General features: G+C 34.5%; 6 protein-coding genes and 1 pseudogene across 8 annotated transcripts in view; all 7 read right to left on the bottom strand.

Annotated features, from left to right (window-relative positions):
- Positions 1 to 4063, bottom strand: part of LOC120185300 (aquaporin SIP1-1-like) — a 4245-nt gene extending 182 nt beyond the window's left edge. Inside the window, exons 1-3 of the mRNA XM_039189556.1 lie at positions 3687 to 4063; positions 2485 to 2757; positions 1 to 179 (exon numbers count right to left, since the gene is read on the bottom strand). The exon at positions 1 to 179 is cut by the window's left edge and continues 182 nt beyond it. Coding sequence (XP_039045487.1) covers positions 6 to 179; positions 2485 to 2757; positions 3687 to 3983 — 744 coding nt within the window. The 5' untranslated portion in view covers positions 3984 to 4063 and the 3' untranslated portion in view covers positions 1 to 5. The remainder of the gene's footprint in view (positions 180 to 2484; positions 2758 to 3686) is intronic.
- Positions 4064 to 5573: 1510 nt separating this feature from the next.
- LOC120185347 (violaxanthin de-epoxidase, chloroplastic-like) lies at positions 5574 to 8500 on the bottom strand. The gene is given in 7 exon segments (XM_039189594.1): positions 5574 to 6215; positions 6425 to 6472; positions 6474 to 6814; positions 6927 to 7023; positions 7150 to 7322; positions 7416 to 7724; positions 8321 to 8500. Coding segments are annotated over 6 exon segments (1455 nt in total). The 5' UTR covers positions 7698 to 7724; positions 8321 to 8500; the 3' UTR covers positions 5574 to 5701.
- Positions 8501 to 23446: 14946 nt separating this feature from the next.
- Positions 23447 to 24610, bottom strand: LOC120185263 (annotated as a pseudogene).
- An 18681-nt stretch (positions 24611 to 43291) lies between these two features.
- On the bottom strand, positions 43292 to 63950 carry LOC120185264. Of its 2 annotated transcripts, none has more exons than XM_039189531.1 (5): positions 63936 to 63950; positions 44437 to 44487; positions 44018 to 44151; positions 43739 to 43839; positions 43292 to 43609 (listed from the first exon to the last, which is right to left on the bottom strand). In XM_039189531.1, the coding sequence occupies exons 2-5, from the start codon at positions 44464 to 44466 to the stop codon at positions 43437 to 43439; spliced, it is 438 nt and encodes a 145-aa protein (XP_039045462.1). In that variant the 5' UTR covers positions 44467 to 44487; positions 63936 to 63950; the 3' UTR covers positions 43292 to 43436. The 2 variants fall into 2 exon arrangements, with proteins under 2 accessions (XP_039045462.1, XP_039045461.1); XM_039189530.1 differs by lacking the exon at positions 63936 to 63950 and adding an exon at positions 44964 to 45472 and having other exon boundaries at positions 43294 to 43609.
- On the bottom strand, positions 45990 to 64989 carry LOC120185265. 2 transcript variants are annotated; one of them, XM_039189533.1, is made up of 4 exons: positions 64934 to 64989; positions 64591 to 64860; positions 64361 to 64460; positions 45990 to 46038 (listed from the first exon to the last, which is right to left on the bottom strand). In XM_039189533.1, the coding sequence occupies exons 1-3, from the start codon at positions 64967 to 64969 to the stop codon at positions 64368 to 64370; spliced, it is 399 nt and encodes a 132-aa protein (XP_039045464.1). In that variant the 5' UTR covers positions 64970 to 64989; the 3' UTR covers positions 45990 to 46038; positions 64361 to 64367. The 2 variants fall into 2 exon arrangements, with proteins under 2 accessions (XP_039045464.1, XP_039045463.1); XM_039189532.1 differs by having other exon boundaries at positions 64361 to 64463.
- LOC120185288 lies at positions 46059 to 66472 on the bottom strand. Its single transcript, XM_039189551.1, has 6 exons — positions 66357 to 66472; positions 47543 to 47860; positions 47469 to 47481; positions 47263 to 47342; positions 46241 to 46510; positions 46059 to 46151 (listed from the first exon to the last, which is right to left on the bottom strand). The coding sequence occupies exons 2-6, from the start codon at positions 47774 to 47776 to the stop codon at positions 46059 to 46061; spliced, it is 690 nt and encodes a 229-aa protein (XP_039045482.1). The 5' UTR covers positions 47777 to 47860; positions 66357 to 66472.
- Positions 66473 to 106377: 39905 nt separating this feature from the next.
- On the bottom strand, positions 106378 to 107820 carry LOC120185308 (transcription factor MYB1-like). Its single transcript, XM_039189561.1, has 3 exons — positions 107678 to 107820; positions 107152 to 107281; positions 106378 to 106894 (listed from the first exon to the last, which is right to left on the bottom strand). The coding sequence occupies exons 1-3, from the start codon at positions 107817 to 107819 to the stop codon at positions 106441 to 106443; spliced, it is 726 nt and encodes a 241-aa protein (XP_039045492.1). The 5' UTR covers position 107820; the 3' UTR covers positions 106378 to 106440.
- Positions 107821 to 138509: the final 30689 nt, after the last annotated feature.

Consider the following 138509-nt stretch of genomic DNA (forward strand, 5'->3'; position numbering starts at 1 on the left):
TCACCTTATGCTTTCTTTGGTTTCTTTGCTCTTTGTGCTTTCTTCACCGGTGGTCGTGGGGGGAAGACAAGTCGGAACGCCCATGCTGCCAGTATAGCTCCGATGAATGGACAGATCCAAAAAACGTAAAGTTGATCCCATGTGTTGTGCCAGTTGTTTACATATGCCCAACCAAAGGCCTGCAACATGATTCACCAGTACTCAGCTTTAAACAGTGTCCTCGCCGGCAAAAAAAAAAGTTATTTCTCAATGAGAAGCAGGAAATGACCGGATATTCGGACACAACTCGAAGAACTGTCCAAATACATGAGAACTATTTGCTTATACATAACTTTACAGGCACATGCAATTGTATAGAAGATATCGGCATGCATTAATTGTTATGCTTGAAAAGGCATATTGACAATCGCATTTGCTTATAATATTACGAGGACTTCAAATCACTATACTTGAGAAAATAGCAGAAACTTTAGTCTAAATACGAAACACGGCCAGAAATCATCTCTGATCGATCATTAATTACGAAGGAAATTGCATATGGGGCATGAAAAACTAACCGAGACTAGCTTTCCATAGGCCTGTAAATGAACTGAACGTTTAGTGAAACGTGCGGCGGGAAGTTCGTTTATGTGCGTTTATTTATTAAATGAACGAACATGAACAAGATTTTGTGTTCGTTTAATTAAATGAACGAACATGAACATAGGTCTCGTTCGTTCATTTACGTTCGTGAACGTTCAGTTATGTTCGTTTATGTTTGTTCGGTTATATTCGTTTATGTTCATTCATTTATGTTTAAGCCAATCTTCTTAAATCAATTTTGGTGACTAATTTGTAAGTATCTTAAAAATATTAATTAATCTGATATTCTGATGACCAACTCCATAATTAACCCAATTTTATTTGGAAAATCCAACAATATTAACATGGTTTAGTTCTTTTTGAACGATCCATAAACTGCATAACCAGCACCGTCAACATCCATTGCATCGGAACCCTATTTGACTGCGCCACCAGCTGGTTATCCGATGAGCAAAGAAGAGTCCCAGAAACCGGTTGCTTTCGAAACCAAGTCCAAAGGTGATGGATTCCGGAAGAGATGTTAAGTATTAAGCACCGTTTCTTCTACTCAAATAATCTTCTTTTCTTTCATATATAATGGAGTATTCGAATTTACAAGTAAATAGTGATCATCCAACAACTCAAGTCAGCTTACTTTGAACTCAAGAATCCAATAATCGAGTTCAATCCTTTTCGAGTTCAATCCTTTTCGAGTTCGAGTCGAGCTTGATAATTTTAAGCTCGCGAGTTTTCGAGTCGAGTCAAGCTGACTTTGAAAGTTTTCGAGTTCGAGTCGAGCTCAGCAATACTCGAGCTCGACTCGGCTCGTTTACACCCCTAGGTAGGGTCTCCAATGTTTATGTTCGTTTATGTTCGTGTTCATTTATGTTCGTGTTCGTTTATGTTTGTGTTCGTTTATGTTCGTTTATTTATTAAATGAACGAACATGAACAAGTTATATTCCTTAATAAACGAACATGAACAAAAAACATTTTGTTCGTTTATGTTCGTATTCCTTTATGTTCGTTTATTTATTAAATGAACGAACATGAACATACCTCCGTTCGTGTGCGTTCGGTTCGTTTACAGGCCTAGGCCTTTCCAAGAATAAATCACGCAAACCAAGTTCAGAAGAGGAAACCTCATAAGTAGATCTATGAAAAGAAAGACAATAACAACATAAGACATGGCTACTGCCATGACTACCCGAATATATGCAAAGAATCACTAATTCATCTAGGGCGAGCCTAAGTACATGGAAACAGAGTGAATTGATCACGGTTTTCTATCATAAGGCCAAGTTTTATAGACGATCATCCTCGACTAACCAGTCAAACAAGCACTGTGCAAGAGCACCCTAAACCCGATTGCTATCCTAATATCGGAAGTGCATTATAAAAAATTCAGTGCAGCACTATCAGCACACCAGATAAATAGTAGTCTTCACCACACTCGCCAAGAAGAAAGCTACAGCAATGATTGTGATTTGGAGACGGTTCTGTTTCGGGGCAACTGTTAAATGGGGAAGCTAAGATAGGTATGATGAACTGCATGCAACTGTTGACTAAAGAGCAGACTTTTTCTGAATACCGACGATACTTAATTCGAGCATCACACATGACAATCCAAGTCAAACAAATATTACAAAGCATCACAAGAGAGACACAGGGCAGACTACAATCATATTCCAAGGAATCCAAACCAGTGAAGTAGTAACAAGAAAGCCAGACATATCCATAGCGGGAAGTCAAAAAGACTGCATATACTTAAGGTGCTTCGAAAAGGAATAAGCCAGATTGGCAATTTTCTAGTAATAGAGGAAACAAGGACTCAAAAGTATCAAAAACTCGTATTACAACCACCCTGTATCGGTTAGAAACAATAAAAGGCAGGACATCTTATGGAGAAGGAATAGCAACTTACATTTGCAGGATTCATGGAAGGTCCGGTGTAATCAGTACCGGGCATGATTATCGCTACGGTTGAAATGGCGAGCAACCATGTCTTGAATATTGCACTCTGTGGACCTTTAAGAATGATAAAAAGAACAGCAAAGGTAATTACAAAAGTCAAAACACCCTCGGCAATGGCTCCGGTGTGTGTATCAACTTTCAGAGATGGTCCCGCTATCATGTGCTTGTACTGTTCCGGAATCACCTCCATGATCGCCACGGCACCGCCCACGGCACCAACAGCCTGCCAATGAGAGGTTCCATTTTCAATAATGCATCTTGAAATATCAACTAATCATTTAATATTATAATTCGAGGGTGCAAGATTAAGTGTTACAGATGGAAAACTTTAAGAAAGGAAAAAAAGCATGGGAACATCTCAGATTTACAGCTTAGAAGAGCAATAAGTTCAAATTCAAACGGAAAATGAAAAAAGAAAACCATGTGATAAAAAAGCACACATATCAAAAAGGACTGACAACAAAGTAAACATTGAAGAATATTTAAAGAAAAGAAGTAACTAAAGCTTAAAAAAGTAGAAGTCTGAAAATTTCTAAAATACAACTTATTAATATAAGATTAAAAATGATAAAAATTGATTGCAACTAAAAATGTTATAAATTTATATAAATTTTCTGTTATAACCCCTAAGTCTCTTGCGATATAACTTTTCGATTGTAACTAAAAATGTCCTTAAATTAGACCGTCGAAGAGTAGAACTACCCATAAAAGTAAGCTACTTTAATTCCTTGAACTAGCAATGCACATTGTTAATCTGTTGTAGCATTTAAGGAAAATTTTACAGACTTTTACAATTAAGATTCCATCACTTGAACAAGTAAAGTACAGTTGTGTCAGGCAAGGCAAACTTTTTTCTTTTCTTTTCAAAAGCAGATGCAGAATAATTGAATAAAGCATTTCAGGGGAATTTAATTTGATAGAATTAAAATACTATCAGTGAAACCACAAAAAATGATGTGATTTGATCTAATTGATAATTGAAAAGAAGAATCTAGATCAAATCAATTAGAGTTCCATAAAAACAAAACCAAAAACCCACACGGAAAAACACGAAAAGATGACATTTTTAGTTACCTCTAATCAAATCTAATAGAATTCCATAAAAAATCCCGCACAGAAAACCCAGAAAAAGATAACAAGTTTATAGTTTACCTGAGCTGGGAACCGAAGGGCCATGGAGATGAGGCTATCATCACCGACTCCGGCAGCATAGAATGCGGCATTTCCAGTGGGATTAAAGCTAGCTCCGCCAAGAAATTCACCAATAATAGTGAAGATGAAAACAAAAACGAAAATAATGACAGTGATGATAACAATAGGAGCCCAAGAAACGGTTTCGACGCCGAGGGCGGTGGCAATCCAAGAAGTAAGCAAACCAAACATCGATGAACAGAAAATCCACATGAAAGTAATCAACATGTCTGCAATTGCAAGCTTTATTGGACCCATTGTTTAAAATTGGGTTTGTTTTTGTACTAACAAAGCAAATTGAAGAACGGATTTCAGGAAAAAAAATGGAATTTGCTTTGATGAAAAGTGTGGAAGAAGAAGTAGAGCTGAGATGGGTATTGGTATTAGTATTGTATTTTATTTATTTATTCTTTGCCAAATCACATGTACATGAGATGTTTCCAAATCATACGTAGTCTTTAATTAATTGTGTATATATATATTAATTATTTTCTTTAAATAAAGGATAAATTATTCGAATAGTCATACCAATTTAAACATTAATGAGAAATGATTTATAACGTTATCAATCTATTCGATTTTATTTTCTAATATTATCAATTCGTTCGATTTAGTCTTTCATCCGTTAACTCTCATTCAATTTTTGTCTCTCAACCATGTTAGAGACTTAAACAAAAGAGGATTAACCGAAATTAATAGCAGATGGAATTAAACCGAACGGACCGATAATGTGAGGATCATTTATCCTTAATTTTTAAATTAGTGACCAAATTCAGTCAGACCCTAAACAAATAGAACTATCCGCATAGTTTACCCATAAAGAAAAGGGATCAGTTTTAGGATTTGTCTTTTTCCTAATTAAATAATCTTTTTGCTAGATCCCTGCAATCGCTTTATTGGAAAGCTTAAAAAAGCCAGCTTATTCCCGTACCAAAAATAAAACGCTTACCAATTAATATAACTCTGATTAAGGGTGTTTAATGAAGGATGAGTAGTTCCTGAATATCTCGAAGTTAATTTGATCAAAATTTAATTAAAATTTGATTTGGGTTGATATGATTCGAATTCGAGCTCAATTAGGGATTTTAATGAATTAAATCGAGCAAAGTCTAACTCGACTTGATAATTTTTTAATAAATTTTTAGTAATTATTTTAAAAAATTATTTCAATTAAAAAATAAATAATTTACTAACAAATAATAATAAAATTAATAATCTATTAATTTCTAATAAACTATAAAATATTAAATTATTAATTAATAATTATTATTTTATTACACCCAAAATCAAACCATAATTATTATTTTAATGTATTTGTGGATAGTTATTTTAAGTTTAGATTTTAAAATTGCTTCATACATTAATAATTTTTGATTAAATTTATTAATTTATGTTTATATTAAGTTCTATATAGTATTAGTGACTTTTACCTATTGTTTAAAAAATAAGGTAAAAATTTCAGTGAGTGTAACGAGCAACGAGGCATATAATGATCTTAACGACCAAGAAGTTTAGTTGAACAACACATTTTTTTAACGAGTACGAGTTGAACACTGCCCAACTCACGATCGACTCTCTAGATAAACACTCTTAACTCTGATAGATCATATGAGTACGCTAAACATCATGAAAAGTAAATATATTTAATAAATGAATGAACTTATGGTCTTTGTCCCAACTCTAAGATGAATCTTACTAACAAACATAGTGAATACTATTTTACTATTTTCATTTAGGCGTTAGGTATGTCGCACATTATTACTCTTTGCTTTATATCTTTGTTGCGGATTAAGTTTCAAAAACAAATCATTGATGAAACAGAAAGCTGATTCAATGTTTTGGCAAACCGATCTCATCCTATTTTGTGGAACTGATTGAGCATCCATGTGAATTTATAGAGATATACGCTGTACAGTTCAGTTTCTAACAAAAAAAATGTTTGCAACTGAACTGTGTTGAATTACTTGCGAAACAATCTATCGTAGCTTCCGAATCGGCAGTGCATTTCCGAAGAGTTTCTCGACTTCACTCGCTTCCATTTTCAGCTCGTTCAACAGCTCCATCTCTTCTTTACTTAGCCCTTTCAAGAAGTTTTCTTCATCTTGTTGCAGCTGTTTAAAACCTTCAAACAACCTCTGAAACAATGTCTGTTCGGTCTTCCCTACCTTCTCAACCTCCTTCTCCACCTCCCCTTCTATCTCTTCGACTTCTCTAATCAGTGTCCGCTCTCCTTCCTCTACTTTCTTTTCGAGTCTTTCTACCAGGGGAGGCTCCGGACCACAAGTATTATCGGTTTTGATAAAGTTGTTGAAGTTTCTGCCAACTTTTTGAGCTGCCCTTTCGAGTTCAGGTACAATGGTTTCTGGCAATACGGCACTTCTTGTGTAGACAACAGCACCGCCATATCCATCCCATGCATCGTTTCTACCCCGGTAATATACGAATACATAATCATCCGGTTTGTTTTCTATTTTGGACGATAGAATATACCTGCATAACATATTAACCAATGAGTGAAGGCACAACCATCGTCAGCGGTTTTGAAACTCAAACACTTTGTCTTCTGATAGCACCAGATTATAAATTTTAAGCACATACATGTGAATTGCTACCCTCAAGCACGATAGGATAATTAAGATTCAGGATATACTTAACCGGTGGATGCTAACGTAAAAGATATATACGGGAACGGATGTTACCAGTCATCTTGATAGTGAAGGTACTCATTGTCATGATTGTAAAGAATCCGGATAGTTCGGATCTTGCACGAATCTTTGTGTAGCTGATCGAGTGAAAAAACCACCATCTGGTGTCCGTATTCTCCAAGACAAATTCCCTACAAGTTTTCCACCTTCTGTATGGAATTCATGTAGTTGGCAGTCAAAAGTGTCAAAAGTAGGATTTAAACCACTACTGATGAACCATTTCCCAGTAAAATCTGCAATGTTGAAGTTTTCAACTAGAACAACAGGATCGGGGGCAGGGAATTCGCCTAGATCGGATTTCTGAGGAACGCACTTCTTGCGTGAGACAGCACACTCATTAAATTCGTCTACAACGCTGTTCGCAAAGAGGTCTCCACATTTAATCTGCAGAAGTGCTGATATAAACAAGTCTATAAAAAGCATAATACGCATCCCTTAGCCATAAACTGCCCCATCATTAGACGTAAATCATTTGCAAGAAGCATACAAAACTAACCTGGCACTCGGTTTCATCCGGCCTATTGTTGCAGGTCTGGAGGCAAGCAACATTTGCAGCACATGACGGGTTGGCAATGCACTTTGCAAGTTCTACCCTGACAAGAATAATATTGTGCATCGAGTTAGATGACCGTCAAACCTTTATAACCTTTATATTTATAGAGTATAGACTTAGAATGCATCGAGTTAGATGACGGTTTTCACTTAATTTGATTGAATACCTGCACTCCTTCAACAAGCAAGTGCATGTTTTTAGAGAATCGACAGCAGCAGCTGATGGAATCACCAAATACGCGCATGCAAGCAATCCAACCATTTTCACAATCTGTGTCTGGCTCCATTGTACTAAGAAATTCGATATGGTAGGCATTGAAAATGAAAATACCTCTTCTGCCTTAAAGAAGAAGATATTTAATACAAAAATATGAACATTAACATACAAAATTGTCAATTAGTAAGAAATTCAGCATCTAGAGGCCAATACTACCTTAGGTGTTCTTCCATTGCTGCTACTTGATGATAAGTTCATCTCTTTTCTTCTTGAAAGCTGATTCGAACATCTTGATTTTGATGCAGAATAGTTCATATTCGGCTTAATTAACTGAGAGTACCTTGAGTTTCTGCGACTAGATTGAATTTTCAGTAGCGCTACGCCATGAACTATTAGCCTCCGGCAAAACCTTTCATTACGAGTAAATCCCGATGTTCTACATGGAAATTTAACACTTTTACCGTGGAAAACGCATACGAGGCGAGTAGCTTCTGCCATATTCAGGACCTCAATTTAACATACAATCTGATCACACAAAACAAATCAATAAGCTACATTTCTGATAAAAAAAAAATTCAATTATTACAGGAGAAATTCAAAGGAATAGACTCAGATTCTTTGAGTACAAATGTTAGAATCCAACAAAAACCTGAGGATTGAACTTCAAATTCCAGCAACACGTTGTTTTGAGCAAGTATAAAAAGCAATCATCTAAAAGCATTTGTTCACAACAATGAACAAGCACATTAAACTATCTCATTTACCTCCACTACTGAAAAGGAATGAACAAAAGAAGCAAAACATTAAAAAGAAAAGCATCCAATTACTTGGTTTACCATTCTTGAAACAAAATATCAACCAAGAAATAAAACCCATTTTCCTACCAAACATGTAACGAATCATATCCTTTTCCACCAAGAGAGACAGAATGAAACTAAGCAAGAAATATCCAAGTTTCCGAGTTCAGAGAACATAATATATTGCATCTTTCAATCCAAAAAACTACATCATTCACTTAGAAGGATTCTTTTACTGTTGATTAGAAGCTAAAGACAACAGAAGGAGAAACAAATCAAAGAAAAGTTCATTTCTTTTACATAGAAAGGGAGAAAAGAACTGACCTGAACTAAATGGAGAGAAGGTTAAAAATGGTGGGTTCTTCTGCTTGTTTAAATGTTAGGCATGGTTTATGAAGTAGAGGGTTGCAGGCAGGCAGACAAAGGCAATGGATGCGAAGAGTGGGGAGAAGGGCAGCAAGAAGGCAACACAACGATCGACAATTAGCAAGTTCGTGGACAAGTGAAATTAAAAAGTTTTTAATTTCCTCTCTAAACTTAATACATTGGGTTTTGGTCACTGAACTTTACTCTCTCCTATTTTGGTCATTTCGTCATTAAATAGTTAACGGCGTTAAAAATAATGTCATTTAAAAAAACAAAATTTTCACCAAGATGACGTCGTTTTGCATCCTTATTGCAACCCATTTTAACATCGCTAACTATTTAACGATCGAGTAACAAAAAAAAAATCCAATGCATTAAGCTTGGTGGGGAAATTGAAAAGATTTAAAGTGCAATGAGTGAAATAGGAGAGAGTAAATTTTAGCTACCAAATTTGTAATTTAACCTAATTAAAAAAAATAAGGGAACAAATTATGCATTTTTATTAAGGGCAAAGTACACAAACGATCCTCTAACTATAGGATATTACTTTGTTGAGTCTATTAACTATTAAAAATTATAAAGTAGTTCATCGATTATAGGAGTTATTTTGTTAAGTGCATTGACTATTAAAAGTTACAAAATGATCACCTAACTATTCATTATGTTCCAAACTCGTCTTTTTTCGTTAAAAATTTAACGACAGTATGAGTTGGATGTTAACATGTTGACTGAGATATGATTGATATCATAATCTCAAACGACTATCATATCTCAGTCAACATATTAACAACCAACTCAGACGACCGTTAATTTCTTAACAGAAAACAACGAGTTTGGAACATAATGAATAGTCGAGTGACCATTTTATAACTTTTAATAGTCGATGGGCTCAACAAAGTAACCCCCATAATTAGGGGATCATTTTATAACTTCTAATAGTCGGGGACTCAACAAAGCGATATTCTATAATCGGGGGACCACCCGTCAACGTACGTGACAAACCAAAGACTTCAAATGATAATGGAGAAAACATTAGACATCTACTTTAATAAAAAAAATTAAATACTTAAAATTAACAAAAGGTACAATTTAGACATTTATTTTAATTAAACCTTTATTTAATACCAAACTCTTTCTTTATAGGTCTCTTGAACGCCCTATTTGATACATACACCACAAGGCTCACATCAAAGGAAGATTGACTAACGCTTTCAATTGATCCACATGAACAAGCTTTGGAAAAGAATAATAGCATAGAAGTAGACTTGCGATTGCTTTTTGAATGGGATCCTGATCTTATTCAGTTGACATGTATTCTGTAGATATGACTGTTCTATCTCTTATCTTTCCAACGGTTCTTGAATTTTATCAATATGATATCGAGAGCACAATATATGCCTATTTTAGTGAAGACAACGCATGTAGAAATCCCTATACGAAATTAATACGTAATTTTGTAATTAATTACGAATTTTCAATATGTTCATATTAGGGATAGTTTAAGTAAAGGTAATTTTCTGTAATGACAAAACCCTAGCAGTCGCATCTTATTCACCAAGCTGCCACCTTCTAGAAGATCAATTTGGACCATTCATCACATTCAACGGTTGAGGAAAAAGTCATGCATTCAAACTCCTAGTTTTTGTAATACTCCAAATTTTGATCAGTGACTAAAATATAAGTTTTAAAAGTTTAGTGGCTAAAATATAAACTTTGAAAAGTGTAGGGACCGAAATTCTAACTTTTAAAAGTTATATTATTTTAGCCTCTAAATGAATAGTTTGAACTAAAATAAAGAGTTTAGTGGGAATCAGATTTTTTGTACGGGATTTGTGTTAAAAGCTATAAAGCGGTAAAGTTCGGTATTGAAATCAGATAATCGGATTACACCGAAATTTTACGAAAATTTGAAGGATGTTAGAAAATGGTTGAAATATTATTTTCATATTTCATATCAGAGAAAATTGGCTTAGAACAATGCAATTTTTCAGATTTGACCGAACAGTGGAATTTTAGTGACTAAAATGTAATTTTTGAAAATTGCATGACCAAATACGAAAGTCAAAGACAAGTTGATTCATCTTTGACCAAGAAATATTTTAATGGAAGATAATACAATAGAATTTGATAAGTTTCAAGATTTATTAAGGGTATTTTTGAGATTTTTATTAATTGAATATTAAATTCAATTAATTAGAAATTACCAAGTGTCTTATCTAATCAGCACATTGTCAGCTTGTTCCTTCATTTGGCTTAAAGTTCAAGTCCTAACAAGGTAAGATTTTTATTTTTTATTTTTGAAGCAATATACTTGATTTTTGGATTTAGCTATTAGATAGAAAAATTAATCTACTTGAAATTCTCTATCATTTGGTACCAATATTTCATGGTGAAGAGGATTATGTTATGAGATTTTATGATTTGGGGTTATGAAAAGTTAATTGATTTTAAAGAATTGGTTGTAAGAATTGATGAAGAACTGAAGGATGCAAATTAATGAAAACAATTTAGATTTTAAATCTGGCAGTGAGTTTGAAAATTCACCATAATTTATATAACATTATTTGGAGGTGATTTTTATATATTTGTGTTCGTATATCAATCTAGTTTTGTTTAAAACAAACGGAGATCAATTTCAATGTATATACAAAAAGATATGAATTTTTAACCGATGAAATGTCAGAAAAACGGGGCAGCAGATTCTACACAAAACAAATTATGTCGGCCAACTTTGAAAATTCACCATAAATTGTATGGAATGGACTAGAAAGATTTATTTATATGGATATATTTTTATTCGAGTCTAGTTTTCAACAGAAGAAACAAAATTAAATTCCAGCGTGTATATCAATACAGAATACTGATTCTTTAAAGGTAGTGCGAGTTGTCTGAATATGAAAATTTTAGAATTTAAGTGGAAATAGATTAGAAGCTTAAGATCAATGTTTAAATGTTTGAGTATATTTTTGGATGCTTGAATTTAATTTAAATGGAAAGAGACCATTTTTAATAAATTGGAAATGTTGAGAAGAATTATAAAAGAATTCATTTTAATGGTTAGATGGTGGAATTCGAAAGGTTCCAAAACTTTGGGGACTTGTTTGCAAGTTCTTAAATGAAGAAGTATTATTTGAGTAAATTATTGAATGCTCGAAAATTTATTAGTATTATGAAATTTGAATTAAATATTGAGTTGAGGTTGAATTACAAATATATTGAGTTTGGTGGTTGAAAATCGAAAGTTAGGAAAGTTTGAGTTGAAATTATAAATGTTTGAAATGTTAAGGTATTGATTTGAACATTTTATTAAAGTGCTGGAATTTTTATATTTAATGTGCTATGATTTTAATGGTGAATGCCCATTATGAATTAAATGGAAAGGTTGAGGTGAATTCTAAAAAGAATTCACAACTTATAGTTTATATTAGTACGATTCTAATATGTAGTTCGAACACTTTGTGTTATTATTTGGTATTTCCAGGCCACGACAAATCTAGCAATCGGGGTGATTCGAAAGGAAAAGAAAAAGCACGTGATTAGAAATATCACTTAAAGGAATCTATAGTGAGGCAAATGTGAGTGTAGTTATTTATTTAATTATTTTGATTGAGGACGACTTGCGATAAGTCAACCTCGTTCCAATTTACAGTATGATTTTAAAGTTTATAAAGAATATTTTTATAATATTCTATATCAGTTTTATGAATGATTTAGGGTATGAACTACCCAAACATGATATTTTTATGATGGATTTATTATGATACATCAGCCCATTGTGTGTTATAGTGAGAACTATTGGTACACTTGACATGCCATTAGTTGAGTATTTATCCATTATCAGCTTTGATACATTCGTGTATCAATGTTATCATATCAGCTTTGGTACATTCGTGTATCAATGTTATCATATCAGCTTTGGTATATTCGTGTACCAATGTCCAGTACCGTTGGTGCATTCAGGTTTATGATGGCACTGAAGTGCATCATATCTCAGTATCAGTTACGATTTGCACAGTGTTGTGCATAGTGCACACCTTACTCACGTATCTTATGTTTCATAATGCATTGGGATATGAAAATGAATATGCAAGTTGTGAATGATTTTCAGTTGACAAAAAGCATGATGCTTATTTTATCAGATATGATTTATCAGAATTTCATAGTTCATGATTTAAAAAGAAATTTCAGGTCTCAGTGAAGAAATCAACTTGGATAAGTTGGTTTGTTAGTTTAATATTTTGATTCGAATTATTTTATTTATGTCTATTATATTTCAGATTTTTCTCACCTTAGATTATACTGCCCTCACTAAGTTATACTTAGCGCGTGATGATTTTCATGCATAGGGTCTGATTGAGATACAAACGTTTTATGAGGAGACTATCAAGCATCATGTGTAGATCATCTATAATACGAGTATCAGTAAGACATCATTGAAGTTTCTTTTGACTAGTAGTGGCATATATAATTATGTCAATAATTTCTATTTATCGTATTTATTTTAAATAGTCTGTATTAGTAAATTAGGACTATTTTAGTTTATTTTACTTAGTTTAGTTTTATCAGTATTTATGCATGAAAATATATATTGCGTTATTATGTTTTTAAAAGATTTAACGAAAAGACATGGTTTAGTAATATTACTGATTAATAAATGAATTTATTTTCATGTGACAAAGGAATAAATTATAGTTGAGATATATTTTAAAATAAATTTTTAAAGTTAGAATAAGAGTGTTTTTAAAGAAACAATTTTTTTAGTGAATTTTCAGTTCAGTAAATGTTTTTAAGTTGATGTGACATCTTTGAATCGTATATCGAGACATATACGGTTAAGGGTGTTACATTATTGGTATCAAGCTATAGGTTTAGCCGATTCTCGGCCTAATTGAGCTATAATATGTCAGAATATGTACATGCCACTACGATGTCGAAATTACTGATTTTGTATGGTCTGATGATTTTATTTATGATATTCTTTACTAACTTAAATTTGTGATTGTATTTATATGTCGGGTTCGGAAGGCATAAGACAATCCACTGAACAGAGGGAATAGTAACGAGGTAGAGTATGTACCTCAATGATAGGGAACACGATATATCAGGGAGTATTGGCTCCAGATCAGGGAACATTTTTACAAGCTAGGGGCTATCATGGCTCGATACCAGCTAGCTGCAACACCTTGATTCCTCTGCATCTATCCTCCTTCAATTCCAAGAATATCGATTCTTAAAGAATTAAAATTTTAGGAGCTGCAGAATTTAAAGTCGAAGCAACCGAAGGCCCAGTAGTGGCAGATATGTGGTTGATCATGTGGAAATAATGTTGGACAATCTTACTATTCCGATGATGAAATATTAGATGGAATAATTTCATTTTTACAAGGCCAGACTTGTATATGGTGGACGAACATGATGACACATGTTCCTCCATATCAGATCATTTGGTGGTTTTTCCTAGAGTATTTAGAAAAAATATATCAGTGAGTTATTTATTATCCATGAAGGAGGATTTCTTTAATTTGATTCAGGGTGCTAAATTTATATACGAGTATAAATGTGAGTTTAATAAACTTGCTCGATATGCCTCGGAGATGGTTTTCACTGAAAGAGACATGTTAGAAATTTATCTGAGGCTTCCACCATAGACTCAGGGAACTAGTGTTGACTACAAATTTGACCACTTTTTAGGAAGTGGTGAATAAAGCAAAAGATTTGAAAATGGTGCAAAATGATAGTTATATTATAGAACGGAGATGACAGATAAAGATCAGAAGTGTCATCCTCATTTCAGTCTAAAGAGGGAGATTTCAGTTATAGGTACCAAAATAAATATGAAAGGGGTATTTTCTATCTTTATGATGAGCCTACATTTGTTTTGATTGATCTGGTTCTACATATTCTTATTTTAATTCGAATTAGTTAAAATAAGATATTCCATTAGAACCCATCAATAGTGATATGACTATATAAAATCAACAGGGTCACAGTTCTATAGTTACAGATTAGTAGAAATTGTCAGGGAAAATTCAAGGGGTTGTATTCCCGGTGAATCTTTTGGAGTTACCGTTTGACGAGTTTGAGATTATATTAGACATGTATTGGTTATCTCGGCATTATGGTTGGGATTGATTGTCGCATGAAGCGATTATTTATAAAGGATGTAAAGGGTACCGCGATAATAGTAATTGGAGAAAAAGCGAAATTTGCCTAATGTGATATTAGTAGTGACAACAACGAAAATGATGGAAAAAAGTTGTATAGTTTCTTAGCAAATATGATTGTACCCGAACATCTGAAATTCAATTGGAGGATATTTCGATAGTTCGAGAATTTATAGATGTATTTCTTGATGAACCCAGATTCTCTTGATCGATAAGTAGTGTTTAAAATTGATATCATTATGAGTTTGTTGTGATACCATTTGGACTGACCAATGCTCTAGTAGCATTTATGGATTTGATGAATCGGTTATTTTAACTGTATTTACATCAATTTGTGGTTGTATTCATTGATGATATTTTGGTGTATTCTAAGACTAAGGAGGAGTATGACGCACACTCCGTATCGTACTACAAATATTGCGAGATAAAAAGTTATATGTTAAATTGTCAAAATTTGAATTTTGGCTATCAAAGGTCGATTTTCTGAGCCACATGATTTGAACATAAATTAGAGTGGATCCCAAGAAGGTGTAAGCGATAGTGGAGTGGAAACCTCCGTAAAATGTTTCAGAAATTAGAAGTTTCTTAGGATTAGCTGGATATTATCATAGATTTGTAAAGAATTTTTCAATAATTGCATCTCCACTTACCAACTTACTTCGAAAGGATGTATCATTCGTCTGGATTGAAAAGTGTCAAAAAAGTTTTGACACGCTTAAAAAGATTCTGACAGAGGCACGGGTATTACTACAACCACAATCATGAAAGGATATGTAATCTACAATGATGTGTCCCATATAATAATTTGGGTTGTGTTTTAATGTAAGAAGGTAAAGTGGTAGCCTATGCTTCAAGGCATAAAGGAACACAAACGGAATTTTCCGACACATGATTTGGAGCTAGCATTTGTAGTTTGCTATGAAGATATGAGTCATTACTTGTATGGTGAACGTGGTACATTTATATAGATCATAAGAGTTTAAAATATTGCTCACTCAGAAAGAGTTAAATCTAAGGTAAAAGAGATGGATTGAGCTTCTCAAAGACTATGATGTGATTATTGATTATCATCCTGGGAAGGCTAATGTGGTAGCTGACGCACTTACCCGAAAAACCTTTGCTGCTATGAGAGTGTTAGATGCACAACTATCAATGGAAGAAGATTGTGAATTAATTGCATAATTAAGATTGAGACCTTTCCTATTATATTTTAATCAAGGATCTTCAGAATAAAGATAAGAAGTGTCTAGATATAATAGAGCAAGAAAAAAAGGGAAAAATGATAGATTTTGAAATTAACTCTAATGGATGTTTGTATTATCGGAATTGGATTTTGCATACCAGACGACGAAGAACTAAAGAAAGATCTTCTTTATGAAGTTCATTATAGTCTTTTGACTATGCATACATGAGGAATAAAATGCATCAAGATTTGAAAAGTTGATATTGGTGGGTAGGAAAAAGAGCTATCACTGAATTTGTTTCTAAATATCTAACATGTCAACAGGTAAAAGCAACACATCAAGTACCTTCGGGGTTATTGTAACTTATCTCCATTCCTTAGTGGAAATGGGAACGAGTTACCATGGATTTCGTAGTAGGTTTATCTTTGACATTTAGTAATAAAGATTCAATCTGGGTGATTGTGGATAGATTGAGGAAAATAACATACTTTATTCCAGTTAGAGAAGATTATTCTATGAACAAATATGTTGAATTATATGTTAGAGAAATTATATGACTTCATGGAGTACCTATTTCGATAGTTTCAGATAGAGACCCGAGATTTACTTCGAGAATTTGGTAGTCTTTGCATAAAGTATTGGGAACAAGACTAAATATCAGCACAGCTTATCATCCTTAGACAGATGGTCAATTTGAACAAACTATTCATATACTTGAAAACATGCTAAGGGCGTGTGTAATTGATTTCAAAAGATCATGGAAAAATATTTGCCTTCATCAGAGTCTGATTATAACAACAACTATCAATCAAATATTAAAATGACTCCTTTTGAAGCCTTGTATGGAAGAAAATGTTGAACGCCACTAAATTGATATGAACTAAAAGATTGAGAGTGATTGGTCCATATCTGATTAAAGAGGTGGAAGACAAAGTAAAGGTGGTCCAAGATAATCTCAAGATAGTTGCTTATATACATAAATCTTATGTTGATTTAAAAAGAAAGGAGATTGATTATCAAGTAGGTGATAAGGTATTTCTTAAAGTGTCACCTTGAAAAAAGATTCTGAGATTTAGACGGAAAGGGAAATTTAGTTCAAGATTTATCGGGCCATACGAGATTATAAAGAGAGTTGGACTAGTAGCTTATCAACTGATGTTACCTCCAAATGGACAAGATTCATAATGTATTTCATGTATTGATGCTTCAACGATATCGATTAGATCCTTCACATGTGATTACACCAGAGGAAATTGAGATTCAACCGGATTTATCATATAAAGAGGAGCCATAAATATTTTAGCACATGGAGTCAAAAAACTAAGAAATAAGACGATTCCATTGGTAAAAGTTCTTTGGCGGAATCATAAAGTTGAAGAAGCAACTTGGCAACGAGAAAAGATATGAAAAAAAATCCTCATTTGTTTAATGCAGATATGTAAATACACATGGAAATTTGAGGACGAATTTTATTTAAGGGAGGAATTTTAATACTCCAAATTTTGACAAGTGACTAAAATATAAGTTTTTAAAGTTTAATGGCTAAAATATAAACTTTGAAAAGTGTATGGACCAAAATTGTAACTTTAAAAGTTATATATATTTTTGCCTCTAAATGAATAGTTTGAATTAAAACAGAGATTTTTGTGGGAATCAGTTTTTTTGTACGGGATTTGTGTTAAAAGCTATAAAGCGGTAAAGTTCGGTATTGAAATTAGATAATCGAATCGAACCGAAATTTTACGAAAATTTGAAGGATGTTAGAAATGGTTGAAATATTATTTTCTTATTTAATATCAGAGAAAATTGGCTCAGAACAGTGCAATTTTTCAGATTTGACCGAACAATGGAATTTTAGTGACTAAAATGCAATTTTTGAAAATTGCATGGCCAAATTCGAAAGTCAAAGACAAGTTGATTTATCTTTGACCAAGGAATATTTTAATGGAAGATAATACAATTAAATTTGGTAATTTTCAAGATTTATTCAGAGTATTTTTTAGATTTTTCATTAATTGAATATTAAATTCAATTAATTAGAAATTACCAAGTGTCTTATCTATTAGAAAACTCAAGAGAATCAGCACATTTTCAGCTTCTTCCTTCATTTGGCCGAAAGTTAAGTCCTAACAAGTAAGATTTTTATTTTTTATTTTGAAGCAATATACTAATTTTTGGATTTAGTTATTAGATAGAATTAATCTACATGAAATTCTCTATCATTTGGTACCAATATTTCATAGTGAAGAGGATTATGTGATGAAATTTTATGATTTGGGGTTATGAAGAATTAAGTAATTTAAAGAATTGGTTGTAATAATGAGAAGAAACCTAAGGATACAAATTAATGAAAACAATTTAGATTTTGAATATGGCAGTGATTTTGAAAATTCACCAGAAATTATAAAAATATTTGGAGGTAATTTTTTATATTTGTGTTCGTATATCAATCTAGTTTTTTTTAAAAAATAACGGGGATCAATTCAAGGTATACAAAAGAGAAATAACCTCAGTGACCAAAAATCTCAGATAATATACGATTTTGACCAACTTTCTTTGGATTTGCGAAAATGACCAACAAAATCGCAATGCGATCTCTAATTCGCATTGTGATCTCTAATTCGCATTGCGATCTCCATTATCGCAAATTCACGTTGCATTTCGCGTTGCGATTTTCCAGTTCGCGTTGCGATAGTTGAAAATCGCGTTGCGATAGTTGAAAATAGCGTTGCGATTTTCATTTCGCGTTGCGATAGTCTACAGTTGTCGTTGCGATTTTCCAATTCGTTGCGTTGCGATTTTCCAAATTCGTTGTGATAGTCTACAGTTGTTGTTGCGATAGTCTACAGTTGTCGTTGCGAAAATCCGTTGTGATAGTTAAAAAAAATATTTGTTTCTCTAAAAAGAGTATCCGCGCGGATGTGTCGAAGACAAGTATTACCACGACCACGACCACGACCACGACCACGACCCGAGACGAGCGGACGGCGGCGACAGCGCGCGCGAGAGTCACCCTTGTTCTCTATCACTCAACAAGGAAGTGAGAAGCCAAGCCTTAAATACTATTCCAAAAGTGTTTCCAATACTATTGGGATTTGAGCATTACCAACACTTGTTCCCAATACTATGTGGGATTGAGCCTTAAATAGTGATATTATTTTGAATGTTTTGCTTAAAATTGCAATAATCGCGATTGATTGTAGATTGACTTTTAATTATGACATATTTAATCGTATAATACTAAGCAATTCGTGCTAATTCAGTTGTTTTAAGGTGCAGATTGTTAATTGTTTCCTGAATAACTCACATTGTATTGGAAACAAGTGTGGTAATGCTCATCCCACATAGTATTGGAAACACTATTGAGAATGGTATTAAGGCTTGGCTTTCCCACTTCCTTGTGAGTGATAGAGAACAAGGGGGACTCTCGCGCGCCGCTGCCGCCGTCTGTCTCGGGTCGGGGTCGGGTCGTGGTCGTGGTCGTGGTCGTGGTAATACGTGTCTTCGACACGTCCGCGCGGATACTATCTTTTTAGAGAAAATTCTAAGAAACAAATTTTTTTTTTAACTATCACAACGATTTGGAAAATCGCAACGACAACTGTAGACTATCGCAACAACTGTAGACTATTGCAACGCGAAATGGAAAATCGCGTTGCGATTTTTAACTATCGCAACTCGAAATGGAAAATCGCGTTGCGATTTTCAACTATCGCAACGCGAATGGAAAATCGCATTGCGATTTTCAACTATCGCAACGCGAAATGCAACGCGAATTTGCGATAGTGGAGATCGCAACGCGAATTTGCGATAGTGGAGATCGCAATGCGAATTAGAGATCGCAATGCGAATTAGAGATCGCATTGCGATTTTGTTGTCATTTTCACAAATCCAAAAAAGTTGGTCAAAATCGTATATTAGGATTTTGGTCACTGAGGTTATTTTCTCTATACAAAAGGTATGAATTTCTAACCGATGAAAGGTCAAAAACGGGCAGCAGATTCTGCACAAAACAGATTATGTCGGTCAATTTTGAAAATTCACCATAAATTGTATGGAATGGACTAGAAGTAGAGATCGCATTGCGATTTTGTTGGTCATTTTCACAAATCCAAAAAAAGTTGGTCAAAATCGTATATTATCTAGGATTTTGGTCACTGAGGTTATTTTCTCTATACAAAAGGTATGAATTTCTAACCGATGAAAGGTCAGAAAAACGGCAGCAGATTCTGCACAAAACAGATTATGTCGGTCAATTTTGAAAATTCACCATAAATTGTATGGAATGGACTAGAAGTATTTATTTATATGGAAAGATTCATATTCGAGTCTAGTTTTCAACATAAAAACGAAATTAAATACAGTGTGTATATCAATACAGAATACTGATTCTTTAAAGGTAGTACGAGTTGTCTGAATATGGAAATTTTAGAATTTAAGTAGAAATGGATTAGAAGTTGAAGAACAATGTTTAAATGTTTGAGTATATTTTTGGATGCTTGGAATTTAATTTAAACGGAAAGAGATCATTTTTAATAAATTAGAAATGTTGAGAAGAATTCTAAAAGAATTCATTTAATGGTTAGATGGTGGAATTCGAAAGGTTCCAAAACTTGGGTACTTGTTTGCAAGTTCTTAAATGAAGAAGTATTATTTGAGTAAATTATTGAATGCTGGAAAATTTATTAGTATTCTGAAATTTGACTTAAATATTGAGTTGAGGTTGAATTACAAATGTATTGAGTTTGGTCGTTGAAAATCAAAAGTTAGGAAGTTTGAGTTGAAATTACAAATGTTTGAAATGTTGAGATATTGATTTGAACATTTTATTAAAGTGCTGGAATTTTTATATTTAATGTCCTATGATTTTAATGGTGAATGACCATTATGAATTAAATGGAAAGGTTGAGGTGAATTCTATAAAGAATTCACAACTTATAGTTTATATTAGTACGATTCTAATATGTAGTTTGAACACTTTGTGTTATTATTTGGTATGCCAGACCACTACAAATCTAGCAATCAGGACGATTCGAAAGGAAAAGAAAAAGAACGTGATTAGAAATATCGCTTAAAGGAATCTATAGTGAAGCAAGGTGAGTGCAATTATTTTTTAATTATTTTGATCAGGACGACTTGCGATAATCAACCTCATTCCAATTTACAGTAATTTATAAAGTTTATAAAGAATATTTTATAATATTCTATATCAGTTTTATGAATGATTTAGGGTATGAACTACGCAAGCTTGATATTTTTATGATGGATTTATTATGATACATCAGCCCATTGTGTGTTATAGTGAGAACTGTTGGTACACTTGACATGCCATTAGTTGATATTTATCCATTATCAGCTTTGATACATTCGTGTATCATGTTATCATATCAGCTTTGGTACATTCGTGTATCAATATATCATATCAGCTTTGGTACATTCGTGTACCAATGTCCAGCACCGTTGGTGCTCATTCAGGTTAGATGACACTGAAGTGGATCATATCTCAGTATCAGTTACGATTTGTACAGTGTTGTGCATAGTGCGCACCTTACGTATTTTTTGTTCTCATAAATATGCATGGGCTATGAAAATGAATATACAAGTTGTGAATGATAGTTGACAAAAAGCAGATATGCTTAATTTATCATATGATTTATCATAATTTTCATGAGTTCATGATTTAAAAAAAATTTCAGGTCTCAGTGAAGAAATCGACTTGGATAAGTTGTTTGTCAGTTTAATATTTTGATTCGAATTATTTTATTTATGTTTATGATATTTTCAGATTTTTCTAAAGATTATTACTAGCCTCGTTATATTAGTTAATGATTTCATACGTAGGGTCTGATTGAGATACATACGTTTTATGAGAAGCCTACCAAGCATCATGTGCAGATCATCTATAATACCAGTATCAGTAAGACATCATTAAAGTGTCTTTTGACTAGTTGTGGTTGTGGCATATATAATATGTCAGTAATTCTATTTATCGTATTTACTTTAAATAATAGTAATAGTAAATTAGAACTATTTAGTTTATTTTACTTAGTTTAGTTTTATCAGTATCTATGCATGAAAAGAATATATTACGTTATTATGTTTTTAAAAGATTTCACGAAAAGACATGGTTTAGTAAAATTATTGATTAACAAATGATTTATTTTCTCTGACAAAGGAAAAATTATAGTTGAGATACACTTTGTAATGATTTTCATACGTAGGGTCTGATTGAGATACATACGTTTTATGAGAAGCCTACCAAGCATCATGTGCAGATCATCTATAATACCAGTATCATAAGACATCATTAAAGTGTCTTTTGACTAGTTGTGGTTGTGGCATATATAATTATGTCAGTAATTTCTATTTATCGTATTTACTTTAAATAATATGTAATAGTAAATTAGAACTATTTAGTTTATTTTACTTAGTTTAGTTTTATCAGTATCTATGCATGAAGAATATATTACGTTATTATGTTTTTAAAAGATTTCACGAAAAGACATGGTTTAGTAAAATTATTGATTAACAAATGAATTTATTTTTCTCTGACAAAGGAATAAATTATAGTTGAGATACACTTTAAAATAGATTTTTAAAGTTAGAATATGAGTGTTTTCAAAGGATACAATTTTTAGGGAAATTTCAGTTCAGTAAATGTTTTTAAGTTGATGTGACATCTTTAACTCGTATATTGAGACGTGTACGGGTTAAAGGTGTTACAGTTTCCATCGCAACTATGAATCTAACACTACATCAAGGGTCCATATTGATTCAGCCCACTTCACAAGGACTATGTTAGTTTTTAATTATTATTTTATTGTTATTTTATTCCTTAGTCATGTTAGGACCATAACTTTTTTTCTTATATAAAGGATGCTTTTCCCACTATTGTAATCATCAAGTGTTATTCTTTTCAATACAACGTGATAATGTTTTTGCAAGAGTTGATTGTCTATACCTTTTAAGCTTATTTTCTTTTAAGTTCTTGAGAGTTTTTGAGAGGGAGATATTCACACTCTAGTTTTCCTATTCATCACGATTATGAAGGGCTGGTTAGTATATATCTAGTTCGTCTTTTCATTGAGATTAGGAGGGTTAGATAGAACACTTATCTATTTATCTTTCCACAAATTCATCTTCATCATCCCTTTACCTCCCACCTTCAAAAGGAGATCATCTTGTTTCTTTAATTATATAGTTTATGTTTGTTTTCTTTATCCTTTATTATCCTTGTTTTTTGTTCTAATCTTCTTGCCTTGATTACAGCTTCTATAAACCCTAAAAGAAACCCTAGTTTACAGTCAACCTTATTCCATCATCTATTTCGTTTCTACATCGAATCTAGAGTTTTCTAAGTTTGATTCTTCAACAATAGTAACGTTCTTTGTCAATTCACTGCCGTTTTCCTATCACTATTTTGATATTTTTTTTCCTTCAGGAATGTTAATTTCCAATACTTCACGTTTACTGTCAAAATGATAAAAATACAAACTGCAATATCCTGGTTGACAGGCCCCTAATCAAGATATATTATTTATCAGATAAAAATCTATACCGTGACTTGAAAAAGTTGCATGATTTTACATACACATATAGAATATATCATTTATAATAGACGAAAAGAACTGATAGATATAAAAAGAGCTGAGATTCTCGATCAATATAAATAGTGAACCGAGTGTTATTGACTGAGAATTGACTACTTTATTCATAATCTTTGTCTTTATTATTTAACATGGACAAAGAGGTGATAAACTTAACTAACATTACGAAATAGAGCTTCATTTTATTTATCATAAATTTCCCCATCAAGTTTGCTGGTCAACTTCAATCTCCTGAACTCCTCAATTGGCACAGTCCTATACAGTGCTTTGTTCGTCTGAACAAGATCTTGCAAAGGACCAATTTGTGTTCCCATTTTTTGATTGTGAAATGCTGCAATCGACAGCCTCTCTTTCTCATGATTAACCACAGCTCTATGCACTACGCTTTGTATCCTCCATTGCTCATAATCTGCATTTATATAACATCTTGGCTTAGAGGCATCAAGTCCAAGTCTATGTGTCTTGAAATATTTGTTAATTGTTATACCTCAAGCATGTCTCCGATATTGATGATGAATGCACCTGGAATGGGTTTAACAGGTACCCATTTCTCGTTCTCTTGAATTGTAATCCTTAAACTTCATTCACTTGAAGCAAGAGTGTTAAGGTTGATGCATCAGAGTGTGGAGATGCACCAAGAACCTTGCTTGCCTCTGCACATGGTGGATAATAGTTCATTTTTATCCCTTGTACTTCCTCCTCAAATAGCTTAAAACCATCTCAGGACCTGTCCCCAGGTTCTTAGAAATAAGATTCATGAGTTGAATCATAACCTTATGCAATTCCATTGAGTACTTCTCCAAGGTTGCCCTGTAAACACCTCAAGTTACGGGTACCCTATTACGGATATGAAGTTGAAGGATTCGTTTTACCTGAATGAAGGGGGATTGGTCGGCCAGAATCTCGTATTTCTTAAGGGCACAGGCAGGCCAATAAGGAAGAGCATGTCGCTCCAGTCAATCTTCTGTTCTTCTGATAAAACAAACACTTGGCCATAGCCTTCAATGTGATTCGGTATCTGCACAAGCCATCTTCTCCAAAGGCAAGTTGAAGAACTCTTGTGCGTCGGTCTTCATTTTCTCAACCACTTCATCTGCTAACCCATGATTGATTAACTGTTTCAACCATCAAATAAGTCCATTTAGGTAGTGGAAAAAGTTACTGTGCATTGAGAGTTTGATTAGATTAGTTACCTGGAAGAAAACCCCAGTGTTTGCAAGCGAAATGGAGTTTCTTCTGTTCATCTTCATCATGTAGCTTGCTCATGTCGATTACAGGAATCAGCAGGGATTCATCTGTGGAAAACCACCTCGGATTCAAGCTCTGGTCTAATGTATCTCGATGGGATGCTCTTGAGGTTCTTGGATGCAAGAGATTGGACTTCTCAACTGGTAAATAACCAAATTGCTCAAGCTGAACTGTGCTCTGCACCTTTACATCCATCGCTGTAAAGCTATCTCAAGTTCTCATATGAGAGAATTTGATTTCTCTTTATAATGGATTTTTTACTTAAATATCTCTTAAAAAAATTAATGAAATAAACAACACTCATTTGAGATTATTTTTTAGATAGATATGCTTTTATGACATGTAAGATAAAGGACACAGTCACGTGAAAAACATTATTAAAAGAATATATCTAAATATTAAAAAAATTATATCCAACTAATATGAGATTTAAAATTTCAGGAATCAAATATATTAATTAAAACTGTTTAAAAGTCAAATGTTAAATTTAAATAAATCAATCCTAAATTTATTTACTATTATCTTTTAAAATACCGATATCTAAATATCAAAAATTGCTTTCGACTCGAAAATCATTATTATTAAGAGACAAAACACTACTAACTGCTTTTGCCCTTTATATGAATTATTGAAACTATACAGTTATTATTATTATTTTCAAATCTTTGGAATTCTGTAATAGACACTGCAATTATTTGTACATCAAACAATTTCTATGGTACGGTGTTTTGTTTGTCATAAACAATATGGACTGATCTGAGTACCCTTTTCTGGATTGTGAAATCTTGTATTAACGAACTTTTTTATTCCCGTTAATTGAATTGATTTTTTTAAAATATTTTAATTGAATTGAACTAATTTTGATTATTTTCTCCGGTAAATCAAATTAACAAATTTTAAATAATATATTATATATTTAATATTTTGGTTAATTGGTCAGTTAATTTGGTTAAAATTGAAATTTAAACACCCTAAAACTAAATAATATATAAAATATTTAATAATTTCAGTTAGTTTAGTTAGTTTAAACTTAATTAACCGATAATCGAAATTTGAAAAATAGTAGTGTATACAAATCAAAACAACACATTTGCTCATCATTATTTATAATTTTGATAGATTCATATGATAATATGATAATACACGTTTAATTGCTATTTGTTTAATTATCACGTCAATAATTATGTTAATAGTTAACATGGTGGCTTGAATGAAATTTTTTAAACAATTTAGTGACCTAACTGATAAAATTCATAATTCAATGGTCAAAATAAAATTGAGCTAATAGTTAGTGACATTCAAAGGGTAGTTACCTTTAATTGATCAAATCCCAAATACACTAGATTTTTTATCTCAAAGCCCATTCTGCCTCCAATCACCGTCAATATCGGCAATTACCCCACACATCCGTCGGTAGACTCCATTATCGATCAATCCCTTGTCAACGTCAGTTCTGTTCCGGTCATTCTGATACTTTAGTCACACTCTCTGCTTCCAAAAGCGCACACCGAGGTCAAAGAAAAATCTTATTCGCCGAACGGAGTTAAGGAGTGGTCAAAGCAAGGGATCACAACGTTTCACTACCCAGATCTAAAAGAGTTTGATAATGCCCGATGAACGCTTTCCTTTCCTCGTAGCCAGAAGGTCTGCTAGGAGTTTTCCAAAAGCCAAGAAATGTAAGCCGGGTTTGTTCACTACCATGCAATATAATAGTTCAAAATTCAATGCATGAACGACGACACAGGCATGATTGGATAAGAGACGGCCAATGGTAAGTGGTCGACGATCGGTGGGTAAGCGACTAACAGGGATTTAGTGGTAGGGTCGGCGGACAATGGAGTCGTTGATGTTTTGTGATTAGGTATTTTATGGTTTTTTTTGTTTTTTTTAGATTTTAGTGAAAATTTATGTTTTTTAATAATAATTAATTATAATTTTTTTAAAGTAAAAGTTTTTAAAAATTTAAAAAAACGCTACACGTACTATTTATGAATAGTTGACAGATCCTTTAATAGTTATGACGGATCAGAAATAGTAATATAAAAAATGTTACACTTAAAAGGATGACAACAAGTCTTGTCGGGTTGAACTTTTGGTCCATCCGAACCCAACTCAAAAACTAAAGTTCTTCACCCACACTCGATCAGACCCGAGTTTTGGAGGACCCTCATCCGACTCAATATTTTAGGCTAAAACCCGATCTGACTTAAATTTATATATAATAGATAAAATAATAATTTAATTAAAAAATATAAAATATATTATTGTAATTATCTTTAAATATACAAAGGATAATTATAATATTATATTAGATTTAGTTGAATTTTTTCACCTTAAATCTGAATCCGACCCGAATACACCTAAAAAAAATTAAGTCGACCCAAATTTTCAAAACAAAAAACTGACTGGATCAGGTTGAGTTAGAACCCGACGAATTCGGATAAAAAAAATCCTTTAGTCACATAAAGTGAATAAAAAATATAATTTGTACACTTATTTTCTAACAATTCTATCTTTAAACAAGAATACTTTAATATTGCTTTAATTTATCACGTTTATTCTGATTTCACTCCATATACTTGTATTTTATTTGTGACTATTTAATTACATTTGATGAAATTGATTGTAATTTATTAATAATATTTTTTTAGAAAAAAAATGAAAATGTAACTTTAAATTGTTATAAATTATAAATGTTATTCTGATTTCACTCCATATACTTGTATTTTATTTGTGACTATTTAATTACATTGATGAAATTGATTGTAATTTAATAATATTTTTTAGAAAAAAAATGAAAATGAACTTTAAATTGTTATAAATTATAAATGACATATAGAGTAGCCCATAGTTATATAGGTAGAAAAATACTATTACTAGATTTTGACATTACAGATGAGATGATAAGAAAATTATATATAAATTCATCAGTTATTGTAGACACACTTTTCTTGACCGAAAGAACATATATATATTTATATATTATATATTACATATATATATTATATCAGTATTATTATTTTAAACTAATACATTTACATTTTTTTTGTGTAACAGGCCTTTACAACACAATAGGCCTTACAAATGGCCCGTCTTCAGCAGCCCAGAAGGCCCAGTACAGGTGGCCCAAGCCCCAAATCGGGTAGGGTTTCCAGAAACTCAAACATCTGCTGCCCCAGCTGCCAAGCGCCTTGACCGTTGAATCTAGATGTGATCCAACGATCCACAATAGGAGTCAGCTAGGGTTTCGTTTTTTTTTCATGAAGAGCGTCGTATCCCTTTCCTCACGAGTCCACACCGATTCTCACGCAGCAACCCCGACGAACATGGAGCCTCTCCAACAAACGTGCAAACAACAAACACAATATTAGTGTTCTACGCGAGATTAAACTCTAAAAAGAGCCAATAGTTTTGGCTATAAAATCATGTAATCAGAACATAGTAGAGGGATTATTTTTTTTTACACACTGTTTTACACAGAATTTTCACACAATTTCACACACACGAGATACACAAATATTACGAGAGGGTACACAAGAAAACACAGGAAAACTAGCAAATCTCTTAAATTTGAAAGAGAAATAAATAAAAGGTACGCTTTTACCTTTGTTTTTCGATTCGGTTCCCTTGCACTGCTTGCATGCCGTTATTGTTGAGTTTTTGAACCACCAAGAAAACCATTCGGCCGAGGAACGAAAGGGAGGCCCTTCGCTTTTTTTCAAAAAAAAATTTTAGATCTACGCTTTTTCTAATCGATTTTTGAAAAACAATCTTTGTTTTTAGAAAGGAATTTCAAAAAGCTTTTGAGATTTCAAAAAAAAATATATAAAAACACGAGTTTTGCCACCGATGAACGACGGCCGGCGCCGTTCAACGGCGACGGCGAGGCGGCGTAGGGTGGCGTTTTCTGGGTTCATGAAGAATCATGGCCCTGTTCTTCATTTCTAAAGAACAGGCGAGAGCGTTTAAGGATAAAGGGGAGGAGGCTTTTGTTTAAGAATGATGGTTTAGCAAATTTTTGCTTAATCCTTAAGACATATAGCTGACCCGTTTTAGACAGTGGCCCAACCCGCTCATCCTTCGGATCCACGTGTTTCCATCCAAGAGAGGGTAAATCACCCTTTCAGTCCCCCGGAGATACAATTTACTTGTTTTAGGCCCCAAATCGATATCAAGCCTGAATTATTCGCAAATTGACCTTTAAATTTTGCTTTCTTTTCAATTTGGTCCTTTTGTTTTTACCTTTTTCTAGTTTAATTTTGTTTGTTTATTTATTTATTTTAAATGCTTAGTTATTGTTATTATATATATTTTTTATTTAATTTTCTATTATTACTGTTCTCACTATTATTTTTTTATATATGCTTTTACTTTTTTTTGCATATTTATTATTAATTATCTATTTTCTTTTTATTTTTATTCTCTATTTTTTATCTTCCTTTTATTTGTTTTACTTATTTATTTGCATTATCATCTTATTTTTATTTAGTTGTTTGCTAGGTATATGTTAGTGCTATTATTTTTTTTCATTTTATTTATTTTATGTGTTCTATTCATTTTTATATTCACTTTATTTTTTATTACTTTCCTTATTTCATTTATATTACTTCCTTTATTATTTATTTATTTAATCTCTTCTAATACATTTCTCAATTTTTTTTAAAGGATATTTTCAAATCAATCAAGGGTAAGTAATTAGGATTGAAATTTACCTTTTAATTTAAATTTACAACTTTCTTAATTAAAGACAACTGGAAATTACGTAGTACCGAAAGGGCAGTTCAAGGGTGCTAACCCTTCCTTGACTGTAACCGACTCCCGAATCCGACACATCTCTGGCACGATGCAGATCATGTAAGAAATTAGGTATCCGATCAACCCATTTATTTTTAAATAAATGATCGGTGGCGACTCCAATCCACATTTATCACGTCGAAGCCCAATCCCGGGGCCCAACCGAAAGACGGTTGCGACAGCTTGGCGACTCCGCTGGGGACACAGGTAAGTGAGTCAGGCTAAGGTAATTTCCAGTTGTCTTTTTAATGAAAAGGGTAAGTTTGAACTTTAAGGTAACATTTCGATCCTTGTTACTTACTTTTGGTTATTTTTTCGAGTAAATAGTTGGACTGACCGTTTTCTAATGATTTCAGCTTTCCAAACTTTTTCATCCAAAGGCTCTATACCCGAGCTCCGAACCCTTTAAGTGGGGGTGAAAGCGACGCATTCGTGTGAATTTATTCACCGCATATGCCTAGCAAGTAGCCTTCGGGATTCATATACCTTATGTCTTCGTGTGAATTTATTCTCCGCATAGACATAAGGGAATGTGTCCCCTCGAGTTTAACTTAGTCCACACAAGCCTGTGATGGGTTTAGGACTAAGGGTCTGGTAAGCCAAAGGGGGCACCGGCAAAGAGGACTCGAGTACCGTTTGAGAACCTAAACCGGGAGACTTTTGAAGAAATAGAGCCTACCCCAAAACCACATTCCAAAACCTAGGACATTGTTTACCTAACCATGTTTTTGCCCCTATGTTTTTTTCCTTGCCATTTTTTTTTCTTCTTTTTTTTTCATTTATTTATTTATTTCTACTTTTACTAACTTTTTTCCTTTGTGTTTGTTATTTAGCATTTGCACCATAACAAGAGGCTATTGATCCCTAAAAAGACGTTCATTACGCACAAAATAATCTGAATTAATGGATAAAGGTGTTGTAATACAAGAGATTAAAAACCCCGAGGTACGACTATGGTCCGAGAAGACTCAGAAGGAAAAGGGAGACAGTCTTCAAAGCAGCTATGTGTCAGAGCTGGTTAGCTACGCCTCGATCAGCCTAAAGCAGAATGACGTGCAAGAGCTTCGGGATATCTGGGACGGTTGGAAGAATGAGGTGAAACAGAAGTTCAGCCAACGGTACGGTGATGTTGCACTTTTGCTTTATGTTAAGACTGATGAGCCCCTAATCAGAGCCTTGGTTCAATTCTGGAACCCGGAATACAATTGCTTCACCTTTAACCGGGAAGAGTTGGTTTCCACCATAGAAGAGTACACTACACTGCTGCATTGTGAAAATATCAAACTCGAGCGGGCCTACCTTAAGCACATTAAAAGTCAACCTTTCAAAAATGCACTAGCTAAGGTTGCGGAGTTGATAAAAATTGGGAAACTGACCGAGTTCGATGTAAGGGTAATGGAGAAGGAATCGCTTGGCTTCATATCAAGCAACTAATGAAGCATCATCCCGATGAGTGGAAGACAATAGACCTGTTTGCATTAGGTCTGTATGGTCTAATTATATTCCCAAAGACCTTGGGATACATCGATGCCACCGTAGTGGAGCTATTCGAACAACTCTCGAGAAGAGTCAATCCAGCACCGACCATCTTAGCCGAGACCTTCCGATCTCTCAATCATTGTAGAAGAACTGGCAGAGGAAGGTCCACTGGGTGTGTTCAGCTCCTTCAAGTCTGGATTCACAGCCACTTCTGGAAGACTAACGGGGTTGCCTACCGCCGTTTCAGCACCACATATTCACCTCTAGGTGAATTTATCACCAGGAAATGGCATGAAGGCGCCTCAAAGGAAAAATGGATGAAGGTTTTTACACATCTTCAGGACCGGGATATTGTCTGGAGAGCCCCCTGGTTATTCCTCAGTGACGTTCTTTTCCGATGTGGGGACTCCGACACTATGACCTTACTGGACTTTGGGGTACAGTTGGGTATGCTCCATTGTCACTTAGACAGTATGTGGCACGTCAGTTTGTCCCAACACATACGGACTAGCTAGGTCAGAGTTTGAGTATCACGGTGACAGCTATAAGAATGATCAAAGAAGTAGCTGATTCATGGAGGAAATTATTCCGGATGGATGTTGTAGCTGCCAGAAGCATGCTTACTCCTGATTATGTGGAGTGGCGAAGGTTAAGGAAAAATGACAATATTCCGATGCCAGACTATGAAGACACTCGTACCATAGAGGAACATCTCAAGCATGTCCCTTCTGAACTCGAGATAGCCAAGACCGAGTTTGAAGCTATGAATAATGAGCTAAAGCAGGATAAGGGAACTTGAAGCTGAACGTTATCAGTGAATCTGATGCTGACTCTCAGAAAGATCGGGCAGATAAACTGGAAAGAGAACAAAAAAGAGTCTGTTTTGAGTTCGAAGACTTGAGAAAGAGGTATCAAGATAAGGTCAAGGATAACGCCAAATTGAAGGTAACCTCTGAATACTGGAAAGACGAAGCTCATAGCCTGAAAAGGAAGTTTGAGGGGCCTGATGAGAAAGCTTGGAAGGAACAGATGAAGACTGCCCAAAGACGCTTGGCAGATAGTCAATATCAGAACCAGCGCTTGAGAGTTCGGGTAGTTGACTTAGAAAAACAACATGAGAAAGATGGCAAGACAATAGCTGAGTTAGAAGCTATTGTAGATGGGTTCAAGAGGCAAGAAAACGAGCTTCAGATGGTGCCCTTCGACGGAGGATTACAATGGCGTTTCCGTTGGGAACAAGCACAGCGAAGGGTGAGGGCCCGAGATGCAACCATCCGAGATTTCCTGGATCAAGTGCAAAAAGCAGCTTGTCATCTTCACGGCCTAGCAAGGGAAGCTGGTGTGGTTCGACAAGGCATTCAACCAGTGACAGATGAAGGCAGAAGACTTGTTAACCTACTGGAAGTTGTTCGGGGTCTAGAGGATTTAGTCTGAATGTACCTTTAATTTGTTTTTATGTCTCTTAAAAGATAAAACATTTTTGTCTGAATAAGGGTTATTTATAATAATGAACACTTTTCTGGATCAATGCCTCCAATTGCATACATCATGCATTGCATTTCTTGCATTTTATATTTCATGTCTGTTTATTTCATATTTTCCATGTTTTTACATTCGTATTAACTAACAGAACATGTCTCAGACACCAAGCTTACCACCGCAAGCATAGATACATCACCCTCACAACACTCAAAGAAAAACAAATGGATGTCAGAATGGAAAAACTCAAGGAGAACATGGCAAGACTTCAAAAGGAATTGGAGGACAAGATGGCTCAGAACAGTCAACGTACCATGGAGTCCATAAAGAAAAGCACGGAGTCCCTAGTCGACCAGATCGTGGCTAAGTTATCTAGTTTACAACAACAGACAAGTGCATCCGGAGAAGCTGCCTCTGAGGGGATAACCATACCACCGACCCCACAAGTGGTTGTCTCATCCGGGACCTTACCCGGACTGCAAGGTGATTCATCTGCCGCTAGAGGGAAAGCTGTATCAGCGGCAAATTTGCAGACTTCTGCGGCAAAGCCTGACACTCATCTGGACGACTGCCCTATCCCGGATTTTGACGATGAGGATAAGGCGAAGATGAAGAAAGATCAGGATGTTAGAAGACAAATGAAGATAGTCCAGGGAGACCATGATTATTATGGTATTGATGCAATGGAACTAAGCTTGGTCCCCGATTTGGTGCTTCCACCAAAATTTAAGGTTCCTGAGTTTGAGAAGTTTGACGGGAACAGCTGCCCTTCGGCCCATATCACTATGTTCTATCGGAAGATGACAGGGTACGGAGGAAATGACCAACTCCTGATCCATTGCTTTCAGGAGAGCCTATTCGGTTCAGCTACTCGGTGGTACAACCAGCTTAGCCGGATTCATATCAAGACGTGGAAAGACTTAGCCAAGTCTTTCTTGGAGCAGTATAAGCATATCAACGATATGAGACCAGACCGGGTCATGTTACAAAGCCTAGAGAAGAAACACAATGAGAGTTTCCGACAGTACGCACAGAGATGGAGGGATTTATCTGTGCAAGTTCATCCACCCTTGGATGAAAAGGAAGCAAGAAAGCTGTTTGTACAGACCTTGAAGGCACCTTACTTCGGGCACTTGGTAGCAATCACATCGGGAAGTTTCTCAGATTTAGTCATGGCCGGTGAAATGATCGAGTTGGCCATTAAACAAGGAAAGATTGAGGGAGGGGACTCCAGTAAAAAAAACTCCCATGAAAAATAAAGAGCGAGAGATCAACAATGTAAACACCTACAACGTCAACAAGGGGGTTACGATCTCAAGCTCAAGTTCCACAGCAGCTGTACCATCCGGTACTTCTAGACAGAACCAGAGAGAACCAAGAAGGGAAAGGGAAAGGGAGCAGTTCGAACCCATTCCCATGACATATAAAGAATTATACCAACAGCTCTTCGACACTCATGTAGTGTCGCCTTATCCTATGAATCCAATAAATCCCCCTTACCCGAAATGGTATGACGAGAGCGCTCACTGCGAATACCATGGCGGTGTGCAGGGGCATTCGATTGAAAGTTGTCTCGCATTCAAGAGACTTGTGCAACGAATGCGGAACAAGAATTGGATTACTTTCAACTCCAGAACACCAAACGTCGCCCAAAATCCCTTGCCCAATCATCAAGAGACAGAAATCAATGCTGTTACTATCGAAGGGGGCAGGAGGATTAAATCGAATGCTTCATAAATCAAATCTCCTTTGGATTGGGTATGGAGCCAAATGGTGAAGGCATGGCTTCTTGCACCATATCCAGATACGACAGAAAATGAAGATGGTAACCATTGTTGTTACCACAACCAAGAAGGGCATAAAGTGCAAGATTGCCCAGAGTTCAGATTGTTAGTCCAGCTCATGATGGACCAGAAAGAGCTGGAGTTTTACGAAGAAATTCAAGATTCTTTGGAAGCAGATGTTTGTGCCACCGGAGAATCATCAGACAGAAGATTTGGTAGGGGTAGTCCTTTGATAATTACCCCTAAGGCAAGCATGACAGTAACAACACCAGCCAAGGTGGTAATCTCGGCACCTCGGCCTTTTCAATATAAGGACAATCGGCAAGTGCCATGGAAGTACGAATGTCAGGTGAGTACTTCCGGATGATGTAATAGCAAAGTGGGGCAAAGGCCACTTGAGCCGTTCAAAGAAGATGTGCTAGTTGTCAATGAACCTATAAAGGAGGAAGAAGCTAAAGAGTTCCTCAAGATCTTGAAGCACAGTGAGTACAACATTGTAGAACAGCTCCGTAACTTACCTACACGTACTTCAATGCTAGCACTATTTTTAAGCTCGGAAGCACACCGAGAAGCGCTGTTGAATGTCCTTAATCAAACGTTCGTGCCACAAGACATACCAGTCAGCAAGATGGATCGACTGGTGAATAAATATTCAAGCTGATAATCTCATCTCGTTTTCAGATGATGAGATTCCATCAGGAGGAAGAGGCCGAACAAAGGCGTTACATATTACTACCTACTGTAAGGGGCACGCTTTACCAAGTGTCTTAATCGATAATGGTTCGACCCTGAACGTGATGCCTTTGGTTACATTGAAGAGGCTACCAATAGATACCTCTCATATGAGAGCTTGTAAGAATGTGGTCCGAGCATTTGATGGGACCAAAAGAGAGGCAATCGGAAAGATCGAGGTACCATTGACCATCGGACCAGCCACCTATGATGTTGAGTTCCTTGAGATGGATATCATGCCGTCCTATAGCTGTCTTTTGGGAAGGCCATGGATTCATCAAGCCGGTGCAGTACCCTCCACGTTGCACCAAAAAGTTAAATTTGTTATTGACGGGGCCTTAGTAATTGTCAATGCTGAGGAAGATATCGTGGCAAGCGTGACCACGGAGGCTCCATACATCGAAGTAGATGAGGAAGCGGTAGAATGTTCGTTCCGCTCCTTGGAGTTTGTGAATTCCACATTCGTGGCAGAAGGAAAGAAGATTCCAAGACCCCGACTCTCCAAATGCACAAAGATGGAGATCAAGCAAACCTTGGGCCGAGGCGCCAGGACTGGAAGAGGTTTTGGGAAATATTTGCAAGGAGGATTAATCATGTCCTTCCGATTTCAAAATTAGACCCGTTTGGGCTCGTTTCCAACCCAGTTATCATGAAAAGAGAAAGGAGATCCAAAAGAATCGAGAGAGAAGATTGGCCAGATTGACTGGAAACAAACTCCAATGTAAGCCTATGACATTCCCGCCTCTTTTCAGAACATTCAAGTCAGGTGGTTATGTGTTTGAGACCACCATATCCGAGTTAGAAACGGCTTTGGAAGATTTGAACATCAATGCTGTGACCACAGAAGATGTTGACAACGGAGATAGATCCGAGATATGCCCTCTGCCACCCGGGTTCGTGCCTAGCAGTTGGTTGGTGGAAGAACTACCTGTGGTTTACAAGATTCTTTCAGAGTAATATTTGAACTATCCCTATTTGCCTATACCCGGGGCAATAGGTGATCTTTTGTAAGGGTAAATAAACATTTTGTTTAAGTTTAATAAAAGATGCATTTTTCTTTTTTCAGGGCAAACAAATTTTTCTTTTATTTTTGAATTCATTGTCTATTTCCTTCATTCCAGTACTTCATTTCCAATTACCCTCGAAGTTAATTCTTGACTGTTTCGTGTGGGATATTATCCTCTCACACATGCACATTCTTTTTCTTTCAGGTCCACAGATAATGATAATATAGACACTGATGATCCTGATCAGGAAGTGGATTTTGAATCAACCATTTGTCTTAGGGAATTTGATGAATGCGATAATGAAGGGGAGTGCAACTTGCCTACTGAATTGTTGAGGATGATAGAAAGAGAAGAAAAGCAAATACTACCACATGAGGAGTCGATCGAAATCTTAAATTTGGGTACTGAAGAAGATCGAAATGAGGTTAAAATCGGCACAACTCTTTCGACTGAAGCAAGACAAAACCTGGTAGTCTTACTTCAGGAGTACATATATGTGTTCGCTTGGTCGTATCAAGACATGCCGGGACTAGACACAGATATGGTGGTTCACAAACTGCCAATCAAATCAGAATTCAAACCTGTGCAGCAAAAACTAAGAAGAATGCGACCAGAAATGCTCCTTAAGATCAAGGAAGAAGTCAAGAAGCAATTTGATGCCGGTTTTCTTCAAGTAGCCAATACCCGGAGTGGTGGCCATATAGTGCCTGTACCGAAGAAGGACGGGAAAGTACGCATGTGTGTCGATTACCGGGACCTTAACAAGGCAAGTCCCAAGGACAACTTTCCTCTGCCACACATAGACACTCTGGTGGACAATACAGCCGGGAACGCCTACTTTTCATTCATGGATGGATTTTCGGGGTACAATCAGATCAAGATGCATCCCGAAGACATGGAGAAGACCACTTTCGTCACAATGTGGGGAACTTTCTGTTATAAAGTGATGCCTTTCGGATTAAAGAATGCTGGGGCAACATATCAGAGAGCTATGGTGACCCTATTCCATGACATGATACACAAAGAAATCGAGGTTTATGTCGACGACATGATTGTCAAGGCACAGACTGAGAATGAACATATCGAGAATTTGAGAAAGCTCTTCCAGAGATTGAGGAAATTCCAGTTACGGCTGAACCCTAGCAAGTGTACCTTCGGGTGACATCCGGGAGGCTATTAGGCTTTGTCAGCAGAAAAGGCATTGAGGTTGATTCAGATAAAGTCAGGCTATCCAGAGTCTATCTCCACCACGAACACAAAGGAGTCCGAGGTTTTTTAGGAAGATTGAATTACATAGCTCGGTTTATATCTCAGTTAACCGACAAGTGTGATCCAATCTTTCGCCTTCTTCGAAAAAACAGCCCTGGAGCATGGGATGAAAACTGTCAGATTGCATTCGAGAAGGTAAAAGAGTACTTATCTCACACTCCTATCCTGATGTCCCCTATCCCAGGCAAACCTCTGTTCTTGTATCTCTCCATATTCGAGAACTCCATGGGGTGTGTCCTGGGTCAACATGACGAGTCCGGGAAGAAGGAAAGAGCCATCTATTATCTAAGCAAGAAATTCACCGATGCGATCCGATATCCTCCTATTGAGAAGGTTTGTTGTGCTCTGGTCTGGGCTACAAAAAGACTCCGGCAATACATGCTGTATCACACTACTTGGCTGATTTCCAAGTTGGATCCATTAAAATACATGATAGGTGTACCTGCTCTATCCGGAAGGTTAGCCCGATGGCAGATGCTTTTGTCTGAATTCGACATCGAATATGTGAGCCAAAAAGCGGTAAAAGGCAGTGCCATATCCGATTTTTTGGCAAGCAGAACTGATGAGAGCTATGAGCCGCTGGACTTTGATTTCCCAGATGAAGACTTAATGACCATATCTTTAGAAGAAGCAAGCATTTCAGGGGACAGTTCCTGGAGAATGCATTTTGATGGGGCATCAAATGCACTAGGACATGGCATCGGGGCAATCCTAATCTCCCCAGAAGGGAATCACTAACCATTTACCAGCAGACTGAACTTCGATTGCACCAATAACATGGCAGAATATGAAGCCTGTGTCTTGGGAATTCGGGCTGCACTGGGGCAGAATATAAAGACTTTACGGGTATGGAGACTCAGCCTTAGTAATCTATCAGCCCGAGGAGAGTGGGAAACCAAGGATACAAAGCTGTTAGAGTACCGAAAACTAGTGTTGGATCTGCTCGAAGAGTTCGACGAAGTCACCTTCCGCTACGTGCCTAGAGAAGAAAATCAAATGGCTGACGCTTTAGCTACCTTGGCAGCCACATTCAAGGCTGGCGGGGAGTCTGAAATGATGCCAATTAACATGCAGTCATATGAGTACCCGGCTCATTGTTACCAAATTGAAGAAGTGAAAGACACTAAGCCTTGGTACTACGACATTCTGCAGTATATCAAACGGGAGTTATCCAGAAAAAACCACTGAAATCGAGAAGAGAACCTTAGAAGGTTGGCAGCTGGATACGTCCTTGACAGAGAGGTTTTATACAAGAAAAGCCATAACCAAGTTCTGTTAAGGTGCGTCGAGCTGAGGAGGCAAAATGATAGTGGAAGAAGTACATGATGGAGTTTGTGGAGCACATGCAAATGAGCAATGATGTCAAGACAAATAATGAGATGCGGATATTTTGGTCCACACTGGAAAGCGATTGCATTAACTATGCTAGGAGATGTCATAAATGTCAGATTATGGAGACAAGATAATGTTCCACCATCCCTTCATAATGACGTCACCATGGCCTTTCTCTATGTGGGGCATGGACGTTTATCGGGCAAATCCATCCGAAGGCTTCGAATGGTCACCGTTTCATTCTCGTAGCAATTGACTATTTCACGAAATGGGTAGAGGCTGCGTCATACGCCAGTGTCACTCAATCCACTATTTACAAGTTTCTGAATATGGTCTACCTGAAAGGATTATCACCGATAACGCAACCAACTTGAACAACAAGATGATGAGTGCTGCTTGCGAATAGTTCAACATAAAATATCACAATTCCACTACTTACAGACCAAAGATGAACGGAGCAGTAGAAGCAGCAAACAAAAATATTAAGAAGATAGTGGAGAAAACGACTGAAACTTACAAAGACTGGCATGAGAAGTTGCTTTTTGCTTTGTTTGCTTATCGAACCTCGGTACGAACTTCGACTGGGGCAACTCCATTTTCACTAGCCTATGGAATGGAGGCGGTGCTACCCATTGAAGTCGAGATTCCGTCTCTCAGGGTCTTGTCAGAAGTCAAACTGGATGATGCAGAGTGGGCACAATCCAGATATGATCAGCTTAATCTGATAGATGAAAAAAGACTGAAAGCCATTCATCATGGTCAAATCTATCAGAAACGAATGATCCAAGCACATGACAAAAAGGTGCGCCCAAGAATATTCCACGAGGGAGATCTGGTGCTAAAAAGAATTTGGCCAGTCCAGAAAGATTTCCGAGGAAAATGGACGCCAATTTGGGAAGGACCTTATGTCGTGAAAAAGGCTTTCTCCGGAATACTTCGCTTAGGATGAAAACCCGAGAGTGCGTCCTAAGTTGGAAAAAAAATGTTTAGGGTGAAAACCCGAAAGGGCGCCCTAAATTGAGAAAAGAAAAAGAAAAAGATGAAAAAGAGAATAAAAGAAGAGAAAATAAGGTGGGTTCAAGATGAAAACCCGAAAAGGGCGTCTTGCAACCAAGGATGAGTCCAAGTTGAAAACCCGGAAAGGGCGATTTGGGTATTAACAGTGGAAACATCCCGGCACATAAATCTTCTACGAACTCAACAAATCGGAGAAATGTTGCACTCTCCCAAACGTTATCGCATTTTCAAAAATCCTTTGGCAAAGGCTGCATTCAAGGTCACCAAATGACTTTTCAGCTCAGAAGTGCCCACATTATCGATATCTAAGACGTTCATTTACACATCATCGTGTATTCGTTTTCGAGAATGTTTGCCATGTATTATTTGTCATTCTCCTCCCTTATGAATAAAGACCATCTTTCCTCTAATTCCTTTTGAGCATCTTGAATTAGATTTAAACCTAATGATTTATTTATTTTTTATGAAAGATAATCGCATATTACGGTACAAAGATTCATTGAAAAGTACAGGTACCCAAAAGCCGATCAAGGCTCATGCACATACTTGAGATAGTTGAGGAGTATCTCCCAAATTAAAAAAAAAAAATAGAATGTGCACATCAGATTTAAACATTTGAAGAATTCAAGATCAGAGATCGGAACCTCAAGCTTTCAAAATCAAGAGTCAACAACGACAGGCCACCGGAGATCAAGATTTCTCTCCAGAGCCCAGAATAACATATGTTGCCTATACATTTTAGGCATACCTATAAGCATGACATCCTTAACATCGCATATATGCATATCTTTGCAGGTTTTACCCAGAGTCAGTTTCAACTTCACAACAAAGGATATTGGACTCCAGACAACGCAAGTTCAACTTCACGACGAAGGGACCGCTGGTTGTCAACAAACATTTCTTAAATTCGGAGCCAATTTCAACTTCACAACGAAGGATATTGGACTCCAGACAACGCAAGTTCAACTTCACGACGAGGGACCGCTGGTTGTCAACAAACATTCTCAAATTCAGAGCCAGTTTCAACTTCACACGAAGGATATTGGACTCCAGACAACGCAAGTTCAACTTCACGACGAAGGGACCGCTGGTTGTCAACAAACATTTCTCAAATTCAGAGCCAATTTCAACTTCACAGTGAAGGATATTGGACTCCAGACAACGCAAGTTCAACTTCACGACAAAGGGACCGCTGGTTGTCAACAAACATTTCTCAAATTCAGAGCCAATTTCAACTTCACAGCGAAAGATATTGGCCTCGAAACAGCACAACTTACATTGGATTTCAACTTCACGACGAAGGATATCCAATTACAAGGCTCAACTTCACAAACAGATTGACCCAACTTCACGACGAAGGAGTCATCTGTAACACAACAACACCGAAGTCTTCAAGTCGAGTTTCAGCTTCACAACGAAGTATCTTTGGCTAGAAGACAATCCATGAGCTACCTCCAGTACTCTGAGTTCGATTTCAACTTCACGACGAAGGATTCAGGCTCATAATTTTCCAGTTTTAACTCAACCTCATGACGAGGGGGTCATCTCGTGATTCATATTGACAAACCAGTTCCCATATCTGATTTCAACTCTACGGCAGAGGATATTCGATGTGGCAGAAAAATGTGTCTTTTAATCTTTGCCCTATCCCCGTTACATGACTATGGGCAAAGAGGGGCAGCTGTAGACACACTTTTTTTGACCGAAAGAACATATATATATATATATATATTATATTACATATATATATTATATCAGTATTATTATTTTAAACTAATACATTTACTTTTTTTTGTGTAACAGGCCTTTACAACACATAGGCCTTACAATGGCCCATCTTCAGCAGCCCAGAAGGCCCAGTACAGGTGGCCCAAGCCCCAAATCGGGTAGGGTTTCCAGAAACTCAAACATCTGATGGCCCAGCTGCCAAGCGCCTTGACCGTTGGATCTAGATGTGATCCAACGATCCACAATAGGAGTCAGCTAGGGTTCCATTTTTTTTCATGAAGAGCGTCGTATCCCTTGCCTCACGAGTCCACACCGATTCTCACGCAGCAACCCCGACGAATGTGGAACCTCTCCAACAAACGTGCAAACAACAAACACAATATTAGTGTTCTACGCGAGATTAAACTCTAAAAAGAGCCAATAGTTTGGCTATAAAATCATGGTAATCAGAACATAGTAGAGGATTATTTTTTTTTACACACTATTTTACACAAATTTTCACAATTTCACACACGGATACACAAATATTACGAGAGGGTACACAAGAAAACACAGGAAAACTAGCAAATCTCTTGTAAATTTTGAAAGAAAATAAATAAAAGGTATCGCTTTTACCTTTGTTTTCGATTCGGTTCCTTGCACTGCTTGCATGCCGTTATTTTTGAGTTTTGAACCACCAAGAAAACCATTCGGCCGAGGACGAAAGGGAGACCCTTCGTTTTTTTTTCAAAATTTTTTTTAGATCTACGCTTTTTCTAATCGATTTTTGAAAAACAATCTTTGTTTTTAGAAAGGAATTTCAAAAAGCTTTCGAGATTTCAAAAAAAAATATAAAAACACGAGTTTTGCCGCCGATGAACGACGGCCGGCGCCGTTCAACGGCGACGGCGAGGCGGCGTAGGGTGGCGTTTTCTGGGTTCATGAAGAACCATGGCCCTGTTCTTCATTTCTGAAAAACAGGCGAGAGCGTTTAAGGATAAAGGGAAGGAGGCTTTTGTTTAAGAATGATGGTTTAGCAAATTTTTGCTTAATCCTTAAGACATATAGCTGACCCGTTTTAGACAGTGGCCCAACCCGCTCATCCTTCGGATCCACGTGTTTCCATCCAAGAGAGGGTAAATCACCCTTTCAGTCCTCCGGAGAAACAATTTACTTGTTTTCGGCCCCAAATCGATATCAAGCCTGAATTATTCACAAATTGACCTTTAAATTTTGCTTTCTTTTCAATTTGGTCCTTTTGTTTTTACCTTTTTCTAGTTTAATTTTGTTTGTTTATTTATTTATTTTAAATGCTTAGTTTATATGTTATTATATATGTATATACATTTTTTATTTAGTTTTCTTATTATTACTACTATTCTCACTATTATTATTTTTCGTATATATATATATGCTTTTACTCTTTTTTTTGCATATTTTATTTATTTAATTATCTATTTTCTTTTTATTTTTATTCTCTATTTTTTATCTTCCTTTTATTTGTTTTACTTATTTATTTGCATTATCATCTTATTTTTATTTAGTTGTTTGCTAGGTATATGTTAGTGCTATTATTTTTCTTCATTTTATTTATTTTATGTGTTCTATTCATTTTTATATTCACTTTATTTTTTATTACTTTCCTTATTTCATTTATATTACTTCCTTTATTATTTATTTATTTCTTCTCTTCTAACACATTTCTCGATTTTTTTTAAAGGATATTTTCAAATCAATCAAGGGTAAGTAATTAGGATCGAAATTTACCTTTTAATTTAAATTTACAACTTTCTTAATTAAAGACAACTGGAAATTACGTAGTACCGAAAGGGCAGTTCAAGGGTGCTAACCCTTCCTTGACTGTAACCGACTCCCGAATCCGACACATATCTGGCACGATGCAGATCAGGTAAGAAATTAGGTATCCGATCAACCCATTTATTTTTAAATAAATGATCGGTGGCGACTCCAATCCACATTTATCACGTCGAAGCCCAATCTCGGGGCCCAACCGAAAGACGGTTGCGACATTTATGTATTTGATTATTAAGTAATATTTGTTAGTTATTTTATTATAGAGCATATAAAAGTCACACAGAGAAGTTAAATGTGTCAAAAACATGATCAAATGTACCTAGTTTTTCATCTCTAAAACAAATGAATTTAGCAAGTGCAACAAGTTGCATGATTTGCAGCATATACAAAATCCTTGACAAAGCTGAAGTTCAAGGAGTTGGGATGGTTGGTTTCCATTGTGTAGCACTTCTAACATCACCCGTCAATGCTGCTATCGTAGTCGTTCTCCGAGCTCGATTCTCCTTGATTTATGATGTTCATTATAGCCTTTGTGGCTTGGCCGACAGCATGAGAAGTTTTTCTGGCAGCCCCGGCAACAACAGGCTGTAAAGAGATGACAGGCAAACTAGCCCGTTCTTGAATCATCGCTGGACAAAGATGTCGTAAAAGAGTTATAATAAGTAAATGGGATATAGAAGAAATCGGTATCAAGCCTTCGATTTTGGGGTTGCAGGATAAAGGGGGAGGGGCAGTTCAAGAGCAACTTTTGAACTTACACATTGTCTGCTGGTGAGCAAGTGAACCGATCTGCCGAATTCCAGCTTTAGCAGCCTGCATGACTTTAGCCGATTTGTTGACACCATCTGCAATCTCTTGGCTATGTGCCAAAGTAGCAAACTGAAGCATTATACACAATACCATGAAATCTATGTGAAAATGAAAAAGAAATGAGAACCATCTTCCTAGATGGGATATAAGCTTCTCAACATGATTAAGGTCGCTGTCGATTTAAAAGTTATGTCTGAATTCCAACAAAATCAGAATTCGATTGTCACCTTAAATCAGTTAGTTCGAGTGTAAGATCACTGATCTCCATGCCTGAAAGCCTGATCGCAGCCATGGTGCCGGGAAGCTCCTCTCGTGCTGTATCTGCTAGCTTGGAAAGAGAAACCGCAGCTCTTCCAAATGCCTGCAAAACAAGCAAAACATAAAGAAATAAACATATAAAATGAAGACTACACCAAATCATTATATAGAGAAAAATTTCTGTTCAATAGTATCACCGACAAAAGCATTCCTTTCTTTGATTAAGGCCGACATAAACTTTCATTTTGACCACATAATGCTACAGAACTAAAAGTTTAAGACGGACTATATTAGCAATACATCACAGTCTGGTTGAACAAGCTTGAATTGTCCTGTGATTCTTGACAGTTCGAATCACAAGGCACGGATACGCTGTAAGAAAACTTACAGCGAGAGTTGGAACAGCTGCAATGACCATACTTGTAAACCCCACAGATGCCTGCATGCACACAAGTGATTGCTAAACAGAATCTCAACATCAAACATGTTGCTTGGTACTTAGTAACATAGGTTCAAGACACAATATAATGAACATTTCAAAATGGAAAATTTCAACACCAAACACTTGAATTGTTCCTGATATGCATTCAACAAAATTTATTTAATTCGCAATCATTAGCCCTGAGAAAATGCACCTGATGAAAACCATCCAACAACTAAGAAAAGCCACCAAAAATATGCTAAGCAAGCTAGAAACACCACTACAAAGAAGATGCTAAACCCATAGCTACAATCAATCATATAAAGCAAACATTTTCTCAATAATTCTTAAATATCTTACCATAAGCAATTCAATTCCACATAAAACGCTAGCACTATTATAAATAACAGAAAATCGATGCAATAAAAAGCTCCAAAAAAGGAATTCCAGAAAGAAGAACTACCCAAAGCACACAATAACCTCAAAAACCATACCGTACAAGCAATAAAAGCCAACAGATAGAAGGCCTGATCACTTAATCTCATCTTTTGAGTTGAAATGAAAGTTGGGAGAATTGGGTTCCCAACTCCCACATTGTAATTTTCATTAGATTCTTCTCCAAGATTGATTTTTGATGTTTGGGGGAATCCATTGGCCTTGAAACTTGTTATCTTCAAAGTTGAATTGGTAGAACGATTGGACGAGCAAAGTGGAATGAAACAAGGAGAAGGTTTTGCAGAAACGGGTGATTTCAACAAGAAAAATTGGTTCTTCGACTTTGAAGGGAAAGAAATGAATGGGACTAAAGTGTATGTTTTGGGGTTTGCGTTTAAAACGAGACTGAGTTTCATTTGAGGGAAATCTGGGAGATGAGAGTTTGAGTCAAAGGAATTAATGATGCTTTTGGAAGTGAAAAAAATGAGGAAACAAAGGGTGTCTCTGTATCTGAAACAACGGTCTAGATGGTGGCCGGTGTGTTTTACTCGACGTTTTTTCTCGCTTGCCCATTGCTCAATGGTGTTCAATGGGCTGGTCTGAACTGGTTCGAGTAGTATTCTATTTTAAGTTCACCTTTGACGATTAGTCCAGACCCAATGGGCTGGAGAGTTGACTTATCAAAGCAAAGTTAAGAAAATTTAAGTTGATTTTTTTTGAATTAATTACTGGTATCCGATCTATTAACCGGATAATCTAGATCGGGTACTGCAGAGGCAAGGACGATCCTCCCAACCCAGTTTCCTTCATTCACAAACGTCAGGATTCAAACCTTTGACATTGACATAGTGCCTCATCCAATAGACCAACTGGTTGTTGGTTTTTAAGTTGATTTTTAATGTTTTAATGTTTTAATGATGGATATATCTTAAATTTACACAATATATGGAGTAATCGTAAAGCAAAACCAGACTGTTGCCATTTCCACAAAACTTCAAAACTGCATATGTATGCACATTGTGGCATATCACTAGTTGATGCTTGCCATGATCAAACTATAACCATCGTTTTTCAACAAAATCCGGAAGCAACACAGCTAAGAGAAAGTGGCATGTAAGTGAAGATAGGAAGATCATCATCATGATTCTTTTATGTTAGAAAAGGCTCGCAGCCAAGAAGTGTTGCAATATCGTACCCAAGTTGTTTCGAAGCATGTCGAATATCACATTTGTTCCAACATCCTTCTCCTGAAAGAAAGTTTGAAAGTAATGTTACATAATCACATGTCTTCGCACAATATGTATTACAATTCCTTTCAACTTCAAGAAGTGCTAACCATCAGTCCTGAAACGCTTCCTTTCAACTTCATGAAAGCCTCCTCCGAGGCTTCACCGTATGCTGCTTTGAAATCAAATCTGTCAGCATGTTGTACCTTTAGTCTTATTGATGAGTTTTCATAAGCACTATCCATTGTGTGGCAAACACCAACAACATTGTATATATTCCCACTTGATACTTTTCCGAACGGCCATCTCAAGCCACCTTTCACATCAGGGTCTATGACTGTTGAATCAATCAGATTTCGAATGCTTTGCATCTCATCTTCCTGAGAGTAAACGAAACAAGCAATCTTGGTGAAAAACCTCCAAGATTTAATAGGTCGACTCCGAATCCAGGGTCCATTGCTCGCAGATTTAATAGGAACGTACAGTTAAGGGCTTCAAGGTCTAATGCTGATAGGAATGGAAAGATCATATATTCGAACTATGCAATCTCCAGATGGTTTGCTGTTGATTTGGATGTTGGAAACAGTGACACTTTTGCTGCTCATTTGAAACCAGTTTCAGTTGAATCAATCAAGAGAAAAACAGGCGAAAACCTGTAATCTTGGTGAAAAATTATTTAGATAAAGGTTGGTGGTACATCATTTCCTAAAATGATGTGGAAAGTTATAGTGGAAATGTGTTCTTAAACTATATTTTTGGTCCCCAGTTATCGTAGATGAAGCAAAAGGAAGCCCGTGGGCATCTATTGCAGAAATGTTCTGCCAAACCTGTTATCTTCCTTTGAAAAGGCGAGGGCTGAAATAGAGTGCGGAGATTCGAAAGATGTAAAGCTGGAAATGGTTGCTAGGTTTGGCAAAATACCTTTTCAGGGGTAAGCTTTGATTACGCTACTGCTTCATCGGAAGCAGATGATACCTATCTTAGCAATGGTTAGTGCTTATGAAAACTCATCATAAGCCTAAAGGTAAGAGTCAAGGTGGACACCAATATTGTAGAACAGGGTTGCTTTGATCTCCTTCAAGGACAATGGCTACTTAAAACACTGAAAAAGTATTTTGCCAAACCTAGCCACCATTGACAGCTTTACATCTCCGCATTCTATTTCAGCCCTCACCTTTTCAAAGGAAGATAACAGGTCTAGCAGAACGTTTTCTGCAGTAGACAACCACGGGATCCTTTTGCTTCATCTACGATAATTGCGGACAAAAAATGTAATTTAAGATCACTTTTCCACAATATAAGAAATAGCTTTCCACATTCTCTTAGGAAATGATGTACCGCCAACCTTTATCTATATTATTTTTCACCAAGATTAGAGGTTTATCACCTGTTATTCTCTCGATTCATTAAACTGAAACTGGTTTCAGATGAGCAGCAAAAGTGTCACTGTTTCCATCATCCAAACCAACAACAAACCATCTGGATATTGCATAGTTCAAATATAAGATCTTTCCACCCCTATCAGCATTGGACCTTGAAGCCCTTAAATGTACATCACTATTAAATCTGGGAATAAGGCACTCTGGAGTCGGAGTCGATCTGTCCGAATCCTTCGACTGCCTCTTGTGTGGAGGGATGTAAGCCATGTATGATGCTTAATTCAAACACCTACAGGAAACAACAATTGTTAAAGGAGTTTCATGACAGTGATAAATATACTTAAAAAACCTTAAACAACATGGGAAACAATGCTAGGTTTTCAACAAACCACAAATAATACAACAAAATAAAATAACAGAAATCTTAACTAAGATATATAGATTATGTTAAAATGATAACATTAAACATGACTGATACGTTAGTGAGACACAAAACTATATTTTTTAACAGCAAAATATGAAATACTCGAAAAAGAAAACAAAGTAAAGCCTTCAAGTACCCATAAAATAACTCAAAGAAAAACAATCTTCAATCTTTCGTTTATTACCCATCAAAGAAACATAATTTTATAATTCAGAAAACTAACAAATAGGTTTTGCAAGAAATAAAGAGAGAAAATACCAGAGAATTCAATGGCTTGATTGGGATAACGCCAAATTAGGGAAAGAAAAAGAATGGATTTTGATTCTTGAAGATCAAAGAGAGATGATTTTGATTCTGGTTGTAACAGAACAGACCGACTGGTGTTTTTATAGTTGGAACTTACTTTCAACTACTTAATTGCAAGAAGTTCCATTGACAGTTTGACATAGGAAGAAGTTCTTCTTCTTCTTCTTCTTCTTCCAAAAGCCATAGACAGAATTATAATGTATGCATGGATCTTAAAGTGGACAGCTGCTTGAACACGATCCGTCGACGTGCATGGGATTCCTTGCATTAATTCTTTCTAACCAACGTAAAAGTGTGTCGAGCGAAAAATTATTAGAAATATAGCTGGTTCATCACGTCATCTACGATCTCAACCAATAAAATTAATTCATCTCATTTTTAAAGGTGAATTTTCACCTCTTTCTTACATGTAAATTAAGAGTGAGTAGTTATTTAGAAGTTATTTTGAGATGAATCCAGGACGGAACTAGAATGAAATTATGGGAGGGGTCAAGTTACCTATCTTTTGAACTAACAAGGTTCTGAAAGGTAATTAAACCACAAAAAATTGAGGATTGAGGTTTAATTTCACAAATTTCAATTTTATCATGTCTTAAAAAGTAATTAAACAAAAAAAGTTAGAGACAATACTTAATTTCATTTAACTTTAAAACTGATAACGTCTTAAAAAATAATTAAACTAGAATATTTTAGGAGGATCAAGACCTAATTTTAATGGTTTCAAAAATTTTAAGAACTTAAAATACAATTAAACCATAAAAGTTGGGGTAGACCATGTCCCCTTCCGTCCCCACGTGGTTCTGCTACTGAGATGGATTGATTTTTATTGGTCAGGATCACAGATGACGTGGTGAGCCAGGTCCATATAATAATTTCTTGTGTTGATAAATCTCTTACCATTAAAAGTTACAAAGTGATCTCCTGGCTATAGGGTGTTGTTTTGTTGAGTCCTCCGACTATTAAAAGTTTTAAAATACTATTAATTTGTTCCAAAGTCATCATTTTTCGTTAAAAAATTGGCGACTGTCTAAGATGGGCGTTAACTTATTGATTGAGATATGATAAAATCTGATCCCAAAATTGTTTAAGCGATATTTTATGGATCGAATCTCAGTTATCAGGTTTACGTCCAACTCAGACGGGCATAAGTTTTTTAAAGAAAAATGATGATTTTGGAACATATGAATAGTCGGGTGATCATTTTATAACTTTTAATAGTCGATGACTCAACAAAATAATATTTTATAGTCAGTGGACTATTTTATAATTTCTAATAGTTAGGAGACTCATTTCTAATAGTTAGGAGACTCAGTAACCTCAAAAACCATATCGTACATATAACAACCCGAAAAAAACGAGAAAAAATATATTTATATTGGTTTAATTTGGTGAAATTTGGGGACTAAATTAAAAGTTTTCAAAACTTGTAGGTCATTTTAGAAGTTGAAGGAAAATCAGGGACCAAGCCCTGAATTCCTCCAAGAAGTGTCGGTAGGTTTGGTTATAAACGTGTTTTCTGATTGAAATCAGAAAACAAAAAAGCATATTCCTTAAACTTTCTTCCTTCCGCACCCCTACTTTCAAGCCTGATTCCGACGCCGTCCGACCTCTGATCGTAAAATTGAAACCACCATCGTGTTCATCTTCGACCCGTGAACAAAACCCAATAAACCAATTATAGCGAAACGCTGCCAAACGCTGTGAATTTTGAGTCAAAGTCTCGACGTTTTTTTAGCACCACCGCCGAGAAAATCTTAAATTCATCTCCGATCGTTAATCCGTTTTCGACACCTCCCGCACCATCGTGTTCCTTGTATCGTTCCGAGTCCGACAGTGTCATCGTTATCTCCATACGCGACGGCGCGTGAGGGAGGTAAAGCGGTCAAAGTTTCGGCCGAGTTGAAATCGAGCTCTCCACTGTTCAAAAATTTGAACCGAGCTTGGTAAGTGTATTGAAATTGCTTAAAAAATTTTTAGGAATTTTTTTCAGGAATTTTTGGAGACCAGAGAAGGCCTCACGCGCCGCCCCTGCAAGTGGGGGGGTTGCGAAATGATGGTGGGCGTTGTTTGACCGGCTTGACCGGTCCGAACCGGTCCGACCCGACCGTTGACCTGACCCTACCGTTGACTCGGGTGTTATTTTCGTAAATATTGTTAAAAGGGTGTTAGTTTCGTAAATATTTTAAAAAGGGTGTTAGTTTCGTAAATATTTTTAAAAGGTGTTAGTTTCGTAAATATTTTTAAAAAGGGTGTTAGTTTCGTAAATATTTTTAAAAGGGTGTTAGTTTTGTAATTAATTTCTGTTAGGGTGATAATTGTGTAAAATAGTTGACCGTTGACCGTCGTTGATCTCCTTTGACCAAAACTTTGACCGGCATTGACCGACCATTAAAAGACCTTTGACTTTTTTCGAGTATACCTATTCTAACATTTTTCGACGTCCCGAATCTGTTTCTGAAGTCCGTTTCTCCAAATTCAAACCCGAAGGCCTCCAAATCGTCAGTCAAAGTAGTTGACTTTGACTAAAAATTTGAATTTTCGAAAAGTCATATTTTATGTTTTTTGACGTCCTAATTCCGATTTTGCAATCCGTTTGGTCAAATTCAGACTCGAAAGCCTCCAAATTGATAGTCAAACCCGAAAAATGCATATGTATTTAAGAGTTTTAGCTTTGAATGATTAAGTAAGACTTGAGACTGATAAATTATTATTGTTTGAAGGTACAAGAGACTCTCCTGATCGCTTGACAGCTCGACCCAACTCCTCTAGATTAGTTAAACCTCTTGTGCCAGTATTCACTCGTATGACCCGTAAATCTTATGATTTCGTAGATTAATTATATACCCACTAGTAATATAGTGTTATTATGAATTAGGTTCGAAAACTATAGTAGAGCGTGGCGAGGCCAATACTCACTAGATCTACTGTTTGAACCTATTATCGAGGTGTGTTCCCTATTTATTATTGAACTGTTTTATTTGTTTTAACATGTGGTACACTGAATTCTATTTCTACTATTTTATTGATGCACCGATTTATTGTGATGGTTTATGGATTATGACTTCTATCTAATTTTTGGTTTGAACTGGTATTTGATTACCATGTTTATGGATTTATGGAATTTATGTCACAGTGAAATTCTATTTTTAAGATACGAATTTATAAAGTACAACTCTGATCAAGCTGGAAAATTTTACAGACTTAATGAATGGTTGCTGTTTTATGCTTTATTCTGTTTTGTTTGTGAGACTTAATGCTTTAAGGATGTAGGAGCTACGAGAGTAGCCTTTCCTTAGAAGCTGCTTAGGGTTCGAGAGAATGCCTTGACAAAATATCTTTAGTCTTTGAGAGAAGCTAGGGAGGAACTATACAAACAAGGGGTTCTAGATAGTAACTAGGCCTAATCCACCTTAGAGATAAGGATAGGATTTCATTCAACTAAATGGAGTTATGTATAAACGATAGGTTAGATGTTAATGCTGCCGCAAAAAGGTATTGCCGAGACATATCCTATTAACTGAACCAATAGGGTCACTGGAAAGGTTTACGCCAATCGGTTATGCCAGGGCATATTTAATCTGTCGAGTCCCTTACTAGAGATAGCATAGGGCATTTCAGTAGACTCTGTCGGGAAGGGTAAGCTTAGAAGAAACACCATTCAGAGACATAGACTTAGATTTTCGTTGTGACTCATTCCACTCATTTCCATTGCTGCTTGTCTTGTGAGAAAGCTTAAGTCCTACATATATTAAATATAGTATTTGCATTTTATTTTGCCTTGACATTTTCATCTGTTTTCATACATCACAATTTATATTGCCACTACATATCCATATGCTACCACACCATCATTATTCCTTTACCACCACATCCATTCCATTTTGCCACTGCATTCTTATTTGTACATACCGTAACTAACTTTACTTATGTAGCAAAGTAAAGTGCCTTGACAAACCAATTTGATTTCCCCAATTCCCTGTGGAGACGATACTTGACTTATCACTTTATTACTTGTTCGATTGTGTATACTTGCACACATATCCGCATCATATTTTAGTACTCACAAAGAGAGGACAGCTCTGCGGCCCTGAGATCATTCTCGGGTAGGCCCTACGGCCCTAAGATGTGTTCTTAGGTAGGCCCCTTAGCCCCGAAATCTATTTTGGGTAGGCTCTCAGGCCCTAAGATGTTCACTTAAGGTAACACTTTTATAAGATTTACTGCATTATGATTTTATGAGATTTACTGAACTATGATTTGTTTAGTGTACCTATCATGATTTTATGGTAATGTTGGGACACACTGAGCCTAGCTCACTTTTCGAAAATGTTTTCCCTTTCAGATATTATTGGTTAGATACCCTGATCGAGCACTTGGAGGATCAATATATATCTTGAAGTATATCGGATTATAATGTTTTTATCTTTCAAGTTGACTCTATTTTGGTAACATAGGCCTTATTTTAAAGTATTTGATTTTATAATGATTACTCTTTTGCTATTTATATTCGATTTATCATAATTTGGATTTTTAAGACATGTTTAAAATTAATTGGTTACTTTTTAATTTTATATTTATGAGTTGGGTTCTTATAGTATAATTTATTATAATTCATAAATGTCATTTATAATGTGATTTTACATTGATTGAATAACGGTTTCGGAAAATATCTTTAAGAATCATGAATGTGATCTACTAGACTTAGTCGAAACACATAGGCTGGGTCTAGAGGGTTACAATTAATTGGTATCAGAGCTTTTGGTTTTTAAATATCGGACTGTGTATGAGTCCAAATTGAAAATACGGTTTTGAAATATTTTACAAAACAAGTTACTAAGGCCATGTCACAAAGTTTTTACGATTTTAACTGTGTTTGAGACTCTAAGTACTTATCTAACCCTGACTTTTATCTTCTGTAGTAAACTTGAGATCCACCAAAATAAGTGATAGACGTGGACGTCGAACTAGCCGTGGATGAGGTCAAGTGGCTAGATTTGTGGACCCGATCGATGAGATTCGAGTAGATCCCCCACCTCCGATAGGTGATCCTGCTCCTACGAACCCGACAAATTTGCCTCCTACCGTTGGTATTGGCATGACTACACCGATCATAGGAGCGACCGATATTGAGCCTGATTCTACCAGAGTTACATTTTATGAGAATTTTGGTAGACAGTTTCTACAGTTGATTCAAGGAGTAGTCAGAGTTACTGGTGTTAGATCCGAGGTGCCTATTTCTCAGACTCTGATCGCTAATGGAGTCAGAACATTTGGAGGACAGATTGGTGGATTTCCTACTAAAGAGGAAGATTGGCTCCAGGATACTGAAAGACGTATGGATCAGTTGGGTTTGGACCCAACTAAGAGATATCTGGGTGCAGTAGCGATGTTATATGAAAATGCCCACACATGGTTGGAATCAGTGGTCAGTAGTGTTTCAACCGATCGTTTGACGTGGGATTTCTTTAAGGAGCACTTTAGGAGCCGTTTCTTGGCAGAGCGTTATTTAGTTCAGAGATGATAGCAGTTTCAGGACCTGGTTCAGGGTGACATGACTGTTTCAGAGTATGAGATAGAGTTCTTGAAATTACTAAAGTATAGAATCAGTCTAGTGCCTACCGAGAGAGATCGATGCCTTAAATTTGCCCTCAGACTCAGATACGAGCTACTTATGTAGGTTGTTACCCACCAAGATGAGATTTTTGATGTGTTGGTGGGCAGAGCCAAGGATGCTGAGGAGATGGAGGCTTTAACTTATGGTAGAGAGCGTGTTGATCAGGAGCGATCTAAGAAATCTTTTAGCCCTACTGAATCATTTGCACAGTCCGGTAAGAGGACTCGTACTTTGCCCCGTCAGAGGAGCAATACACACTTCAGGCCTGTAGTATCTTCACCTTTAGCTATTAGTAAAGGTGGTTCTTCGGTTCCGTTTCAAGTGCCTCCTTGTGACTTTTGTGGTAAACGACATACAAGAGAGTGTTATAGGAAGACCAAATCATGTTTTCATTGTGGATCTAGTGGTCATTTTCAGAGGGATTATCCTCAGCTAGCTTTGTTTGAGCCGACCGCTACCCAGACTCCTATACATTCTCAGACTATAATAGAAACCCCAATTAGAGATCATTGTCAAGAAAAGGCTCGAGGATCAACGTCCAGGACAGACAGTAGAGCCCAACCTCAGCAGAATAGAGGGCTAACAATTTTTGAGGCTAGACAGGTAGCTTTGGTTTACGCCACTAGACGTCGGGATGACAGAGATGAGCCTGAGGTTATTGTAGGTACATTTACTATTTATTCTATCCCATATTTTGCATTACTGGACAATGACTCCACCCACTCCTATGTACCGCGTTCAGTATCTAGAAACCTTCAGATTCTGATTGAGGACACTGATAATATTGTTACGGTTACGAGTCCAGTAGGACTGGCAGTATTAGTGAATAAAGTATTTCGGCGTTGTCCTCTAGAGGTTTAGAGAGAAATTTTTCTCGCTGATCTTATGGAGCTTCCTTTAGAGGAGTTCGATCTAATTCTTGGGATGGATTGGTTGAATAAACACAAGGTAAATATGGATTGCGAATACAAGAGAGCTACTCTGAAGACTTCAGATGGTCGGACTGTTGTGTTAATTGGTGAACGACGTGGCTATCTCTCCAATATAGTTTCAACTATGGAAATTGATTGTATGATCAGAAAGGGATATGAGACTTTCATTGTCTGTATTTTGAACACTAAAGGTTCTTTGTCCACGATCGAGGAGATTCGTACAGTTAGTGAGTTTCCTGATGTCTTTCTGGAAGAGTTGCCTGGGTTACCTCCTGATAGAGAGGTAGAGTTCGAGATTGAGACTTATCCAGGATCTGCACCTATTTCTATGACACCTTATCGCATGGCTCCAAAGGAACTTAAGGAGTTGAAGGTCTAATTGCAAGATTTATTCGATCAAGGATTTATTCGGCATAGTAACTTACCTTGGTGAGCTCCAGTTCTGTTCGTGAAAAAGAATGATGGATCGTTAAGGCTATGTATTGACTATCGGAAGTTGAACAAGATGACGATCAAGAATAAGTACCCACTACCGAGGATTGACGACTTATTTGATCATTTGTGAGGAGCTACTATATTCTCTAAGATTGATCTTCATTCGGGGTATTATCAATTGAAAGTTAAAGGGTCCGATGTTGCAAAAATGGTCATTCGCACTAGATATGGTCATTATGAATTCTTAGTAATGCCTTTTGGTTTGACGAATGCTCCTGCAACTTTCATGGATTTGATGAATCGTGTGTTCCGACCATATTTGGATTAATTTATGGTTGTCTTCATTGATGATATTATGATATATTCTCGTACTGAGGCAGAGCATGACGAAGTATTTGAAGATCGTTCTGCGGACCTTGAGAGAGCATCGTCTATACGCCAAACTAAGCAAGTATGAGTTTTAGCTTCAAGAAGTGTCATTTTTGGGGCATATTATTTCTGCGCGAGGTATTCAGGTCGATCCAAACAAGATCGAGGCTATTCTAAATTGGAAACGACCCAAGAACGTCTTTGAGATCTGTAGTTTCTTGGGCTTAGCTGGATATTATCAACATTTTGTCAAGGGTTTTTCAATCATTGCTGCTCCTTTGACAAAGCTATTAAGAAAGAACGTATCGTTTGACTAGGGCGAGACACGACATGAGAGCTTTGAGAAATTAAAGGTAGTTTTGACTCAAGCTCCAGTGTTGATTCAACCAGAGTCCGGGAAGGATTTTACAGTGTATAGTGATGCTTCACATTCAGGACTTGGTTTTTTTCTAATACAGGAGGGTAAGGTAGTGGCTTATGCGTCCCGTCAACTACGACTGCATGAGTGTAATTATCCAACTCATGATTTGGAGTTAGCAGCAGTGATATTTTCATTGAAGATCTGAAGGCATTGTCTTTATGGAGAGAAGTGTTATATTTTTACGGATCGTAAGAGCTTAAAGTATCTAACCTAGAATGAGCTTAATTTGAGACAGCATCGTTGATTAGAGCTTTTAAAGGATTATGATTGCGTGATTGATTATCACCCTGGTAAAGCTAATATTGTAGCAGATGCTTTGAGTCGAAAGGAGATAACGGAGTTAAGGTCTTTAATGGCCAGAATGAATTTATATGATGATGGAACTTTGTTTGCGGAATTGCAAGTTAAGCTAACCTTGGTTGATGAAATCAAAGCTAATCAGCCCTTTGATAGCTCCTTGCTTACCATCTTTGAGCAAGTAGAGCAGGAGACAAGCTCAGATTACGCCCTTTATCAGGATGAAGTTTTATGCTACAAAGGTCGCTATTGTGTGTCTGATGAAACTGAGTTGAGACAGACTATTCTTAATGAGGCTCACAGTAGTCCATATGTTATGCACCACGGTGGAGATAAGATGTATCGAAATTTAAGAGAGAGGTATCATTGGGTCGGTATGAAGAATGATATTTTAGATTTTGTGGATAGGTTTTTGACTTGTCAACAGGTTAAGGTAGAACATCAACATCTGTCAGGTTTGTTACAGCCTATCAAGATTCCTAAATGGAAATGAGAGCGTATTATTATGGATTTTGTTACTGGCTTACCTATGACTCCTTCGAAAAAGGATTCAGTTTGGGTGATTGTTGACAGACTTACAAAGTCATCTCACTTCATTCCTGTACGGGTAAATTATACTTTGGACAAGCTGGCGAGATTGTATATTTCAGAGATTGTCAGATTGCATGGTGTTCCATTGTCTATTATTTCTGATCGAGATCTGAGATTTACTTCGAGATTTTAGAAGGCTCTACATACGGCTTTGGGAACAAGATTGGATTATAGTATATCTTTCCACCCACAAACTGATGGTCAATCTGAGAGAGTGATTCAGATTTTGGAGGATATATTGTAGGGCTGCGTAATTGATTTTTGTGGTAGCTAGGAGAACTTTTTGTCTTTGGCTAAATTTGCTTATAATAACAATTACCAGACCAGCATTCTTATGGTACCCTACGAAGCACTCTATGGCGTAGATGTCGCACTCCGATTTGTTGGATTGAGTTACGTGATCAGAAGACTTTGGGACCTGAGTTAGTACGCGAGACAGAGGACACAGTCAGATTGATTCGTGACCGTCTGAAAGAGGCATTTGATAGACAGAAGTCTTATGCAGATCAAAGAAAGAAAGATATTCAGTTTGAGGTTGGAGATCAGGTCTTTTTAAAGGTATCCCCGTGGAAGAAAGTACTGAGATTTGGGCGTAAGGGTAAATTGAGTCCAAGATTTATTGGACCATTTTATATCTTGAAGAGAGTAGGACCTGTTGCATATCAGCTTGAGTTGCATCCCCAGCTCAGTCCTATTCATGATGTCTTTCATGTATCAATGTTGAGGCGATACCGTCCGGATCTAGGTCACATTATTCAGGTTGAGGAGGTAGAGCTGAGACCTGATTTGTTATATGAGGAGGAGCCCATTCAGATCTTAGAAAGAGATGAGTGAGTTCTTCAGAATAGGCGCATCCCAATGGTAAAACTTCAATAGAGTAACCGAGGCCCCTCTGAAGCTACTTGGGAGACATTGGAGTCAATGGAGGCTCAGTTTCCTCACCTATTCTCATAAGGTAAATTTCGAGGATGAAATTTCTTATAAAGGGAGAGAATTGTAACAACCTGAAAAAAAAAGAAAAAAATATTTATATCAGTTTAATTTGGTGAAATTTAGGGACTAAATTAAAAGTTTCAAAACTTGTAGGTCATTTTAGAAGTTGAAGGAAATTTAGGGACCAAGCCCTAAATTCCTCCAAGAAGTGTCGACAGGTTTGGTTATAAACGTGTTTTCTAATTGAAATAAGAAAACATAAAAGCATATTCCTTAAACTTTCTTCCTCCCGTACCCCTACTTTCAAGCCCGATTCTGAAACCGTCCGACCTCCGATCGTCAAATTGAACCACCATCGTGTTCATCTTCGACCCGTGAACAAAACCCAGTAAACCAATTATAGTGAAACGCTGCCAAACGTCGTGAATTTCAAGTCAAAGTCTCAACGTTTTTTTAGCACCATCACCGATAAAATCTTAAATTCATCTCCGATCATTGATCCGTTTTCGACACCTCCCACACCATCGTGTTCCTTGTGTCGTTCTGAGTCCGACATTGTCCTCTTTGTCTCCGTAGGCGGCGACGCGTGACCGATATGGATAACCCGATCCGATTTAGAGTGTCATATTAGGGCCACCGGAGCGACCCACTGTAAAAATAATGGAAATTTTAATTTTTTTTATCATAACATGATGTAAACTCATAAAACCATTTATCAATATTCAGAAATAAAATAGATTTTCATACTCGTATTTAAAACAAAATACAATTACATGCCCCCTAATCACATATATCGTACTCTGCAAACAGCACAGGAAGAACTCCCTTACTGAATTCGATATCTGCACTGGTACAATTCTTTTAACCTGCAATGGTGAGTAATAGAGTGAGCTTTGAAAAGCTCAGTAATACAAAACTACCAGATGATACTGAAGAACGTGCAGATATAGGGAAACATATATTTCTTTATTGGTTCAGATATCTACTGATTTCTTTGGCTGAGCTGAGGTCCTATTGATATTTCAGGCATTAACAGATAGTATTCAGTTTTGATGGAAAATATTTGGGATGTTTAGGTTAAAGAGATTAGAATAGGTTTTCTAGTGTGTTCCCTTAAAACCAGTAAAAAGATACAAATCTTTTAAAACATATATATATATATATACACCCCCATCCGTCACGTATAAAATGTGTAGGTTCCCCAGAACCATATAATCCCGTCACGTCCAGTAAGGCCTTGAGCACACAGTCGAGGAACCGGTAAGTAAGGCACTGAGTAAAAAGCTGAGGAGCCGCCATGTATTCTTCCTCCAACAATACCCCCCAAATAAAACATATCCAGTCCGTAAACGGATATATAAAAAATCAAAACATAATTCATGTCAAGTATCATATCAAAATCCAGGTCAAGTATCAGATCAGAATCCAAGTCAAGTATCAGATCAGAATCCATGTCAGATATCAGATCAGAATCCATGTCAAGTATCAAATCAGAATTCAAATCTGAATACTTCCAAAATTTATCAGCGAGCCAAACTTGAGAAGACGAACATGCATTCAAGTAATATCTATTTCATTTAGTTATTGACATAACTTTAGGGTTGATCTGCTCACTTAAATTATGTTTCATTACTTTTAAAGGTAGTCCAACACCTATGCTTATTTGGATTCCTTAATTAATCCAAGACATTTACTTAGTCTAGGCCATAAGGTTATTTTGGTAATTTTGGAGTTCAATTTTATTCCATTCATTTCAAAGCTCGAGGATATCCAATCATTCCTGAGCTTGGTGATATTCTTGGGTTATTTCCATTATAGGGGTATTCTGGTCATTCTACAGATCCGATGTATTTCAATCATTTACTTCCATCATGTCTTATTATTTAATTCCAATTTATCATCTATTTCAGTCCCTTCGAATAATTCTGATAAAAGAGAACCCCGATAAATTGTTCTTCAGGTATTTACTCGTAACTCGGATATTTTCGGGTCAAGTGCCTTCTCAGATTTTTACCAACGGAATTTCAAGAGTTTTTTTGTACTAAGTCAGTATCTTAACAATCAAATTCGTACTTAATCGAGTTAAGTACAAATTCTCAAAGTACTTTCTCATTCAGGGTCAACTCGGGCTATTTTACCTCTCAAGGGCATTTTCATAATTTTTAACCAGATAATTTCGATATTAGCTCTTAACAAAAATAATTATAATTTAAAGATCATATGGCCAATTGCTTTCCCGAACATTCTCTGATCTTGAAATTATTCCTTAACAAATTTCTAGCATATTGCGCAAACCCTTGTTGGCGTTAAATACCAGTTATCCAAATTTTTTAAACAAAACTATTATTTCTTATGCACATCTGTAATTATATCGGATCAATATGTCTTTTCAGAGTTACTAACCAACTTCCAAGGACAATTCTTGTCATCCTACAACATAAGAGTATTTTCGAAATTTTACCCTACCGGAGTATTCTAATAATTTCTCATCCAAGTACTTTTAACATTTAACCTTTGATGATATAAAATATAAGTTACAAATCCATGACTGATTTCTTTATCACTAATCACAAACTTGTAATTTAATTCTAACAATCCCTCAATCTCTTATAATAGTCACTCGATCGTATTCAGTTACCGAATTTCTACCACATTTATATCGAGTGTATATATTAATCAACTCCACAAAAGTGACCAACATTATCTTATTCATACATTTACCAATATCAACATGTTCCATAAAGCATAAAGAGGTAGTAAAGTATTACCTCTATTTATGTGCAATACTGATCGACCATATAAATTCCATTCGAACGCCCTCGATCTTGAAATAATCTTCCAATAATTCCTCAGATACATATCAATATAAATTATATAAAAAACGGAGCTTAATTGCGATAAACGAATCGAATCGGGTTATAAATCAGTCAAAAATAACTTACCGGGTTCGAGTTTGGTGAAACAGACCCCAAAAACAGATTCAGAACATCGAAAACATAAAATATGACTTTTTGAAAATTTGGAATTTGCGGTCAAAGTCAACAGGTTTGACTGGCAATTTTGAGACTTTCGGGTTCGAATTTTGAAAAACGGACTGTGGAATCGGATTTGGAACGTCGAAAAACGTCAGGATAGGTATACTTGGTCAAAGTCAAAGGTTGTTTAATGTCCGGTCAACGCTGGTCAACGGTCAACGCATGTCAACAGCCAACATTCGACCATTTTACACAAATATCACCCTAACAGAAATTAATTACAAAATTAGCTATATTCTACAAATATTTACGAAACTAACACCCGAATTTTACACAAATAGCACCCAAATAGAAATTAATTACAAAATTAACACCCAGATGATGCCCACTCTCGGGGTGGCGGGTGTGGAGCACGAACAGTGCTACGGTGTCGGGAAATTTCTGGAAAATTTCCTAAAAATTATTTTAAGCGATTTTGAGGCACTTACAAAGCTCGGTTCATAATTTTGAATAGTGGAGAGCTCGATTCCAAAATGTCGGAAACTTTGACGGTCTCAACCCTCCACGCGCCAACGACGATGGAGAAATGGAGAACACTGCTGGACTCGGAACGATGCAAGGAACACGATGGTACGGGAGGAGTCGAAAATGGATTATCAGATCGTCGTGAATCGACGAAAAACCAACTAAAATCGAGTTATTACCGACGATATTTCCGGCGAACGACGACGATTCACAACGAAAGGTTTGAGGGGTTTTGTTTCTCGGTCGATAACGAACACGATGGTGGTTTCAGTTTGTCGATCGGAGGTTGGAAGGCGAGTAGATCGGAGTTGAAAGGAAGGTTGTTAGAGAAGGGAAAACTGGAAAATATGAGAACCTGCGCACGAGGGGAAAGTTATATTTCATCATATATAAAAAATGGTTAAATCATGGGTTTAGTTACTGAACTTCCTGCACTTCTTAAAATGGTTTGTCAACTTTACGATTTTACAATTTAATCCCCAATTTCTTCCAAAAATACCTATTAAATTCACCACTTTATAATTTCTTAAATTTAGCCCCTAAATTAGGGTATTACAGGTGAAGCGGTCAAAGTTTCGGCCGAGTTGAAATCGAGCTCTCCACCGTTCAAAAATTTGAACCGAACTTGGTAAGTGTATAGAAATTGCTTAAAAGAATTTTAGGAATTTTTTCAGGAATTTTTGGAGATCGGATGAGGCCTCACGCGCCCCCACGAGTCGCCCCTGCGCGTGGGGGAGTTGCGAAATGAAGGTGGACATTGTTTGACTGGCTTGACCGGTCTAAACTAGTCTGACCGATCTGAACCAGTCTGACCCGACCCCCCAACCCGACAGTTGACCTGACCCGACCCGACCGTTAACTCGACCCGACCGTTTACCGTTGACTCGACCCGACCGTTTACCATTGACTCGGGTGTTATTTTCGTAAATATTGTTAAAAGGATGTTAGTTTCGTAAATATTTTTAAAAAAGGTGTTAGTTTCGTAAATATTTTTAAAAAAGGTGTTAGTTTTGTAATTAATTTATATTAGGGTGATAATTGTGTAAAACAGTTGACTGTTTATCGTCGTTGATCTCCTTTGACCAGAACTTTGTCCGGAGTTGACCGGCCATTAAACGACCTTTGATTTTTTTCGAGTATACTTATCTTGACATTTTTCAATGTCCCGAATCCGTTTCTGAAGTCCGTTTCTCCAAATTCAAACCCGAAGGCCTCCAAATCGTCTGTCAAAGCAGTTGACTTTGACAAAAAATTTGAATTTTCGAAAGTCATATTTTATGTTTTTCGACGTCCTAATTCCGATTCCGCAATCCGTTTGATCAAATTTATACTCGAAAGCCTCCAAATTGATAGTCAAATCCGAAAAATGCATATGTACATGAGAGTTTTAGCTTTGAATGATTAAGTAAGGCTTGAGACTGATAAATTATTATTGTTTGAAGGTACAAAAGACTCTCGTGATCACTCGACAGCTCGACCCAGCTCCTCTAGATCAGTTAAACCGCGTGTGCCAGTATTCACTCGTATTACCTATAAATCTTATGATTTCATAGATTAATTATGTTACCCACTAGTAATATAGTGTTATTATGAATTACTTTCGAAAAATATAGCAGAGCGTGGCGAGGTCAGTACTCACTAGATCTACTGTTTGAACCTATTATCGAGGTGTGTTCTCTATTTATTATTGAACTGTTTTATTTGTTTTAACATGTGGTACACTGAATTCTATGGCTACTATTTTATTGATGCACCGATTTATTGTGATGGTTTATGGATTATGACTGCTATCAGATTTTTGGTTTGAACTGGTATTTGATTACCATGTTTTTGGATTTATAGAATTTATGTCACGGTGGAATTGTATTTTTGAGATACAAATTTATAAAGTACAACTCTGATCAAGCTGGAAAATTTTACGGACCTAATGTGACTCTTAGGTAGGCTCTGCGGCCCTGAGATCATTCTCGGGTAGGCCATGTAGCCTTAAGATGTGTTCTTAGGTAGGCCCCTTGGCCCCGAAATCTATCTTGGGTAGGCTCTCATACCCTAAGATGTTCCCTTAGGGTAACTCTTTTATAAGATTTACTGCAGTATGATTTTATGAGATTTACTGGACTATGATATGTTTAGTGTACCTATCATGATTTTATGGTAATGTTGGGACACACTGAGCCTACCTCACTTTTCGAAAATGTTTTCCCTTTTAGATACTGTTGGTTAGATACCCTGATCGAGCACTTGGAGGATCAACATATCTCTTGAAGTATATCGGATTGTAATGTTTTTATCTTTCAAGTTGACTCTATTTTGGTAACATGGGCCTTATTTTAAAGTATTGGATTTTATAATGACTACTCTTTTGCTATTTATATTCGGTTTATCGTAATTGGATTTTTAAGACATGTTTAAAATTAATTTGTTACTTTTTAATTTTATATTTATGAATTGGGTTCTTATAGTATAATTTATTATAATTCATAAATGTCATTTATAATGTGATTTTACATTGATTGAATAACGGTTTCGGAAAATGTCTTTAAGAATCATGAATGTGATCAACTAGATTTAGTCGAAACGCATAGGCCGAGTCTAGAGGGTTACCGTACAAGCAATAAAGGCCAACATGTGGAAGGCTTGGTCCCTCAAGTTCATCTTTTGAGTGAAAATAAAAGTTGGGAGAATTGGGTTCCCAACTCCCCCATTGTATTTTTCATTAGATTCTTCTCCAATATTTACTTTTGATGTCTGGGGGAATCCATTGGCCTTGAAAGTTGTAATCTTCAAAGTTGAATTGATTTTTAATGTTTCAATGATGGATATATCTTAAATTTACACAATATATGGAGTAATTGTAAGGGTCGCAATAAGGAAGAAAGCAAAAGCAGAGTATTGCCATTTCCACAAAACTACATATGTATGCACATTGTGGCATATTACCAATTGATGCTTGCCATGATCAAACTATAACCATCGTTTTTCAACAAAATCCGGAAACAACACAGCTAAGAGAGGACGATCATCATCATGATTCTTCTATGTTAGAAAAGGCTCGCAGCGCAAGAAGTGTTGCCATATCAAACTTAAGTTGTCTTCAAGCAAGTCCAAGATCCCTTTTGTTTCAACATCCTGCTCCCGGAAAAAAAAATCGAATGTGATTTTACATAATCATATCTGTTTTCGCGCAATATGTGTACAAGTTCCATGAGAAAATTACTGGTCGTTTAACAAAATTGGGAAAATGGAAAGTGCTGCTTACCATCAGTCCTGAAACAATTCCTTTCAACTTCAAGAAAACCTCCTTTGAAGCTTCACCGTATGTAGTTCTGAAATCAATTCGGTCAGCATGACGTACCTTGAGTCTTATGGACGAGTTTTCATAAGCACTAGACATTGTGTGCCAAACACCAACAACATTGTATCTATTCCCACTTGATGCTTTTCCGAATGGCCATCTCAACCCACCTTTCTCATCTGGGTCTAGGACTGCTGAATCAATCAGATTTTGAATGCTTTGCATCTCATCTTCCTAAGAGTAAACGAAATAAGTCAGACGATTAAACTAACTAACGTCACTGGAGACCAATAGGATCCAAACTTACAGTCATAGAAGATAAGATTCTCTTGTGGGTCAGCATCAACCTCAAATCGAGATTCATATCCAACATGATATCTATACCATGTCACGCACTGACTTAGTTCTATCTACACACAAAAACAAGATTCTGTTTCATGGTAAAAGGAGAGAAAAGTGGGGAGATTCAAATTAGCAATATGTTGATCCATTCCATAATTACAGATAAATTCGAGACAGAATAAGGAAAGTCAACATATTGGGTGCATATCTTGTCCTATGGTAATAGAAGACTTGCCTTGTGTAGTTGGAGTTTTTTATCATCTTTTACTCTACATTTGCACGAAAGGGTTGAAGCTGGTTGTGTGCTATCAGACAACTACACATAAACAGATTGAAATCATTCAATTGCTAAAATAATCAATCATATCACAATAGAAAGTAGAGTTAAGTGGGAAAGATACCTTCACGTGATATACATCTTTCATATCTGCAAATCAACTTTAATCTTCGAGGAAACTTCAGCTATAATGTTTTCCAAGTATGAAGAAGGAACACTTGTGTAAACGATTTTTCAATTCCCTCAACGTCGTCTCACTAACACAATCTTTACTGACACTTTCAAGGCTCAAGAAGGACTCCTGCACCAATATTGTAAAGCAGGGTTACTTTGATCTCCTTCAAGCAAAATAGCCCTAAAAACCCAACCATAAAACTAAAGGTAAGAGTCAAGGTAAGATAATGAACCTTATCTTTCCTTGAGTTTTATGGATGGGCTTTCATAAGCAGTAGCCATTGCTAATATATGGATCGTCTACTTTCAATGAAGCAATAGCAAAGTAATCAATGCTTACCCCTGAAAAAGTATTTTGCCAAACCTAGCAACCATTTCCAGCTTTAGATCTTTCGAAACTCCACACTCTATTTCAGCCCTCGCCTTTTCAAAGGAAGATAGCAGGTCTGGCAGAACATTTTCTGCGATAGATGTCCACGGGCTCCCTTTTGCTTCATCTACGATAATTGGGGACACCTTTCACATTATTTTAGGAATGATGTACCACCAACCTTTATCTAAATTATTTTTCACCAAGATTAGAGGTTTCTCGCATGTTTTCTCTCGATAGATTCAACTGAAACTGGCTTCAGATGAGCAGCAAAAGTGTCAATGTTTCCATCATCCAAACCAACAACAAACCATCTGGATTGCATAGTTCGAGTATATGATCTTTCCTCCCCTATCAGCGTAGGCTTTGAAGCTCTTAACTGTACATTCCTATTAAATTTGGGAGCAAGGGACTCTGGAGTCGGTGTCCACCTATTCGAATCCTTCAAATGCCGCTTGAATCGAGGGATGTAAGCCATGTGTGATGCTCAATTCCAACACCTACAGGAAACAAATTGTTAAAGGAGTTTCATGGCAATAGTAATATACTTACAAAAACCTTAAACAACATGGAAAACAAAGCCCAGTTTTCAACAAAACATAAATAATGCAACAAAATCTAATAACAGAAATCTTAACTAAGATACATAGATTATGTTAAGATAATAACATTAAACATGATAGATACATTAGTGAGACACAAAACTCATCTTTTTAGCAGCAAAATATGAAATGCTCGAAAAACAAAAACAAAGTAAAGCCTTTAGTACCCATAAAATAATTCAAAGAAAACAATCTTCAATCTTTTTTCAAGTACCCTTCAAAGAAGCATAATCTTAGAATTCAGAAAACTAACAAATAGGTTTTGCAAGGAATTTACCAGAGAAATTACAAGAATTCATGGCTTTGGATTCTTGGGTTAACGCCAAATTAGGGAAAGAAAAAGAAAGGATTTTGATTCTTGAAGATCAAAGAGAGATGGTTTGCAGTTTGAAACAGAACAGACTATTGGTGTTTTTATAGTTGGAAAGTACTTTCAACTACTTAAATTGCAAGAAGTTCCTCTGACATAGGCAAAAAAGGAAAAGTAAAATACAAATTCTTCCCTTAGAAGTTGTTTCTTTATTTTTCTTTTTGGAGAAAGTACAGCATTAGTTCTTAAATTATTCCCTGCATATGAAATTGATCACAATTTTTTATATATTTATTAACAATAATTCTAAAAAAATATTTTTTTGAAAAATATATAAAAATTTATAATGTTTTTTTAAAAAAAAAAAGATTAATGCATTGTAATTATTTTGAACAATTATTTCGAGCAGAAAGAAAAGACATGCAAAAGAGAAAGATTAAGGTGGTGTTTGTTTACACTATTAAAGGTCTTCAAAGCTTTTATGTCTGCGCCGCGTAGACCACGCGCAGACATTAGGCTTCGCAAAACGTTTATTTTTTAGAAGACAAAAGCTCTTTTAACGTCTGCGCTTCCTCTTCTTGGCTCAGACGTGACCTTATGTCTTCAAATATCTTCTATCATCTTCAAAGAACATTAAAAAATATGGATTGATTTATTTTAAAAAAATTATTATTGTAGTTGTATGGATTATTTAAATTTCAGTATTGTAAAACTAAAATTATTTAAATTTCAGTATTGCAAAATTCTTTTAAGTTTAAAAAATCAGTTTATTTATATTTCAGTTTATTTTAGCCGTCTGCAGACGTTAATTTAATAAGGTTATTTATTAAATAATTTATTAGTATGAATTGATTTATTTCAAAATATGAATTGATTTATTTTAAAAAAATTATTATTGTAGTTGTATGGATTATTTAAATTTCAGTATTGTAAAACTAAAATTATTTAAATCTCAGTATTGCAAAACTCTTTTAAGTTTAAAAAATCAGTTTATTTATATTTTAGTTTATTTTAGTAGTTTGCAGACGTTAATTTAATAAGGTTATTTATTAAATAATTTATTAGTATGGATTGATTTATTTTAAAATATGGATTGATTTATTTAAAAAAAATTATTATTGTAGTTGTATGGATTATTTAATTTCAGTTTTATAAAACTAAAATTATTAAATTTCAGTATTGCAAAACTCTTTTAAGTTTAAAAAATCAGTTTATTTATATTTCAGTTTTTTTTAGCAGTCTGCAGACGTTAAAAAACAAACAGTCTTCTTTTTGCAGACTGTAGACTTTTGGTCCACCTCTTCTGCTACAGATGTGGTCCGCAGACTGCAGACCTTTTACCTCTGCAAAAATAAACACCACCTAAATTACATGTTTGAGTGAAGAAGGTGCTCTCAAGACTCGGAGAGAGGGGAAAATTAAATAAATTTACTTAAATTATTTTGAGAAAATTACACCATTAATTCTTAAATTATTCCTTGCAAATCATCTTGATCATCAAATTTACTTAACTTATAAAATTTTATCTTAATATTTATTAACAATAATTTCAAAAGAAGATATTTTTTTTGAAAATATAATATTTTTAAAAGAAAAAAAGAGCAAAAGGTTTTCCTTTGCAAATTTCTTAGATAATGTGGTGGAAGAAAAAGGTTGGCTCATTTAGGGTGTTTGCTGTTAGATAGAGGTGTTCACTTTTGATTTTAACCAAATTAATCATCAAACTGAATTAGTTTGATTAAACGGTTTGCTACCAAAATTAGATCAGTCGGAGAAAGATTTTTTTTTTCAATATCATTTAATGAATAACTCGGTTCAAAATTAGTTAGTTAACTGAAAATATTAAATATTATATATATCAAATACATATTTTAAGCTAAAAAATTGACTCGATTAACAATTAAAGAAAAAAAATTCAGTTATTTCATTTTTGGGGAATTGGTTATATTGGTGACCGATTCACTATTTAAACATCTTTATGTTGGAGAAAATATTTTCTCAATTAGTGAAGTGAAAAGTGTAAAGGGGGAAGTTGTTCAGACCACTAAGCAACTTCATGAAGTCGACGGGACTGTATGATGTCTTTTATATAACGCTTAAACTGAACTATGCAAAACAGTATCGAGTTTAGAGAAGATGTTGTATCTTCCGGTTAAAAATCTGATCAACTCACCTTACATTGTTCATTCCATCCAAAAATTTTGTTTCAATACCCCATGTAAATCAATTTTTCCAGACTATTATCCTATATTTTTGTCGGTTTCCTGTTTTGTAGTAATTGTTTTGCGCAGCCATTTTGAAGAGAAAGAAAGACATGCAAAGGAGGGATAAGGGATGCATGCTTAAGTGAAGGGGTGCTCCCGGGACTCGGGAGAGAGGGGATGAATTAAATATATACATATAAATGTTGGGATGTTCATTATAGAAAATTGGATAAAAGAATAGCTGCTTCTACAGGTGAACCGCGAGACAATGTAGTCAAGTAATCTGTCACTGACTTTATCTCTCTATAAATAAGTTGAAATCTATCTCCCATTCTTGATCTGTCACTGTTCGGATAGCTTCCACAGAGTCGATCCGTGCCATGGATTCGAATATTCCTCCAAAGCACGTAAGGCCTCCAGTAATCCGTCTCAATTTCAACATGACGATAACCAAGTCTCCAAGAGTGAGTCAAGGCATCATGAATCGCCCAAAGCTCCGCTTGTATGTCGGGCAATAACCTAAACTTCTAGAAAAATCAAATAGTCACTCCCCTTTATCATTATGAAAATGCTCCCCACAGCAGCCGCGCTATTGCTAAGCCAAACGACTCCATCCACATTCACTTTAAACCATCCTTCCGAAGGTTGTTGCCATGAAGCATGGTTTATGTTGCGATTAGCAGTGTTCCGGCAATAGCAAGAGAGTACTGTGAACAAGTTCAATTTTCATTGTTTAACATCTTCTTCTTTGATTTGGCTTCTAGTCTTTTCCCTAACACTCTGAATAATAAAGGTGGATTATGAAGGAATATAGTCTGAGGGTTATTTTAATTTTAGAAAGCAATTTCTAAGCTTTTGAAATGAAAGAAGAAAAAAACACTCTCAACTCTTTAGTTTAGTTGAACACTACGCTAAATTTCATACTTAGATTCCTTGTGGCTGCTACTTTCTAATCATCTTCAGGATTTTATTAGTAAAAATCCAATTTTTTTTAAAGAATCTTATGAATAATTGAATATGAATGATTGTTAATTTTAGAAATTAAATTTTTAGAGTAAACTATAAGATTAATCACTTCGTTTAAATTTTTTATATTTTTCCTCACTGAATTCAAAAAATAATATTTGATTACTTTTATTTTTATTTATAAAAATGTGGTCATTGATGGTTAACTGTCGTTAAACCTTTAATGGATTATTGACTTGGCATAGTGAATTTATAAAATTAAAAAGGATAAACTACATAAATAGTTACATGTTGGAGCAATATTTGTTTTCCCCATTAAAGTTTCAAAAATAACAAATTAGTCACTAAAACATCAATATATCATTGAACAATGATTTTACATAATTTATTCCAAATTTTTTATAATTTTTCATGTCAACATAAAATATACACGATTTATCATGTTATATATTATATGATATCATTAAAACAAAATATTTTAGTCAATATTTTTTAAAAATAGATTTAAAATTTTTCTTTCAAGGTAAAAATTTTAAAAACAATAAGAATTAAATAAAAATACAATAATTATGTCAAAATCATTTTACATTATTGATTAGTGGTCAAATGACACTTATTTGTCTCATTTGTCATTTAATGAGAATCGAACCATAATATTACCTTGAGAATGTAATCTCTTTATTTAATAAAAAAAAATCATTAATTTGATTTTCACACACGTAGAAAAATCGAATTCCATAAGTCTTACCATAGATAAAACTCATACAAGTTTGAGAATTTACCTTCCATACATACAACATTATTCTTTCAATTTATTAAGATTTTTTTGGTTTATAATTCGAAATATTCGATTGCTTCATGTCCAAAACATAATTTCTAAGTTTTATTTTTAAAATTTAAAAAGCATATATATATATATATATATATATATATATATAGGGAAAATTGGAAAAAATAGAAAGCTATTAGGGTAAATTAAATATAAAATCGCTGTTCAAGGACCTATTGATGTTTAGTGATAATCTGTTACTTTGAAACTTTAGTGAGGAAAATGAAACTTACTCAAACATTAGTGATCACATCTTAATTAAATAAAAACGAAAGTTACTAAATATATTTTTAATTCAATAAGGAAAAATGTAAAAATTTAAACGAAAGTGATCAATCATATATTTACTTTGTATTTTATTTATTGATCTAGGGTAAGCACAAGATAGTACATGTCCAAAAAACACTCTGAAACTAACATTCATGGTGCTCGAACCTGGAACCTCAAGAAATAATAACAATTTTTCACCACCGATGTCGCTTGGTTCGTGCCTATTATTTATTTTGGCTTAATACAAAAGTAATTGTCCAAACTATACTATTTTTTCCACTTAGGTTTATAAACTATTTTTCGGTCAATCCAAGTGTCTAACGTTACAAACGTTACATTTTAAGTGTCTTGGCTGTAACGGTGTTAAAAAAAATATGTTAAGTGACATGTGTCGTATTCAGTAATTTTAATTTAAAAAAATATTATTATATTTAAAATATATTTTTTAAAAATATAAGATTATTAAAAAAATCATTTTTTAGGAAAAAAGACATCTGAGGCCCTTGTACTTTGAAAGGAAAAAAACATGTGGCACTGAACTATTTTTCACCCAATGTGACCCTCCAACTCAGAAAACAAACCCAATGTAGCTTTTTGACCAACATTTTCGTCATTGATCGTTACGGTACAAACATGACAGTTTACAGCACTGACAGACAGTCTATGATGGCTAGTGGCATGACTGATGACATGGCATATTGGTTTTTTGGTCTTGTTCGATGGTCAAATTGGTTTTTTAAAAAGTTAAGAAGTTTATTTATTAAACAAATTATTTGTTATGAATATTATGTGAATGTCATTATTACTATTAGTTAATGTGGCTTTTAGCATTCTTCAATGAATTGAGAAGATGAAATGCCAAATGACTGACTCTGCACTTGTATTATGTTTATTAGAGAACATTCATTACCCCTATATATATAGAGTTCAAGTACTAATCAAAATAAAATATAGACACATATATCTTCCCATATCTATCAAAATATTTATACTCTTTTTTGGTTTTGACATGTGTGAATAGTTTTATTTTATGTTTTCCTTTACTGTATATTATTTAAGGCTTGTTCATTACTTTATTCATATGAATTTGTTATAATATACAAGTTTTGTTTGTAATAGTGATTAATCTAGATATCTCGGATATATTAGCTCAACTTGTAAAATATGTTTTGCTCTTTGACTTTCTTATATTTACCACTAGGATTAGAGTTATCCATGCCTTGTAATTTTAATTATAATTTAGTCATTTTTTATATTTTGTTTTCATGTTTATAACATTTTTTATGTATATGGGTAAGTGACATTCACCCAATTGGTTTTTTTTAATTAGAATAGTGATCATGTCAAATCTTACAAAGCTTGAATTTATGGCCTTGGACATCACTGGAAAGAAATATGTATCGTGTGTACTAGATGCTTAAATTCAAGTGGATGAAAAGGGTCTTGGTGAGCCCTTAAGAAAGGAATAAAGCACAACTCATAAGGCTAAAGCCATGATATCCTTGTCATCACCTTCATGAAGGTCTTAAGACTGAATACTTGACTATTAAAGACCCTCAAATCCTTGGATCAATCTAAAGGAAAGATGAACACCAGAAAACTGTAATTTTACCTAAAGCTCATTATAATTGGTTGAATTTAAGATTACAAGATTTTAATTATGTTAGTGATTATAACTCAACCATGTTTAGAATCACTTCAAAGTTGAATTTATGTGGAGAAAAATTACTGATGCAGAAATGCTAAAAATACTCCACTTTTTCGCAAATAATATTGTCCTGCAAACAATATCGTGAAAAGGGATTCAAGAAATATTCTGAATTCTTGTCTCCTAGTGGCTGAGCAAAACAACGAGCTACTAATGAAAAATCATGAATTACACCCAATGGTTCTGTTACATTCCCTGAAACGAATTTGACAACTAAAAATGGGCAAGAATTGAAAGATATAAACCATGCAATGGCATGGTAATGGGCGCGACCGTGGTCATGGTCATGGTTTATAGTCACAGACGTAGACGTGGATATAGATGTGGTCAAGGTGGTCATTTTAGAAACTCATATTCCCATGAAGTGGGTTCGTAAAAATGAAAGCAAGCATGAGAAATAAATGAAAAACAATGTGACATAAGTGTTATTGTTGTGGAGGAAAAGGTCATTGGTCATGTCTATGTCGTACTCAAAAGCACCTAGTTGATCTTTATCAGCAGTCACTAAAATAGAGGGAAAAAAAGTATAGACAAACTTGTGTATGAATATGGGAAGGTGATTTTGATGCTAGCAATACAACCTACTTGGAAACTGGTGATTTTTATTTACTCTTGAAGAAAAATTAAGTCACAAATTTTCATTGATCGTACTAAACTCTATCAACTTTTTTATTTTTAATTTCTAGATTATAATTTATGGATTTATTGCTATGTTTTATGTTTTGAGGATAATTTATTATTACTTTTATGAGACATTTATATCTGATATTTTAATATTTGGATTTGGATATATGTTTTGGATATTATAATTGTTTTGTGACTATTTTTATTCTTCTTGAAGAAAATTATGAATACCTCAAAGTTAATTCGCATTGAATGGTGAAGATTTATGCCTAGCAGACTGTGAAACTACTCACACCATACTCAAAGAAAGATATATTTTTCTCACTTAATAATAAAAGAAGGAAGTGTGAGCACTATATTTGGTAGTACAAACTTTGTAGAAGACTACGAAAGAGCATATATATTGCCAATGAGAACAAAGTTTGAATCATTGATGCATATACTCCCCTAAGTCTCAAAGAAATTTATTGAGTTTTAAAGATATTTCACCAAAATGAATATCATATTAGAAAATCATGAATTTCTTCAAATTATGATAATTACTCAAGGCAATAAACAAGTTATTCAGAAGTTGCCTATATCTCTACAGGTTTGTACTACACAAATATTAATTCAATAGAACACATTCTTAGTAAACCAGAAGTTTGCTAATAACTTTATTGTTTGGCATGACCGGTTAGGCTATCCCGGTTCAATTATGATGCAAAAAAATAATCGAAAGTTCATGTAGACATTCATTGAAGAGCCAACAAATTCTTCAAAATAATTTTTCATGTGATGTTTGTTCACTAGGCAATTTGATAATTAGGTCATCACCTACTACTATAAAATTCTGAACAATTACTTTTCTGAACGAATTCAAGGGGATATATGTGGACCTATACTCCCCCATGCGGACCTTTAGGAATTTTATTGTTTTAGTGCATAAATATATGGTCCCATGTATATTTGTTATAACTCCCCAATATGGCATTTGCGAGGTTACTTGCTTAATTGATTCAATTGCGATCCATTTTTCTAGATTTTTATTAAGATAATTCGTCTTGATAATGCTAGAGAATTTACTTCTCAGTTATGACTATTGCATGTTCATTGGAATAAGTGTTGAACATCTTCTGTCACACCCCAAAATTTATTAAATTAATTTTTTATGGACTAAATTGCAAATTTTTAAAACTTCTGAGCTAAATTCAAAGTTTGGGAAATTTAGGGACCAATCATCTAATTGACCCATACTCATCTGACAATAAAAATAAAAAAGGGAAAATGGGCTGGCCAAGCTTGAATCGTGACTTAGGGTATGCCACATGCCCTGTCGACCGACCTAGGTCACTATTTGTGTTTAAAATAATAGAACATATATTTTAATTATTTTTATTTTGGGTTTTAATACCTAGAACCAGAACCCCCTTTTTTTCTTGTGAATCAACCCTAAATTTCTCCCCAATTTAAAACCTTAGTCGTCTCCTTTCATCCGTAATTTGCTCTAATCCGACCGTTATTAGCACGCTCCATCGCCACCAATCGAACCAGCATCCTCTGGCGACTTCCACCCAACTAGTTACGACCCCGATTTGGTCACGAATTATCGTAATTGAGGGAGGATACCTATTTCGACATCATCGCTATTTTGACTTGATTCGAACGCTCCAGCCGTCGATAAACCTCACGCCGACCACATTTACACTCCTTAGGCGATTCTGATTAGAACCCGATCGAGCTCTTGCCCAGTGTTGTGCCATAGTTATCCGTCGTTGGGGGTAAGCTTCATATGTTTTCGGTTAATTTTACTATGGTTTTGGCTTGATTTGATGATGAATTTGATTGTTTGGTGTTGTTTGGTTAGCTTGGGAGTAATCGGTCGCCAATCAGACCCCTTTTTACTAGTTCACACACCGTCGTGTGCGTGTGGGGCTCGTTCATAGCTATGGGAGCCTTCTAGAATTGATCCAGTGGACGAACTGGCCCGACCGATTTGAACCAGTCCGAGTCACCGAACCAATCTGAGTCAACTCGAATCGGTCTGACCATTGAATTTGACCCATTAACTTGACTGATCCATTACTTTGACCCGACTTATTGAGTTTGACCTGACTCGTTGACTTTGACATAAAAAGTAAATTATTTGAAAGTCCGAACCGATTTGAACCAGTCCGAGTCAACCCGAACCAATCTGAGTCAACTCGAATCGGTCTGACCCATTGAATTTGACCCATTAACTTTGACCTGATCCATTACTTTGACCCGACTTATTGAGTTTGACCTGACTCGTTGACTTTGACATAAAAAGTAAAATTATTTGAAAAGTCATATTTTATGTTTTTCGACGTCCTGAGTGCATTTATAAATGAAGTATTTATTTCAGTGCATCAAATTTTACTGAAATATCAATGACTAATTAATGTTATGGTATATTTAAGGTACTCACAGATCTCGTGATCGTTTGCAACCTCGACCAGGTTCCTTTCGATCCGTTCATCCGCGAGAGCCCGTGAATACGTATAGTTTTGTAACCCTGTTAAATATTCAGTTTAGTATATCTACTCCAATTATCTGTTCTAATATAACCTAAGTTCTCGTTTAATAGAAAAGCGTAACAAAGTCGGTGCTCGTTAGATCTACCATATTGTTTCATTTTGCGAGGTTTGTTCCTTGTGTGTCACACCCTAATTTAGGGGTTAGATTTTATTAATTTAAGTAAAATTAAAGGACTAAATTATAAGTTCTAGAAATTTGCATCTCGATTTCAAAACTGGGAATTTAGGGACTTAACCCTGAATTTTCTCATTTTTTCTTGGAAGTGAAAAATAAATCTCCCCGATCAGATGCAAACCCTCCCAAATTTCCCCTAAATCCCTAGCCTAGTAGTCCCCCTTCCCCTTTTTAATCCCAAATTTGTCGTCTTCCAACCATCTTTTAACCTATCACCGCTACCATCATGCTCTTCGTCGATCGACGACCAAAGCCCAACCACCATTCCGCCGTAAATCTCATCGTTAAACTTCATCATCTCTACCCCGATCGCCTCAGTTTTACGCTGATTCCGACCAAAACATCGACCATCGTGTCTCACCGCCCCAACATTGTGTTCCGTAGCAAGTTTCGATCAAAACCCGATTGGGTTTATCACCTATCATCGTCTTTTTCGCCAACCGCTGACGTGGGTAAGCATTTCAGTCATCTTCTTTTAATTCGATGGTTTTGGATGAATGTTGATGTTATCTAGATCGATTTTGTCAAGTACATGAACAAGGAGTAACCGGTCGGTGGAAGCGAGCCTCGTCACCGTTGCACTCGCCGACAGTGCGCGTGGGGCTCTTCTGCCAGTCTAGGAGGGTTTTAGAACTGGTCCAATCGAACCGAACTGATGCAGTCAAACCGGTCTGAATCGGGTCTATTTGACCTGACCAAGTCAAACCGGACTGAGTAAACTCATCCGAGTTAACTCGTCTGAGTCAACCTATTAACTTTGACCCATTGCTTTGACCATTAACTTTGATCGAAAAGTCAAAATTTCCGAAAAGTTCTATTTTATGTTTTTTGACATCCCGAGTCCGAATCCGAAGTCTGTTTTGCCAAATTCGCACTCAGTAAGTCGTTTTTCAGTGTTTTATCTTTGGAATCAAATTTGGTTTTACGATTAAATTTAGTTTCTGACATAAATTTATTTTCTATGTATATTAGACATTATGGGACACTGAATTTAAGTTTGAGAGTGACCGAATGGGGATTAAATGTTCGATCGTAGAGCACGAATATCAAGGTGATATTTTACTACCTTTTGTATGTTTTTCGAAACTTGTTGATAATTGGTAACTTCGTCGATGAAATGATTAGTCCTTTGGGTAAAATTAATTATTTTTGGACTCGAATAAAATTTCGGTAAAAAGACAATAAACTGTATAAGACTCAAATGGCTCTCATAAGAAACTAGAAGATCGATAAGAAATAATTATAATTCCAGTGATTTATTAATAAATGAACTAACTTCAAGATCCAAATTTTTACTTATTTATTTAAAGGTTAAATACTGGGAGTATTTGGATAAGAAATTGTAAAAAATGGCCCTATAAGGTAAAATTACGAACCCTTGTACTGTAAAAGACCAAGACTTCCTCGGATGGTGAAAAATAACCCAGAAAGAACAGACTTGACCAATTATAAGAAAAAGTGTATATGTTTAGATTGAAAGGATTTATCGAAATGTCCTCAAGGTACGAAATATCTAAAATAACCTTAATGTTCAAATGACTAAAATACCCTGAACTCTAAAGGAACTATAATACTTTGAAGCCTAATTTATCGGAAGTAATGACATTGACAGAATTGAATAGAATGACGATAATACACTTAAAAAGTAAAAAGGACTTTGGATGACTATGATAATAGAGATGACCTGAGAACTCAAATTATGATTCGTTTGAACCTTGGAATCACCGATTAAATTCTTGATCTATTTGAAAATCCCAAAAAACTAAACTTCTACATTTGGAAGATTCTTAATACGGTGATCCCCTTATTTTTTAATGATCATTTGAAAATTAGATTACTAAAAGTGCGACACGTCACTGAAGTATTTAAATGATGAATTATTCTCAAGTTTTGAAATAACTAATATGCCTGGACCCCAAAATGACTAAAATAACCCCAAATACTGAGATAACCTAAATACCTTTTTGACTTGGATTAAATGAATATCGTTGGATAGACTATGGGAACATCAATGAACCTAAATGATGTACTACCTCTAAAGGTTATGGAGCACATGACCTAAGTCGTCGGACATTTTGGGATGCTACTACAACGTGGAAATGAAATAAATACCAACAGAATACCTATTTGTCTCCTCAAGAACTGATCAAATGATTCTGATATTGATCAGATTAGCTAGTGCAGTTAGTAATAAGAAGTTAATAATAGTGAAATATCACGTTCTGAATGATTGACAAGTATTGCAATATTGGGATTTGTAGTTTAACCGGACTCGAAATCATGATAACTCGATACATAATCTTGAATACCATAAATCATTGCTCTATCCTTATTGAGTTAAATTACTTAAAATTCTCTATGAACTAAAATCTGAAATACCCATGTTTGTTCGAACAATGGAATCACTCATGTCATACCTGAAATCTTAAGAAACTCTGATGCGAAAGAACATGAATATCTTCCTGATTAATAAGTAGCTCTGAAGAGTATATGTATCCTCTAGTGTGTTCCTAATGTGATATATAAATGTTTATCTATTTTAAAATATGATTTTTTGAATCGTTGATTTAATGATTTACTGGCTTATGAACTATGACTACATGGTATATGTTCTCTGGTTTCCTAATTCCACTACATAATATAATAGTTCCTGATTTATGGATCATGAAATCTACTAGTTTATGAACTATGGTTACCTGAAATGTGTTATCGGGTTTCCTGTTTTCACTGGATAATATGATTGTTCTTGATTTATGGATAAGCGAATCTACTAGTTACTACTTGAACTATTTTATTGGAAGTTATTTGGGTGGTTAGAGTATGGAGGTTCAACTCTGATCAAGATGATAAATCCTTACAGACCCAAGGTGACTTTGGGTAGGCTCCGAGGCCCCGTGAAGCTTTCTTGGGTAGGCTCTCAGGCCCTGAGTCACTCCATTGGGTTAATTATGAGACTACATATATTGTACATGTAGAGGTCAATTATGTGATTTATTTCATTGTCACTCTTATGAGATTTCACTAAATCACGATCCTGATATTACAGTTTACTGTTAAATCTGATGTATACTAGATATTGTATGGGTAGGATTCTGGAGTATGGATGTTCAACTCTGATCAAGCTGGTATATCCTTATGGACCTAAGGAGACCCTTGGGTAGGCCATAGGCCCCAAGGTACTCCCTTAGGGTGGCTCCTCTGCTGTGTGCTTAGGGCAAGTCCTTGTGGATGCAGTTCTGGGGAACTGCATAACAGTGTTCAATTGGAGGGTATTACTATGGTTTTTTTTAAATATGTTTTAAACTAAAAACATTTTTAAAGGATTTATATATGTTACTCTTTTTATTGGAACACACTAGTCATCCTATTTTGATCTCCTAACAGAAATCTTCATGTCTTTTACTCGAAAAAATATCAGTGGAACCACAGCTCATCCCGAAAACATATAGACGCCAGAATAGATAAGGAAATTTTTATGTTTGCCTATTATCTGCATGTCCTTTAGTATCTTTATGTAGTTCTGTATTACTGAGCTTCCCCAAAGCTCACTCATTTACTCACCATTTCAGGTTAAAAGAATTAAACCAGTGCAACTATCGATATCAGTAAAGTAGTTTTACCGGCATTGCTTACGGAGTACATTGCATATGATTAGGGGGCATGTAGGTTGTATTCTATTTTTTATATATGAGTCTGAAATATGTTTTATTTTTTGATATTGCTAAATTCTATTTTTAATATATAAATTGTTTTATTGTATTACGTGTTTTAACAGAAATTTTAATTTTCTAGGATTTCTACGATAGGTCTCGGTGGCCCTAATATGACCCCTCGGATCGGATCGGGTCACCCGCATCGGTCTGTGGGTGTTACATTATGTGCCATATAGCTGTTTTAAATACTTGTTTGAAATTTCATATGCACATGATTGTTTTATCTGATTTGCAATGTGATTATCTGTTTGACTTGATTTCTTATGATTTATTGGATTTAAAGTTTGATTTCTGATTTACTAAAGTTTAAGCCTGATTGTTTGATTCATGTTCTCTGGTTACTATTTTTATTGATAAACAAATATGTCTAAACTCTGATTTCCTTCTATAACTGGTTACTGTCTAAAAAATATTTTTCTCCGGGGTACTTTGGGATCTAGTATGAAGTCTCTACGGGTTCAGCTCAGTCAAATTAGTAATTCCTTATATAGGTTCAGACCGATCGAGATGGTAATTTCTTATTAACCTAAGGCGATTCTTGGGTGGGCTTGCCTAATAGACCTAGTGGTAAGACCTTATGGACCCTAAGATACTCCCTTATGGTGGATCATATGTTTTATGCATTGGGTAAGTCCTTATGGGCATGAGCGCACTCCACTAAGGTTAACACCTACGTTTCGGCTAGGGTAAGACCTTATGGACCCAAGGTGCTCCCTTAGGTTGGTACCTACGCCCTTCGTGCCTAGGGTAAGTCCTTATGTCTGGGGAGTTGCATATGGTGTTCGGTTGGAGGGAGATACTGAAATTTTAAACTAAAAACTCTTCTGATGATTTAATAATTGTGATCTGAACTGATTTTAAAAACATAATTGTATGCTTTATTTCTACACTGTTAGAACACACTGAGCTCCCTAGCTCACTCCCCCAAATTTCTCTCTTTCAGATACTTTTTGGATAGGTGACCTGTACCTGGCACTTGAAGGATCGACACATTCGTACAATACTTTTTGTTGTAGTATTTTTATCTTCGGAGCTGCATTTAATTTGGGTGACATGTGCCTATATTTTAAAAATGTTGCTTTTGTTACTGATGTTAGATTTGCTTCGATACTGATTTATAAATTTTTTATTTAGTTTTTACGACTTTAATTTATTGAATTTAAATTTTGATGCTATTAATTATATTTTTAAATATGTTTAATTATAATTTGGATTTTAAGTTATCGAAGAATGTTTTTGGAACATATTTATCGTAATCCGCTAGATCTGGTCATAACGTATAGGTCGGGTCTAGGGGGTTTCATCCTTTGTAGCTTATGTTCATACACATAATAGTCCTGCGAAATCTTTAATTAAGCGACTTCAATTGATAGTAAGACCATTACTCATGAATTCTAAACTCCCAATCACAGCTTGGGTCATGCAATTTTACATGCAATGACATTGATTCGCATAAGCCAACAAGTTATCATAAAATCTTCCCATTACAATTGGTTTATGGCAGGAACCAAATATATCCCATCTAAAAACTTTTGGGTGTGTCGTATATGTTCCAATACCTCCATCATACGGAAAAATATAGCTCTTCAGAGAAGGTTTGGGTATATATGTTGGATTTGAATCCCCATTGATAATTAAATATATAAAACCATCTACTGGGAATTTAGTTACTGCTCATTTTGCAGATTATCTTTTTGATAAGTCAAATTTTCCAACATTAGGGGGAGAGATCAAACAGTTGGTAAAGGAAATTAATTGGGAAAAATTATCATTGTCTTATCTTGATCCTCGTACTAAGCAATGTAAATTAGAAGTTCAAAAGATTATTCATTTGCAATGTTTAGCTAATGAATTGTCATATGCATTTACTGACCTAAAAAGAGTGATTAAGTCACATATGCCAATTGTGAATGCCCCAATAATAATTGACGTTCCAGAAGGACAAATTCTAGTTGCTAATGTGTCTAATGCACACCTAAGTGTGGTAGACCAATTAGATCCAAAGATTAGAATTCTCAAAAAAAAAGAAGAAAAGAATAATGATGGTCAAATCGAGGAAACAATGGTTTTACCAAGATCTCCAAAAGAGAATTTAAACATAACTGGGAAAATAGTTTCAGAAAAAAAACTCAAGTACCTGAAAATGAAGAGATCTCTATTGATTATGTCATGTTCGGTATTAAAGAGAGCCGATGATGCTTTTGCATGCAATGTAGCACTAGATGTTATAAATGACAAAGAGGATCATGAACCCAAATTGGGGAATGTAGGAAAGGAGATGATTGGCAAAAATGGAAAGAAGCAAATGAAGCTTAATTGAAATCGCTAGTGAAAAGAGAAGTGTTTGGACCAGTAATTCGTACACCTGCAGGTATGAAACTAGTGGGATACAAATGTGCCTTTGTGCGTAAAAGAAATGAAAAAAATGAGAAATTATGAGATATAAAGCACGTTTGGCTGCACAAAGATTCTCACAAAGACTTGTAATTGATTATAAAGAGACATATTCTCATGTGGTGGATGCAACTACATTTAGATTTTTGATAAGTCTAGCTATAAGAGAAGGACTCGATTTACACATAATGGATATAGAAATAACTTGTTTGTATAACCCACTGGATACTAACATTTACATGAAACTCCTGAAGAATTTAAACTGCCAGAATCAGTGAATTCAAGTTCTCGAGAACATTATTCAATCAAATTGAATAGATTCCTCTATGGACTGAAACAATCCAGACGTATGTGGTATAATCACCTTAGAGATTTTTTGTTAAAAAGGGTAATATGAATGATCTAGTTTGCCTATGCATTTTTATTAAGAAGTCTAGAAATGTATACGTTATTATTGCAGTATATGTTGATTATTTAAATATCATTGGAACTCCTGAAGAGATACAAACTGCAATTGATTGTTTGAAGAAAGAATTTGAGATGAAAGACCTTGGAAAAATGAAATTTTGTTTGGGGTTACAAATTGAGCACCTAAAAGATGGAATCCTTTTGAATCAATCAACGTATATAAAAAGTACTAAAGCAATTTTATATGGATAACGCACATCTAGTGACTACCCCAATGGTTGTAAGAGCATTTGAACCAAGTAAATATCCTTTCTATCCTCGTGAAGATGATAAAGTTTTTCTTGGTCCTAAAGTATCATACATCAATGCATTTGGATGTATCTTGCTAGTCATACTCAACTTGATATATCATTTTCTGTAAATTTGCTGGCAAGATTTTTCTTATGCCCAACTCGAAGACATTGGATTGGAGTTAAGAAAGTATTTCGTTATCTCCAAGGCACAAAAGACATGGGTATGTTTTTACATAATAAATTCAAAACAGAGTTGATTAGTTTTGCAATGTAAGATTTATGTCATATCCTCATAATGGTAAATCATAGACTAGATATGTTTTTACATATAGTGGTACAACAATCTCTTGGTGTTCCATGAAGCAAACGATTGCAACAACTGCTTCAAATCATGCAAAAATCTTAGCAATCCATGAAACTAGTTGTCAATGTGTATGGCTAAGATCTATGATTCAACACATACAAAATAGTTGTGGTTTATCATATGGAAAAGAAGTTGCTGCTGTCTTGTTTGAAGATAATACATCATGCATTGAACAACTCAAGAGTGGGTACATCAAAGGTGATAGAACAAAACACATTGTACCTAAATTCTTCTTCACTCATGACCTTTAGAAGCTTGAAGAGATAAAAGTTAATCGGATCAGTTCAAGTGAGAGTTTGGCATATTTATTCACCGAGGCACTTCATACATTTGTATTTCAAAAGTTAGTACACTATATTGGAATGTGTCACCTTAGAGATCTCAAGTGATGTAGCCATTAAGGGAGTAAATACGTGTTGTATTCTTTTTCCCTTAACCTTGGTTTTTCCCTCTGGGTTTCCAGGTAAGGTTTTTAATGAGGCAGCATGTCAAGCGTATAATTATGTACTTTTTTTTTACTAGGTTTTTGTCATACTAGGTTTTTCCTAGTAAAGTTTTAACGAGGTACAATTAGATAATGGGTATCCAAAAGGGAGTGTTATGAATATATTATGTGGATGTCATTATTACTCTTATTAGCTAATGTGGCTTTTAGTATTCTTCAATGAATTGAGAAGATGAAATGCCAAAGGACTTGACTCTTCACATGTATTATATTTATTAGAGAGCATTCCTCACCCTTATATATATGAAGTTCATGTACTCATCAAATATAAAATATAGATACATCTATCTCTATTTTCTCTCTCATATCTCTCCTTTATTTTAAAAGATATTTTAAATTTTAAATATAAAAATATTCAAATATTTAAAAATTTTAATTATAAAAATACTCATAATAAAAATTAAATTACTAAAACATTAAATATATATTAAAAATATTAAAACTATTATTAAAAATTAATAAAAAACTAAATATATATCATAAGCTATAAAATGATAAAATATAAATTATTAAAAAATAAAAAACATTTTTAAAAACATATGTTATACATAATATATACATCCAACATATGATCATATCATCAACATTTATATAAAGTTCTCTAACTAGATTATTCAAGATTTACAAATTTATACTCTGATTGGGTTGTTCGAAGTATGATTAAATGTGTGTATTAATAAAAATATTATTATTTTTTCTAACTATATTTAAATTTAATTTTTAATAATTTATAAGTTATCATTTTATAATTTGTTATACATATTTTGTTTTTTAAAAGTTTAATAGCAGTTTTAATATATATTTATTTTTTAGTATTTTTTTTTTTATTTATTTTTTAATATCTTATATTTAAAATTTTAAATTCAAAATAATTTTTATTTTTAAAAAAGTAAACAAGCCCATAACTTAAAAAAAGCAAATTTACCTTCTAACAAGACTATAAAATCAATTTAGTCTATTTATTATGTCATCTGCCACATCAATAACCACCATAAACAACTACGTTAGCATTGTAAATCGCCACATCAACATCGTGAATTGTCATATCAGCATTGTAACAGTCAATGATGAAAAATTGGTCAAATGATCACATTGAGTTTGTTTTCTAAGTTAGAGAGTCACATAGAGTGAAAAAATAATTCGAGAGCCACATTTTTGAAAAAAAGGCCTTATGAGTTTGCTTTCTAAGTTGGAGAGCCATATTTAGGGATGGGCATGGTTTAGGTCGGGTCGGGTTTTTGGACCACTGACCCGACCCGAGAAGAAAGGGTACTCCACCCGTAACCCAACCCGACGCGACGAAATTATAATTTCACCCGACCCAACCCGGCCCGATTTAATTTTTTATTTATTAAAACTCATAAATTTTTTTAATTTAAAATATAAAAAATGCCTAAAATAATTGTTGGAAGCAATTTCATTGATAAGTGTAATCCACACCCTAATATCACGCTTGGTCCCGTATTTTGGACTAAAATAAAAAGGAGGGGAAAAGCGGGAGGACGTGAAATGATTGGGGCTAGTAATCATGAAAGTTGCTGGTCTCTTGTGCTGAAACATCTACCAGGCCAAAATTTGCTGGCACATGGGTAGGAATAGGGAAAGTAAAAAAGTAAAAAGTAAAATAACAATAATAATAATTATGTATTAACTATTTGGGTCGGGTCGGGTAAGATTATTTTAACCCTAAATCTGACTCCAACCTGATTCTAAATATTTTAATATAAAACTCGACCCAACCCGAACACCAATTTTTTAAAAAAATTCAATCCGATCGAGTCGAAACCCGTTGGATTCGGTTCCATGCCCATCTCTAACCATATAGAGTAAAAAAATAATTTGAAGGCGACATTTTCCCCCAAAAGTACAAGGGCCTTCTCATTGTCCCCTCCAACCCCCCGACCCCCACGCATCTATTTTTCTCTCTGGCCAGAATCCCCTTTCCCCTTCGACCCTTCCCCAACCCCCTGGTTTTGTCGCCTCACTCTCTTTCTAACCCCCAATTTAATTTCTCCATCCATTAAATTTAGGGTTAGTGGAATACCCTAATTTTGACTGAATATTTCAAATCGAGTTAAAAGGCGACCAAGGATCAATTTGGAATAAAAGGGGGCATTTGGTGGAAAATCGTTTCGGAAATTTTGCAAGGTGTTGAGAAATTTGGATGTGAGATTAAGGCTTTCCTTAATTATAATTTTGGGATTTTAGTGATAACATTTTGTATCCGAATGCAAACCCAAATTAATTATCCAACATTCACGACCCAATTATAAATGTCCAAAAATAAATCCAAATCAAATAAAATTTATTTCATAACTATTGTTATCAAGCCCAATACCCACAATCCAATTAATCCCAAACAATCCAATTATAAACCATAGTACTTCAAATTTATCCATACAATTAACCCATCAGTAGCCCATTCAAGCACCTCAACCAGCCCCACGTGAAACATCAGCCTCCACTGTGGTCCTCTCAACTAAGCAGCCGCTCCACACCAGCGTGAGCAGCACTAGCTGGCCCATTTGTAACGAAGTTGGTTCCCCGCTCCACAATAGCAGCTGCTCGTGCCAATATGGATCCCCTGAGTGCCCTGTCGCTCGAATAGTCCATAGCTGCACCAAGTCAACTCCACGCAGGCCCGTTAGTGGTCCCAAGCATCCAACTGAGCCCCAAGAGCCTCATCAGCAATTCATGCAAAACAAAAAAGATGAATTAAATAGTTCTTTTTTGGTTGTAAAACAGTGGGGTTATAAAAACCCCAAAAGAAAATGTAAGAGGTTTTTTTTCGTCTGCTTCTCCGATTCATGTCCCCATCTTTTTCTCTCAAAAACAGATTGTAATCTCTTCTGATTTTCACTCGAAAGAAATAACAGAGAAGCAATACCAAAAAAATTGATGGTTGAATTTTTTTAATGTTTTTTTCTCTCCTTTTTGGAAAACTAAAAGCATAATAAAAGGCAAGGTTTATTTACCTTTGGTTTGTGACGTCACTGATTTTGAATCGTTGGACTAAGGAGTCCAGGGGTCGAGGGTCTTTTCCGGCCGTCTTAGGCATTTTGATCTTTTGGGGTTTTTGTTTCGGGGTTTTAGATTAGAAGGGGAGGCATCTTAGGTATGTTTTAAGTTTAGTTTTTGGTTGTGGCCTATCCCGACCACCGTTGGGGTGGTAGTAGGCGAGGAGAAAGCCGATCTATGGCATGCATGTGGTGGTCGGCGTTATTTTGAGGACTCGACTGCTTCGGTTTGAAGTGTAGAGGAGAGTTGTAACAACCTCAAATCGATGTGGGTGACTTGATCCAATATGAGGTGCCACATTGGGGCCACCAGAGCGTCCCACATAAAAAAATCCATGAAAAATTTAAAATTTTGTTAAAACGTGTAAAATCATAAAATAAATTTATAAATAAAATACAAGTTTAGAAAACATTCATATATTACAAACATAATTAAAATCATACAAGTTCCAGACTCAGTATATAAAAAAAATCAAATGTGACCTACATGCCCCCTAATTACACATTGTATAGTACTCTGCAAGCAAAGTAGAAGGAACTCCCAATACTGAACTTGATAGTTGCACTAGATCGATCTTTTAAACTGAAATGGTGAGTAAAGAGTGAGCTTTGGGAAGCTTAATAATACATAACTACCAGATGAATGCAATAGGTCATCATGTATATTGTAAATCATAACTTTCCTTAGTGGGATAGACATTATCAGATTCTAGCGGTGAATTCAGATTTCATTAGCTAAGTCTTCAGTTACAAACATGAATTTACGGTCTGAAGGAAGTATTCAGAGAGACAGATTTAGAAGATTGAATTGGAGAGTCTAGAGTGTTCCAAAAAACAGAGAAATGTGTACAAATGCTTTAAAAACATCAATAGTGTAAAACATATTTTTAAAACCACATTAATACACTCTAACCGAACAAAAATATGTAGTTTCTAATAATTGCATCCATAAGGACTTATCCTAAGCCCATTGGACGTAGGATCCAACCTAAGAGATTATTTTGGGGCCTGAGAGCCTACCCAAGGGAGTACCTTAGGGCCTAATAGCCTACTCAAGGAAGTACCTTGGGGCCTTAGAGCCTACCCAAGAAAATTCCTTGAGGCCTTAGAGCCTACCCAAGGTCACTTTAGGTCCGTAAGGAATTACCAGCTTGATCAGAGCTGAACCTCCATACTCCATAATCCTACCCAGACAGTATCTCAATAATAGGTTCATACAGTAAATAATAGATTCCATGATCCATAAATCAGGAATGATTATATTTTCCAATGAAAACTGGTAACCAAAGAGCACATATCATGTAGCCATAGGTTATAAATAGTAAATCAGTATGTCACATTTCAGGACAAATAAAATAATCATATAGCACATAGGGAACACACTAGAGGATCTAGTTTTTTTTCGGAGGTACTTAGCAACTATAAAAAGGGGGTTTGATAGCTAATGGATTCATCAGTCATTCAAGAAGTGATTTATCAAGTTCATAGTATTCAGATAAATCAACAAGGTATTCAAGAATTATTGCATCAAAATTTATTTAGGATTCATACATTCCTAAACTGATTCCATCAATCAGGCTTATAAGGGCATTTTAGTTATATGATTTATGAGAATTTTTGTAATTCAATTTAATAAAGGAATGCAATGATTTACAGAATTCTATATTTCAATCATCTTAACAAGTTTTCAATTCCAATCGCAGTGTACAATTCCCAACAAAGGTGACACTTATCAATTCTGTAGGTAGAGAAACTTCACGAATATTCTTTCTTAAAACTGGTTGCACTGTAGAATGAAACCGATCACCTTCAGAACCATTTTTGGATAGATCATGAGGAGGTGAACCAATATTTAAGTAGTATTTATTTACTTCTCGTATTGTAATAGTATTAGGGTTGATCGACCTACTTAGGTCGTACTCTAAAAAGATCAGGGGCATTACAACATTTAATGCTTCACTGATATCTTCAGAAGTTATCCAAAGGCATTTGCTTAATCCAAGTCATGAGGGTATTTAGATCATTCTAGTATTCGAGGTTGATTTATTTATTTTAGAGCTTATGGGTATTAAATCATTCTAAGGCTGGGGGTATTTTGGGTCATTTCACACTTCAGGGGTATTTTGGTCATTTTATAGTTCAAGGGTATTTCAGTCCTTTCATTCAGTCCACTCTTCCATTCAATTCAAACTTGTCATTTATTTCAATCATTTCAAACAATTCAGACAATAAGAGTATTTTTGATAAGTTAGTCTTCAAGTGTATGCTCATAAATCAGAAATTCTACCGGTCTGGACCGAGCCAAGCCAAGCTGAGCTGAGCTGAGCCTGGGTGAACCGTTGACCCAACCGTTAATCGTTGACCCAATATTTGGCCGTTGATTCCATTGACTACCTTTAATCGACCGTTGACCTTTTTTGGGAACACATATCCTAATGTTTTTTGATTTTCTAATTTTTGAGGTATGTTTCACAAAATTCAAACTTGATAAGTTGATTTTCAACATTTTGTCTTCTCATTCGAGTAATTTTTCCGATTAAGTTCCATTTTTAACGTAATTTATTTTTCTATATATTTGAGACTTTATGGGATGTCGAATTGAAGTCTGAGAGCGATTGAATAAAGTTTAAATGGTCGATCAATATGGCTAGAAAATTGAGGTAATACTTTACTACCCTATGCATGCTTTACGATACATGTTGGTATTTCTAAGTGCATGGATGAATATGTTTCATCTCATTTGTATAATTAATTATTTCTAAACTCGATTTGAATGCGGTAAAAAGTATGTAACTGAATAAAACTATGATGGCTCGTATAAGAAATTAGAAGATTTATAAGGAACAATTCCAAGTTCTGTGATTAACTAGGGAAGCAGTTAACCTCATAACCCTTAAAATTTGATTACTCTTGTTTAAAAATTGAAGCACCAAAATACCCAGATGAGAAATTACATAATTACCCTTGAGAGGTAAAAATAGCCCGAATTAACCCTGAATGAGAAAGTACCCTGAGAATTTGTATCTAATTCAATAAATTATTGATTTAACTGTTAAGTTCCTTTTTTTCCTAGAAGATTATGATATACAATTCATAACCTCTAAGAATTTATGAATTGTTAAGTTCCTATTTTGTTCGGGTGTACCTCAGAGCGGTGCGTTCGGCGCTAGTGGTAGCTCCGGTCATCGATTTGGCATGAAATTTTCCAGATTCGTAGATCGACACCTCGGGAGTCTCGTACATATGTTATTTTTTGATGAAGCACGACAGAGTGTGACATTTTTAAATGTTTGAAGTTTTCCAATGGGGGTGGGTGAGTGACAACGACAGAGCAAGGAATGAGGGTACACCATTAGTTGGGGTTCGAGCTCAAGGCAACGACGAGTCCAACTACGGTGGTAGTGAGGCAAGCAGGTGACCAAGGTATTCAGAATCGAGGAGAAACTTATCGGCGACAGGGAGTTTTCAGTGAGCCTTCAACCGTTCATTCCGGCAAACGGCTAGGCCACACGGGAGGGATAAAGGGTTTTGGTCGTGAGAGGTCGTTGGTCACACTGGTAGGGTCGATGCACTTCGGCGATGACTGGGACGGGGTAAATCGGCAAGAAATCGTGGTGCACTTAGGGATTAGGATTGAGAGAATTTACGGATTTTAGGGTATCCCAAATTTTAAGCCTATAACATATATATTTAATAAAATAAAACACAACAATGCCCTAACCTAAATGGTTAAAGCATGGACGACCATAACTCTTGGTGACAGGGGTTCAAAACCTACAGACTAATCCATTTTTTTTATAGGCCAAAAAAATGAGATATTTCAGGGTTAAGCCCATAAATTTCCAACAAGTTCCAAAATCGAGCTCAAAACTTCAAAAACTTGCAATTTGGTCCTCAACTTTCTTTTAATTAAATTTTGGGGTGTTACAAGAGCAGAGGAGATGTAGAGGTTTTGTTTAGTTTCAGGTGGTGTTTGGGTTCCTCAGCCATAGTTGATGTTGTTTGGAGTGCTTTTGGTCACTGATGAGTGGCTTGTGAAAGACGACGGCCAAGGGTCTTTGGGAAAGTGCGATCACTTGAGACAGAGGGGGAGAAGAGAGTTTCGAGAGATGTTTTTTTTGTTTTTATGGGGTTTTTTATTCACATTAGTAAAGTTAAGATAAAATATTATATTAGAAGGGGTAGATCACTTAGTAATCCTTACTATTTAGCCGTGTGTTTCTGTTTTAGTATCTAAGTGTGCCATTTTTTTAATTTTTTGAATTTGTCATCTTGCTTGCGTTTCTTTTAATTTAGTCACCATTTATGCTTATGTTTCTTTATTAATTTGTTCATTGTTGTTTATTTCGTTACATTTTGATCCATGTTATTATATTATTAATATTCGAACGTTTAATACGACCTTGTGGCAACCCGCCCTGGGGTATGATCCACTTTATTTATGGTCCAGGTAAAATTCTAACTTAACTGCTAACTACTAATTTACTAACCGCTAACTTTTATAAAATATATTCGAATTATTTTACGACCTCACAACGACCTGCCCTGGGGTATGACTTGCGTTATTCATGGTTCGATTAACTATTAAAAATTAACTGCTAACCTTTTATTTTTATTCGATTGTTTATTTTCTGTTATTTACATTTCAACACTTTAATTTTCTGTATTTTTAATTTCTGCTTAAAATTATTAATGGTTTAGATTTCAGTCATTTCAGTTCCTGCTTTAAATTTTCTGTACCGTCTTAATTTAAGTTTTAAATTTTGATTTCTTTTATTTTACTCCTTTACTTAATGTTTAAATTTCAGCTTTGCATTTTTTATTTATTTTAATTTAGTCCTTTTGTATTCATTAACTGCTTTAAATTTTGTCTTTAATTTCGATTTCTTTAAATCTAGTCCTAGAATTTTAGGTTTTAAATTAAACCTTTTGATTTAGATTATTAATACTTTAGTCCTAATCTAGACTACTTTTATTTTAGGTTTAATCCTTAAATTATGTGAATTCTTAATTTGGTCATCACTTTTCTCGTGGTTCAAATGTAATTATTCAAATTACATAATTGATTAGGATTAATATTAGAGCCTCCACCTTAGGCGTAATTTTATATTTAGTCCTTAAATTAGGTGAATTCTTAATTTGGTCATCGCTTTTGCTCGAGGTTCCAATTTAATTATTCAAATAGCACAATTGATTAAAATTAATTATGATTAATATTAGACCTCCATCTTAAACCTAATTTTACATTTAGTCCTTAAATTAGGATAATTTTTAATTTGGTATGCGCTTTTCCTTGAGGATCCAATTTAATAATTAGAGTTACATAATCGAATAAAATTGAATAGGTTAATATTAGAGCCTACATTTTTAGGTTTAATCCTTAGGTTCTTTAAATTTCATAATTTGACACTTTAAGTTAGAGGGAACCCTTAATTAATACATGTAGTATAATTAAGTTTCATAACCAATTGTTTGGCTGCATTTTATTTTCAAATAAGGCAATGTTAAATTATTAGGGGTTAGTAATGTATCTCCGCTTTTGCCCAGGGTGACCGCTATTGATTCTCGAAGTAAATCAACATCCTTTTCAAAACCCAACATCCTTTTCAAAACCCAACATCATTATTTATAAATCACTAAGGCAATGTCCATTTATTGTGATTGATAACAAAGCTTCCGCTTTTGCTTGGGGTGGTCGTTATTAGTCTTGGTAAATCGACATCCTTTTTTTTAAATATGCATACATAGGGGATTTTAAATTAAATAAAATTTCAAACTCAAAAATTACAATTTTTAAAATATAGGATAATTAAATAGGTACCAAATTTTGGGCACTGTGGGGTGCTAATCCTTCCCAACGTGTAACTGACTCCTGAACCCGATTTTTGATTTCGCAGACCAAACTTTTGTATTTTTAGTAAAGTAAAATGTTTTATTAAAATTACTTTATTTTTAGGTGTTTCAATCTCACCATAAAAATGTTTGGTGGCGACTCCCATTATTTTCATAATATATACTTTCAAAAGAAAGTCGTATCGATTAAGACAATTAGGATTTAGTATTCCCACCCATTAAATTTAGGATTATAAATTTAAGGGTTTATGTATTTAGGGCTTTGAGATGAAGGAAAAAGTGATGGTCAATCAGCGAGTAGCCGACGATAGAGGCTGTGGTGGAGATGACCAGAAATAAGGATTATGATTAGGGATTTTAAGATTTTAACCTGTTTTTTGTAATTTTAAATAAATTTGTTTTTTTATTTTAATATTTTAAATAAAATTTTTAAAATTATAGATGTGACACGTGGTACTTAACGGAAATTTTTCACGGTCATTACGACCGAGATACTTAAAATGGTAACCTTTGTAATTAATTTTTTAATATTTTAAGCACTTAAACGAGAAAAGTGTATATTTTAGTCACTTATTTTTATACTAATCATTTTATTTTCAAAATGAATAAGATTTTTTGATAACTTAAAATGAATAATATGAATATGAATGATTGTCAAATCATTTTTCTAATATAGTGGCAGACAAGATGCAGTCACCATTTTTATGCAGTACGGTTACCTCCCAACTTCATTCTCTTTTTCCCTTGTTATAGTTTGGAATTTGAATTATAAGGATCAAAATTTGATTCGATTTAAATTTTATATATTTGATTCCATTTGAAAAAGTTTAATGAGAGTTTAAATAATTAAGTATGATCTGTCTACTCGAGTAACCCGAACTTTATTAACTTGATTCAACTCAATTAACTAGAATACTCACCACTAATTCCTCCTAACTTTAATACATACATCATTTTAGATATATTTTTTATTGTATTTGAATCACATGTTCCTCTAACACTATAATATCAATATACATTCAATTCCTATTTTTAATTACAAATTTACTATTTTTATAATTTAGTCTCTCAACTTTGCATTTTATCCAATTTGGTTTTTTATTACAATTTCTTTCCTCCTATCAATTTTTTACTCCTTTATACTCAGACCAATATTTTTTATACACAATATACTATTTAAAATAATAAAATTATAAATATATTTTAAGCAAAAAGGCAGAGACGCTTGTATTTTTGGGGGAAAAATCAATGTGACCATCCAATTCAGAAAATAAACTCAAAGTTACTCTTTGACCAAAGTTTTTCGTCGTTGGACGTTACAGTGTTGATGTGGTAATTCACGATGTTGACGTAATTCACAATGCTGATGGGATCTACGATAGTTGATGACATGGCAGATAACATGTTAGATATACTAAATTGATTGTTTGGTATTTTTCGAGGGCTAAATTAGTCTTTTTCAAGTTATGGGTTTAGTTATTTTTAAAAAAATTGAATTTAAAATATAAAATATTCCAAAAATACTAAAAACTAAAATTAAAGTACTAAAAAAATTATATATATATATATATATATATTAAAAATACTATTAAAATTTAAAAATAAAATATGTATCATAAATTATAAAATGACAACTTATAAATTATTAAAAAAATAAAAAATATTTTTTTAAAATATGTTATACATAATATATATATATAATATCAACATTTATATAAAATATTCTTACTGAATTAGTCGAGAATTACAATTTTTTTATTTAACTATATTTAGGAAAATAATAAGTTTTTTAATCAATACACAATTAATTATACTTCGAACAATCCAATAAGAGTATAAAATTTGTAAATCTCGAATAATCTAGTCGGAGTACTTTGTATAAGTGTTGATGATATGATCATATGTTAGATTGATATATTATGTATAATATATGTTTTTAAAAAAGTTTTTTATTTTTTTAATAAATTATATTTTATCATTTTGTAGCTATGATATATATTTAATTTTTTAATATATACAATATATATATATATATAAATTTTTTAATTATACTTTTAGTATTTTTAATATATATATATATTTAACCTTTTTAGTAATTCAATTTCTATTTTTTAATATTTAATATTTTATTTTTTAATATATGAATATTTTATATTTAAACTTTTAAATTTAAAATAGTTTTTATTTTTTAAAAAATAAATAAGCTCATAAACATTTTTAAAAACTAATTTAGCCCTCGACAAGACCAAGAAACCAATATGTCTTGTCATCGACCATCATGGATCGTTATTTCAGCACTATGAACTACCATGTCAGTACTATACTGTAATGGTCAACAATAAAAACGATGGTCAAAAGGTCACATTGGGTTTGTTTCTGAATTGGAGGACCACATTGAGTAAAAAAATAATTCAATGACCACATTGATTTTTTTTCAAATGTACAATAGCCTCAAATGCCTTTTGCCTATATTTTATAATTTTAGATAACATTCAATTGATTAAATATCATTGCACTATAAAACAAATATATGAATATATATATATATATCTTATATGGTTAGAGAAAGTCTTTAAATTAGATCAATCTTCACCATAACATTATAAATATTTACATTTACATTTGAACGTAACCTTGAATACTAGACTCGATTAGACTTGACTCAAATTTCATAACATCACTCTACTAAAAAAATTAAATAAAGACTATCAACAAAACTGTCTTTTTGCGGCGTTTTTTTACTTATAGCGGTGTTTATAAGTGTCGTAAAAAACACCTGCGGTGTTATGAAAACGCCGCTAAAAATAGCGTTACTAAAGTTCGCGGCGTTTGTGAACCAAAAACGCCGCAATATGTAACGATATATAGCGGCGTTTGAACAAACGCCACAACAGGTTGTGATATTTAGCGGCGTTTTTATTACAAACGCCGTAATAGGTTTGGAAATTTAGGGGCGTTTGTCTTACAAACGCCGCAATATGTTTTGACATTACGCGAAGTTTGTCTTACAAACGCCGCAATAGGATCTGGTATATAGCGGCGGTTTTAGGATAAAAATGCAGATAAAAATCTGGTATATAGCGGCGTTTTAGGATATAAACGTCGCTGATGGTCTAGTATATAGCACGTTTGTATCCTAGAAACGCCGCTAAAAGTTGGTATATAGCGGCGTTTGTAACAAAAAATGCCGCTATAGATATTAATATTTTGCGGCATTTTTTTATACAAACACCGCTAAATGTATGATATATTGCACGTTTTTTGTAACAAACGCCGCTAAATAACACATAATTTAGCTAATTACAAAATTATTGTCGATTGCCCCAAATCTATTTTTTCAACCTATTCCATTATCCAACAAACATAACAGCAATAACATCAAACTCTATATCCATAACAAGCAACATCAAATCCAATATAATAAATAAAAGTTTTCATTAACATAATATAAGTTCAGTTAGACACTGTTCAGTAACAATAACATAATGTTGATAACATAAATGAGACTATGATGGTGGATTTTGAAGTTGAGTTTTATGTATCATATTCATCATATCATTGAGTCGTTTTTCAAATTCTTCACATCTCTGCTGATATGTTGCTTCTCTCTATGATGTCGCTGCTTCCCTTGCTTCATTTTCCGCTTTCATGTTAGCCATTTGTTTATCCATCTCAGTCAATTGTTGTTTTAAACTACCAACTTCTAATTGGGAAGATTGAGACTGTGATGAACTGGATCCAAAATATTTGGTGGGAGTAACAAATGATCCTTGACAACGCACCCGACCATATCTTTCAGGACCCAAAACGTCATTAATAGCTCGGTTTTCAATGTCATCATCATTAACCATACCGTGACTCGAACCAGTGATCTGATACTCTTCCTTTTCTCCTTCAATTTTTCCTAATAATAAGGTGAATAATTAATTAAAATAAAAAATGTCATGCTACAAATATAAATAAAGTCAGGTAAATTTAAAACATGTACCCAATAAACATACAATAATTTCTACAGCTTCAGCAGTCATAGGAGTTCCATCATTCTTCATATGTGTCATGTCGAATAGTTGGATTCGGCCAACTTTAGAACCGGATGTATTTTCCTACACAATATAATAATATAATTACTATGAGTTAGTATGTACATGGAATACAAAAAACAATATCAATAATCTATAATACCTCCTCATTATCTATACAAGCAAAACTCTTTGGTCCAGCCGTGTACGTAAACTTTTGATGTTGCCTGCTAGCAACACCAATATGCTCTCGGTCCTACAATGTCAAACAACCAAATTTAATGATGATATATAATTCGTTACAATTATTTCTGAAAAATACATCATACCTGTCCTTTTTGTGAACTCCAAAATCTGACTGCATCTTCCCATTGGTACATGAGCATTCTAGGTGGGACTGTTTGCAGCTTCTCTTCAAGGCTGAGATCATTCTTGAAGTATTTCTAACGCTTGCTTCACATAATCTTCATAGATCTCTAAAGAAAATTTCTCCTATACAACAAATAAGTGTGCACCGTAAGTATACGTTAGTATTGAATTTCTATAGAGTATATACTAATAATGACATTATTACCTTAACAAAATCCAATGCCTGATGTTTGTTACTATTAGGCATTTTGCGCCATAACTCATAATTGATCGGTAACAGATTCGTATTACGTCCAACTATGCCTAAGTAATCTGCTAGAAGACGTGATTCTGGGCCAATAGGTTGACCGACATAGTTTCTTGAAACTTTGACACGATGCCCAGGAGGAAGTTGATATAATTCCTTCAAAGTTATACATCCTCGAGTCTTGCGCGTTCCAGCATTTTCAACTATATAAAAAATTATTAAATGTCAGTTTTGAAAATGAACAAGTAGTAAATAAAGTTTCGAATATTACCTTGGATTTCTACTTCTTCTTCAACAGTTTCAGGAACTTCGGAAGACTAGGTGCATTCAATTCCTCGTTATTTCTTTCTTCATGGTCTTCAGAAGCTCGAACAACCCGCAAATCAATTATTTTTTTCCTCGGCATGATATCTGTAAAAACCAACATGTGTAATAAAAAACGAATTAATTAATTAATATATTGAAAGACAACATGTTAAAGGTTATAACATTATAAATAAATAAATAAAGATATAAACTCGTACGACATTCTTATGTAATGTCAGTGTCATAAATATCTTCATCAACATCCTCTCGAACCCATTGAAATTGTTTTGTATTTATGATAGTTTCATCTAAGTTTTGTGGTAGTAAAGGTAAACATTCTGATCTTGTTTCAATTTCATCTTATTTTCATCTCCGATGTCTATCACGTATCGGGAGTATTTCGGAACACAACATACCAACCGTTATCCATTGGATTATGAGAATAAAATACTTGTTTCACTTGAGAAGAAAATACATATGGTTCATCCATCAAACGTTGACCTGTATGAATTAATCGAGAGAAATTCACCATTGTAAACCTGAATTTATCTCTTTTTATGCATATGTTTACATCAACCCAGTCACACCGAAACAACATAACCTTTCGTTTTCCATAATAATCTAACTCAATAATGTCCGTAAGATTTCCATAATAATCGACCTCTCCCTCCTGGGGATTATTGTCCCTGACAGTAGCATAACTTGTAGTTGACGAAGTAACTACGACTCCACAATTTTGTGTCCTACTTAATCTTTCACGAGATTTCTTGTGGAACCTGAACCCATTAATGAGGAAGGCATTATATCTTTTAACTATTCTATTCGGACCTTGAGAAAGCCATTTAACATCTTCACTAACTTCTCTCCCACTCCAAACCTATTACACATGAATGGTGAATTAATTGGCATTGATGTCGATATAAAAAGCAAGACATATATTATGTATAAGTATTCCATAAGATTTAGTTGCTTACCGTCTGACCTAACCATTCATGAAAATTTTCTGTGAATAACTTATGTAGCTCTCGCTGATTTAATCTTCGAGAACGTGCACGAGATCTCAAGACTTCTTTAAACTCACTATAAAGTATATTATGTCGTTAAAAATTGATATATATAAAAGATTAAGAGATTTCATATAGCTTGGGTCCGAAAGACTTACGTGCGAAATGGATCTATTGAATAGTGATGGAAAAGAACATATCGGTGTGCTTGTACCCATGACGTGCCATATAAGTGTGCAATTTCAACTTTCCCTAATGGTTGACCATAACTTCCAAACAAATAATGTTGAGGTAAGTCATCAGTACTTAAAACATCATTTCGATTTGGTCTATTCCATCTTGTTTCAACATCTTCCAAATATATAGAGCAAAATGTCATACATTCCTCTGCCAAATACCCTTCAGCAATTGATCCTTCTAGATAACGCTTATTACGACAATAAGACTTCAACTTGCCCAAGAACCTATAATCAAAACAACATACTACGCAAATACATTTTATTAAAAGGTATAATAAGTAGTAATTTGGCACGTGTAATTCAATTAATACCTCTCTATAGGGTACATCCATCGATAGAAAACTGGTCCACCAACTTTTGCTTCATGAGGAAGATGAATTAGCAGATGTATCATAATTGTGAAGAATGAAGGCGGAAATATCTTCTCCAAGTTGCATAAAGTCAAGGCGACTCGATCTTTTAGTTTATCAAGTTCTTCAACCATTAGAACTTTCCCACAGATGGCTTTCATTATATTAGAAAGTTCAATGATAGAAGACATCACCTTACTCGATATGCAACCGCGAACAGCTACTGGCAGTAAATCTTGCATTAATATGTGATAATCATGTGACTTTAAACCATAAAGTATTCGATCTTTAACACTGACACATCGAGAAATGTTTGATGCATACCCATCTGGACCTTTATATCTTCAACACCGTGCAAAACACTTCTTTTTCTTTCTTCGAAAGAGAAAAAATAGAAGCCTGTAAGAAATATCTTCCATTCGGATGTAATTGCGGATGAAGATCATGTCGAATTCCCATCTCCACTAAGTCAAGTCGACTCTTAAGATTATCTTTAGATTTTCTGGCATCATTCAGAATGCCCTGATAATATTCTCGCAAACATTCTTCTCAATATGCATTACAACAAGATTATGTCTCAAAATCTACTTTTTCCAATAAGGCAACTCGAAGAATATACTCCTCTTTTTCCACAAGTCTAGCTCATTTGGATCATCGGTTCTGCCATCATGATCCATCATGATGCGTAATAATCCATCATCGGTTCTGCCATCATGATGCCACCTCATAGACTCAGCAGTCTTGGAGGACATAAACAATCTTTGTAGCCTAGGTATGAGAGGAAAATATCGGAGAATCTTGATCGGTTTCTTTCTTGATGGTGCTTGAGCTTCATCCTCAGTAACATTTTATACCTCCCTACTCATCCATCAAGATTTTCCGCATACATGACAAGACTCCTGATTTTTTCGATCACCCCAATACAACATACAATCATTCGGACAACTATGAATTTTGTCATATCCAAGACCCAAATCTTTTATCATTTTCTTCATATCTTTGCATGATTGAGGGATTTTTGCAAAAGGAAACATTCTCCTAATAACTCCAACAATTGCGTAAAGGAATTCCCAGTCCACCCTCCCAGGCATTTTAAGTGGAAAAGACGAATGCAGAAAGAAAGCTTTGAAAACTTTGATCCGTCATAAAGTTGTTCATTCATTCCATTCAGCAGCTTGTAAAACTTTTTCGCTTCTCCATTTGGCTCTTCATCGCATTCAATTCTTCCCATCTCAATGGAATCATTAACATCATTCTGCCAATAATTTTCTGTAACATACGCTGACTATTGTGCATATTAAATGCATCTCGTAACATTCCTTCCATGTCATCTTCTCTAAAAGTTGGATGGTGAGAAGGAGAAGGATATGTGAATAACTCGTTGAAGCAGATCTATCTGATAGAAACTCTCCATGAAAGATCCATTTTTTATACCCCCGAACAAATCCAAAAATAACTAGATGCTCGTACACAACTTCACGAATGTGCCAGTTAATGTTAACACAGTTCTTATAAGGGCAAAGAATCATATTCTCTTGGCTTGCATTCAGAAAAGCTAAATTTAGAAAGCTTTCAACTCTATTTCGATATTCAACGCTCACCCTTGAGAAAACCATCCAAGTCTTATCCATTTTATATTTCTGGAGTTTCAATTTCAAATGTTAAATGCTAATATTATAGAAAAAGTTAGAACCTAATCATAAGCATTAAACTATCAGATTTAGTGCATACTAATATTTGCATAGTATAGAACTAATCACTCCTAAATTATAAGACTTTTAAAATTAGAAAATGTTATGGGAGAAATTGTTTCTCTTTATTTTATAAAAATTATCAGGGTGCATATATAGAATACATAGTATAGAACTAATCACTTTCACAGATGTTTCATCGAAATCAATATGCATTTATATCTAAACAAACTCATGTTTCATTCTTAAAGAGAGAAGATTACCTTTGTTTCCTGAGAAACGTGTTCCTCACAATCGAATTAAATTCGAGTTACTCAACTCAATTAACACCTATAGAGAGAATTCAAACCGATGAAAGTGTATAACAAAATATGCAAGAAAATATCGACATTCATGTTATGCAAAAAAAGATAAAAAATGGTTTATTTTATTACAAATCAGATTTCTTATTGAGAGGGTAGAGCCAATTATATTTTGTGAAATGATCAACAAAAATAATATAAAACAAGTACCCATCAAGAGAGTGTACATTCATTATGGAATAGAAAGCGAGTTAATGCTTACATAGAATTTAAAAATGAGCTAATGATATTTTGCTGTTGCCTTTAGTTGAGAAATGGCATGCATACATTCATTACTGAAGTGGAATTGAGTATGCTTTAGCTTCTTAGTAGAGTAATTATGTGGACTGAAACTTAATATTTATATCTGTTGCTGTAAATTGGAGCATAAATGTGCCTAGGCTCGTTGCATTTTTGGAACATATTTGAAAAATAGGGTTATGAACTGCTCCATGACTATCTAGCTATGCATGGGCATGGATACAGGGCTAGGGGTATTTATTTACAAATGTTAAATCTGTTAGATTAGAATTAAAAGAAAAACTGGAAAAAGTTGGATGTTTCTTTATGATGCTAGATTAAGGTTGGATGAAGAAGTTCAGTACAATTAACAAATTTATGGATGATAGCTAGCTTTCTTTTTGGTGTTGCCTTGCATGTAGTGGGAATTTGATTGTTAGGTAGGAATTGTCGCTGACTAAGTTATTAGGAATATTTATAGAAGGTTAATGGTTAGGAATTTCACATTGATGTATTTGGTTAACAATATAGATAAAGCAAATTCCATGGTTAACTTCCAGCAATATCCTTTAGTTGAAAATACATTTTGAAAGAAACAATGGACAAGTTGAATGAAGGCATCTTAACAATAATATAGTAGTACAATTAGCATAATTTTTTTAGCTAAGTTATAATCAAAATATATATTCGTCTATTCATCTATTTGTACGTGTGTGGGTGAATGCAAGGTGACAGAAAATTTCCACACATTTCAAATGCCTTGCATGCAATTTCCTAATCACCGAGTGGTTATAATTAAACAGTTATTTTTGCTCCTGTGTTAAGGACTAATGGATCTCAATATGGATGTTAATTTCAACTGTGCAAGTACTAGGTAGTATTTATTGATTGTTTAATTAGCTCAATTCCCATTCAGTTTTCTTTCCTAATTGTACAAGATGAGGAATCTACTGAACTTGTTTCTTGTATTGTTTCTTATTGTTAGTATAGAATTCATATAGTAACATAGTGGTATATCAATTTTATGTATGTCATGTAAACATTTTCTGATAAAAACCAAGAATCAAAGCAACACAATAGGGAAACTAAGAAATACAAAGACATTCGAGTATTTCTCCATTACAACATCTGAGAAGAAATGGTTAATGGATATATATCTATTGTAGGAAGTTCGAACTATGGCCTATACAATCAACCAAGATACAAAGTCTCAAACTATGACCTATATACACACACACAAACGTTTATTGTGGTAGAAAAAGATTCTACAACAGAGGTATAAAATAATGAAACCACCAATGTCACTAATCCTAAACTATCCCTAAAAGACTATCTAACATTTAATGTACTCCAAACGAAAAGAACTTAATTAAGCATAAGAAGCCATACTAAATACTCCAAATCCACGACCTTAATCCTTTTCTTTGAGATATTTTTCACTTAAAAGTTATGTTTTTCTCCTTTAAAGAGAAATTTCCCAAGTCACAACTTTAAAAGACATTGTTAAATAGCACTATTCTAATTATAGGCTATAAGATATAATAGGCAATTATTTAAGCAAAATTCACTTATCAAGTTTAATGATTAAGAGGTTGGGAGCTTAAATTTCTCATTTTAAATATATAAGTTAAAGAATATTTACTTCTCATCATCTAGAAACCTTTCACTCAGTTGCCTAAAGTTGTTGTCTCCTTACATTAGAAAAACCAATTTGAACTCCAATCATTGACACCACCGAGGTGTCGCATTGTAAACACCTTGAGATGTTAGGATCTAGTATCACTAGTCAAATATCAAAATATAAATCCATGAAGCACCAAAATCTCAGACAATTCACAGCTTTGTTTATGGTAAATATTCAACGTCTGATATGAACTTCTTAAATGAATTTATAGTTCTTAGGTTAAGTTGTTTGTTCTCACCAACACATTGCAGGGCACGTAGAGTTTGATTGTTCGTTGATCGCGAATCATGTAATATATTAAGCTGATATCTGGGAAGAAAAAACTAAAATTATAAGAAACAATAATAAAAAAAAAAATAGCTTATGCAATCAATATCACTTATTTGAGAGAAATCTAGAAAATTAAATAAACAAATTATATATGCAACGAAGATTGAAATCCTTGTGGACAAGAAGAGTTTCCTGAAGTAAAAGTGAAGCATTAAAGAACTATGCAATATGCTGAATACGATATGAAAATATTCAAACATAATAGAGCCTCAAAGAATAAATTTCAGAAATAAATAGACAGATGAACAATAAATTACCATTGCATTGCAAGCACCTCAAGTTCAATTACTCACCGGTCACAATGATCAGCTCTCCTCCTCCACCACCGTCAGCACCGGCGCCCGCAGTGTCGCTACAACCACTTCAAAATAGTAGCTCCCATTGTTGCTTTTAAAGTTTGGTTTCAAATATTTTGGGGTTTTAAATAAAGAAAGGAAATATGGCTTGAACGAAGGAGAATGAATCCGAAAGAGTTGGACAGATAGAGATTTGGGGTTTTGATCTGAGTTTACGAGTAAAATTTAATTTAGGGGTGTTAGGTTCGCTGGTGATCTGCGAAATAAAGAGGGAGATGAAAATTTATGGGTTTTGGGGTTTTTTATCTAAGTTTGTGGTGTTTTAAAAAAAAGCCTCTATACTTCCGATATATTGTGGCGTTTACAAAAAAAACCTCTATAGTGCAGATATATTGCGGCGTTTAGGTAAAAAACGCCACTATTGTTCAACTCTATTGCGGCGTTTGTAGAAAAATGCCTCTATTATTCAACTATATTGTGGCGTTTACATAACAAACGCCTCCATAGATTACACCTATTGCGGCATTTGTACAAAAATACCGCTAATGTATAAATATTTGCGGCGTTTGTTAAAAAAACGCCACTATAGATTACACCTATAGTCGCGTTTTTATAAAAACGCAGGAAAAGTAAAAATATTTTGCGACGTTTCTTTATAAAACGCCACTATACAGTAAACATATTGCGGCGTTTATTGATATAAACGCCGCAAAAGTCAGGTATATAACGACGTTTATTGATACAAACGCCGCTAATGACCTTTATTTTATAACTTGATATTTTAAATATTTTATTTAGGCTCTATATAAACTAAAGTTACTATCATGTAGTTTTATGTAATTACCAACAACCATACATTTAATTTTAGGATACAAAAGTTATACATAAAAATACTTAACAACAAAATACATTAAAATTTAGAAACATTAAAGTAATGCATAAACAGTCTTCACCATATTGTTTACTAGAATTTATTCTTCATTGCTCCTTCGTGGGGAAAGGACGTAAGAAAGTTGTTTTCCTTGTTTGACGACGTATCGTTAACTTTTTCCTCTGTGTAAACTCTATATGGAGAAACTCTTCATCCATTTCACCAAATAAATCCCCTAAATCCGGTTCACCAAGAACACTCCTTGCTCGCTGCAGTGCTTCACTTGAAACAGAAAACGACCTTCCACCTACAATATGAAACTTCATTGGAGGTGGCTTTGGAACTGAAGCAAACATTAAATAAATTTAAATAGAAGATAGAAACATTTACTTGGAGTATCAGTAGAGTCAACGTTGTCTTCATTGAGGATAGATATTGCTTTTGCAATTGAAGATTCTTTCAACGCCACTGAGTTACGATTTCCGTTCTAAACATCAGGTATTTATCCACTCCTCTATCATCGTTTTCAATAAGCTTTGAACATCATACATGCATGCGATCTATGAAATTTTAGAGTACAAAATAAAAATATAGTGGCATACAATTTCAACAATTAATCATTACCTTCACTTAGCAGTTCGGCCATGGAAGGGTATTTTGTCAATACGAGGGCCTTTCGGGTCATCATCGAGTTTCGACGGCAAGTTCGGACTGATAGCCTCCCAATGATAATTTGATCCATCATCAGAGCAAAGACGCCACGTGGACATTCCGACTATATTTTCTGTTACTGAATAACTTATCTGCTCTTCCTATAGATATTCACGTTTTCAGAGGCTATTATTTTCCTATTCGAAAGCAATTATTTTTCTATTCGAAAACAAAAAACACTTCCCCCAAGCAGTTAACCAGTAAAACAATACGTATAGATATTTTTTCCTATTCGAAAGCTATTATATTTCTCCATTACTTAGCTTTCTGGGTTTTCCCCATTTTCAGAATACTAAAAAAAATAAATGAAAAAGTTCAATAGTGAGAGAAGGGATCAAACTGTGCAATCGTGTGATAATTGTTTGCTAGTGAGAGGGCAAATTTGGTCACCGGGCATACAGAAGACGACGCCGGCTGCAATTGTGTGAGGGTCGTTGTTGTACAAGAGAAATCCCTTTTAGGGAAGTAGTGCTGAAATGATTTTAGGGATTGGGCAGGAGAAAAGTGTGGAGTATATATTTACCCTTTTACGGCGTTTTTTTTAAAAAACGCCACTGTAATTCATATTTTTGCGGCGTTTTTATAAAAACGCCACTATAAACAACATACAAACACCGCTATATTATTATTCTATTGCGGCGTTTTTCGCACAAACGCCACTATAAACAATACTATTACGGTGTTTGTTTAGTAAACGCCGCTAAATTACTCTCTATAGCGTCGTTTGTTGAAAAAACGCCACTATAAACAACCTATAACGGCATTTTAAACAAACGCCGCTAAATTACCACTCTATTGAGGCGTTTGTTGAAAAAAAACACTATAAACTATCTTTTGCAGTGTTTTAGCTATAAACCCTGCTAAATTACACTCTACTGTGACGTTTGTTTAAAAGACGCCGTTAAAGTATCATTTTGTGGCGTTTGTATTGTAAACGCCGCGATATACTTTAAATTTTGTGGCGTTTTCCCTTAAAAAGCCGCTAAAAACGCCTCTACAGAACACTTTTGATGTAGTGAGTGTTTCTAAAATCGATACAACTCGATTGAATACTTACCCTAATTACTACCACCGTTATCAACCATCAATTCATTACTTAATTTAACATCCAATATATATTTATATATTACTGCATTATATGAGTTAATTGCTCTGATTGTTGCCACTTAGGGAACTCACAATCACAATAAATCAGTCCATAAATCCATGTCTAACATCAAGTCATCCCAATCCCATTTGCTGCATCCTTCATCAGTCCTACTCAATACATTAACTTCATCAAACTCCTCAAACTGACGTCCCTCCGTCGCCAAATCTCCGACAAATAGACCACCCGCTGGTTCCTGTTCTCTGATCTCCATTTCTTCTTTCACGAGCTCGTGGCCTTGTTGATTGACTTCAATGAAGTCGAAAGGTACCGATTTGCTGCTTTCTTGGATCGCCGGTAGGCTATTCGGAGCAACATGGTAATCTTGGAATCTTGGTTTGGTCGAGCCTGTTATTATGATGTTCCGAGCTGTTTGATATTCCTTATCGGTTTCTTGAGCACTGAGCTTCTTGCTCAGGTGGCAATTCCAATAATTCTTTACATCATTTGCTGTTCTTCCTGGTAGTCTCCCAGCAATCAGTGACCACCTGAGATCAGGAACATGAAACCACATATATGAATTAATAAGGCGACGTAGATTAATTAAATGTAAAACTCAATTAATTTTACGTTAATTTAAGATTATTGGATGAGTGAGAATGATCTTTTTTGTACTCATCTTGTAGTGTTAATCTCATCTATCCATTTCACACTCATCCAACATTCCTAAATTAATATAAAATTAATTGAGTTTTCACTTCGTGTAAGTGAACCCTATCCCTATATATATATATATAAAACTTGCTTGTTTCCTAAGAGCTTGTGAAGCTTAATGATGAGCTGAACTTCATCTTCTGCAAAACTTCCTCTTTTGATGTTTGGACGTAGGTAGTTTAACCATCTCAGTCGACAGCTCTTACGACACCTGTTTAGACCTAAACACCACCAAATTAACGGACATGAACAAAGGAATTTTCATAGATCTACATGTATTTGCATGCATGCATGCATCGATGATCGATCGAACGCACGAGAGCAAAAGTAAAAACACTTGAACATAAAACATAAGCCAATAACCCTGAAACTTGCATGTGCTAATCTGATAGCCATGTTGCTGATCTCTGCAACTATTGCAGAATGTTGCAGAGGCATTCAACGACTCGTACTGGCGGCATTCAGTTGAGAACCGATTTTGTTTTCTAGTGAGTTTATCAAATTTGCTTAAGAAAATGAATCAAACCCATTATTTAGCATATCTTCATTGAACTGAAACTTTGACAAAATAAATAAATAAATAAAAACCCTTAAATTTTAGACTAGTGATTGTTTACCAGCCAAAAGAGGCACCCGATGCCACTTCCCTTCACCGTACCGATCTATACATTTCTTGAGCAACTGATCTTCTTCTTCGGTCCAAGCAACGCCTCCCATACTTTTTTTATTCCCTCGTCGAACTTGTTGATCTAAAATCATTGCTCCATTTATACCCTGATAATTGATCATGGACCATTTCATGTAGGTGTTGTAATTATTGTATTTAAAACATTATATTTATATTGAATAATTTGGGGCGTCTATAAAGTATATATATATATATATATATATATATATTATTTAGATTTAGATTTAGAATATATATCTATACATATATTATATCATAATTGCTAGATCTATAACATATCCAACTACTAGCTGCCAAAAAAATATTTGGAAATTGGTCCCTTCCTCTTTCCAACATTGTCCTATTGTTTCTATATGTTTATGATGAGGCATTATGATTATATATGTGGGCTCTAAACTTACAAATTATTATTATTTTTCCTTATATTTTTTCTTTGATTTTTTACACTTAAAAAGTTTTTTTTCTCCAAATAAGGGGAAAAAACAAGTTGTGCTTTTTGAAATGTCGTATAAAAGCTTTGGTGTTTTTACCGGTTTTCTTTAACCTTCCATCCATTCACATTTATGCGTACGTCAGCTTTTCCTACTGCCATTGGTAGAGTCCAAGCTATTAACAAAAACTCCATGTGGACTAAAAGCTTTTGATTCCATTTAAATCACTTTGGCGACTTTACTTTTTTATGTTTAATATAAAATAAGGGTAAACTACATCATTTCTTATTAAACTTAATTCTCAATCCTATTTCCTGCACTGTACTTTCAATTTTTTTAATTTACTCATTGAATTTTTGAGTTACTCCTGTTTTGGTCACTATAAATTATTATTTTTATTTATTATTAATGACGTAGTATTTTCATTATTATTAAAATATAAAATAATTTAAAAATAATATTTTCACTCCTCCACCATCCACATAATAACAATCGCTCCTCATCACAGTCGACCTTTAGAATCGACAATCGTTTGATACCAAATTGTACCGCGAGACTCGCTTTGACACTTTGAGTCTGAATATGGTGGTTTCTTCACCAAAAAATATCCCAAAATCTGTGAATCTCGACTGGAACATTTCGATTTCCTCACTTTTGATCTCTATTCATGGACTTTAAGCATGTTCCGATGAAATGAAGGTTGGATTCAGATTCAGGGGGTCGAGGCAAATGGACACATGAAATCTGGGACCGAACGATAACCATCTACGACGGTCGATATTTTGGTTTTGTCAATTTTGATCGAAATCGGTGCATGGTAATTATATGTTTTGAATGCTAAATACTCTCTGTTCCAATAAATTTATTGTTTTTAATGGTCAATTTTTTTAATTTTGATAGTTTATTATTTTAAATCTGTTGTGTTGTGGATAAAAATTTAAAAAATATATTTTTAAAACCTTGGATAAAGTAGTTTATAGATATGTTTCAAAAATAATAATTACTTAAAATATTTAAAATAATAAACTAGAAATATTGAAAAGTTTTACTGCATTAATTTTTAACATTTTATTTTCTTTAAATGTGTTCGATACCTATACTATACATAATATGTTATTTTTAACATTAATAACATATTATTTTAGGGGTAACATTGGTCCAAAATGTTTTAAATTATTCATTACAAATGAAATAAGTGAGAATGATATTTTCATTAACTTTTGATGAATAGTTGATGTTGTTAGTAATTGATACATGCATCACAAGACTCACATCAAAGGAAGAAGTAATAACTCTTCCAAATGATTCACTCGTCCAAGCCTTGGAAAAGAAGACCAAAACATTAACAGACTTGCGACGACTTTTTGAAAAGGATCCTGATCTTATTTAGTCAATATGTCTTCTGGAAATACAACTGCCTGTCTCTTAGCTTTCCAACTGTTCTTGAATCGCATCAATCCAATATTGGGAACTCAAGACACGTCTGTTTTAGTGAAGATATCGCATGCATAAATTCCTATACGAGATTAATATGTGATTTTGTAAATATTACGAATTTTAAATATTTATATTGATTATTTGTAATGTAATTTAATATAGGATGATGCATTATCTTTTAGGATTAGATTTATTATTTTATTAGGAATTAAAGTTGAGTTAAAATATTTTTTTAATTTATTATTATTTTTATTAGGAATTAGAGTTAAGAAATGTTTAGTTTGTTATTATTTTATTCATTAGTTATTTAGGACGTTTAAAACTCATCCCCTATATAAAGGAGATTTCATTCAACTTTGTAAAATAGATTTCTTTGATTAATAATATAACGAGAGTTCGTTTTTGCAAGTGTTGATTGTCTTGTGCCTTCGAAGCTTCTTCTCTTGGAGTTCTTTCAAATTAATGTGAGGGAGATTAATCTTCACACTCCAATTTGCCTTTTCATTGCGACTATGAGGGTTGATTAGAGTCATATTATCAAGTTTGCATTTTCATTGCGACTAGGTGGGTTCGATAGGACACTTATCCATATTTTTTCCACAAATACATTTGCACCATCAATCATCTTTGCCATCCACATTCACAATGGAGATCTTTTGATTTCTTTATTATCATACTTTATTTTTAAGTTTTTTATCTTTTGTTTATTTTATTCTAATATTATTTTGACCTTGTTTCCAGCCCCTAAAATAAACCCTAAAGAACCCTACTTGATGTCGCCACCTTCCCCTATTCATTCATTTTTGTTATTCATCGAGTCTAAAGTTTTTTAGATTTAATTCTTCAACAAGAGCAACGTTCATTAACCCGCCACCACTTTCCAATCAATTGGTATCGGATTTGGGTCGATTCTTGAAAAGAAGCAAGCAATCTTGCTTGTTCTTGCATACAAAATCGTAAAGAACCCCAAAGGAGCTAGTTCAAAAAAGATTCATCGTTTTAGGTTCTTTTTATTTAATTTTAATTTAAATTCAAATTCTTCTTGTTAGTTTGTTGTTTTTTAAAAAAAGGCTAAAAAATCACAAAAATTCAAAAAATTGCAAATGAATAAATTTATGGCTGATTTTCTCCATATCTCGTATTCATCCTAAGAGTAATCTTAGGTCCAAAATTCACCCCAATCAGAGTTCATTAGAGCCTTCAAATACATCGTTCAAGTTTCATCGGTAGATTCATTCTAGAATCTTGTCGAATTTCTTGAAATTCTACACAAATAATTTCGTAGTGAAAATTTCCAGATTGAAACTACATATATTGAAGATCATTCACAGAAAAAATCAGAATTTTTGGAGATAAAAAATAGACTGTTTGAGGACTCACCGTTCAACAAAGTCTACTGGATACTACTGAAGGTATTTGGTTCTGAAAATTTACAGGTAGTTTCAACACACATCGAACGACATTCAAAAATTTTTGGGCACTGGTAACCCCCTAAAAAACGTTGTTCAAGTTGACCCAACATTTTATAGGTTTCTGGTTTTGTTCTTTTTCATGCGTTAGAGTCCATAATACATGCTTCTTTGGACTATTGTTTCTACTCGAACCTATTAGAAGAACAAAGTCTCGAAGATTCAAAGCATATCTATTCGGTAAGCATAATGTGATTAAATCATTAAACGATTATAATGTTGCTCCCTTTAATGTTTTAGATTCGAGGTCGAATCTTTTTGAAGAAAGGGATGATGATACATGCATCACAAGGCTCACATCAAAGGAAGAAGTAATAACTCTTCCAAATGATTCACTCGTCCAAGCCTTGAAAAAGAATATCAGAACAGCAGCAGACTTACGATGACTTTTTGAATGGGATCCTGATCTTATTTAGTCAATTTGTCTTCTGGAAATACACCTTTCTGTCTCTTATCTTTCCAACTGTTCTTGAATCACATCAATCCAATATTGGGAACTCAAGATACGTTCGTTTTAGTAAAGACAGTGCATGCAGAAATTCCTATACGAGGTTAATACGTTATTTTGTAAATGTTACGAATTTTCAATATTTATATTGATTATTTGTAATGTAATTTAATATAGGATGATGCATTATCTATTAGGATTAATTTTATTATTTTATTAGGAATTAAGGTTGAGTTAAAATATTATTTTTAGTTATTATTATTTTATTAGGAATTGGAGTTTAGAAATGTTTAGTTTGTTATTATTTTATTCATTAGTTATTTAGGACCTTTAGAACTCATCCCCTATATAAAGGAGGTTTCATTCAACTTCGTAAAACAAATTTCTTTGATTAATAATACAACGAGAGTTCGTTTTTGCAAGTGTTGATTGCCTTGTGCCTTCGAAGCTTCTTCTCCTGGAGTTCTTTCAAATTCTTGTGAGGGAGATTAATCTTCACACTCCAATTTGCCTTTTCATCGCGACTATGAGGGCTGGTTAGAGTCATATTATCGAGTTTGCCTTTTCATTGTGACTAGGAGAGTTCGATAGGACACTTAGAGCCATATTATCGAGTTTGCCTTTTCATTACGACTAGGAAGGTTCGATAGGACACTTATCCATCTATTTTCCACAAATATATCCGCACCATGAATCATCTTTGCCATCTACCTTCACAAGGGAGATCTTTTGATTTCTTGATTATCATACTTTATTTTTAAGTTCTTTATCTTTTGTTTATATTATTCTAATATTATTTTTACCTGTTTCCAGCACCTAAATGAAATCCTAAATAAGCCTACTTGCTACCGCCACCTTCCCCTATTCATCCCCCTTTGTTCTTCGTCGAGTCTAGAGCTTTCAAGGTTCGATTCTTTAACAAGAGAAACATTCATTAACTCGATAGCGCTTCCCAGTTAGTAATGTGTCATTATCACTTGGGGGAATGTTTGTGAACTAAACACGAACATGGATGGATCGAGTAGCCGTCCTAAAAATTTAAAATTATCATATATTTTAGATTCTTTTTATGTATTTTCCATTGAAATTTTGATTTCACCCCTAAAATTTATAAATGTATCCCTCCTAAAATTTTAGAGGTTCACCCTTAGCATAAAATCTTGTGTATATCCCTGAACACGAGAATGATTCTTTGAAAAAGATAATTACTCTAGTATTAAAGTATTGAAAGATTAACTCTAGGAAAGGATTGTCGAAATGTAACATTACTTGACATATTATTGCTAATGTTACATTACATTGTTTGATTTATTTGACTTGTAATAACCCAAATTTTTGAGTCAATGTATGAGAGTTAACTCGAGATATTCATAGACCGTGTTGAGATCATTATTAAACTTATTGAAGAATAGAGTTATGATTTTCTTCAAACCTTATCCTTGACATTGCCATGATTCTAGGTTTATTCTAATACGTTGCTTCCTACGTCTTTGGGAGGACACACGCGACGAAAGAATCAAATACTACTATTGATGATAGATTCCTTAATTTCAACGAATAAAATTGAATGATTATCAAACATTATTAGAAATTATAGATTAAAATTTCTATAAAAAAAAGTTAAATAATTTATAAATACACTTATACTTGAGAAAACATATTAAAGAGACTTTTCAATCAAACGATAGAGACATTTTTTGATATTATAGTTAAGAAATAAATAGTTATGTATTTGCTTAATTCAACCTTTCTGTTGAAAACTTTATAATAAATAAGAAACTTTGATATTTAATAATGAGATTAGAGGATCGATTTTTTTTTGGATTAATTTAGGAGATCGATTTTCACTCATGAAAATAGAACACATTTCATGATTAGTTGTTTATCTCTTCAAGAAAACACTCATGAAGAAGGAATCAAATACTATTATTAACATTAGATATTTTGATGTCAACAAAAAAATTATTAAACAAAATTAAAATTTTGAATATTAAAAATTCAATAAAAATAAAAGATTAGATAATTAATTAAATACACCTTTAGTTTTTTATGGAAAAATATCAAAATTAGCCCCCCAACGTTTATCAAAATAATTATTTTGATTCCTATTAATTTTTTAGTTTTTTGGTCATCAATGTTTTATTTTACGACAAAAAGGCCCATAATGTTTGATCAAATACTTTAGTGTTTATTCTTTTTCCTTGAACATTATGACTCTCAATGTTTCATTTTAAGGTGATGGATAAGAAGGTTGGACCAAAGTTTTGGAGTAGAAATTATGTCATTGTAATTGCATGGACCGCAACATCTATTACGTTACGATTTACAATGAGACAATCTTAAATAACAAGATTTGCAGTTATGGTTGGTTGCTTGGTCTGATTAAAACTTGCGGTCCTGACTTTTAATTGAGACATCTCACGCCCTTTTTGGGAGCGCACGTGATCATCTTTTTTTCTTTTAAGGTAAACTACACATTTAGTACATAAACTATTTTAGTATTTAAACTTTCATTTGATTCAAAATCATACATAATATTTATTTTTTTGTTTCATTTTAGTAGTAATTGCTGCATGTGGTATTTTTATTGCTGAATTATATCATTCATCACTTAACTTTCTTCTCACTCTTATTTTGGTCACTAAAGTTTAAAAATGTTCAATTTAACTAAATTTTCAAATTACTTATGTTTTAATCACTCTAATTTATTTTATTAATATTTTTTATGACATGAAATTTATTATTTTTATTTTATTAATATAATTAAAATAAAAAATTTAAATTTGAAAGATAGAGTGATTAAATTTGGAGTAATTTGAAAGTTAAGTAAATAAATTTAAAAAATTAAACTTCGGTGACCAAAATAAGAGTGAGAAGATAGTTGAGTGATAAATGATGTAATTTACCCATAAAAAGTGTCATCTTGTAACGGTTGCTCGACATTTTCAACGGCGAGGTACCAAAACAAAAAAAAAAAAGTAAACATTAAGTATAATTATGAAATAAATGAAAGTTTAAGTTTTAAAATGAAACAAAATCGATAGTTTAAGTACTAAACATGTAGTTTATCATTTCTAAGGAAAACACACGATAAATAAAATAATATCGTTTTTATTATATTTTTAAACCCTGCTTTTAAGTTTCAATCCCAACAAACTAAAAAGTGGATCACAAATACGACCATATCTGTAAAAAATATTATTTCTTTGAAATTATAAATAATGTGTTGGTAAAGTGTAATATTATATACTGATAATAAATCAAATAATTATATATTATTAAAAATAAAAAATAATTTTAAAAATATTTTAAGATACGAAGTAAAGAGGTTAACTTACGCAAACAATCAAATTAAAGGCTCAACCTTAGTGATTGAAAATGTACATGGTGTAAAAGTCGAGAGCAGTGATAAAAAAAACTAAAATGAGAAAAAAAATTCTAACTATGACAACACTTGCATAAGTTTAACTTCTTTAGTCCCTCAACATCAAAATGCCAAGTTAAGAAATATTTTACGCTATTTAAACTTTCATTCATCAATGTAACAACTTACAATAGTCATTATCACTATACACTTGCATAAGTTAACATCTTTAGTCCCTAAACATCATTGTCAAGATAATTTTACGCCTATTCAAACTTTCATTCAATAGTGTAATATATTGCAATAGTCATCATCATTATACACTCACATAAGTTTATCTACTTAGTCCCCAAACATCAAGTTGTCAAATTAAGACATTTTCATGTTATCTAAACTTCCATCTATCAATGCAACCTGCAATAGTCATCGTTACTATTCACTTGCAAGAGTTAACCTCTTTCGTCCACAAACATCGAAATATCATGTTAAGTTATTTCCATTGAATTTCATATTTACATCCATCAATGTAAGAATTTGTAATAGTCATCATCACTCTACATGTAACACCCTCAGACCGATACGGATAGCCCGATCCAATCCGAGGTGTCACATTAAGGCCACCGGAGCGACCCACCATAAAAAATAGCAGAAAATTTAAAACTTTTATCAAAACATATAACTCATAAAATGATTTATTATTATTCAGAAATAAAACAGGTTTTTCATACTTAGATATAAAAAGAAATACAATCTACATGCCCCCTAATTACATGTACCATCCTCTGAAAGCATCGCCGGAAGAACTCCCTTGTTGATATCGATAGCTGTACTGGTACAATTTTTTTATCCTGTAATGGTAAGTAATAGAGTGAGCTTCGGAAAGCTCAGTAATACAGAACTACCAGATGATGCTACATGACATGCAGAAAAATGGAAAGCCATGTGATTTCCTTATTGAATCAGACGTATACCCGTTGCAGAATAATCTGTGGTTCCATCAGTAGTTCATCAAGTTGAAGTCATGAAGATCACAGTTCATAAGAAGCATTCAAAGTATAACATTTTCAGGAGATCGAATATGATATCCAGTGTGTTCTATTAGTACGATAAAATCATAATATAGGTACACCAATCAAATGATAGTTCAGTAAATCCCATAAACCATACTGTAGTAGAGCTTTTTAAACTTCGTATTTTAAAAGCATCGTATAAAGAGTTAACCTAAAGGAACATCTTAGGGCCTGAGAGCCTACCCAAGAAAGTTCGGGGCTTTTGGGCCTACCTAAGAACACATCTTAGGGCCGCAGGGCCTACCCAAGAATGATCTCAGGGCCGCAGAGCCTACCTAAGAATCACATTAGGTCCATAAAAATTTTCCAGCTTGATGAGAGCTGTACTTTACAAATATGTATATCAAAGATACAGTTTATACAGTGATACAAATCCATAAGCCATCACCGTTAAGTCGATGCATCTATAAAACAGTAACCATAGATTTCAGTGTACCACATGTTAAAACAATAAAATAATTTTTTAATATATATAGAACACACTAGAGAATCCAAGTACTTTTCAGATGCATTTTGTAGTTATCAGTATAGATAACATGAACATATGCAGTTTGATCGAATTACAGGAATAAGATCTTATTGAAGAGAATCGATTTCTAACCGATCTAATCAGGAATTTCAGATTGATACTTTATAATTCCACTATATTTCCATGTACATCAGAAAAACGTTCAGAAACCTTTATACATAATAATTCTAAATTCAAATTTATTGTGAGTGATTCCCTTACCCAAACAATCAGGGTATTTAGGAATATACTTAAATTCATAGGATCTCAGCTCAATTGAACCAAATAGGGTATTCATAATCTTTTCCTTCTGCTTTACATGCGTGTTCAGACATGACCGAAGTGATTTAATATTAAATGTAGAAACAAATATTCAAGACATTTACAATCCATGTTGATCTATCGGCTTATCGAACAATTCGAACTGAATAACTCTCAGAACTAATGCATATTGACCCATCAATTTACTGCCTTTCCAGAGTATTTACTCTATAATACTAACAATTCTTGTCCATAATTCATCTCTTTGTAATCATCGCTGAATAGATCTTCCAATAGTCTTTATTTCATTTCCATGTTTCAACGATATCAGGAAATACAGACGTACTTGTTTCATGGTTAATGACCCATAACGATAATTCATCATGTATGTTCATTAGTGTTTCCAAACTCATCCAATCACCTACTAAATCCTCAGTCATTGAGGTTACTTAGTTCGTTTAGCAAACAAGTCTATCCTGGTTACTTCAGAGTTTTCCAGATTAATTCAGATGTTTATGAATTTCAATATATATATTGCATTTCCTTTCAGTTCAATTTAGTCATTCTAGTATTCGTGGTTGATTTATCTTACGGATATCCATTTCTTACTATGAATGTGCTCTAGCGTTGAGCTGAGTACTTTTAAAATTATCATAAATTCAAACTTGAGGAGACGAACAAACTTTCAAATGGTTCCTATGCCATTCAAATACTGATATAGCACTAGCATTATTTGATCGGCTTAAGTTGCGTTCCATAACCTTTAAGAGCAGAATAACATCCATTTTTATTTGAATTTCTTAAATAATCCGAGACATTTACTTAGTCTAGGACATAAGGGTATTTTGGTCCTTTTATGTTCAATGTATTCCATTCATTTCAAAACTTGAGGATATTCATTCATTCCAGGCTTGGTGATATTCTTTAATCATTTCCATTACAGGGGTATTTTGGTCATTTTACAGATCTAGGGTATTTAAATCATTTCCTTCTGGCCGATCTTATTATTTAATTCTAACTTTTCATTTACTTCAGTCATTTCAAACAATTCTGTCAAAAGAGCATCATCGATAAATTATTCTTCATGTATTTATTCATAACCCGGAGATTTACGGATTATCGAAAATTTTATGTATAAACGTATAACTTAACGATGAAACTAGTAATTCATCGATTTATGTATGACTTCTTGAGTACTTTTCTATTCAGGGTCAATTCGGGCTACGTTTCCCTCTCAAGGTAATTTCGTAATTTCTTAACCAGATAATTTCAATAGTAATTCTTAACGAAAATAATTATAATCTAGAGATCTTATGATTAATTGCTTTCCCGAACATTCTCTGGTCTTGAAATGATTCCTTAACAAACTTCTTGTATATTGCACAAACCCTCTTGGGGTTAAAAACTGATTATCCAAATTTTCCAAGCAAAACTAGCATTTCTTATGCACATCTGTAAATTTATCAGATCAATATGCCTTTTCAGAGTTATTAATCAACTTCCAGGGACAACTCTTGTCATCTTTCAATATAAGGGTATTTTCGTAATTTTACCCTACCGGAGTATTCTCATAATTTCCAATCCAAGTACCTTTGATGAAATAAATTATAATTTACATAACCAGACTGATTCATTTTTCACTTAATCACAAAGCTTGTAGTTTAATTCCAACTGTCCTCCAATTTCTTATATTAATCATATAAACCATATTCAGTTATCGCATTTTTACTGTATTCAGATCTAGTGTAGAAATTAACAAACTACACAAATGAGACTAAATATTTTTTATTCATGCATTTACCAATATCAACATGTTACATAAAGCATAAAGAGGTAGTAAAGTACTACCTCGATTTCCGTACAATATTGATTGACTATTAAATTCCATTCGAACGCCCTCGATCTTGAAATCAACTTCCAATAATTCCTCAGATGCATATCAATAGAAATTACATAAAAAATGGAGCTTAATTCTGAAAAATGGATCGAATCAGGTGATAAATTAGTCCAAAACAACTTATCGGGTTCGAGTTTGGCGAAACAGACCCCAAAAATGAATTCAAGACATCAAAACATAAAATATGACTTTTCAAAAATTTTGACTTTTCAGTCAAAGTCAACGGGTTTGACTGGCAATTTCGAGGCCTCCGAGTCTGAATTTTGAAAAACATATTGCGGAATCGGGCTCAGAATGTTGAAAAATGTTAGGATAGGTATACCCGGTCAAAGTCAAAGGTCGTTTAATGCTCGGTCAACGCCGGTCAAAGTTATGGTCAACAGTGGTCAACGCCAGTCAATGTTCAACACAGGTCAACAGTCGACCGTTTTACACAAATATCACCCTGCGGTCAGACGATGCCCACTCTTGGGGGGTGGCGAGTGGGGCACGTGAACAGTGACACGATGTCGGAAAATTCCCAAAAAATTCCTAAAAATTATTTTAAGGCATTTTGAGAGACTTACCAAGCTCAGTTCACAATTTTGAACGGCATAGAGCTCGATTCGAAACATCGATAACTTTGACTTTCTCACCCTTCAACACATCGACGACGACGAAAAAACTGAGGACACCGGTGGACTCGGAATGATGCAGGGAACATGATAGTGCAGGAGGTGTCAAAAATAGATGGCCGGATCGACGTGAATCGATGAAAAACCAACGTAAATTGTGTTAAAACCGATGATACTTCCGACTAAAATTAATGACAAACGATGACGATTAACGATGAAAGGTTTGAGGGGTTTTGTTCATCGGTCGATAACGAACACGATGGTGGTTTCGGTTCGTCGATCGTAGGTCAGACTGCGAGTAGATCAGAGTTTAAAATCATTGACCGGGGAGAGGAATTATGAAACATTTCTGCAGAACCATATGGGGGAAGAGAGACTTATAATTGTCTCTAAAATAAAAATGGTTAAACTATGAGTTTAGCCACTGAATTTTCTGCACTTTATAAAACGGTCTGCCAACTTTGAAAATTTTCAATTAAATCTTCAATTTTCTTCTCATAATACCAATTAGATCCATCACTTTATAATTCTAAAATTTATCCCCTAAATTGAGGTGTTACAATTCTCCCCTCCTTAAAAGAATTTCATCCTCGAAATTCATTCATGTCATATAATTGCAGAAATGAAACTTCCATCAGTTCTTTCATATATTTCGTGTAGCTCTTATAGAAATACGGATCCTCCACTAATCCTTAACCAGTTGAGTATATCATCTTATCAGAACTCTCCCTTATTTAAATAAAGAATCCGAACAAAAATTTACTGGAGTAATCAATTCAGTCTTGGTCATAAGAATAGGTTCATAGAGTGGTAGCATATCCCAATTTCATTTCCGAAGTCGGGTCAGAATTTCTCAAATGAGTAACTCTTACATGGCTCATGTGATACTTTACAGAATTTAGACAGTCGTTACTTGTATTCCTTTATAAAACGATAGAGTCCTAACGGATAAAAACTTAGGTTTGCTCAGTACAGATAGAGACTCAACCTTGGAATTTCAGCTCAGAGGTACGATTGTAGTTTAGGGGCATGTACTGATTAGACATCTTTTGACATTCGATCGACTGGTCTATCTTGAAAAATTTGACTCAACCATAGCTCTGACACCACTAAATGTAACCCCCTCAGACCGATACGGATAGCCTGACCCAATCTGGGGTGTCACATTAAGGCCACCGGAGTGACCCACCGTAAAAAATAGCAGAAAATTTAAAACTTTTGTCAAAACATGTAACTCATAAAATGATTTATTATTATTCCGAAATAAAATAGGTTTTTCATACTCAGATATAAAAAGAAATACAATCTACATGTCCCCTAATCACATGTACCATCCTCTGAAAGCAACGCCGGAAGAACTCCCTTATTGATTTCGATAGCTGCACAGGTACAATTCTTTTATCATGCAATGGTGAGTAATATAATGAGCTTCGAAAAGCTCAGTAATATAGAACTACCAGATGATGCTACATGACATGTAGATAAATGAAAAGCCATATGATTTCATTATTGAATCAGACGTATACCCGTTGCAGAATAATCTGGGGTTTCATCAGTAGTTCATCAAGTTGAAGTCATGAAGATCACAGTTCATAAGAAGCATTCAAAGTATGAAATTTTTAGGAGATCGAATATGATGTCTAGTGTGTTCCATCAGTACGATAAAATCATAATAGGTACACTAATCAAATGATAGTTCAGTAAATCCCATAAACCATACTATAGTAGAGCTTTTAAACTTCATATTTTAAAAGCGTCGTATAAAGAGTTAACCTAAGGGAACATCTTAGGGCCTGAGAGCCTACCCAAGAAAGTTCGGGGCCATGGGGCCTACCTAAGAACACATCTTAGGGCTGCAGAGCCTACCAGAGAATGATCTAGGGCCGTAGAGCCTACCAAAGAGTCACATTAGGTCCATAAAAATTTTCCAGCTTGATCAGAGCTGTACTTTAAAAATCTGTATCTCCAAGATACAGTTTATACAGTGATACAAATCCATAAGCCATCACCATTAAGTCGGTGCATCCATAAAATAGTAACCATAGATTTCAGTGTACCACATGTTAAAACAATAAAACAATTTTTTAATATATATGGAACACACTAGAGAATCCAAGTACTTTTCAGAGTCATTTTGTTGTTATCAGTATAGATAACATGAACCTGTGCAATTTGATCGAATTACAGGAATAAGATCTTATTAAAGAGAATCGATTTCTAACCAATCTAATCAGACATTTCAGATTGATACTTTAGAATTCCACTATGTTTCTATGTACATCAGAAAAACGTTCAGAAACCTTTATACATAATAATTCTAAATTCAAATTTATTGCGAGTGATTCCCTTACCCAAACAATCACGGTATTTAGGAATATATTTAAATTCATAGGATATCAGCTCAATTGAACCAAATAGGGTATTCATAATCTTTTCCTTCTACTTTACATGCGTGTTCAAACATGACCGAAGTGATTTAATTTGAAAAAGTAGAAACAAATATTCAAGACATTTACAATCCATGTTGATCGATCGACTTATCGAATAATTCGAACTGAATAACTCTCAGAACTAATGCATATCGACCCGTCAATTTACTGCCTTTCCAGAGTATTTACTCTTTAATACTAAAAATTCTTGTCCATAATTCATCTTTGTAATCATCGCTGAATAGATCTTCCAATAGTCTTTATTTCATTTCCACGTTTCAACGATATCAGGAAATACTGACGTACTTGTTTCATCTTTGTCCATAATTCACCATGTATGTTCATCAGTGTTTCCAAACTCATCCAATCACCTATTAAATCCTCAGTCATTGAGGTTACTTAGTTCGTTTAGCAAACAAGTCTATCCCGGTTACTTCAGTGTTTTCCATATTAATTCAGATGTTTTTGAATTTCAATATATATATTACATTTCCTTTCAGTTTAATTTAGTCATTCTGGTATTCGTGGTTGATTTATCTTACGGATATCCATTTCTTACTATCGAATGTGCTCTAGTGTTGAGATTAGCTGAGTACTTTCAAAATTATCATAAATTCAAACTTGAGGAGACGAACAAACTTTCAAGTGATTCCTATGCCATTCAAATACTGATATAGCACTAGCATTGTTTGATCGACTTAAGTTACGTTCCATAACTTTAAGAGCAGTACAACATCCATTTTTATTTGAATTTCTTAAATAATCCGAGATATTTACTTAGTCTAGGATATAAGGGTATTTTTGTCCTTTTTGTGCTCAATGTTCTTCCATTCTTTTCAAAACTTGAGGATATTCATTCATTCCAGGCTTGGTGATATTCTTTAATCATTTCCATTAAAGGGATATTTTGGTCATTTTACATATCTAGGGTATTTCAATTATTTCATTCCGTCCGATCTTATTATTTAATTTAAACTTTTCATTTACTTCAGTCGTTTCGAACAATTCTATCAAAAGAGCATCATCGATAAATTATTTTTCATGTATTTATTCATAACCCGGAGATTTACGGATTATCGGAAATTTTCTGTATAAACGTATAACTTAACGATGAAACTAGTAATTCATCGATTTTTGTATGACTTCTTGAGTACTTTTCTATTCAGGGTCAATTCGGGCTATTTTTCCCTCTCAAGGGTAATTTCATAATTTCTTAACCAGATAATTTCAATAGTAATTCTTAACGAAAATAATTATAATCTAGATATCCTATTATTAATTATTTCCCGAACATTATATGGTCTTGAAATGATTCCTTAACAAACTTCTTGTATATTGCACAAACTCTCTTGGGGTTAAAAATCGGTTATCCCAATTTTCCAAGCAAAACTAGCATTTCTTATTCACATCTGGAAATTTATCAAATCAATATGCCTTTTCAGAGTTATTAATCAACTTACAGGGACAACTCTTGTCATCTTTCAACATAAGGGTATTTCGTAATTTTACCCTATCGGAGTATTCTCATAATTTCCAATCCAAGTACCTTTGATGAAATAAATTATAATTTACATAACCAGACTAATTCATTTTTCACTTAATCACAAAGCTTGTAGTTTAATTCCATGTGTCTTCCAATTTCTTATATTAATCATATGAACTGTATTCAGTTATCGCATTTTTACTGTATTCAGATCGAGTGTAGAAATTAACTAACTACACAAATGAGACTAAAGATTTTTTTATTCATGCATTTACCAATATCAACATGTTCCATAAAGCATAAAGAGGTAGTAAAGTATTACCTCGATTTCCATGTAATACTGATTGACCATTAAATTCAATTTGAACGCCCTCGATCTTGAAATCAACTTCCAATAATTCCTCAGATGCATATCAACAGAAATTACATAAAAATGGACCTTAATTCCGAAAAATAGATCGAATCGAGTGGTAAATCAGTCAAAAATAGCTTACCGAGTTTGAGTTTGGTGAAATTGACCCAAAAACTGGATTCGGGACGTCGAAAAAATAAAATGTAACATCCTCCATACCGGGTTAGTGATTAAATTATGAGATTTTAAAATTCATTGACCAAATTGGATAAATTGAAAAGCTTAAAGAATTGATTGAAATGTTTTGTGTACGATCAATTAGCAAAGAAGGAGGAACTAAAGGGGTAAATAAGTCTTTTAAGAAGGAAAATAATTAAATATTAGTTGATGATATTTTATACCCACGTGGAAGTTAGTGGGGAAGACCAAAGTTTCCAGATTTCTCTTCTTCTTCATTATTCTTCTCCACCGTGAAGCCAAGCTAAAGGTGAGTTTTCTTGTTAATCAAATTCTTGATGAATTTAAGGTTGCTTATTGATCATTAGATGATAACTAAGATTAAGGAAAGCTTAGGTTATCTTAAAATCAAAAGATGATAGAGTTATGAAGGATTAAAGAAAGGAGGTGAATAAGGGAAATCTTGACAGAAATGTATTAATTAGATTTTAAGACTAAATTTGACTTGTCATTAGTGGAATTAAAGGACATAAAGTATAAGAATTAGATTTAGAACATGTTGGAATTAGATTTAGAACATGTTGGAATTTGAGTTATATTCTTAAATTCAATATGGAGGATTGGATTTTTAAGTTTTAGAGGTATTGCATGGATAATAATTAGTTTAAGTAAGTGTATGCACGTTAGGGATATAAAAGGAGGTGAATTATGTAGTGTTGAGAGGATTATGAAGAGATTTTCATGTTCAAAATAACATTTCTGGGTTGTGTGCATCAATACACATTTAATGTGTACCGATTCACTCTCAAATAAATGAACATCAAATGCCATTAGTGCATCGATGCATAAGGAGTGCATCGATGCACCCCCTTAAGAAGAAAACATCGAATGTAATTTGTGTACCGATGCACAGGTAGTGCATCGATGCACACATTAAGGAGTACATCGATACAGTGTAGAGTGCATTGATACATACCTTTATTAAGAGATAAAAATAGCTTTTCTTTTAGCCTAAAAAATGATAGTTTAGAATATATTAATTAGTATACTGATAAGTATCAATGAATTACTATGTAGATACAGAGCCTAAACAAGTTCCAAAACAATTGCCCAGTAAGATCGATCGAGGAAAAAGCAAGGAAATATAGGTGAGTGCATATGTATAACATGATTATAGTGGTATATTTAGTTATAGACTTGTGAGAAGTCTAGATTCAATACATTGATGCATGATTCATTTCATATTGTGAAGCATGATATGAATTCATACTATGTGCATTGTGTAACATGTTTTAAATGAATATGTATGCAAAGTTATATGAGCCATGTGATGAAGGTAAGGAAATGATATGTCTATGTGATATACTATGTAAATTGGGAAAAGCCCATGTTATGTAGATGAGAACTATATGTATAGTTGGCATGCCAAGAGTAGAGGGTCTACGCGGTCCTTCGGGACATATATGTATTTTTTGGAACATGTATGAGGTATTTTTGAGACACATATTTGGTCATTGGCATATGCATATGATTCTTAAGGAATTTTCTACGTGGTCCTTAGGGACATCTTATATGGCACTACGGTGCAATTCTACGCGGCACTTCGGTGCAATTCTACGTGGCACTTCGGTGCAATTCTACGTGGCACTTCAGTGCATTTATACGAGCTGTGGCGATAGCATAGTGCACAACCTCACAGTATTCACATACCTTATGTTCTCAGTATGCTATCATGGGCTAATAAACTTATTAATACGAATTCATGAATGTTAATGTAATATGCTTATAGGTAAGGAACATGGTGATATAAACTGTATTGATTAAGTATATGATTTCATCTCATTTCATCTATTATGGCATTTTCATTACATTTCCTTGTTGTTATTATTATTAATTGCCTCACTAAGTCGATGACTTAGCGTGTGAGTGTTTCACACGTAGCATTCGAGAAAGTAGACGAGAAGGGTTAAATAGTTGGACAATATTACTCCTGCAACTATCAGATCAGAGGCAACTTAATCAGTAGGTCATTTTGTTATGTAAATGAATGTTGGCATGTAATCAAAGGGTCAAGTTGTGTATGCTCTGAGTATTTTGAAAAACTTGTATTAACATATGTATATTATCGTATTTTCATAATATAAGTCCAAATGTTTTATCGTTTTTTTAGAATATTATTTTTGATATTCCATGTGACATCCTGGACTCGTATCCGGGTCGGGTATGGGTTGAGGGTGTTACATTTAATGGTATCACAGCTATGGTTTAGCCGATTCTAGGCATAAATCAGAGTCTATAGAGACTTTAAATTGAATACATGCCAACATATAGTGAGAACTTCTGATCTGGTATAGTATGAGTATGTTGTTACGCTAATAGAACAATGTGTTTATTTTTATTAGATGTCTGGACATAATAGCTCCTGAAGTGAAGCGGGAGAAGATAGGCTTGCTGAAAGTAGTAATTCACCTGCCCTGGCCAGGCAAGGTGAAGGACAGGCATCTCAGGGAGTGCCTGTACAAGACCAAGACACTTTGTTCAGGATGTTGGACTCTATTATGACGCGTATTCAACCTCCTGTCCTACCAACTCAAAGAATGAATGTAGCAAAAGAGTTGAGAAGTTTGGGAGCTCCTGAATTTAAGGGAGAAGTCGAGGAAGGTCCGATTGCGGTAGATCTCTGGTTAAATGATTTGAAAATCATGTTGGATGGTCTCCACTATTCTAAAGTGGAGAAATTAGATGGAGCTGTCTCTTTACTGAGGGGTCAGGCGAGGATATGGTGGACGAACGTCACCATGAGGATTTCAAGTGACTAGTTGACTTGGTCTTTGTTCTTAAAAGAATTTAAAAACAAGTATATTGGAGATCAGTTCAATCGACAAATGAAGTAGGAGTTTATGAACTTGAAATAGATGAACCACTCTGTATATGAGTATGAATGCGAGTTCAACAAGCTGAGTTGGTTTGCATCTGAGCTTGTGCCTACTGAAAAAGATGCTTGTGAATGGTTTATGAAGGGCTTATGCCCTAGATTGAAAGATATGCCCTAGATTGAAAGAGATGTTGATAGTATTGAATTTGTCCTCATTCCAAGAGGTGATTAATCGTGCCAAAGCTCTTGAAAGAGCTCAGAACGAGAGATTCAAGGATTTAAGAGTTCAGACATCAAAGAGGACAAGTGTTTCTTCTAGCTCAGCACCACCAAAAAGAGGAAGAGACTCAGGATTTGGGATTGTTTGTTAATGGTTGGAGAGTCTACACCATATGAGAGAGTTGGTTCTGCCTCACAGAGAGGTCGGGGAAGAGGTAGAGGAAAGAACCAGTCTGAATCCTCTGCTCAACCTGAAGTTCGGTCAACCACACAGGTATATAATTTAAAGACAAGTGAAGACGTGATGACCCTGATATTATAACAGGTACTTTTCAGTTGTATGATAAATTAGTATTGGTATTGATTGATCCGGGTTCTAATTATTCTCACATTACAAGTAAATTAGTAAAGGAATTGAGGATCCCCTTAGAAGCTACGAGTAATGAGATTATAGTAACTAATCCTTTAGGGCATAGTGTTCGGGTGAACAAAGTGTGTAAGGGGTGTCCCATAAAGATTCAGGGAATTGAATTCCCTGCTAATCTGATGGAATTACCCTTTGACGAGTTTGAAGTGATTCTGGGAATGGATTGGTTGTTCCGTTACTATGGAGATGTTAATTGCATATCAAAAAAGGTAACCCTGAAGAGTCTAGGAGGAACAGAAATAAGTGTGATCAGTGAAATGTTTAATCCTTTAGCAAATGTAATATCAGTAATGTCTGCTAAGAAGCTATTGCTACAAGGATGTCAAGGTTTTCTTACAAATGTGATAGATATAAGGGCTATAGAGAAAGGATTAGATGAGATTCCAATAGTTCCAGAATTCCCTGATGTTTTCCCTGCTGAGTTGCCAGGATTACCTCCAGATAGAGAGGTAGAATTTCAAATTGAAGTAATGCCGGAAATCGCTCAAATTGCAATGACACTTTATCGGATGGCTCCGAAAGAATTGCAAGAGTTAAAGAATCAATTGCAAGAGTTGCTAGAGAATGGATTTATTCGACCAAGTGTGTCACCTTGGGGAGCTCCAGTGTTATTTGTTAAGAAGAATGATGGATCAATGCGTCTCTGCATTGATTATCGATAGCTTAATAAGGTGACCATCAAGAATAAGTATCCTCTCCCGGGCATTGACGACTTGCTTGATCAGCTAAAGGGAGCTTCAGTATTTTCGAAGATTGACTTACGTTCTGGTTATCACCAATTGAAGATTCAGGAGAAAGATATTCCGAAGACGGCTTTCAGAACTAGATATGGTCACTATGAATTCATCGTAATGCCATTTAGAGTAACGAATGCACATGCTGCTTTCATGGACCTCATGAACATGATTTTTCAACCCTATCTGGACCAATTTGTAGTTATCTTTATTGATGACATACTGGTGTACCCGAAATCCACCGAAGAGCATAGCGTATATCTAAGGATAGTTTTGCAAATTCTTAGGGATAAGAAACTTTATGCTAAATTGTCCAAATGTGAATTTTTGCTAAATGAAGTAAAATTTTTGGGGCATGTGATCTCTGTCGATGGGATTAGAGTGGACCCTCAAAAGGTAAAAGCTATAATAGACTGGAAGTTCCAAAGAATGTATCAGAAGTCTGGAGTTTCCTTGGATTTGCCGATTATTATCGAAGATTTGTTAAGAATTTTTCGATGATAGTGATGCCTTTAACGAAGCTGATGAGAAATAACGTACCGTATATTTGGGCTTCTGAATGCCAAGAAAGTTTTAAAGCTTTAAAGAGAATTCTGACAGAAACTCATGTATTAGTTCAAGCGGAATCTGGCAAGAATTTTGTCATATATAGTGACGCGTCCCATAATGGGTTGGGGTGTGTATTAATGCAAGAAGGGAATGTGGTAGCGTATGCATCGAGACAGTTGAAACCACATGAAAAGAATTATCCCATCCATGATTTAGAAATGGCTGCATTGGTGTTCGCTCTCAAGATTTGGCATCATTATCTGTATGGAGAACGATGTTACTTATATACGGATCATAAGACTTGAAATACCAGATGACTCAAAAAGAGCTTAATTTGAGACAAATGAGATGGGTTGAGTTTTTGAGAGATTATGATATAATAATTGACTATCATCCCGGAAAGGCTAACGTGGTAGCAGATGCTTAGAGTAGAAAGACGTTTGCAACTTTACGAGCTATGGATGCAAAGTTATCTTTGACTGGAGACGGTGGTTTATGTGCAGAGTTAAAACTTAAACCAGCATGGTTGGACCGAATAGGAGAATTACAAAGTGAAGATGAAATATGTTTGAAAAGAATATAGCAAGTAAAGAATAAAGAAATTAAGGATTTTGAGGTGAAGTCTAATGGGAAATTATATTATAAACAAAGAATTATGATACCAAAAAATGAAGAGTTGAAGAAAGATTTATTGGCAGAGGCTCATTGCAGTCCATTGACGATGCACCCGGGTGGAACCAAGATGTATATGGATTTAAAAGATCGGTATTGGTGGCCAGGGATGAAATGAAGCATTACTGAATTTGTGTCCAAGTGCTTAATATGTCAACAAGTCAAAGCCGAACATCAAGTTTCGTCTGGATCATTGCAAACACTTTCGATTCCACAATGGAAGTGGGAAAATGTAACGATGGATTTTGTTTCGGGGTTATCCCTGACTCCAAACAAAAGAGATTCAATTTGGGTAATTGTTGATCGATTGACCAAGTCAACACATTTTATTCCTGTCAGAATAGATTTCTCTATGGAAAAGTGATACATGCATCACAAGGCTCACATCAAAGGAAGAAGTAATAACTCTTCCAAATGATCCACTCGTCCAAGCATTGGAAAAGAATATCAGAACAGAAGCATACTTACGACAACTTTTTGAATGGTATCCTGATCTTATTTAGTCAAGATTTCTTCTGGATATACGACCGTATGTCTCTTATATTTCCAACGGTTCTTTAATCGCATCAATCGATATGGGAACTCAAGATATGGCTATTTTACTGAAGACGGTGCATGCAGAAAATCATATATGGGATTAATACGGAATATTGTAAATATTACAAATTTCAATATTTTTATTGATTATTTGTAATATAACTTAATATAGGATGATGCATTAACTTTTAGGATTAAATTTATTATTTTATTAGGAATTAAGGTTGGGTTAAAAATATTATCTTTAGTTATTATTATTTTATTAGGAATTAGAGTTAAGATATGTTTAGTTTATTATTATTTTATTCATTAGTTATTTAGGACCTTTAGAACTCAGCCCCTATATAAAGGAGGATTCATTAAACTTTGTAATTCAAGATTTCTTTGATTAATAATACAACGGGAGTTTGTTTTTGCAAGTGTTGATTGTCTTGTGCCTTCGAAGCTTCTTCTCCTTGAGTTCTTTCAAGTTCTTGTGAGGGAGATTAATCTTCACACTCCAATTTGCCTTTTCATCGCGACTAGGAGGGTTGGTTAGAGCCACATTATCGTGTTTGCCTTTTCATTGCAACTAGGAGGGCTCGATAGGACACTTATCCATCTATTTTTCACAAATCCATCCTCACCATCATCATCTTTACCGTTCACCTTAATAAGGGAGATTTTTTGATTTCTTGGTTATCTTATTTTATTTTTAATTTCTTTATCTTTTGTTTATCTTGTTCTAATATTATTTCTTACCTTGTTTTTAGCACCTCAAAGAAACCCTAAAAGAACCTTAGCTATTACCGCCACCTTCTCTATTCATTCATCATTGTTCTTCATCGAGTCTATAGCTTTCTAGGTTTGATTCTTCAACAAGAGCAACGTTCATCAATCCGCCACCGCTTCCCTATCAATTGATATCAGATTTGGGCCGACTTCTGGAAAGAAGCAAGCAATCTTGCTTGTTCTTGCACACAAAACCGTCAAGGTACCCCAACAGAGCTAGTTCAGAGAAGATTCATCGTTTCAGGTTATTTCTATTTAATTTTAATTTAGATTCAAATCCTTCTTGTTAGTTTGCTATTTTTTTCATAAAAAAACAAAAAAAAAGAGGCAAAAAAATAAAAAAAAACAAAAAAACCAAAATTTCAAAAAAATTGCAAACGAATGTATTTAGGTCTGATTTTCTGCAGATATCATACTCATCTTAAGTGTAATCTCCTGTCCAAAATTCACTTCAATCAGAGTTCATTAGAGCCTTCAAATACATCATTCAAGTTTTATCGACAGATTCGGTCTAGAATATTGTCGAATTTCTTGAAAATTCTACAGGAGGAATTTTGTTTGACCTCTTAGAGCTTTTAGGTTTTTCTTATCGCATTTGCTAGTAATCAAACTCCGATACGAACTGTGAAAGACTACTTGGTAAAGTGAGTTTTAAAGAGTATAAGATTGGCTTACTTGCCTCTCGTTGTGTTACTTTCTGGGAGTGACTTGTGAGGTTTCTTGCTTTGTTGAATTTTCTTTATTTTATTTTTATTTTACTTTTAATTTTTTTTTCGAGTGTTATGATTTCAGGATGGGCGACAATAACAACAATACACTTACCGCTATCTTAGCCTCACTTGCACGACTAACGACTCAAGTTGAAAGATTTGATGAACTTACCAATACCGTGAGAGAACGACAAGAACCACAACTGGATCTACCAAACCAGAATCCAAGACCAAACAATATTGAACTTTTGGTACCCAGGCGAGAACAACCATGTTTCCAAGAACCCGAACTCTTTGCAAAACCAAAGTTCATGATCCCTTCTTTCAAAGGAGACAATGATCCGGAAAGGTACATCGATTGGGAAGAAAAAGTTGATCTCATCTTCGCATACCATGACTACCCCCAAGCTAAACAAGTTCCCCTCATCACCATGCAATTCGAAGGATATGCTCGAACTTGGTGGATGCAAACAAGGAAAAAGATCCAGAACTTCCAAATTCCAACAATCACTTCTTGGACCGACCTCAAACAAACCATGAGGAAGCGATTTCTACTGACACATTATACACGAGAAGTTAAACTACGACTACACCGACTTCGATAAGGTAGAAGTTCAGTTGAAGACTACTACAAGGAGATGCAGTCCTTACTCAATAGGGCTAACATAACCGAAAAAGAAGAGGTCACCGTATCAAGATTCGTCGTCGGCTTGAACTCAAACATCACTGATCTTCTTGACCTCCATGGGTACGAAAACCTTGAAGATACACTAAAGAAAGCAATGACAATCGAAGCACAAATCTAGAGGAGATTTCGAGAACATTACCAAGGTACTTCATCCTCTTACCAAGGTAATCATTCAAATCCTTCCTCATCTTCTGCTCCATCTTCTCTGAAAAAGCCAAGAGATGACAAACCTGAAATGAGAAAGAATGACCAACAAAGAATGACACACTTCCAGCCCATAAAGATCAAATTTGTGAGGAGGTAGGGAAATCAAAAAAAGAAAAAGTTGAGAAATAGGCAAAAGAAAAAGAGGTCACTAGTTACAAAAGCCAAAAGCATAACCATGGGAGGTGAGTGAACCTAATTGTGAGAAGAAAAGAGTGACTCAAAATCTATGTGTGAGCACAAAAGAATTGAGAGAGAACCTTCTTTACAAACAACCTTCTATCCTTGTTTGTTTTAGAGAATCAATTGTTTCGATTTCTAACATTAACAAGGATTTGCCTAGTGTGTTTTCATCTTTGTTACAGGATTTTCAAGAAGAATTAGGTGATCCACCTGACGGATTACCACTGGAAAAAGGAAAACAACACCAAACCAATCTAATTCAAGGTTTCATCATACCTCATCAAACATACAATCTCGAAGAAACCAAATAGTTAAATTTGTTACAAAAAGCCTACATCCATGAAAGCCTTAGTCGTAACGTCATCTTAATGACGAAACATGACTTGAACAACTCCATATGCTTTATAGTTCATGCACAGGGAATCCATGTAAATGATGAGAAAGTAAAAGTAACACGAGACTGGCCCACACCATCTTCTATCGCCAAGAGTTGTCGAATAGTGCTAGGTGACCCTCCTGACGGGTTACCTCCTGAAAGCCCTAATCACTATGCTATATCAATGAAGAGTCATGATTTACGAGAGTCCAAAGGTAAGGCTCGTGAAGCTGTCATCCATACTAAACACAACTCCTTTAAGTGCGTAACATACCGAGGTAAGCAAAACACAGTAGACGATACACTACCATGAAGGTATACTCTTACCTATCAAACTTATACTACTATTCCGAGAATTGAACATATCAAAGATTTATATCACGATAACTCGGATATTTTTGATATTTCTACCCATACTTTTAAAAGTGCTTTTAATGAGCTTTATCTTGTATATGAGTTTCCTTGCCAACTAAACAGGTTCTACAGTCTACAAAGCTCCTCCCGGGAATCATTAATTCATGAACCCCACTTAGGAGACTTAAGGGATTACTTTAACAAACCAGTTGACATGGTTTTTAAACACTCATTCTCGCCACACACAAATAAAACCATGGAGAAATTATCCGAAATAATCATACATAAAGCCAACAGTGGCCGGCGCCATTTTGAATTTCAACCAAAACATCAGATTACAAGACTTGTATGCAAAAGAGGATTTCAAGACTTCAAGAAATCAGTTCCTACAAAGAAGAAACCTCGACTAAAACGCATAAAGACACATCACATTGATCCTGATTCGAGGTCGAATCTTTTTGAAGAAAGGGAGGATGATAAATGCATCGCAAGGCTCACATCAAAGGAAGAAGTAATAACTCTTCCAAATGATCAACTCGTCCAAGCATTGGAAAAGAAGATTAGAACAGAAGCAGACTTACGACGACTTTTTGAATGGGATCCTGATCTTATTTAGTCAAGATGTCTTTCGGAGATACGACCGTCTGTCTCTTATATTTCCAACGGTTCTTTAATCGCATCAATCCGATATCGGGAACTCAAGATATGGCTATTTTACTGAAGACGGTGCATGCAGAAAATCCTATACGGGATTAATACGGAATATTGTAAATATTACAAATTTTCAATATTTTTATTGATTATTTGTAATATAACTTAATATAGGATGATGCATTATCTTTTAGGATTAGATTTATTATTTTATTAGGAATTAAGGTTGGGTTAAAAATATTATCTTTAGTTATTATTATTTTATTAGGAATTAGAGTTAAGATATGTTTAGTTTATTATTATTTTATTCATTAGTTATTTAGGACCTTTAGAACTCAGCCCCTATATAAAGGAGGATTCATTAAACTTTGTAATTCAAGATTTCTTTGATTAATAATACAACGAGAGTTCGTTTTTGCAAGTGCTGATTGTCTTGTGGCTTCGAAGCTTCTTCTCCTTGAGTTCTTTCAAGTACTTGTGAGGGAGATTAATCTTCACACTCCAATTTGCCTTTTCATCGCGACTAGGAGGGTTGGTTAGAGCCACATTATCGTGTTTGCCTTTTCATTGCGACTAGGAGGGCTCGATAGGACACTTATCCATCTATTTTCCACAAATCCATCCTCACCATCATCATCTTTACCGTTCACCTTCATAAGGGAGATTTTTTGATTTCTTGGTTATCTTATTTTATTTTCAATTTCTTTATCTTTTGTTTATCTTGTTCTAATATTATTTCTTACCTTGTTTTTAGCACCTCAAAGAAACCCTAAAAGAACCTTAGCTATTACCGCCACCTTCTCTATTTATTCATCATTGTTCTTCATCGAGTCTAGAGCTTTCTAGGTTTGATTCTTCAACAAGAGCAACGTTCATCAATCCGCCACCGCTTCCCTATCAAAAAGTATTTGGAACTATATATTAGAGAAATTATTAGATTGCATGGAGTGCCTGTTTCTATAGTTTCTAATCGAGACCCTCGATTCACCTTAAGATTATGGAAATCCTTGCATGGAGCGTTGGGGAATCGCTTAAACTTTAGTACCGCCTTTTACCCCCAGACAGACGGATAATCAGAAAGAACTATTCAAATATTGGAAGATATGTTGCGAGCATGTGTCATTAAGTTTATGGGAGGAAATATCGTACGCCATTAAACTGGTATGAGCTCAAAGATCGAAGTGTACTTGGTCCAGATTTGATTCAGGATATGGAAGAGAAAGTTTGGGAAATTCAACATAACCTAAAAGTGCCATTTGATCGGAAAAAATCCTATTCTGACCTTAAAAGAAAGGAGATTGAATTTGAAGTTGGGGATAAAGTGTTTCTGAAGGTATCACCATGGAAAAAAGTATTATGATTTGGTCGAAAAGGAAAGCTAAGTCCTAGATTCATCGAGCCATATGAAGTTGTTAAGAGAATAGGACCATGTGTCCATGTTACGAAGATATAGGTCCGATCCCTCTCACATCGTTGCACCAGAACAAGTAGAAGTTCAACCTGATTTGACCTATAAAGAGGAACCAATACAAATATAGGCTCACGAAGTCAAACAATTGAGAAATAAAACGGTTCTGTTGGTCAAAGTTCTTTAGAGAAATCACAAAGTAGAGAAAGCAACGTGGGAGCGTGAATAGGATATACGATTTCAATACCCCCATCTGTTCATGCAATAAAAATTCGAGGATGAATTTTCTTGAGGGAGGGAGATTTGTAACATCATTCATATCGGGTTAGTGATTAAATTGTGAGATTTAAAATTCAGTGACCAAATTGGATAAATTGAAAAGTTAAAGAATTGATTGGAATGTTTTGTGTAGGATAAATAGCAAAGAATGAGGAACTAAAGGGGTAAATAAGTCTTTTAACAAGGGAAACAATTGAATATTAGTTGATGATATTTTATACCCACGTGGAAGTTAGTGGGGAAGACCAAAGTTTCCAGATTTCTCTTCTTCTTCATTCTTGTTCTCCACCGTGAAACCAAGCTAAAGGTGAGTTTTCTTGTTGATCAAATTCTTGATGAATTTAAGGTTGCTTATTGATCATTAGATGATAATTAAGCTTAAGGAAAGCTTAGGATATCTTAAAATCAAAAGATGATGATTAAAGAAAGGAGGTGAATAAGTGAAATCTTGACATAAAGATATTAATTATATTTTAAGACCAAATTTGACTTGTCATTAGTGGAATTAAAGGATATGAAGTGTCAGAATTAGATTTAGAACATGTTGGAATTTGAGTGAGATTCTTAAATTCTTTATGGAGGATTGGATTTTTAAGTTTTAGAGGTATTGAATGGATAATAATTAGTTTAAGTAAGTGTATGCAAGTTAGGGATATAAAAGGAGGTGAATTATGTAGTGTTGAGAGGATTATGAAGAGACTTTCGTGTTCAAAATAACATTTCTGGGTTGTGTGGATCGATACACATTCAATGTGTACCGATGCACTCTCAAATAAATGAACATCGAATGCCATTAGTGCATCGATGCATAAAGAGTGCATCGATGCACCCCCTTAAGAAGAAAACATCGAATGTAATTTGTGTACCGATGCACAGGTAGTGCATCGATGCACACATTAAGGAGTGCATCGATGCACACATTAAGGAGTGCATCGATACACTGTAGAGTGCATCGATACATACCTTTATTAAGAGATGAAAATAACTTTTCTTTTAGCCTACGAAATGATAGTTTAGAATATATTAATTAGTATACTGATAAGTATTAATGAATTACTATGTAGATACAGAGCCTAAACAAGTTCCAGAACAATTGCCCAGTAAGATCGATCGAGGAAAAAACAAGGAAATATAGGTGAGTGCATATGCATAACATGATTATAGTGGTATATTCAGTTATAGACTTGTGAGAAGTCTAGATTCAATACATTGATGCATGATTCATTTCATATTGTGAAGCATGATATGAATTCATATTATGTGCATTGTGTAACATGTTTTAAATGAATATGTATGCAAAGTTATATGAGCCATGTGATGAAGGTAAGGAAATGTTATGTCTATGTGATATACTATGTAAATTGGGAATAGCCCATGAGAACTATAGGTATAGTTTGCATGCCAAGAGTAGAGGATCTATGCGGTCCTTCAGAATATATATGTATTCTTTGGAACATGTATGAGGTCTTTTGAGACACATATTTGGTCATTGGCATATGTATATGATTCTTAAAGAATTTTCTACGTGGTCCTTAGTGACATCTTATGTGGCACTACGGTGCAATTCTACGCGGTACTTCAGTGTAATTCTACGTGGCACTTCAGAGCATTTATACACAACTTCACAGTACTGACATACCTTAGGTTCTCAGTATGGTATCATGGGCCAATAAACTTATTAATACGAATTTATGAATGTTAATGTAATATGCTTATAGGTAAGGAACATGGTGATATAAAATGCATTGACTAAGTATACGATTTCATCTTATTATGGAATTTTCATTACATTTCCTTGTTGTTATTATTATAATATTGTCTCACTAAGTCGATGATTTAGCGTGTGAGTGTTTCACACGTAGGATCCAAGAAAGTAGACGAGACCGGTTAAGCAGCTGGAAAACATTACTCCTAAAACTATCAGATTAGAGGCAACTTAATCAGTAGGTCATTTTGTTATGTAAATGAATGTTGGCATGTAATCAAAGGGTCAAGTTGTGTATGCTTTAAGTACTTTGATAAACTTGTATTAACATATGTATATTATCGTTTTTTTAGAATATTTTTTTGATAGTCAAGTGATATCCTGGACTCGTATCCGGGTCGGGTATGGGTTGAGGGTGTTAAATTAAATATGACTTTTCGAAAATTTTGACTTTTCAAAAATTTTGACTTTTCAGTCAAAGTCAACGGGTTTGACTGGAAATTTAAAGGCCTTCGAGTCCGAATTTTGAAAAACAGATTGTGGAATCGGACACAGAACGTCAAAAAACGTAAGGATAGGTATACTCGGTCAAAGTCAAAGGTCGTTTAATGCCCGGTCAATGCCGGTCAAAGTTCTGGTCAACAGTGGTCAACGCCAGTCAACGGTCAACACAGGTCAACGGTCGACCGTTTTACACAAATATCACCCTACGGCCAGACGATGCCCACTCTTGGGGGGTGGCGAGTGGGACACGTGAACAGTGACACAGTGTCAGAAAATTCCCAGAAAAATTCCTAAAAATTATTTTAAGGCATTTTGAGACACTTACCAAGCTCGATTCACAATTTTGAACGGCGGAGAGCTCGATTCTGAAACATTGAAAACTTTAACTTTCTCACCCCTCCACATGCCGGCGACAATGGAAAAACGGAGGACACCGGTGGACTCGGATCGATGCAAGGAACACGATGGTGTGGGAGGTGTCGAAAACGGATGCCGGATCGACGTGAATCGACGAAAAATTATGTAAGTTGTGTTAAAACCGACGATACTTTCTACTGAAATTAACGACAAACGACGATGATTCACGATAAAATTTTTGAGGGGTTTTGTTCATCGGTCGATAACGAACACGACGGTGGTTTCGATTCGTCGATCAGAGGTCGGACGGCGAGTAGATCGAAGTTTAAAATTGTTGACCGGGGAGAGGAATTATGAAACATTTCTGCAGAACCATACGGGGGAGAGAGACTTATAATTGCCTCTAAAATAAAAATGGTTAAACTATGAGTTTAGCCACTGAATTTTTTCACTTTATAAAACGGTCTGTCAACTTTGAAAATTTTCAATTAAATCCTCAATTTTCTTCCCAAAATACCAATTAAATCCATCACTTTATAATTCTAAAATTAAGACCCTAAATTGGAGTGTTACACTACACTTGCATAATTAACCTCTTTAGTCCCCAAACATTAAAGT

Source organism: Hibiscus syriacus, unplaced genomic scaffold (genome assembly GCF_006381635.1).
Source record: "Hibiscus syriacus cultivar Baekdansim isolate YM2019G1 unplaced genomic scaffold, ASM638163v2 tig00113096_pilon, whole genome shotgun sequence".
In the NCBI taxonomy this organism is placed as follows: Eukaryota; Viridiplantae; Streptophyta; class Magnoliopsida; order Malvales; family Malvaceae; genus Hibiscus; species Hibiscus syriacus.

Bases quoted from the DNA above. Each gene is read 5' to 3' on its own strand.
- LOC120185264 (XM_039189530.1), bottom strand. From the start codon at position 45,320: ATGAAACTCAGTCTCGTTTTAAACGCAAACCCCAAAACATACACTTTA. The intron at 44,488-44,963 runs GTATGGTTTTTG...GTGTGCATGCAG, and splicing joins TGGCTTTTATTGCTTGTACG to GCATCTGTGGGGTTTACAAG. The intron at 43,610-43,738 runs GTAAGTTCAAAA...ATCTTTGTCCAG, and splicing joins TGCTCACCAGCAGACAATGT to CGATGATTCAAGAACGGGCT.
- LOC120185288 (XM_039189551.1), bottom strand. From the start codon at position 47,776: ATGGCTTACATCCCTCCACACAAGAGGCAGTCGAAGGATTCGGACAGA. The intron at 46,511-47,262 runs GTGGCTAGGTTT...GTTTACTCTCAG, and splicing joins GAGATGTAAAGCTGTCAATG to GAAGATGAGATGCAAAGCAT. The intron at 46,152-46,240 runs GTTAGCACTTCT...ACTTTCTTTCAG, and splicing joins GAAGCGTTTCAGGACTGATG to GAGAAGGATGTTGGAACAAA.
- LOC120185265 (XM_039189532.1), bottom strand. From the start codon at position 64,969: ATGCTGACCCACAAGAGAATCTTATCTTCTATGACT. The intron at 64,861-64,933 runs GTAAGTTTGGAT...GTTTACTCTTAG, and splicing joins GAATCTTATCTTCTATGACT to GAAGATGAGATGCAAAGCAT. The intron at 64,464-64,590 runs GTAAGCAGCACT...TTTTTCCGGGAG, and splicing joins GAATTGTTTCAGGACTGATG to CAGGATGTTGAAACAAAAGG.
- LOC120185308 (XM_039189561.1), bottom strand. From the start codon at position 107,819: ATGATTTTAGATCAACAAGTTCGACGAGGGAATAAAAAAAGTATGGGA. The intron at 107,282-107,677 runs GTAAACAATCAC...GGTGGTGTTTAG, and splicing joins TCGGGTGCCTCTTTTGGCTG to GTCTAAACAGGTGTCGTAAG. The intron at 106,895-107,151 runs GCAAGTTTTATA...TCCTGATCTCAG, and splicing joins CACAAGCTCTTAGGAAACAA to GTGGTCACTGATTGCTGGGA.